Here is a 106,194-nt window from a genome sequence, read left to right as displayed (position 1 = left end):
TCACTATCCCTGGGTGTGTTCAAGGAAAGGCTGGATGTGGTGCTTAGGGACAAGGTTTAGTGGGTGATATTGGTGGTAGGGGGATGGTTGGACCAGATGATCTTGGAGGTCTTTTCCAACCTTAATGATTCTAGGATTCTATCTGGGGGATAGACAGATTGTGCACAGGGTTGAACCTGTACGAGCACAAACCTCACGGGATGTTAAATGAGGTGACATTTTTATTTTAGCTTTGTGGGCACTGTCAAGGGCCTGGGTTTTTTGCCTCCAATCTGATCTAACTCAGGTGAGTGAGGCCATGAAATGGAAGGTTTCCACAAGTGCAGTTTTGCAGTTGTCGACTCTATTTAAATTCAGGGACGATCTTTCAAGTCATTTCTCACCCCACCTCCCTATGGTTGACCTTCACTGATATTTATCCAGGTAGCATCACTCCCAAAGGTGTGCTGATACGTATCAGTAATACGTGCTTTCCCATTACTAGGCAGAATTGTTACCAAGATTAATTTCAGTTCATTCTGATGAATGGACTAGGAGAGCTATCACTGCATGCCAATGAAAAAAAGGTGAGATTATTTTTACCTCTCTCAGGCACATACGGCTGAGGATGTGAAACGTTCCTTGGCTACAAGGAACGAGCAAACTGGGACTCAACACCCATTGAGCAGCTGCCTTTTCCTGTGCAGCACCCACCCACTGCAGATGCACCCCAGCCTAGGAAGCTGGATTTAGGGTGTCAAATGAAGCAGTTTGGTAGCACCTGAAGCCTGAGACCCCGAAAACTACTCCAACCTTCAAGGATGTTGCTGCAGGGAGCCAGCAAGTGACCTGTGAGGAGGGAAGGTGAAAAGCCCCACCTGGCTCAGCTGGGAAATGCATTGGCACAAACTGGGCAGGAGGCATCTCTGGGTCTCTGGCACTGCTGCAGCAGGGAGCTAGAGAGAATGGGGAGAGGTAGTTTGTCTTCTCCAGTCTCTTAGGTGCTTCATAAGAACGAGGAACAAGCCATTCCTTAGAAGGCAATTTTTGGAATAATCTGCCCATGGGCATCTCTGCCCACCTCCATTTATTCTTGTTTGTATGAGAGTTTCTCTCTTAAAAACCTGTATTATTGCTCACTGCTAATGTAACTCACATATAGCAAACATAACTGCAAATGTTCTTTCAGGTACATCCCCATTCCCTTCTGGAAACTCTCTCTGCATCTGAGATTTTTAGAGATATTTTGGAACAGTGAGTTCCCCAGGTGATTATGCACAATGCAGTAGAACAACAGCATTTCGCTTATCCCTGTAAGAGTGCTGCCATTCAGCTTTATTGACTTTCCCTTTGTTCTCTTTTTATGTGAAAAGTGTAAGTAGGAGTGCTTATATGTACTTTCTTTGTGCCATTTGTTATTCTGTTTACTGCCATTATGTTGCTTTTTACTCACGTCATCTAGAAATTAAAATAATTTAAATTCTAGCTAGACTCCATTGCTAAGCCTTTTACTTTCCCATCCCAGAAAGGCTCCTCCCCTCTTGCTGATGTGTCCTCAGGGAGTTAAGAAGAGCCAGTGACTCCAGAGGACCTCTTGTCCCTGCGTACCAGAGCTTTGGGATACAGTTCTAGCTACATTCTCTCCTGATCCAATGCTGTTCTTCATTTGTTTGGGGTTTCTTGTTAATAATAGATATTTGCAACCCCACTGGAGGACTGTGGTGAGCTGCCTATGGCTTCAGCTGGGGTTTTCCTTCAAGAGGTGACAACCGATCCAGGCTCCCCTGGTTTCTACAAGCATCAGCCCTTCTTCCCAGGGTGCCCAGCCAATCATGTACCCACATGGGAATCCCTCCCTTTGTGTCTATGTAGGAATCGCTTTGTGGCCTTTCCCCTGCTTGCCCTGGCTTTGGCAGTGCCCTCTGCAGTCCTCATCTCCTCAGGCTGTGCCGGAGGGGACACCTAACCCCGGCACTGACAGCTGCGCAACATCTGACCATGTCTCATCCTGCTTTGTGCTGTTTTGTGGCTGGTCCCTCACCCATGCCCCTTCTGTGGCTGCCAATCACCTTCCTTTTGTCACCGACTCTTCTGCGTCCCACAGCCACTCTGTCTGTTCCCACTGCTGTGTCCCGCTCACAGCGGGGCTCCCCGAACAGCCCCCTGACCTGGGTGCCCCCACCTCAGATACATTTTTGGTCTGCTCAGGGGCCGGTGTGCATCCATACATGCAAAGAAGCAGAAATCAGCTGGGGGGATGACTGGTTTACCCCAGGGATGTGGCCTGGAAGAGGAGGGTCCTGCGTGCTCCTGTAGGCTGCAAGCTGAGGGCCATGCATGTTTGGATTTCTTGAAGGAATACATATTTATTTTAATGACAGCAGAGGCATTGAGCATAATTTTTTAAATACTATTGTATTTCTTCATTTTGTGCATTTGAAATGTCAGGATTTACATCAGGCTTCATTTATGGAAAGAATGGGATGGCTTTGTGCTGCATTGCTGCAGGCAACTCCTCTGTGAAATGGGCAGGCTGATGTCATTGCCCTGAGAGGTAGCAGCTCATGGAAGGATAGGGCATGGACCCCCTGCGACGTGTTGTGACAGTGGCCGAATCACCACCTTTTATGCCATGGGCTCGCTCTCAAAGTTAGCAACTATCTGACAGGGTTATGGCACATGTGGTGAGGCCTGTGAGGATGAGCACATGTTGGTCTTATCACATGGATATCTGGTCTTGCCTTTGAGCCCACAGACAAACTCCACCACCCTTGTCATCTGCTCCAGCTCCAGGCAGGACCTGCAACAAGCCCAGAGCAGCATAGGTCAAGGGAGACAGGTCCTCCTGCTGGGGATGACACCGGGAGGTCTCCTCAAGCTTGGCCAAGATGAAGAACATGGATATCTCATGTATCCCGTCTGTTTGTGAAATGTAGCAAACGTCTAGCACTTGGATGATCTTCCAGCTTGCCCAAGGTGCTCCAACCATGATGTCCATGCTCATCCAGATGCCAGGAGGAGCAGCACCTCTGCTGCCCCTCCTTTTCACCAGTGCCCTTGGGATTTTGTGTTGGGGAGCACTTTTTTCCCCATGCACCTCCAACAGCACCTTTTTTCCCCACCTGTTATCCTTGTAAAGCAGTGGGTACATAATTATGTTTATTGCTTGTTCAGAAATAAATAATAGCTCTGAAGTGTTACCTATCCTGTTTGTTTCTATGGATACCATAACAATAATTAATCATATATATTAACATACGGTCAAGAGACTTGTCAAAGCTGGAGCTCTCGAGCGGTAAACAGAGCTCACACAATTAGCAGTCCCTGCTCTGAGAACACTTGAATTGATTCAATGTTTCTCCCAACACCTAAGAAAGTCAAGGAAGCAATAAATCATGAAAATACACACAACATACTCAACAAACTATGATGAAGACACTTCATCAACTGCCTTTAGAGTTGCATCAGTGTGTTGCATGACACAACACTGTTTGAACTTGTTGCATTACAGCTGTAACGAGGAAGTGCTCACTAACACTGCCCTAAACTTGAAAATACTGTGCTCTCTTCTGAGCTAGAAGTAGAGTGTTTGTTAATTACTTCCAATCATCTGCTAGTGAGTACTTGCTGTCCCTTAAAATAAAGACATCATAACTTTTAGGGTACAGATTTTAATCTAAAGCGTAGCATCTCAGCCAAACCCCCCAGGCCAAGTAGACCAGAGGGGCAAAGGGTGAAGCTGGCCTCACTGGACAGGAAGGGTCCTGCCAGAACTAAGTGTTAAGCACCCTGCGATCCTGCATCCTCTGCCTGCTTTGTTAAAGCAGAGCCTTTCAACTTGCAAGAAATCAACACTTGCTAAAAGAACAAAAGAAAAAAGGACAACAGCAGCAGATGGAGAAAAGTTCCTCCAAACTTTGAAGCTGGTATTATCTACTAGAAACAATAAAAAGAGATCAAAGCTCAGAGATGGTAAACAACAAAATGTGTGAAAGCAAATGACTTGAATGGTGCTCTCAGAAGCCACTGTGATGTTTTGTGCTCCCTATTGGCTTCATTTCTATTTCTGAGCTAAAATGGATAGCGTCTTTTAAAGAACATTGTTGTCTGGTTGTCCCCGCACTTGTGTTATTAGCAGTTGTTGTGTTCGATAATTGTGCAGTGTTGAGCTAAAATTCCAGCTTCTTCTTCTGTGGAAGACCAGGCTGTCTGGAGCTGTAAGGAGAGATTTCAATGAACAGAAATTTGTGAAAAGAAGTGACCAACAAATCCTCAGCCCATGCGACATCTTTGTGTTGTCAACACAAAACAGATACAAAGACTATACAGTGCAGAAATTCATAAATTGATTATACATCAAGATTAGAAACCCAGGTAATAAATGCAAGGAATAGAAATCACTTGTTTAGAAACACACATTTGAACTAGCTGATATTAATGAAGTCTAATAGGATGACACATGACAGGAATGTTGATTAAGTTGTTTGTAATCTCCTCAGAAAAGATCAACTCTGCAAGACAGGAATAAAGCTGGCTCACAGTACAAAATGGTAACTGGCAACTTCGAAGTCAGTCAAATGGAATATTTATTCATCCACTGAACCTAAGAAATAATACTCGTGGTGTCCCTCCAGGTGATATGTGCTGGCTACCGTTACAGCCCACTTCAGCTGGAGGATGACCACTACTTAAATACCCTGTGCTCATCGTTGTGATGCAGTTCATTCTAAACAGTGTAAGTGGGAGACAGATCTGACAGATTTTCTAAAATCCCTAGATGACAATTTTCTGACAAAGAGGCTACTTCAAGCAGGAGCAACTGCTACATCACGTCTCCTCTTGATGGGCAAGGAGATCTGGTTCACTGGAGAATGCTGAAGCAGCTTGAAGTATTGGCAACCATGACCTTTACCACATCCACTGCTGTAACCTTAAATAAGGAGAGAGAACAAATCAGATAAAAATCCTCGTGTTTCAAAAACGGTAATTGCAAAGCCAACACATTGGTTGGGAGAAAAAACATTTAAACAGGAAAACATAGATGGTATTTGCAAACTGTTTAAGAAAGTTTGCCAAAGAGAAGCCCAGGAATCCAGAAAGAGACAAATTGGTTTCAAAACCAATCAACCAACCAGAAAAACACCCTGGTTTTGAAGGTAAATAAAAATAGACTGGGAAAAAATTATAATAAACTGATGAAGGGAGAAATGTGTGCTAAAAGGCAGTGAGGAAAGCAAAAGTACACAGGAAGTATCAATGGCTTGCGATGGTAATGACTCAAATATACAAAAGCTAATGGCAGTGGGAGAGTCACTGACAGCTGTACTAAAAAGGTGGGATTTTTAGATGAATATTTTTGTTGTGTACAGACAGAATGGCTGTGTGGTACTGGGGCATTACACAGTGCTGGTGATCAAGTACTTTTCAGCCCAGTAGTCCTTAAATGATGTGTTAAACAGCATTTACCAAGTTTTTTGAATCAGGAACACTGTATCTGAGATTATCTGAGAAGCCATCTGAGGAGATTTTTAAGCTGTTAATAATGAATTTTCAGACAAGTTGGGACATGAGAGAAGTCTCAGCAACCTGGGGAAAGCTGAAATTGTGCCAATATTTTAAAAAGGGAAAGAGGAAAGCCAAAGTGAGACAGCATTAGCCTGACTTTGATCATCAGAAAGAAACAGTGATGGGATTGATTGCAAAGGCTTGAGTAATAAAGTATTAAAAAGGGATAATAAAATTAAATGCTAATCAAGGTGGGTTTAAGTAGGATGGATCTTCTCAAACTAATTTGATATCTTTTTATGAGATTACAACTTCGGATAATAAATGAAATAGTGTTAAGGTAATAGACATCTGTAAGGCACATGACTTGGCACCACTGCCTAGCATTTTGAGTAGGAAACTGGAACAATATATTTTTGACATGGCACATGTTAAATGAATTAAAAACCACCTAGCCAATGTAATTAAATGAGGAATCATCTTTAGAAGGCTATCTGCTTCATAGGGTCCGCCAGGCAGTGGTTCCTGTCCTGACATGATTTGACTGCTAGATCGTGACTGAGAAATCTTTCTCCCCCCCAAAAGCAAAGGTGATACTGAAATGGTTTACAGAAGAACCCTGTGTTGGACCACAGGAAATACTGAACAGAATGGGTCACAGGTACACTGCAATCTAGATTTTTTTTAGAAAGTAAGGTGTAGCAAAGAAGTCTACCTTTCATTGTCGCCACATAGGAAGCTGTATCTCTAAACAAAGGATTATGGGCGATAGTGGCCTTCCTGTGGGGAGAAGAGCTCTCAAAAAGGACTTAGGTGTGGCCTGGGCATCCCAGTGACTGCTTCATTTTTAAAATACATATATGTGTATATTCATATGTATGTATGTAGTGTTTTCTTTATGAAGATTGTAATTATTCACCAAAACAACCTTCAAATGATTGTGCTGATTCTTTGCAACTGGCAATTTTAAAATCAAGATCTGATGTATATCTTCAAACAAAAATTAATTACGGAATTCCCATTCATTAAAAACAAACAAACAAACATCCATTTGGACTCTTTTGGCTTAATTTATTGGGCTTTGGATCAGGCCCTGGATTAATTACGGAGAAATCTGCAAAATGACCACTGGCCAGGGTGCTTCCACTCCTGCTGCCTTGCTGGGGCTCTGCAAACCAGCGGCACTAAGAAAAATGCTCCTTTACCCAGACATGTCATTTCACACTCTGGCAGGCAATTAAAATGCAAATTAAAAATGTTAATTAGAAGTGTTTCAACATCTATTCTAACGCACGAGATAGGAATTCTGCATAGTGTGTGGAGAAGGATGCATTCTTCCTCAGGCAAAACCAGACTTCCAGTCTTGCTCTGGAGTGAGCAGAAATAGCTGCTACTTTTTGTGAAAACTCATTGCAGAAAGAAAAGAAAAGAAGGCACCTAGGTCTGATGCTGATCTAATATGCTGGAATAAATCCACTGAAATCAGGGTAGTCACAGTGCTTTTTTGATTTAATGAGATGAGAATTAAGCCCCATAAATGCACTTACACTGAAAGCGGGTCCAAAAGGGTGACCCCCCCCCCCCCCGTTTTTAATCACAGCAAATCTATATTCAGGGATAAGGACAGACAGTAGCTAAAGTAAGGCTCAAGCACACTGGACTGCAGCCTGAGTATAATCCTGTGGCCACGGGGCTGGTTGTGAAGTTTCTGACTGAACGTCACCTCAGAGCCAATGGGGCAACATCTACACAAGACTGGAGGAGCCACCAGAAGCTGTGGGGCTCATCAGGGACAACACTGGGAATACTAGTTCAAAGCAGAACAAAAATTATGGGCTAGCAACAAGCTGATGGCACATATCACAGAATTTTTAAATATCAACTCAAATTACTAAGGCGTAACATTAACCAGGAGGAGTCATCTGAAGACAGAGGTTGGCAAGTGCAGTGGCAAGAAATGACTCCTGGTTTTGGTGTATGTCAGAAGGAGCACTGCTGCCATTTATTGCTGGAAATCCTGTTGATAGTCACTCCCCTAGTGGTGAAAAGAAATAGAAAGGCTGGTTTCTTGCTTTTAAAACTTCTCACATATGGTGTTTCTAAGATGGCAATCACTATTTCCCACCACCCAAGAAGATCCTCATTCCCTTTACATGCAGATCTGAGCCTGAACTCACAGATGCCCTGCTTGAGCACGACAGCTGCAAAACCAAAGCCCAGGTGAGTATGGCAAACAGTTTCCAGTGAGAAACAGAGTTTCCCTATACTGCTGTGATGTCTCAGTGTCTACACCAGTGGGAGACCGTGTTTACCCTATGATGCAGGAGGGTTGTGCAGCACCAAGCCCTATAGATGTTTCTTTAAAAAAAAAAAAATCTGGAGCATGACATAACAAATACAGTTTAAGCTCTTCTGCGACTTTCAACTTCCCCAGCTCAGCAGGGCAGGAGGAAAGAGGTGGCTGCGGTGCAGTACTGAATCCCTGCAGCCCCACACAGTGCCTGTAAACGTGGGGATCCTGCAGAGCCTTGCAGAGCCCACTCTCCTTTGGCTGAGCTGCACCTGAACCCCCCAGAACAAGCAGCCCAGGAGCACCTCTGTGCACTTAGATGTCACCTCCCCCAAGATGAGCCGTCAGCCTTTAATGGGCAGGCCCAGAAATGTGTTTTTATAATGACTCTGACTTATGTATCCTGGTAGGTCTGCTGTCCATTTAAATATTCCTCCATGTTCCTCCACTAAGGCTCATCCCAGTACAATCTGATGGTTAAGATGACGTTCTTCCCTTCCCTACTTAAAACCTACCTACATCAAAGATGAAATCTGGATGCTCCCAGATGATGGGGTTGTTTTTACAGTTATTTGAGCGGCATATTATACCTGCTTATTTGAAGATGGTGATATTTGTATTGTTGCTAAGAATTCATGCCAAACATAATTTTGGGGCGCTGTGACGATATCATATTTGCATATTTTAAGTATTGATATAATACAAAATTATTTTTATGTCTCTTTTTGCAGTGTAATAATGCTCTTTCCATTGCATGACAGCTTTTAGTATAGAAAAATTCAAAAACAGAAGACAATTATTTTTTGGAAAATGGATTTTTTTAATCTGGTTTTCATTTTGCCATGTTTGGAGCATCCCTTACTGCTCATGACCTGCTGTATATCATCCAGACAAAAACAGTAATTGCACAGAGATATAGGCACTTCACTCAGTAAGGCCTTAATCAAACAAATGAAAAAAATGAAATGATTTTTTTTTTTAATTTTATTTTACCTAAGGCATGCTCTATTTCTAGCCTTGCAGGCTGTATGCCATTTGCTGATGTAGAAGAGGGGCCACGTATTCTTCCCTTTCTTGTCTTCTGTCCCTTTGACTAGCCTCAGCCTTCCCTTTCCCCTTCCCTACTTAGAGAAGGGACAGGCTCTATTTCTGGTCTTGCAGGCTCCATGCCAAACCCTAGCACAGAAATAGCTGCTATAGAACCTATGAACCTCTTCCCTCCTCTAACTGCTTTCCATCTCTCAGTTACCTTTTCCTACTTGCTTGAGCTTCTTAGACATCTCTTGTGCCTCGCAGCCCTGCCCTGCTCAGAAAGGGCTACCCTGAGCAGCTGCTGCCTGCAGGCCGGGCTGGCTGCTTAGCAGGGGCAGCCAGTGGGCTTTGGGGCAGGGGGCTGAGGGGGCCGCTGAGCTCAGGGGGGCTTGGGAACGTGCTAATGAGCAGCACGCATTGCTGCTGAGCAGCTGCGTTTGCAAGGGCTTTGGAACAAGAAAAATACAAGAGGAAAGGTGGGGGCGGAAAAAAATGCTGTGAACAATACTACCTGCCTCCCCTTTCATAGTCTAATTAGACACAAAATTCACTTTTTGTTTGCATTTTAATTGTCTGGAAATGCCAGAGTGTTTGGCTGGTGTGAGGTCTCTTGTTGTATGGGCTCAGGCAGGGTGGTGCCAGCCGTGAGGCTGATGGGAGGCCTCCACCACTGCACCTCTCGCCGTGGTGGTTTCTTGCCTGTGAGTGGGTTGTCTGAGCAGTCATGGGAGCTCTGGCAGGGACACAAGGCTCCTCGGTGGTGGCAGATGCAGCAGTGACTTCAGTCGCCTTTGCTTTGTTCCTTTTGTGCTGGAGTGAAGAAAACGAAACTTGAAGTGCTGTTAAAACACTACCAAAGGACCTGATCTCTCAGCAACCCCCTTGCCTCTAGCGCTGAGGAGACAACCAGGCAGTCACTGTGCCATTTTGGGGACAGAGCAGCAAGCTCTGAGGTGGGGCAGAGAGGCTGGTAGGGGCGAGCAGGTTATGGTGATCAGCCGAACTACCCCCGGGGATCCTCATCTTCTGTGCTTCAGCCCTTCCCAAGGATCAGATGCTGCTCCACACCTTGCGAGAGGAAGGCAGTCAGGCTGCTGTCCCCCTGCCTGCTATCCCCTACCCCATGTGGCTGCTCCTGGGGCGGCAGAAAGCAGGGATTGGTGTCCTCTGCTCAGCAATGACATTTCCTCTCTTTGCATTGATGTTTTTATTTTCATAACCGTCTTGGTGATTATGTGTAGCAGCGGGAGACCGTTATTGAGGGATTATGCTCAATTCCACTGACATTATCTACCTCTTAGTGGAAACAAATGGGATGTCTGCCAGCCTGCCGCTGCTGGATGGCTGACCATTTTTGTGCGGAATGGCTGCAAAAAAAGCTCTCTTCCATTACAAAGTTGATCCACCCAGCAGTTCGTGATTTTAATAAGAAAAATTACCTTGGTTATTTCGAAACACTGGCAGTTGATTTTTTTTTTTCTTTTTCTTTTTTGAGGCTGGATAAACAGTTGGCAAGTGCCATCCCTGCCTTTAGGAACTCACTAAAAAAACCAGCATGATTTGATTTGTTTGTACAGCGAAAAGATTGTTCTTAAATCCCCTTGGAGTTGTTGGGTTTGGTACTCCTGCCAGTGGAACTAATGAAAAATCCTCTGGCACGATGAGTCAAGAAAGCCAGGGATGGCCCTTGCCACTGCATGTCTCCTGAAGATGGCAGGTATCTTGAAGATGGTGGAGCAAGGGACACAACGCCTGCATCCTTTTGCAATGCTGCTCCATACCAGAAAGCAGTGTGGGGATGGATGCCTTATTATATTTGGTACAAAATTGGACCCAATTATCAAACAGGAGGTGTGGGTGATTCGTGGAAGAACTCTACAACTCAAAGCAAATGAGTTATAAAGTAGGTGTGTGGTTTATTTCGGTGCCGGGTGTATGCAGGATAGCTCCCAAAGTCATGTGCGCCCTAACGTGGCAACTTGCTTTGGTTACATGCAGTAAAGAGTTACATATGCATGAAGTTTCCCAATATGCCTATACATATGCATAACCTATCCCCGCTTTGTATTAAAATTAGCTCCAAGAAGTCATTTCCATAAACTCCTTCTGTCTGCACTTGCGCAGTGCCTTCTGGTGGTGGTCGTCGGGGGGGTTGTGGGGATGAAGGTTGATAACTCTTCTTCATCACCACTAGTTGACCCCCTGCCTTTGTACAGACTCAGCTGCTCCTTGGCTCCTGTCCAAACCACAAGGTCGGTCTCAGCTGGTTTTTGAGACAGGTTCCCCATTTTTGTCAGGAAACATCCTCTGTGAGGGGCCCCGAGACTCCTTGTTTCGGTTAATTTGCACAGTAGTAAGCAAAGACACTCAGCAAAAACTATTTTAATGCGATTAAGCAAGCCCCCATTCTTCCATTCCTGGCTTTAATAAGTACGATTGTTTTATTTAGAAATCATTAATGCGATTAAGCAAGCCCCCATTCTTCTATCCCTGGCTTCATGGGAGTATTTAAAAAAAAAAAAAAAAAAAACAAAACACCAAAAACCACACACACACACAAACACAACCACTCAATAATCATTTATTTATTTTTTTCACAGTGGTTAGATCTGTTCAGTGAAACCCACTATTTAAAAATAATTATTGTAGTATTTGTGTTACAATTTTAGGTGTTCCAAATAGCAATTAATTCTTTGATGAGTATGAATAATTAATTCTGTGCATAAACTGTATGAAATAATAACAGAAATTAAATCAGGCATGTTGCACCTGATAAGGGTCAGGGGAAGAAGTTGCCATTAAGGAAGAGAGCAGTTTGCAGATTCTCAGAAGGTACAAGAATAAAATTTAAAAAAAATAGACTAACTGGTTCTTCAGTGGTGCTAAGCTGAACCCCTTTTGGGTTCAGCACAGTTGCTGAAACATGATTACCTGCTGCGGCCTGAGATGCCCTTGAACACTGGGGACTTCCCTATACAGCTGGCTGATGCCAACACAGGACCTTCCAGAGATGCCCAGTACGAATACCTAACTCATGCTACAGGTGCCTACTGGTTCCAGCAACTGCACCAAGACCAGCCCCTTTCAGTCACTTGCTGACACAGGTGTTTGTATTCTTAAAATGCACTGTTTTCTAGTAATGGAAGTAGGAATTTTTGTATTGGGAGAACATCCTTAAATAACTAGTCACAGTCCCCTCTGCTAATCCAGTATCTACGCATCAATTTCAGAGATTTACAGATAGCCATCAATTTTGGAAAAATTGATGGAAAAATATTTTTGAAAAAGCAAATGTTCTTTTTGTTACTATTTCAAATACATCCAATTCCAAATGTATTTATTTTATAGTAAAGTAGAAATTACAGAAATCCTAGAATCTATATGAGAAACTATATAGAACATCTACACTCCACATCTCCAGGTCCAATTTGAAACATCCCCAAGTGCTTTTTAAACAAAATTTTCTTCAAATCTCCTGAAAAGCTCCAAATATGATGAAACATTTCCACAGAAAAAGAAGCATTAAATTGGTCTACACTGGGAATCTTTCAGATTCGTGGCAATGGTTCACATATTCACTAGAAATAAGATAATCAGGATTATGTTCCTCTCTCTACTCTCATTCCAAAGACTTCCTTCTATATATTCATGTGTGTATCACACGCACGACTTGCTCTCTTTTGTATTATTATTATTATTATTTTTTAAACTTATTTTTACATGTTACTTAGGAAAGATACAAAATACGTACAGGTGATGAGGACAGAACTCTTCGGTGTACCAGTGAAAACTAATTCAGGAACCCCACAGTGACATATTTATCTAACAATTCTTCAGAGCAGGTAAGCATTTAGTTGTTGATATAATCCCAGTAAGCAAGCTCAGATGATCATACATCCTTTAATTATCACAGAAGTTCCACAGACAAAACAATTATCTTTCAATTTCCTTCCCAAGATCTAAGTATCTGACAAGATACACAAACAGAACTTTATAGAACTGGGAAATCTAACCAGAGGGCTTACTTGCAGTTTACTATTTAATTTTTATATATATATAATCCTTAAAAAAATTAACCTCATGGCTAACACTGGGAATCTGTCTGCTGTTAAGAAGCCAGTGCTCATTGGTAAAGTAGCTTCCTTCCTAAACTGCTGAAGGATGTAGAAGAACAGTTTTTAAAACAGAAAGGTGTGGTGTTGTCACACCGCTGGCATCATCTCAGATTTCATAGCCATTCCATATTGACAATACAAATACGTCACTGTAAGTAAAGGGAAAAGATGCACTGAAAAATGGGATGACTTTCTGAATAATGAAGGCTAATGTATTAAAAGTAATATGTTTGGAAAATAACAATTGAGGAAATTGAATAGGATGCCTTGTAAACCTTTTTACTGAAATTAGAGTATGTCATTAATAAAAATGTGTAAAATTAAAAATAAAGAATTTTCTTAAATGAGTCACTTTTGGAGATGTCTTTAGGAAGTATTATTTTGACAATGTTAATTGTTGCCTCTTTCTTTTTTTGATAAATGGATTATGCAGAATTAATTCCCTCACTATGTAGATTTAATCCACAACACAGGATCACTCTGTCAGAATTTTAAAGTATTTTGAGCTTTCTAATGAATAGGTACAAAAACAAACAAACAAAAAAAAACCCAAACAACTATACTTAATTTATTAGTTTGAAATTTGAAATTATAAATCCTTCACTATCTGTATCTACAGTTTCTTGTGCTTGACCAAATCCTACTGTAAGAATGCCCGGAGAAAATCTTCATAAGATATTTTTGAAGAGAGAGCTTTATCATAATATTCCAAAACACTAAATAACTCCTCTTCACTTAGGTTGATTTTGTACTCATGAAGAACCTACAAAAGACAGAAAAAACTTTAAAATTTATTCCAGCACTTTGGATGATGATGAAGTAAAAACATTAGTTAATCTTGTTAAAATTTCTTTAAAAAATAACTTTATGATTTAGCTTCACTTTATCTTAAGTTTCTGAGAATATTAGAAAATCAAATCCTCTTTATTATCTCCTGTTCTTCCCATGTCACTAATGACTCCCTAGAATGTGTTTCTGAAAAACTGCATACACATGGGGTTTTGTCTACTATCCCAAATAGCACTTGCCTTAGGGGGAGATTTGGGAAATGGGTAGCACCAATGTGTGTAGAAACTGATTTACAAGAAGTGCATGTTTAGAAGGCTTTCAGTACTATCAGGAGATGGGATGAAGAAATGGAGTATCTTCCTTTCTATCCTTCTTGGATGATCTGTAGTCTTTACATCCAGACAAACAGAAGGAGTAATGCAGTCACTCAAACTGTGCAAATCCCAAAGTACGTAATAATTCTCATGCTGTACTCAGTGCTTTTAATTTTCACAGGACAAATGCTTGGCCTATAGGCATACCTTCTGAACAATTTGAACAGGATGCATCTGGTTCACCTAATGCTAAAAATTTCACAAAGTGCCTTTTTCAGTACTTCAGCAGTTTATATGTTCATAATGCCCCAACATGAAAGAAAATAATTGACTGATTTCTGAGGATCCCTTCTGGTTTCAGATGCACTTGGGAATTTGAGCCCTGCAATTGACCAGTAACATCATTAATCTTTGTGGTCCATGCCAGTTATCATTAGTTTTCTGGAAAACTCAGATTATTCTACATCTTTCCCCCCTAACAACTCAGCATCTGAAATCACTAATGGCCCTGTGCAAATAGTACAGCCATAAACAGCAGCATTACTGAAGTTAGTAGAGAGCTAATTTCCCCGTTTCAGTAAATTAAGTTACCTAGGAGATGAAGGGATCCATACCTCCACAGATCACTTTCTATCTTGTCAAATGGCCGATTAACACTTTTGCAGTAGTATTCTGGAACTGGGGATGGGTTTTTGATCTAAATCCATGAGGCGTTAGATTTTATTCAATTTCTTATTTATTTTTGCTTAGCTTAGGTCATGTTAGGGAAGCTTGATTTGAAAGCTGTTGACATAGCTTTAACTAGGAAAGATAATCATCACGTGTCCTAGAGGAGTATGACAAATTAAAATCAAATGTAACGGGCCTGACCTTCACTCCTTCTCCCCTAAGTTTTGTCTGCTGAGGCAGTACCTAGGCAAGGCAGAAAGCTGCAATGACAGCCAGGGAGCCTCAGGCACAAAGATGATACAGCCACACTGATAATTCTTGTCCCCCAGCCTTCATGCAGGGGCAGCAGGGATTAGGTTTCAGCTATGTGGCAGTGCCAGAAGATATCATGTTCCCAACAATACTAGATAAGTAAAGGTTTAAAAGAGCCATTCTGTTACTGGTACAATCTAAAGGGTTTTAGACTGGTTCTTAGCAATGCTAGGCAGCAAGCTGGCTTCCTGCAGCTCCAGGGAAAAGGGAGCTTCAGAAGCACACCCCATGACTGCTTTTTGCATGTGCCTACTGTGATTGAGCATCCCATCCACCAGTTTATCAGTTCTTTAAAGCAGTAGTGATAGAAAGGGGTGTCCCAAAGCATGCAGCATTAAATGGGTTTAGAGACCCGCTGTATTATTTTCTTGCAATTGAGTAGCAAATATTCAGAATGCCTCTAGAACAGATTGTGATTATTATTCCTAGTAAAAACAATGTCAAATATTTTTAAATTAATTAAAAATTAAGCTTAAAGATTAAGCTAAGCAAAAATTAAACTCCCTGTGGATCTACATGAAGAAGCAACTCCTGACTCCAGACTCAATATATCTAGAATACACAGGTGTATATTTGCTGTTTGAGGGGATACAAGGTACCAAAATATTTGTAGAGGATATGGATCCCTCACCTGGTACAAAATTATGCTGCACACAGAAAAGCAAACAGAGAAACCAGTACAAGGGACTCTCAGATGGGGAGTACTTGGGCCCATTCCACATTCAGAAGGGAACACACCAGTTGAAGGGCAACAGGATCCTGCGGCTGTAGCAGTGACTACAGGGAGACCTACCATAGGGAACTCATTCAATGCAGCCAACACTTCAATTCCCTTCCCGTGCATTTGTAGAAACTATGTATTTAAAGGTTGTATAGGGACTAAGATTTTCTCTGTTTTATCTATGCTGTTATAGCAGGATCCCAACAAGATCCCAACAAGATCCCAGACCTCCAGAAAGTATAATCATGTGGAGAATGATTATCATGAGCAAAGGTCAGAGCTAAGGTCACGGAGAAGCTAGGATGAGTTTATATATCCTAGTTCAGGACTGTTCTTCAGAAAAATTTCAGTCAGGAAGCTCAGATTAAACTACTGTAATTTTTTGACTATTACCTACTAAATGCAACTTACTTGTCTGAAATCTGCAATATTTAACAGTCCAGTACGACTTTCATCATAAGATTTAAAAGTTCACTTCATTGGTCTCCAGCAGTGCAATATCTGGGGCTGAATTCTCAGAATTGCACTGTGGAATGACATGGTTTGTGGTCCAGGACTCATCTAACAAAGTTGGATGAGAAATACAATCATTTACTGACATCATGGACACAACTGGGAACAACTATAATGCAGAATGAAAAGGTACTGGAAAGTAATACTGACTTAATCGGCAACTGGTTGTCACATAGTTGTTTACATATTATTGTAAGATACTGTTTACACAAGATAATTTTAACCTACAGCATTTTAATATTCTTGGAAAGTGCAGATGGAATATTTACTTAATCACTGTCAATGCCCTAACTTTTTATTATTTGAAACTGACTCTGAAGTCAGTGTTACTTCTCAGATCTCAGTGTTTGTACATGTATTGTGCTTGTCCTTGTTTCAACTCCCTTTTTCAGTAATTTTTAATTGCCTGCAGTGTTCATTTTTCAGTTTTTTTTTTTTTTGGGGGGGGGGTTTGGCTTTAGAATGACTGAATTCATAATCCAACTATGGGAGCAGTATGGTATTTAAGAAAAACAACCCCCCATATACATTTTCCTCAGTACCTAAAATACCTTGCAATCAGTTTTTTAACACCTCTATAGTTCAACAGCTGGAAGATAGTGTTAATTTTACTTGGGAAATAGTGTCTTTTGTTGTTTTAGCCTGGCTAAGCTCCTTATGTCGTTGTACCCTGAACACATGTGAACTACAGAATTACTCATTATGGTGAATTCATTCCATTTGTACAAAGCGTTAATACTCCAGCATTACCATGAGTAAGGTACTTTGAGAAAAGTCAGCAAGCCTCAAGCCACCTTCAGGATCTGGATGTGATCTATTACCCTTTTATTTTCCTACAGGTCCTGCTCAACTTCTCCCCAATGCTCTGTTGGTATTATTATTTTAGTAGGGTAAGCCAATTATGCCACATTTGTGCCAGTTGCACATGAGCTAGTCTTCTGACAAATGTCTCATTGTGAAGGAAATGCACAGTGGACTTTTTACAACTGCTTTGTGGACACGGGCACCATGCTGTACCTATTGTTGTAAGAGGCCTGGTGGTCAGCTGCACCATTGTTCTGTGCTCTTGGTGTATTCCTCCTTCAGAACATGTAGCTGAGGAATGTGTGGATACATGAATAACGCAATTTCCAACCCAAAATACTGTGCACCCTTGTGGGTTGAAGGGAGGGAAAGAGCTCTTTACAGTGAATGCAGCTTGGGTTATTTTCATAGCTCAGAGCCTGGATGTTTCTGTGAATCCCTAGGACATTGATTCTCTCAGGCTTTTGAGAAATAATTTTGCCTGCAACAAAAATAAAATAAAAAAGGTTTTATTTGTTTTATTATTATTATTCCTTTTGATATTTATCTGTATAGCTATTAGGTGGAATGGGGTGAAAAATCTATGAGGAAATTTCATTTTAAATATTACATTATATAATGATTCTCAGAACATGGGCTGAGACCTTCATTATGTTTTTTGAACAGAATAAATAAAATAAAAATGATTCAAGACAACTACATACGGACTTAAAAATGACTGCTTTATCCACTCCAGAATACTGGGATGGAATTTTACTGCATCAGATTTGTATATAAAGGAAACCTTATGTAAGATAATGAGGTTCTTTGATGCAAAACTTACTAGTTTTACCTTACTCTCCCTACTGGTAGTGAATTCTTGATAATTCCTAATGATACTTTGGTAGCATACCTTGGTAGCAATCTGTTTGTCCCACATCTGAAAACTATTCAGTAATGTAATTTCTCTATGAAATGCTGCTACTAACCATATCTAAACTAATTAGGCACAGTAAGAAACAGCCTAAAAATGTAGCAGGCTCGCTGAATGAGCAGATTTGGAATTTGGCACTGTTCCTACTACATAACTTGATTGCGACACTATTACTGATGACTTCCTTTCTGGGCCACTACAGCCAGTATTCCACATTTCTTCCAATCTTTTCTGCCTTAGAGTGGTACTACTGGCAGAGGGGAACAGCCTGTGGGTAACTGTCTTTCATTGCAGCTTGGGGAATACCTATGTGTGACAGGGAAAGCTGCAAGGGCACAATGTGGCTGATCAGCCCTGGCTACAAGATGTTCTTAGTGGCCATTAACAGCAGTGCAAGTGAGAGCTTCCTCTGGACTTGTCTTACAGGGCTGGGCATGGGGCAGGGGCACAGCCTGCTGTCAGTAGCTCCAGACTGGGCCCTCCTGAGACACATTCACTGCATTTTATTTCTAACTTGATTTTTATTTAGTTCAGCAAAAGCTCTTAAAGGTTTTCCACTAGTAATTATTATCCACATTTTAGCAAATTTAACCAATTTACCATACAACTTGGGTACAAGGGAGCATGATCACAAGGAGTTAAATCTTCCAACTGAAGGAGATACCAAATGAATACTAACAATTAATATAAGAGGATTACATAAGAGAATGCTAGAATACTATGTCACTACAGAAGAAATTGAAAAAAAAAATGTAATTTTGATTTTTATATGCTTTGTTTGTACTGGTTTTTGTGGCTTCTGTATAATCACCCTTTGTAGCAGTGAGCTTTTCTGTGGTTTTAACAAGATACAACTCTGAAGGAAGTCACGGTATGCAAATTTTCCATTCTTCTTGAAGTCATATTTTGTTGTTATTTGGTTAATTTCCTCTTTACTTAAACGCCAGTGGAATATCTCTGCTATATCTGAAATAATACAGAAATGCAGAAAGAATATTCATTTTGTCATTCATAAAAATAGACAATCATTGTACTGTACACCAGTTTTAACAGGAATAATGTTGACAAGCTCAGTTGCAGTGACTGCTCCATAAATGTATTATGCAGCTATTGCTAGATGCAGGTATATACACATGCCTAAACTTATAGAGGTGGCAGTTCACATTTAACAGGGCTTCAGGGTACTAATATCACGGTACTTTGGTTTTAAATGCACAAGAAGTATGCCTTCGTGCTAACTGTAATAAATGTTCTGATAAGCTAACATGTTCTTATACCGAGGAGTTTATATCTAATTACACAGGTGCACACTGTCTTATCACACATGCAAATGTCCTAAGAAAAACACTGAGAATTCTGTGTAGAAGAGAACACAACAGAAGAGCAGCATAGCTCATCTTGTCCAAGAGTAAAATCCAAGATCCTTTGAAATCAGCAGGCATTCACCCATCAAGACCAGAGCAGCCAGAAGCACATAGAAGATCACAGTAAAAGATTGGTGAAGCTGTTCAGTTATCACTAGGCATGCTAAGGGTAGTGTACTGGGAAGGTGATGAGACAGCTTGTATGCAAACCAAAAGTATCAACAAGAATAGCCAGGTCCTCTTTTTCTAAACAGTAGATAATTCTGAAGAGGAACATGAACTTATTGCACCCGAGTGTACAGTAAGCTGTTCTGCTCTGCAGTAGCAGGGTGGTACCTGGAGCAATCACACAGTGGATGCTGTCTGATTAAAGTGGCCAATGGCCAGGACATCAGAAGGAAAACAGAACACATCTGAGAATGAATAGAGCACTTTTCAGATGGTAACAAACCGAGGAAGTCTGACACTGGGATTTCTCCTAGCTTGCCGACATCCTTCTCTTTGCAGTTTCATTATGCTTCTCCAGGAACGTTGGATATCCTTTCTTATCTTATTTTCTATTGTTTCACAATTAAGGACAGGTGTAGAACATGCCGTTGCTGTCTGAGGATAGCTGGATGCTGGTGTCTAAAAGCAAGAGATAATGGTGATATTTTCTTCCAAGTTTTACTGATTGTGTAGACAAAACACCAGATGACAAATCCAGTTTCTGTCTTTCCAGACTTGAAACTAATGTATCATCCAAACCATTTTTAAGTCTGATTTGAATTGTGTCAGCAAGTTAGAAAATTCTTAGTGTCAGAATGACACTATTCATTTAATGGGCCTTGACCACTTTTTTTTTTTATTATTATTATTTACTTTACTTGTAAATCTTTAATAGTTTCTCCAAACTGTTTCTTATTAAAGAACAGATCCTGTGTTTAAAAAAGACATGTAATACCACCTTAGAATAAACAAATCAATGCAAAGTCACTGAATAATGCAGTAACAGTGCTTTGATTTGTTACTAGAAGAGTCAGTTCTGCAGTGCTCATGTGCAGAGCCACAGAAAGAATAATGTGAGAGGATCGAAGTGCTTGGTGTCTTTTTGATTGCTGCCTCAGGAGTACTGTGGGTGAGCTGGAAGTAAAGCCCCAGCCTACCTCTCTATTATGGTTGCACAAGCCGTAGTTATGCTTCTAGGTCCAACAAATAATCTCATATTTAGTGAGACTTCCCAGTGCTCCCTCAGGGGTCTCACTGGTGCAGACTTGCTGAGGACTCAAGCACATTTCCATGCAGCAAATGCTGCAGGGATGAATGCTGATGAATGAACATCAGGCTGGCTGGGATCTTTCCAATCACCGTGAGTTCTGGGAGACTTACATTCCCTTCCTGTTTTCTTATACTATCCGATCTAGCATTCACAGATAGCAAGGAGAAATTTTCCAGTGCTTTCTCTGAGAACTGGATCAAAGCATGAAGGACTCATGCAGCTAATTGCCTGGGCTTTTCAAGAAAGAACCTACAGTTATTGCAATAATTGAGCTAGCAATGGGCCAGTGTTTAGATTTGCCAGCCGTGACAAGTTGTTTGCATCTTTAATTTACTCAATCTGTTATTTCTTTTTCAGTAGCTAAACTTCTCCATGCAGAACCAGTTAGAAAATCCAAGCATGTTCCAGGCACTGAATAATTCTAAATATTTTATTTTTCTTCTGTAGGCTTGATTATAACCAAAGAACATGGAATAGGTGCGTGTAGATCCACAAAGGGGGATATTGAATATTTCTACCAGTATTTATTTCCAACCTTTCTGTCAGTCCTGTCACTAGCATAAGAGGCCAGAATGGCAGCTGAGGGGGACCAAAGTGCATTATTGACATTAAGCATAGATAGGGATGCCAAAGCAAAACTACTGCCTTCCTAATCCACTTCTCTTATCTCTCTTTGAGGTCTTATGATTAAGTTGCTGGTCTTATGATAAGTCTACCAGTAAGACTAGCAGCCATTAACAGCTGTAACTGCTGTAATTTGGCATCCACCAAAAAGCAGAACAAGACAGGCAGAATGTAAATACTAAGTAGAAAACTGTAACTTCCAATCCTGCCTAGCCTTCTCAGATGACCATCTACATTTTTTATGTTGCTTTTTCAGCTATTGAGCCTTTGTTGACTTTGTTCACAGAAATGTGATTGTGCTTAAGAATAGAAATTTTATTTGCCATACAGCTCTGATGGATGTGCCTAAGGTAACAGCAGGGAATATTACTGGTATAAATCAATATATATGAGTTGACTTCAGTGGAGTTACAATTTAGCTCAATTTTTGTCATTGTAAAGCAAATATTTTACAAATAAATTCATTTGCTTATTAACAGATTTTCATGCCTGATTTCATGGGCAATCAATAGAAATACCTTCACTGAGTCCCACAGATATTATTTTTAGCCTATGCACAGAGAAAAAAAAAAGAGAAAATTAATAAAATAACCACACTTACACTCTTTTGCCCTACTAGAGAATATAATGTGTTGGGACGCTCAGGCTGAGAAGACACTTGTGGTTCCTGCATGGCACGGGTAACTAGCTTGGTAGAAGTTGCAAGACTAGTAACGCTGGGAGTGCTTGATGGCATCGTTACGAGTTCTGAGCTGAACTTTCTCAAAAAGTCCTGATATTTCAGACGTCCACCAGCATCAACATCCACTGTGTTCCAAAGATTTTCGAACTACTGAAGAAGCAAAAGATGACTTTTGCAAATGCTAGTTTTACAACAGCATCCCCTAAGGTACTAACAATGTGACAAAATGTATTGAAAAAAAAGGAAGAAGATGACTTAGAATAGAAGGAATCCTAGGGTTCATCTTATTAAAAAAAATCATAGCTTCTCTGCAGAAGCCTGCACAAAACTGGGAAAACAATGAAAAAGGGACTTCTGCTGGATATTTTTTAATTGAATTCAGCCCTTAGTGTGCTGATTATACTACTAAACCCTGTGATTAGACACAGTGATTGAGGTGCTGTATAGAAGAATAACATTTTATCATGAGATGTAAATCAAATACACTGTGCACGTGTATCCTGGCTAAGTACCATTAAGGAGAATTTTTCATGCTATTGGGTACACCTAAGTTCCACAGCCACCTCAGTAAGCCATTAATGTTCCTCAGTTATTGTACTTGCATCACCAAATTATTTCACCCCAAGGGCAAAAAATGAATCAGCATGAAAGAACACAGCAGAAAATCTTTACAGCCTTTCGATTAACATAAAGTTATGAGATACTGCCAGGAACCATACCTCTACACTACTGACAGCCTGTGAAAGTCCTGGGGGCAGCTGCTGATGCCCTTGTTTCTGCTGCCTGAAGGGATCCGTGGAGGTCTGATGGCTGCTTGGCACAAGGCAGGGCAGGTATCCTGCTCTCTGCGTGATGTATGGCACTGTAAGGATGAGGTTGGGCTGTTTTCCACTGAACAGCTCTTTATTCCATAAGTAGCTGTGCTGAATTTAATGGGACTACTCATGATAAAAGCTGCTAATCAAAGCAGGGATTATAACAGTCTGCCCTTAAATGAGCTGCACTCATTTTGAAAGTGTTTCAAGAGTCATCAGTATCCTTTTTCTGGGGGCTTCATTTTTGATTTTTAATATAAATCTATTTGGGAACCTCAGATTGCTTTTGATTTGATCTTTTTCGGCAGAGACTTAAACCCTAAAGGAAACTAGTCACGTCTTTGATGCATGTGCCAAGTCACAGTCAAACTTCAAAGGGCAAAGGATACATTTTGAATTTCCTTTCAACTTTCCCCCATTGGCCTGGCTGCTACCACATTATGAATTATAAACAATTCTATTTTGCACTTGTGATTACACTTCACACTTCATGTGAGGATCTCAAAGTGTATTACAAACTTCAAGTAAATAGAACAATACCCCAATAAGCTGGGTTACCTATAGTTAGAAACTTTCAACAGACAACAAAATGTAGCCATTTTGAGGACTGCAAATAGTTCAAGCAAGTCAAGGTAGTTCAAGCAGAGGAGGAAAGTGCCTGTAATAAAAAGGGGGCTGTTACTCAGGAAGATATTAATCAACAGCTTGTTTGCCATTTGTTTACACCTTTTATGAGAAAGGCCACACTATCAGAAATTCAGAAGACTAAGAAGCCAAATTTCAGGAAGAAAGTCTTCATCCATTACTTGATATGGATTCCAAACAAGTCTTGCTAATAGCAAACAGTAAGTGGCCATCATTCAGAAAAGGATAAAGGACAACATTTTTTGTGAAGTCATCCAGACTATGACTATTAGTAACACTTTTGTAACAACTCTGAGCAGCGACAACAGCTTGAACGGCAGGGGTTTGGTTTAGCAGTGGCAAATCCTGTACCCAGATTGGAAGGCTCTCCTGGAGCATCTTCATATAGATATACATAGGCATATCTTTGAGAGACCTGTCAAAATCAAAATATCTGGAGATACAGGGCTTGAGTCTCACTCGCGCAGAGGCTGCTGCTTACATAAATGAGGCTCCTCAGGCCTGCTTCTCGTTACTATTATGCATGACTGTTTCTATCAGGATTTTTTTTCTTTACTTCTCTGAGGTTCTTTTAAGTATAAAATAACTCCTGTGTCCTTTTGGTTCTTCTTGAGTGTAAAGTAGACAGAATCTAGTCTGGACAACTTTTCAGCTGGAGATGCGTGTCTTCCTGCTTCTAAAAAGGAAAAAACAAGAGATTTTTCACAACTCAGTTAGGAGTATGTGTGCCCTCCTGCCTTAGAATCATAGAATCATAGAATATCCTGAGTTGGAAGGGACCCACAAGGATCATAGAGTCTAACTCCTGGCAGCACACAGGTCTACCCAAAAATTCAGACCATGTGACTAAGTGCACACTCCAAAAGCTTCTTAAACTCCAACAGGCTTGGTCCAGTGACTGGGGAGCCTGTTCCAGTGCACGACAACCCTCTCAGTGAAGAACCTCTTCCTGATGTCCAGCCTGAACTTCCTCTGTCACAGCTTGACGCCATTCCCACGGGTCCTATCGCTGGTCACTAAAGACAATGGTCACATCGCTGGTCACGAAAGAGAATAGATCGGCGCCTGCCCCTCTACTCCCCCTTTGTGAGGAAGCTGTAGACCGTGATGAGGTCTCCCCTCAGCCTCCTCTTTTCCAGGCTGAACAGGCCAAGTGACCTCAGTCGCTCCTCGTATATCTTCCCCTCTAGGCCCTTCACCACCTTTGTAGCCCTCCTCTGGACACTCTCCAACAGTTTCATGTCCTTTTTGTACTGTGGTGCCCAGAAGTGCACACAGTACTCGAGGTGAGGCCGCACCAGTGCAGAGTAGAGCGGGACAATAACTTCCCTCGACCGACTAGCAATGCTGTGCTTGATGCACCCCAGGATACGGTTGGCCCTCCTGCCTGCCAGGGCAGACTGCTGGCTCATATTCAGCTTGCTATCAACCACAACCCCCAGATCCCTCTCTGAGGGGCTGCTCTCCAGCGTCTCATCGCCCAGTCTGTATGTATAGCGAGGGTTGCCCTGTCCCAGGTGCAGGACCTGGCAATTGCTCTCATTAAATTTCATGTGGTTGGTGATCGCCCAGCTCTCCAATTGGTCCAGATCTCTCTGCAACGCCTTTCCACCCGTAACAGAGTCAACAACTCCTCCAAGTTTAGTGTCATCAGCAAATTTGCTCAAAACACCTTCTAGGTGAGCCAGCAGTGTGCTCAGGTGGCCAAGAAAGCCAACAGCATCCTGGCCTGTATAAGAAGCAGTGTGGCCAGCAGGTCTAGGGAAGTGATTGCGCCCCTGTACTCGGCTCTGGTGAGGCCGCACCTGGAGTACTGTGTTCAGTTTTGGGCCCCTCGCTACAGGAAGGACATGGATGTGCTCAAGCGAGTCCAGAGAAGGGCAACGAAGCTGGTGAGGGGGTCTGGAGAACATGTCTTACGAGGAGCGGCTGAGGGAGCTGGGCTTGTTCAGCCTGGAGAAGAGGAGGCTCAGGGGAGACCTCATCGCTCTCTATAGGTACCTTAAAGGAGGCTGTAGAGAGGTGGGGATTGGTCTGTTCTCCCACGTTCCTGGTGACAGGATGAGGGGGGAATGGGCGAAAGTTGCGACAGGGGAGTTTTAGGTTGGATGTTAGGAAGTACTTCTTTACCGAAAGGGTTATTAAGCATTGGAACAGGCTGCCCAGGGAGGTGGTGGAGTCACCATCCCTGGAGGTCTTTAAAAGACGTTTAGATGTAGAGCTTAGCGATATGGTTTAGTGGAGTACTTAGTGTTAGGTTGGAGGTTGGACTCGATGATCTTGAGGTCTCTTCCAACCTAGAAATCTATGATACTGTGATAGTCCTACATCCAAATGTTGGCCATGAAAAGACCCTGGATATTCCACTCACAGGGATTCACAGGGTTCACAGGGATAAGGAAACAGCATCACCGAATTTTCACTTCTGCTTTCATCTGGTGTGGACGCTCCAGGTTTGAGAACACCTGGCAGTTGCTCTTGGTACCTCACCAGCAATATGATGACCAGGAATAGAGAATACAGGCCATTTGTTCTGAAATTTTCAAGGGGGAAACAGAAAATACTTTGATTTTTTTAGTGCTTTCATTTGCTATTATACATATGCATAGCAGTGCCCAATAACATGTCAGACTCTCTACTGTAATTACAAGCAGACCCCACTCCTGTCTGCAATTAGTAGTCGAAAGTGCTGGTGGGAAATACTGGGCCAAAAAATCAGAGGATATATGTGCAATGAGCAAAGTACCAAAATAATTTTCTAGCATCTAGACAAGCATAAGAGTTCTGTGTCTTGTCTTTCAGTTTCCAAAATAATATTGATGCAGTCACAGGCATGAAGGTTGGAGTGCTGTTAAGTAAAATATGAAACTTTCTAATCAAGGTTACCTCTGGTTTGATTATTCACCTAGTTTTTGACTGGGAAAAATCACAGTGAAACATCATTAGCAAAGATAAAAAATTGTCTCTTTTTACTTTAAATTCAGCAGAAACATAATCTTAGCAAAGATGGGAACCTCAGATTCCACTGAGATTAACATGGGTCTAACCAGGTGCTTCGTAGAGACAGATTCATGTCATGACTTTCATCACTCAAGCTAAATTCAAGGTTACATAAACTCTGCTAGCGCTAATCTGGGGGAATCTTTAATCCAGAAAAGTAACTGAGAGGTGGCCGGGAAACATCAAATGCTTGCCCCTTTCATTGTCCAGTGAGGGCAGGACAAAATAGCTACTGAGAAAATGGAATTTGCATTAGATCCCCATGAAAGTACTTTCTATTCCATGCTGACAATGCGCCTCCCTGCCCCTCACCCCCATTGACCCTAGAAGTGAATTAACTCAAAATTGAAAAAGAAACTTTTAAAATAGTGAATACACAGATGAAGAGCTAAGGAAAGAGAGCTACTGCAGTTTAAATTCACAACGTTATTAGCAATAGCATCTCCGTGACTTTGCTTTAGAAAGCCTGTGGTTATTATAGTTCACAACTATACTCAGAGATACGGAAAAAAATGATATCCCACAAATGTAGCAACAAATGTTCATGGAGTGAGAGTCTTAAAACATTTTCATTTATTCCAACATGTTAAACAAGTTCTTGCCTGTTCAGAACAACATGCAAACATGTGCCTATAACCATAGTCAATTTACCTGTTGTACACTTAAACTAACAATAAAAAATAAAGAATTTTCTTACTTGTTCTTCAGTCAGATGCTGAAAATGTCGGTTACAAATATCCTAGAACTCCTGTTTTGATATCGTGTTATCTTTTGAAGAGTCAATATCTTTAAACTCTTGTGTAATGCTGTTTAAGCAAGCAGTTGCTACTTCTGGTATCTGTGAGAATTTGCCTCTCTTTGACAGCTCCGAAGAAGATTTAGGCAGAATGACTTTTTGCCCTTCCTCAGTCTAGACAAAACATACACACAGAATCAGTAATGGATCCACTGAATAAATTATAAATCATGGTGTGGCATTCAGCCAGCCGAAGAGGGAAAAGTCCACGGAGAAGGTGGCCTTGGAGATCCCGCAGGCAGTAAAACCTGCTTCCAGGAATTCTGGCTTATACCACAAAAGAGAAAAGGGGCTATGTACATAGCTAAGGGGAAAAATAGACTCTCTATAAACGTGATCCAACTGGTGACAGGCCAACAAAAGCACAGAATTACAAGACTGACCTACACATTTACAAAGGTCTAAAAAATTGGGTGATCTTACAAAGAGGGCTATTCTGTTAATGCAGAAAAAGGGAATTAAACGCTAAGTAGTCCAAATATCCCAAATACATTCTTCTCATCTGAATAGTCTTTAGCACACAGTGGAAATCTCTTTGATTTAAAAGGCACTTCAGTCCTGAAATGAAAGAGAGGGCAATTATTTCCCTTCATTTCTAAGTCCCAGGTATATTCACTGTGGCACTTTCAAATCTGGTCATCCACAGTAGGAATACAGCAGCTAAATATTGCCGTTGAATATTGCAAAGGTAGAGAAAGTGTAAAGGTAGAGCAGAGAAGGGATTGGGGACATGTGTGTTAATGCTTGCACGAGGTGTGCACCAATCCTTTTTTCTGTGTATTGCTTTCAATTTAACACCAGTGTGTTACTGTTAAAATCTACCACCAAAGCTTCCTCCTAACTAAACTCCCATTATGCATTCTGCAGGGTTAAAATCCACACTTTGAGTAAATGCAGTAGGAGGTCATGTGGCAAGCAGAGATAAAAGCTACAAAATACAGTTGTTTGGAATAAACTGCAGAGTAAAGAACTGCTGTGCTTTGGTACAGTCATACCTGAGAATACCAAAGGATTCACTGTGCGTGCAAAAAGATACATTTCATAAAATTAAATATCAGTGAAGCCTATATAGCATTTGCATTCTATCTCTAGCAAGCTCAGTTTTTTAAAATGGAATCAAGTTTTACTTATAAAATTAGCCCCAGGAATGGCACAATAATAGTAATTAAAAAGCAGTACCAGAACTTCGAAAAAGCAACTACTTATTTTCAGGAACGGAAGCCAACTTTCCACCCACTGGCACCGTCTAAACTAAATATGTAAAATATCTTGAAAGTAAAGTTTTCACAAACAGAAGTAGTAGCCATCTTTACTATAGCTATGGTAAGAGATAGAAACAACAAGAAAATAATCTGGTTTTGATTCAAAGATGTTTCTTTACAGCATGTTAAATGTTACTACTATATTTTATACCTCCATGTTTAAGCATATAAGCTTTGCCATCTTCCTGCTCCATGCAATATGAAATATCAAAAAAGAAACAGATGGCTTTTTGTCCTGAGCTCCTGTTTCCTTGTCACGTCTCACATGATCATTATAACTGAATGGAAAAGAAAATATGTTTCTTACAGAACTGCAAGAAGCCTGCCTCTGAGTCCTCTGACTCCCCTATTTTCAGATGCAAATAACACTTTTCAGTATTAACCATGCTTTACATAAAACATTTCTGCAGGATAGGTATTACAGCTGCATTACCAAGAGAAGAAACACAAGAAGTGGAATTATTCATGTAGACATGGAGCCAGGTCCTTGCTGTTGTCAGGAAATGAAGATTGCCAGGCATGGTCCAGTACCAGGCATACCTTCTGCCTGCCTGCCAGTCTAAGACTAGAAACCACGTCACCTCTGCTTTTAATTATTCTTATGAAGCCAAAGACTTAAAGAAAGCATTACTGCCCTGCAACCTTTTAAAGAAGCATAGTTGGAAAGTGCAAGCTTTCCTAATTTATTTAATTTCAAGAGCTTTTTGCTTATTTCATAAGACCTAACACTCTTTGATCTTAAAATGGTTAGAAAGCTAATAAAAAAATAACTTGTTCTTCTTGTAAAGCACAGATTGAAAACTAGAAAACCATTTACATTCAGTTATTGCCTTTCATTCATCTACTACCTTCAGTTAGTACTTTCATTGTATACCTGCGACTGTATCATCTGCAGCTAAAATTATCACCTTCAGCTGAAGTAGTCGAGCTGGGGCCTAAAATTTCGGAGTCTGGTCTGGGCATCTGGATTTTTAAATACACACAGCGTGGGTATGTTTCTTAGCTTTGTTCTGTCTCAATTTAACCTCATGACTGAAAGGAAGTAACAGAATGAATTTGATTCAGAGCTATGCAGTTTATGTCCTAGTGGTGCTTACAGACAATTTATAAAAGAATTTTTTTGGGCTAGAAAAAGGGATAGTTTTCTTTTAGCTGATTTTCTGCTATTCACTGCAATGTACTCCACTCATCCCATCAAGCTCTTTATTTATCTCATTTCAGAATTCAGGGGAGAGGGCTCTGTACCTTGCTCCTGCTCTGTAGCTTCTCAAATCGCTGTAGGTCTTGGAGAGTTACCTGCCCCACACCATGCCAGCTGCTGCTGTAGGCTCTGACCTCCAGACTACCTGACCGTCCTGCTCAGCATCCACGTACCAGGAAGGCTCTGAGCAGGCGTGAGACCTCTCTAGCATCTCTCAGCTCTTCACAGACTTTCCTGTCTCTCCTAATACTGTTCGTAAGAGCCTTCAAAGGATCATGTAAATCCACTTTCACCTCCTGCTTTCGCCAAGAGAGATGAGGCATTATTGCAAGGCTTTGCTCATGGGCTGCTCTATGTAGATCACTTGCTGTTCAAAGTAGGGCTGCATTTTTCTTCTTTAGAAAGTTCTCTGCACAGTCTCATGTCCTTTTCTATAAATGGCACAACTATGCTGATTAGTAATAAAAGAAGGCTCCACCACCCACACCTGCTCAGCGAAGCTCCATTCCTGCAGCTCCTTCCTGTTTCTGGAAGAATTTTCTATTAATTTTTTTTTTTTTTAATTATAAAGTAGATCAGAACATCCAGATAAATTACAGTTTCTCTGGCCTTGTCACAAGTCTGACCTCTCTCCCTTCTGGGGAGGTTCAGACAGCAAAGGTCTTGGGAAACTGCTTGCACAAGAAGCCTCTTGTATCTTTCCCTGAAAAAGGATACATTTTCCTCTTTGTGAGAATGACCTTTGCCAGGAGTAATCATCCTTTTGACAGTTTACATAGTTGTAGAAGTTTCTGTGCTTACCCGTGGGACCATCCTTTACCCTAACAACAAGTATCTTCAGGTAGTTTTCCATAAATTGCTCTTCCCTAAAGACATGTGGAAGCAGCAGAGTTAGTTGCCTGAGTGTGGTTTGGGATGGAAATGCATTTTGTTCTTATGTTCAAACAACCAGTAATATATTGCCACTAGCCAGCCGGTTCTAGCTCTTAGATTCTGATTAAAAAGTTCCAGTATTACAGAGAGGCCTGTGTTTTACCACTGGTTTGTAAGTGGAGCTATATCCTCATCTGGCAATGATCAGTTTAGCTCCATTAACCTGAGTGCTGATTTACGCCTGCTGAGGATTTCATAGGTGGTGGGCAACAAGAGCTTGCAATAATAAGTGTAATTACAAATAAAAGATGAATACTCCAGTAAGGGTCATTTTGTAAGGTAACATTTTCGTTTTGACCAACTGTTTGCAACCCACATACTCAAGTTTTGAGGTCACATTTGCAGGATAAAACACTCTGTAGTGTTTGGCATTTGTAATGGCATATGATGATTTGACAAAATGATTTAACACAATGAGTCAAAGAGTACTCTTTTTCAAACTTCGTCTTGTCTACAAAAATGCCACAGCCCTCTACATGTAATTAAAATAACAGCTGTATTAAATAAATATGAAATATTAAGCCTAGGTAGAACTGGATTGAGAAGCAGGAGCCATAGGGAGGACTCCCTGCTCTTCTTTCTTCTCAGCAGTGTCTAGCCCATCTGTACTACATCTGATGGTCTAATACTATGTTCTCAAAACCATTATCACTCCTTTCTCCTTTTCCTCCTCTTCAAGTAAATATAAAGCAAAGGAGAGGCTTTCATCCCAAGGAAAATTTTGCCATTTAAAAATTTTGCTTTCTAGCCTTAAATAGGGGCAGAAGCACAACTAGGGGCAAGCTGGGTAGCAGGAACGGAATCTAAATTCCAAAAGATGCTGTTCTGAGAGGGGCAGAGTAGATTATCTGGGCTTTTGCTTCAAGAAATAAACTTTCTTAGCAGTTTTGGTTGTATCCTGTAGGTATTTTTGTTAGACCTTTTTGTTCATTACTCCAGAGAAGGAAAGGGAGGTACAGCGTTGGTGAGCATTGTCAATAGGAAGAGATCTCAAACAAGTAATCCCAGCACAATGAGGGATGGCACATCGTAGTCAAGGGGCGGGCAGTGCAAAGAAGAGCAGAAGCAACGAAGGGAAATTTCTGATCCAGTTTCACTATGTATTATTAGTAACTTGGGGTTGTATCAAGGCACAAGGAAAGATTTGATATTTGTCAGCCTGAAGCACATGTAATACTGGAAAAGATACTAACATGCACATATCCCAGAAGGGGTATTTCCCTGGAGAACGGCTGTTCTATGTGAGGACAAAGTTTGTGGAGCTTCTGACTGAGGGTAGGCATGTGATCAGCAGGCCTGGTCATCTCTGGTGCAGCAGGTCACGACTGCTGAGTCAGCTGTCTGCCCAAGTAACTGGCCCAGAGCACGAGGGCCAGAGGTTCAGTAGATGAAGACTAATGAACAAACCTGTAAAACTCCCACCCCCAAAACAGGGAAAAGCACCACATCCGTACAGCAGGTCTTCACATATTCCTGGTACAATTGCACAGGAAGATCATAGCTGCAATTGAAATTCATCTTCCCATGCCTGAACACAGTGCACAAGGGTTGGCTTAATAACACTGATGAATTTAGGAAGCACGAGTATGGAAAGACTGAGGAGAGGATGCCACTCCTCTGTTGCATGGTCTTTTTTGGTTTGTTTGTTTGTTTGTTTTTGGAACAATATAGTTATAGTAGCTCCGGAACTATATAGTTACAACAGATACACTGTAGAGTTGCACTTGGTGCAAATCAGAGTTTTGGAGAGTCACAGCACAGTCACCCTCTGTTTGTGGAGCTGGTAAGCTGCATCAATGCTGTCCCCTCTTTTGGTTTAGGAATAGTTTCCAAGAGCATGAGGAAGCTGCTTCATTTGCATTTTCCAGGTAGGGGTTGCAGCATCGCTACTGCTGAGAGCTATGTGATGTGAGAGCAAGTGGCTTAGCTCTGTAGACTCTCCAGCAGCAACTTGCCCAACACAGATGGAGACAGCAACAACAGACTCAATGCTTTTCATTAGTAAATAGTGGATACTAGTCCTGGGACCTGGAGGCACACTTATCACAGTGCCAGGCTTCAAGAAGAGATGCGCATTTGCTATACTCTCCTGGTTATAACCCTCTCGTGGGTACTGGTCCAAAGAGAAACAGGATCCTCTCTGGCAGGAAGAGCAACAAGCATGAATAAGTGAGCCTGCAGTTTTGCAGGCAAGTAGGTATGATGTAACTAGCTGGAAACAAAATGTACTCAGCTAGAGAAGAAAGCACTCTGCGGCATGAGACCGACTGCAGAGAAACTCAACAGGAAGCTAAACACAAACAAATAGAGAACTTGGTGTGCAAACAGAAAGTTCAGGACAAAGCTAAATCAAATGCCTACTTTGATTTTCAAATGTTTCATGATTTTTCCTGGAAAGAAGTTCTGGAAATCAGCCCAATTTCCAAATTTCATCATTTAACATTAAATCACCTTTAAAAAAAAAAAAACAGTTTTGCCGAATATGTTTCTACTTACTCCCTTTGTCAGCTGAAAGACACACATGCCAGCAAATCCCTCATTAGCTCAATTCCTGCCCTTGAATGGGCGCAAGCAATGATCTATCCCTTCTCTCCGTCATCTCCTCAACCTAACTTGCTCTCCTCCTTCTCACTGCTGGTCTTGACAGATAAAGGTTTATTAAGCTCGCCGCAAATCACTCATCAGCCTCAGCAGCAGGAAGGCCAAACAACACAAAACAATTGATTGCAAACCCTCCTTTCCTCTTGTGTTACCCACTACAGTGTAGGTGTGCTGATTCTGTGTAAAACCTTGTTGTCCTAGATCTGACCAGCACTCCCTCTACTATTGCTTTTAACACATTCTTTACTTTTTTCCCCTTCCACTACTGAAATTGCTCACAGTGGAGAAGGATCTGTGAGTACACTTTCTTTTGGGGTGGGAGGTGTCTGATTCTCCCGTGTAGCTTTCATTAGGCCAGACTGCGTTAGCCACTTATTTTAATACAGAAGAGCTCCACTCAGACCTTACTAATCATAAGTCTGGCAGGTCAGCCAAGAAAAGTTCATGATGCTTATTCCCAGCTCCAGAATCTGGATTTTTACAAATGTCCTCAGAGAGTCCACTGGTGCTTAACAGCATCCCCAAGACAATGTCCTCTCTGCCTTCTTCCTCCTTTCTCAGCTCTTCTGCAGTTAGTTAGCAACATCAGAGCTAAGTGACATAACCGCAGTTCTTCCTTACCTGAATATTAAGCTGCAATCACATTGCTTAAAGTATTTCATGTTTCTTTAGTTCTATTTTCATATAGCATATCCCTACACCTCTATGGAGCTGTAATTCAGTGGGAATCCTGCTCATATAAATCAGATCAGATGTACAGATGCCATAGTGAGTATTCTAAAGAGTTAATCAGAATGTAAAGCTCATTAGCATATGTCAAAGCCATCAAAAGATCCATGTGATGAATAAAACGTTTAGAAATCATTTCCACAAGATTTTTTCAACTTCCCTTATTCAGCTATTTTCTAAGCAAAAAAAAAAAAAAAATCTAAACCTGTATGGCTTTTGGGTTTGTGAATATTTGCTTTTGTGGTTGTGGGTTATATTTATGAGGTGCCATGTGAGACAAAAATTATCCCAGGCTCGTACTTTACTAGTTCAGTAAATTTTCCATACTTTAATGATCAAGCTGCATACTTTACTCATTACTTTTTAATATACTTCAGTGATCAAATTGTATAGCATAATGATCAGTTTTCCTAATGTGCCTGAATGAGTTGCATATCTCATTAATTTACATATATACTTTACAAGCCAAAACTGTAGCATGTTTGGATGAAGTGAATAATTTAACTACCAGCCTTCTCCCAGAACCTGCACAGAACCCCAGGAACACGTATGAACCCAGGGTGGGATGAAATTGCAAAGGCATGGGAGATTTTGGGTTGAACCCAAATGGAAAACATGACCTTTGAGAGCATCTGGAAGCTGAACCAGTACTGTGAACCTGGTTCATATTTGTTTTGTCTTTTCAAAAATATCCCCTTGTGGATTAACTTGATTTTAATGATGGATTTATCCCTTCTACCCCAACACAGCACAGAAAAGAGTTCAAGGAGAATACTCAATATAGAAAAAAGCAGTACAGGCTCTAACCCTGTCATGGACCAAGTACCTCCTGAAAGAGGTACTTGGGGAGGTAGCTTATTTTTTGTTAAGTTGAGGTGGAAAGTACTCAGGATCTTTGAGTACTGCTAAAGATATTTCATGTTAAATGTACACTTGCAGAACTTGAACCCAGGAGTGTGCAGCTTGTCAAGTTGTTATGGAAGCTTAGCACCTCCTTGGAGGATGAGAAGACATCACAGCTAAACCTTCCCTAGCAAAAGTAGACACCTGTTCTAAAGTCGTTATGAAAGCTTGTTGGTAGGTCAATATTGCAGCATTCAAAAACATTCTTAAAATAATTATATGGATGTATTTCACTCAATTCGTCTTTGGGCTGGTATGATTCAGTTGAAACTTACTGAAATTATATCAGCATAATAGCAGAATGAAGGGGAAATGCAGGATTTTCTGACCTATAAAAAGTATTCCAATGTTTTACACTTGAGAACCATGTAATCTATTATATCTATTAAGACTGCATTTTAATTTTAATAAGCTGAAAATATAAATATTTTTAAATTCCCAACTATTTTAAAATAACTATAACTAAATGTAATACTGCCACTAAAGACAAAGTAACAGTTACACTACTATAAATATTAATGCTAAATTTACAGAGAATAAAAGCACTTAAGCAACCGTATAAAATTTTGAATAAAGCTACACTTATAATAAGTATTGTGGTAAATCTATGCCTATTGGTAACTGACACTCATTGGTAAAGTCACTAACACACTAAAAAAACCCTATAACATGTTACAAACTTTTGGAGCTGTTTTTGAGTTCTCCTTCATCCAAAAAGTATGGTCTCTCCTTCTGCTCTTGTCAGTCACTCCAGCCCTGACAGACTTTCTGACTCAGGACACGAAGAGGCTGAAACAAAGATCTCACTGGTTTTCTAGCTTCTGCATCATGACACAGAATTTAATCACCGTAACTCTATACAGATTTGTTTAGCACAACATTCTGTTATCGCCATGGCAATAAAGTGGTAGGCTTTTTATATGTTTTTCCACTGCGTGATGATTATTATTTTTCTCATTTTATTTGTGCTTCGAGCATATATTTTTGAAAATGAAACATAGTTACTTCCTAGAACATAAGATGCAAGTTAATACTTTTTTTTTTCTTTTTTTTTTTTTTTTTAGAACTGCTATGTATCTAGTCAGTAACAGGCTTTCACATCCTTAGCCAAATTCAGAAATGAACGGTAAGGTAATGTCATTTGGACTCCTATATGCTCACATCTCCTTACACCCTAATCCCACTGGTCAAGACAGACTAAGATGGGAGAAACTAGAGAAAAGGGAAAGACTGTGAAATTAAAATAGGACAAAGACTTCTTTTACTTACACCTTTTGATATGCTCCTGTTGTTTTCAAGCTCAGTAAGAATTTCTGCCTGACAAAAGGATGCTGTGAGTATGAGCTGTGGGATCTGCTCCTGAAGCCTGCCTCAAGTGAATTAATCTGGGTGAGACACTGCAGACAAAAACATCTGCCACAGAGAAACAGTAACTCTAATTTGAGTTGTTGCAACAAATATGTTCAGAGCATCAGAACTGTGTCTATGGACACAGTCAAGATTTTCTCTGTACTTGACTAAGCTCCATGTTTGACCTTCCTACTACATCTACACTCCTGTTATCGTTTGGTGCTAAGAATGTGGTGAGCTCCACACTCCACTCACGTTTCTGCCCACCTCCTGTCAGTCCACCTAGACAGGTCAGAATTCATCAGGCATATTTGGGTATCCCACATCTTATGTCATCCAGTTGGGTAGCATCCATGGTCATGATTTCAGCTTGCCACATGGAGAGACTTACAGCTGCATGAGTGCCAGACTTAACTTCTGAGAGCAGTTTATAAGACAATAAGGGCTTTGTGGAGCTTGACAGAGATCAAAAGAAAAATATGTGAAATTTAGATGCTTCTAGCACATTAGATTTTATCAACTAAAGAAAAATACTGCTCAGTAACTATTCTTACTTCTGAGAGGAGGTTTATGTTTCTCAGAAAAGCTTTCCAGTATACTGTCAACTCCTTGCAAAGGTTAAGGTTCTTGAGAAGGTGCCTGAACTGCTTGTCTCATAATTTAAAGCAGAAGTGGTCAAGTACTTGCCGAAGTTCTAGTGCTTTAATTACTCCAGTGCCTTCTTTATCAGATAGAGAAAATGCCTGAGAAGCAAGATTTCAAACTACCTAAGCAAACCTAGACAGTCCACAAAAGAGAAGTCTTTTTTAGCAGCCATTTAGCAGTTCCTATGGAAATGAGGCCTGCATGTTTTTTACGTACATTTTTGTTTATACATAGAGAAACAAAAAACATTTTCCAGAACCTTTCTTAGTTTGAAGTTTTCAGTTCTTTCGAAAATGAAAGGCAATTGTTGAAATAAACCAAAAATAGCCTATATTTCTATGCTACATATAAATATGCAAATAAAAAACAACCTACAGTAAAAGCAATAAGGAATCGTATCATGCATCCAAATGTTCCTGAACAGGCAGGGCTGAAGACAAGAGGGGAAACAACCAAAAACATGAGGTCTGCCTTAAATATTTTGAATTAAAAATACCATTAATTAAACTCACCTGAGTATATTTAATTTGCCTTTTGTTCCTAAAAAGAGAATAATTGTCCCTAGCAAGGCGAGTTTATTTTCTTCTGCCTAGTCCATAAAGAACTCAACAGTCCTTCCTTCTCATTAGCTTCACCTCTTTCTGAAGGCTTGCTTACTGTGTTCTCATTCTCCCTCATACAAAGTGCCCTGCCTATTCTTTGTGGAAGATTTCCAAAAGCTTCCCAGGGCAAGCATACTAGGTTTAGCACAGCTGCAGCAGGACACATGCAAGAGAGTAATACAGATTAGTGGCAGAATTAGGGTGGTCTGGAAAAGTTGTGGATCATACCACTCCTGTTCTGCCTGGCTGCTACCAACTTACCATGTGCCTTTCTTTTTTTCTGCCCTTCATTTATGATACTACATATATATATCATTCATTCAAGAAAATGTAAATGAATATTACAGCTTTCAAAACTTCAAATTAAGGTCATACTAGTCTGCTAACTGTGTTATGTTGGTGTAATACAGCTGTTTTTGTTTTAGCTTTAGAACTGTTCTAAATAACAGGTTTAAAAATGTATATTTTAATGTACATGAACCTTGTCTAGTGGTAAAATAAACACTACCATATGCAAAGGACATTGGAAAGGAATCCTTTGAACACTAACAAATCTTAAACTATTTGTTATAAAACTTCTAAGGTTTGTATTCATTTGTAGAAGTGTCGTGGATGGGATGTTATTTTTTCCAACTAGCTAGACTTTAAGAATTGTGCTTTCAGATCTGCCTCTAACAAAACAAACACTTTGTTATAAACTCATGTTGTTAGACTCCCCAGTCACAGGGGAGGCAGCAACTCTTACACAAAAAATGACTCAGAAAACAGGGGAGAACTTTCTTATTTTCTCATATAAAGGAAATGAGAAAAGGTTCTGCTTTTTCACAAAAAAAGTCTGGCTGTCCATGGAGAAAATGTCTGAAGTTATATTAACCACCAAATGGTATCCTAAAAGATCAAATGGATAATTTGTTCATGTCAGAAGTCATTTTCAATGTGACCTTGTGACCTTCCTCATTTCCAAGGCACCAAGGGATGAGAGGACAGATACTGCCTTTTAGGACACCAGGAGTGCCTCGTTAAGATTTACCAGACACTAACCTGGACTATTGTATTTATCTACATCCAATTTTAATGATGCAGAGCACAGTAAGGGGTTTTTCCTTTACAGTGAAAAATGCAAAGTGATTACATGAATAGTTCATTATGCTGTTTAATAGTCTATCTGGCCAAAAATGTCATGATGGCCCCAGTAAGTTTACAAACATCACCGGAGTCTCCAAACACCATGGAAAGAGATTTCTGTAAAGAAACAGCATCTCCCACAGTATTTTGTTCTTTTTCAGTTGTACCAGTGACATCATTAGTGATGTCTTTGTTGCAAGCCTGTGTTATTTTTAACTGCAGGACAAAGCCCATAGATTGAGAATTCAGAAATGCAGCTATTGATAAAAGGGAATTTCTACCCCCATCATGTTTCCAGCCACTGTTTCCTTTTCTTCCCTTGTGCTGGCAGCAACTCTCCATCTTTGCAGGCAGAAGCCTGCCTCTAAGGCCATGAGCTTACACTGGACCTGAAACTGCAGGTGCAGATGACATGGCTTTACGTTCCTTTGTGACAGGAATGTTTCCTTCAAGGTCTTTTTGACTATTCTTTCCCATGCTTGAAAACAATCTTACTGTGGCATCAAAAATTATTTACTCTAGAGGCTGCTGCATTTCAGTATGCTCTGACACAACACCCTAAGACTACTTAACATATGCCATTTTTTTTATTCAGGGCTTTCAAAATTCTAGAGAAAAGGGGTTATTTTTATCATCCTCATTTTACAGATGGGAAAACCAGGAAACTTGCTGCTTGTCAGCTAATGTGCCTTATCTGTCTGTGTCAGAGGAGTGGCCAAGATCATAACTGCAGATAGTTGCAGAAGCCCAGCTGACAGGTGCTAACTTCTGCAGCCACTAAAATATGTCCACATCTGATCATATGTCTGTATCCTCAGTTGCTACATGTTCTTTTCATCTCACACTGATAAAACCATAATGCCTGTCTGCAGTAGCACGTTATATCTACCTATAGGAAGTCTCAGTTTAGGAAACTCAACGGAGATATTCAAAAGACGTGATTATTTACATGCCTGCCATGCAGTTTGCAGACAACCGGAGAAGGAAAAGGGCTTTGGGGAAGAGAGGAGAGTTCAGATGATTTGATATTTTATTTTTCTTTTCCAATCCTTCAATCTTCAAAAAACCTCTAGGCTTGATTTGATATGCTTGTTCTGTGAAGTTACCAGAATATAATCAATTAAAAAGTCTGCAGTTGTCAGAACATACTATTCATACATAGGCCAAGGTTTTTGGTAACACTCAATTAATAGTAGAAAAGTTTTGAAGTCTTTGGGCTAGTCCCCAGCCAGGCAGAAAAAAGAGAATAAAAAAATATTCCATGACCACATGAAACTTACCTTGTACAACAAATCATAAGATGTTGCAACTATTTCTTTTATCTTAATTAAGGTCTGTTCTAAGCTGAGCACTGAAAAGCTTGCAGGTGGTGCAGCCTGCTTTTATCTCTGTTGGTATTTAAATGCCCTGCCATCATCAGTTGCTCTCAGGAAATCAAAATAAGAGAGCTTGCTGTCATGAATGCTCATTCCTAAGCTAAGGGAAAAAAGAATGAGATATCTATGATTTTAAATAATTATCTTACTGTTGTCTGCAGTGATTAATTATTATGATTTATTATTTGTACAGCAGCAGCACTTCAAGATACGTTTGTGCTGTCAGTGTACAAATCCTGTTAACTCCAGCCCAAGCTCTTTCTCAGGTCTAAGCTGCCAATCCCATCAATTAAATGCAACCACACTCTCAGATGCAAATTCAGACTAGTCTCCAGATGCTCAACAGGAGAACTGCTTTAGCCTGGGCTCAAGTGTACAACCTTCCAGTCCATCAGCATTAATTTGGTGCTTTTTAAGCACAGCAGAATATTTTGATCACAACCTGCTGCTGAGCTTATCAACACCAATGTGGCCAGAGGACACATAGGCTATCAACCTTGTCCTTTTATCTCCTTTTCATGTCACAATCTAACAGACTCTATTGCTGAGCTGCTCCAAATTTAGGTAGTTGAGGAGCTTTCCCTTGACTTTGCTTTACAAAAATACCTTTGACCCACAGATCCTGATGTGCTGCTTAAGCTTCTCAGTATGTCATGGTTATCACTACTCCTAAAGAAAGAAGCAGTACCACACACAGTCTGGTACGCTGGTACCAAACACAAGCTCACATATCCAGTACAGCGCTGTGACACACTACGTGGGTGTACCAGCACAGCTGAATACATGCTCAGGATTTGTCTGCCACATAGTAGGAAACAAAATCAGTTTCCACACAAAACTTCTCCTAATGTTTGAGATGGAAAGGCTTAACTTCACTCTCAACCTATGCTTCACTTTTTGTGGTTTGGCAGGCCACTAGAGAACTTTTCTACAGCTTCTTGGCCCTGGTGTCAGTGGCCACAGCACAAAGGTTTTAACATGAAGTGTGGGCAATGAAATGCCTAACTGAGGGCAGGACTCAGCCCCACTGCATTTCAGGCACTGGCCCTCCCTTCCTTTGGTACACCCCCTGAGCTGCACAGAGGGCTAGTACATGTGGCCCAACAGCTGCTGCTGCTGACTTGCAAAGCCCCGTGGCCAGTAAGGGATCCTGATCAGATCAGTCTTGGTCAGACTGTACCTGGGAGGTCTGCCCAAGGGCTCTGCAGGCTGCACACACAACTTGCTGGATTTATGTCTGCTAAAACATCTGCTGGATCGGGGACACTGGGGATTTTCATGTTCTGTCACATTGGAAACTCAGTGGGTTACATAGCTGAGTACAGATAGCTCCGGTAACAACACTGTATATATTTTTGCATCAAATATCAGCATGGGGAAAGATGAGCTCTCACATATGATTTATTTATTTTTTTTCCAGAGAACTTGAGTTACCAAACTAAATTAACTTTTATTCAAAGATGGATAGTTTACCATAAAAAGACTGGAATTAAGGCAAGTTTCACATATGCAGAAAATATGCGAGAATAAGGGTTATTTAGCATGAAAGATTAAGATGAAATGAATAGCATTAACCATAACATGAAAAGCTACTTTCCTCCACTTTCATATGACTTGTGACTTCTTAATGAAAAGACACAGTGTATTTTAAGCAAGGACTTCAAGCCTGCCTAATGAACCTGTAAAATTCTTTACCACAAGGGAGTACAATAGCATCGGCTTGCTCTACTCTTACCCAGTGTAAATCCAGTGTAGTCAGTTATTGGAATTTCCTACCATGCAAAGACAAACAGAGTCTCCGGAGTACAGTATGCTTTGGGGATTTTTCATACAGGTTTATTGGCTCCCATGGAATTGTTCCAGGTTGACCTTTAGAGTTACCAGCCATGGAGAGGATTTTAATAAACTTTAATAATTTTATAGACAATCATCAGAACTGTAGATAATTTGCACACATGTAATAAGTAAGCAGCTCCTAAGCTGCAGGGAAAAGGCTGGGATTTTTTACTCTTGCATTAAGCTTTTTTTTTTTCTTTCTTTCTTTTTTTTTTTTTGGTCAGAATTATGGTCAAGACAACACCTAGAGAGCCAAGCCTTCACACAGAAGATGGCCTCACCATGCAACCTGATTTTCCTGTGTAAAAATGAATTACTGTAATGTACTTTCATCATCTGTTTCCACAATAAATCACTGGAGACCAACGCCTCAGCTACCAATCACCAGAATATCCAGTTACAAGAATGTCTAATTAATGAGGAGAGCTAGTAAAACGAAGAGGAAACTTTATGAAACAGGCTGGAAAAGAAATTAACTATAGACCCCATATCTGCTACTAAGAAAAAAAAAATTCAAGAGCCCTGATTTTGCATCTTGCAGCTGCACAGCACTCCCACATACTACCCATGTCAATCTGGCTCCAATATTGGAGACAGTGTGTGGAAAAGGAAATAATCAACACCATTTCAGCGGAGAAATAAATTGCCAAGTGGGCATTAAAATTTTAGTAATAAAACTAAATGCATATGCTAATCTACTCAGTATTATTTAGAAAAGGCTATTTTGGATCAAGAAATGAATAATCTGCACAAAATTACAATGAATGGAGGTGTTTATCATCAAGAGGTCTTTGAGAAAGAAACAAGCAGCAGATTCCTATTAAGGTTTCAATTCATAAAAAGTTTATCACCCAATTAAAGGTGAACTGTGAAAAGTCTTTGTTAATTTTATTTCAAAAAGAGCCTGATCTGGCAGGCTCTGGAGAACAAAACCCAGTGCTGCCAGGCATATGACCTCTGAGAGGCTGTTTAGGGCAGAGAATCTCAACTACCTAAAGTTGGAGCAGGTCCTTTGTGTTCCTCAGCCTCTACAAAGAGAATTTTCCTCTTGCTCATATTAACACACTGAATTAAAAGCATAGTTTTGCATAGCAGCAGCATTGGATGACTTGAAAGCTATTGCTATTTTATAACCTGATTTTATTCTGCTTTTGTTTGGAACAGGGTCTCTTTCACCCCTTTGCTGTATTACACTGAAACAAATAAATAAAATTAGCAAACAAATACACAGATTCAAAGCAAACCATCATTATGTAAGCAGACTTTTCATTCTCATTACCTGCAGAACCAGTACCTGGCCTAAAAAGATTTCTCAGTCATATGCAGTTTTAAGCATGCAGCTATCTCTGTTAGTTTTAACAAGGCTTCCGATATGCTTAGCGCTAAATACAAGATTATAGGTTTTGCTGGGTGTGACCAAAGAGATGACTAGAAGATAATCATACAAACCTGTTTAGAAGACTGCTTAACTGATCATGATCAAGGTAACAGTTGAATTCTTGTAGTATCCTGTGCAGGTCAAATACTGTTACACAGCCATCTCTATTTTTATCCATTTTATGAAAGGCCTTCTTGAAATCTTGGAAGTAATCCTTAAATTTATCCCAGAAAGAGAACAGATGTTTATTTTAGCTCATTTGTTACATCACATGAAAAGGATACAAACAAATACACAAAATAGGGGTGGAAGGGCAGAGAAAGATTTTGAGCTTATTTGTGTGTGGTAAATCCATATGATTTATTCAAAGACTGCCAAATTGTTCACAAATAAACCTCATTCCCCCCTCCCCCCTTTTTATTTGCATGTGGAATTGCATAGCCAAAACCTCCCACTGTAAACAAATGTTACTTGGGTGATTAAGTGGTTACTCTCCCCATTCACAACTGCAGATAGAAAATACAGTCCTCTCTTTTAAAGCCTGTTTGATCAGAGTTACAAGATGTTTGGTGTCAGCTGGTGAAATGGTGAGGGTTTGGCAGCATACTTCCTGCAGTTCGAAGCTCCTGGAACTTTGATATAGTCAGAAGAACTCTTTTACAAGAAGTTAAACCTGAGCAAAACTGGGAATAGCACAGGGCCTGACCCATGCCCAAGGGAAGAAATGCAGAGCTTCTGCTGACTCATGTGGACTTCGGATCAGCATTTAAATTTTTTTCTGAGATATTGAATATCAATTGGCTATTGACACATGATCAAATTCAGGCCTCAAAATCCTGATTTCCACTTTATTTCGTCTCTCATATTTCACTGACATCGGGGACCTTTTGATCAAAGTTTGGAAACCCCAGCAATATCCCTCTCCTCCTCATTCAACAAAAACCTCTCCACGTTTGGGCTCAGGAGGATAAGCCAGGTACAAATATCTTTCCTTTCTGCATGTTTTCAACCAGCAAAATCGCTTAAGATTAATGAAAGGTCAAACTAGTTGTGAACTGTGCCTTGATGTGGATTACCAAGTATACATAAATTAGCTACATATATTCAGCACTTACAAGAGGATACCCTTATGGCAAAAACAACAGGTTTTAGTCTGGGTTAATAACTACAGCTGCGCTCCATTTGCTTTGGGATTGCTCTTTCTGACAGCCCTAGGGTACAGAGCACAGAGTCTGGGTTCTTCAGAGAATCGGGATTTGTAGCATAAAAGGCTTATTACAGCGATAACACTGTTCAGCCGTGTAACCCACATGATCAAGCATGATTGCCTCAGTCCCTCAACAAGCTGGGCTACGGATCTAACAACTCAGACCAGTTCACTCTGCTTCTTGTTAAGCCACCACCAATCAGGCAGCACCCGATCCTTACATCTTCTCCTTCGTATGAATAAGGCTAACAGGGAGCATGCTAAATATCATATGCTTTTTATCAGCACTCAGTAAGTCTTTTCAGTGCTCTCATGGATCTGCTCAGCAGCATCTGATCTCAGCTTCAGTTACTGGTGCTGTCTTTCCTCTCACAGCATTGCAGAATCCTTGATTTTCCATTTGTTTTCAAGAAGCTGTAAGTTCAGTACAGCCTTTACAAGAACAATACATTTTCCTTGCCAATTGTTTTTCCTAAGAATCCATCCTTTTGGAGTTTACACTTCTTATGAACAAAGAATAATTTCCCCACAGCCCTCAGGGTACAGGAAATACCATTGTGTATGCAAACAGCATCACCTACCTTAAAAAATCTGAATTATAATATGACTTTGGTGGGTTGTTGCCAATTTTTTATATGCTTCAGACCCATTGTATCTTCCAATATTATATGGACTAAATTAGGAGTACTGGGACTCTCTGCCTAACAAAGTTTCAACAGGAATAAACCATTTTTGAAAAACATTCCTCAAGTTTGGTGAAAGTATGGATCACTTCTCAATTTCACAGCTTCCTTTAAATGTCTTTTAAAAGTCTGAACTCAGCTCACCATTGAATTTAGGATACTTGAATTGGAAGTAGCATGTTAAAATCCTTCATTCCCTACAAATCTTTCCAGGTCCAAGATGCTGAACAGCGCATCACTGTTAGACAGAAATTCTGGGATTTCATATGCAAACAAATTCAGCATTAGTATATGCCATAACATGTTCTGATGTTAAATTCAATCCAAGCGCAGATTCAGGTTAATGCCGAAGTCAATTACTTACAACAGGTTCAGATGTACTGACATATGGTGTTTTCTTTCACATTTTTCAAAGGTCTCGTGAGCCTCCTGTACTCTATGAGGCATATCAGGTCATAATACATTGACAACACTATGCTGTTACCTCTAAAGTGTATGCCACTGAACGCAGAAAATTTTGATCTGAGTTTGTCATATGGACTTGGTGTGCAATGCCCTTGCTACCCAGCAGGTTGTGACCTTCACGACTTTCCGCACTGTCATCTTCTGTATAGCTTCTCCAAACCCAGCCCACCTTCTTCTGAAGTGGGGCTATTTTTTTTTTTTTTCCCAATCATATTTCCAGGTATTATGTCATTCTCTGTGTTATTGTCAAGAGTAAGCTCATTGAATGCTCTAGAAAGTATGTTTTTGATCAGTAATTATTTCTCCAACTTAAATTTTATTGTAAAATTGAATGGTTTTGGTTAAAGAAGAATATAAAAAGTCACACAAATTTTGTATTCCACAAGTTGGTCCTTTTTTTTTTTTTCTCATGTTTACAAAGTGATTTGTGTCAGCTCTGACCATAACAGACCAATAAACAAATATGTGACATTTCTTACAATCACGTAGCAGAGCCAGAGCTCTGCTCTCTTAGTCTCTACCTAGAATTATGGTGTTCACAAGTGCCCTAGAAGCATATGACATGCATTTCCACTAATTATTTTTTGAATAATACTGTCCATAAGCCATTTTTTGAAGATTTTATCTATCTTTTAGCGTCAATACATGTAAGGCAAGTAGTTGTCTTTTTAAATGCCGTACATTTTGAGGGTTGGAACTAGATCTTTAAGGTCCCTTCCAACCCAAGTCATTCCATGACTCAGGAATACTTTTCCCAATTTTACAGCCCAGTATTTTGTGTGGTAACTCAAAAGCTACTTGCACAGATTGTCAGCGTGATATGAACTTTCATGTAATATTCACTGTGCTAAGAGGCTTTTGGACACCCTCATCTTTGTGGATGGCATATTTGTAACAAATCTCTTCTATCATGTTTCCAGTTAATCTTTTTTGCCATCTCACTGTCCTTACATTTGTATTTATCTAATTCTACTTCTTCAGATTCCCCACAGTTTTTCTCCCTACTCAACATCTTCAGTACCTATTTAAGCATCCATAGCTGCTTCAAGTAAATAACTTTTCTAACGCTTTCCTTTGAAGACAAGAAAAGGATTTAAGCCTGAAGGAAGTCTTCACAAGCGGAATGTTCTGTACAGTGATTTAAAGATGCATAGTGTTAAACCCTTGACATCCACGGAAATTTACTTGGATCCAGCAGAAGAATCTGAATTTACATAAAATGTTTATTTATATTCATAAAAATGTGTGCAGCCATTTTCCTGAAAATATCCTTTGTAGGACAGTAAATATAGGACAGTATCTGTCCTGAAAGATACACATAGCCCCATTTATATAAGGACAATATCAGCAGCCTGCCTTTTGATGTTCCTGTTGTTAATTGGCTCTTCCATTTGTAAATTTCACATTATTCCTATGTGATCCAGCTGCTTTATGAGCTTCTCTCTCATAAACAGAGGAATGTTGCTAAAAGCACAAATTGTTGTGAAAATACAATTTTATATTCTGTGTCTACTTTATTTCAGACATTAAAGATTTCTGGGCACGATCTCTTGCAGTTCCTTCATCAGATTCATTTCTTTAATCAAGCCCAGAGCAAGACATATTTTAGACCTAATATTATCTCTTTCTGAGCATAAACTTAAACTACTGTGTTTATCTTCAATTTCCAATTTAATTTCATATAATCCTTTAGTAGGAATTAGATTCTTGGTAGACACCCTCATTTTCAGTAGTCTGTCTTTGTAAGTGGAGATTTGTAAGCCAAATTTTGAAGGTAACATTGAGCACCAGTTTTGAATTTTGGAGGTGTTTTCTCTCAGCCTGCAGATCTCTTCTGCAGCTTGTGCAAAGAATCTCTGCTTTCTTGCATGGTTGGTTTGTGCACCCTCATACAGATCTGGGAGTGTGTGGGGTACTCTGTGTTGTTTTTGCTTACCCAGTTGCAAGGTATTACAACGTTATTTCTTATAGCTGCTGCAGTATTTCCAAATTCCTGGACATAATTTGAACCTGCAAATTTTCATATTTTTCACTTTTGTTACTTCTTACTGATAGCTCTGAAGGGTCTCTTCAAAACTGTGTTATTTCATTTCATGACATGTGGCATGTCCTCTCCCCTTTCTGATGTTTTCTACTATCCCTTACAACTGTCCTAGCTTGACTAAACAGATTTTTCTTTTTTTTAAAAATAAAGAAGAAAAGAAGAAAAGAAGAAAAGAAGAAAAGAAAAGAAGAAAAGAAGAAAAGAAGAAAAGAAGAAAAAAAAGAAAAGAAAAAAAACACCCTACCTTCCTGACGTCTTTTCAGTAGCTTTGGATCTTGGATTCCAATCAGCATCTGATCCCTCGAAATGGAGTCTCTCAAAATGTCATAACTACTTGACTGATTCATTATTTTAAAATCAGACAAAAATTCTTCAAAGGATTCCTCCCTCTGCATTCTCATATGAAACCTGTGTCTTTCAAAAGTTCATGCTTCCTTGGGAGTGCAATATTGAACTTACTTTCAGTAGCCGCATGGATTGCCCTTTCACCCTGCCATTAAAAAACGCTGATAGCTTCTACTTCTGTAATATTCCAGAAAATAGTAGTGAGCTTCCTTATGATGAATTTAGCCATTGTATATAGGTTTCAAAGCATGATGTGAATCTTTTCAAGGAAACTGCAATATTGCCAGTGTGTTTTAGAGTCTCTAAAAGCCCCTAAAGAGCTATCACCTTTTCTCTCACTTTCAAATCTCTTTTTTTCTAGTTAATACCCTCCTCTATTTCACATTCTGCTCCTGTTACCACACAAGATTCAAGGCAAAACTTTTATTGGAAAGAACATAGAAGGATGCTATGAAAGATACATATCAGAGTGGTGCCATTGCACTCAAGATAGCTTTACTGTCTTGTATCTAATTATTAACTAACTAGTTTAGACTCCTTCAACCTCCTCTTAAATACGAGACCCTAAAGATCCAATATCTGCTAATTGGATCTATGGGTTTTAACTTATTATGTTCAAAAGCCTACAGATTTTCCAACAGAGACACAAATCGAAAATTCAAGATCTGCTGACAGGATTTGCTTTTTTTTTTTTTTTTTTGAGTAACTGTAATGTGCCACAGCTTAAGAACTATGGCTTTACAGAGATGGGAAAGGGAGAATAGTGGAGGAGATGGGTGCTGCGCCTCAGCACCCCAAGAGACCAAGAGAGTCACACCTAAGAAGCAGCATACAGTAACATGAAAACCAAAAAAAAAAAAATCCTGACTACCATATGGGCACTTTGTGATTTCACTGAGATATCGGTTTGCTCCTCCACTGGAAGATTGTTTAGCACTGCACCTCCCATCTCGCAAGGGTGTGCTTTTAGGATGTGATATGGTCCACATTTTACCCTCATTGCAAAAAAGATTCTGGACTCCTTTACAATTGTATGTTATTTTCAGTGCCATGCTGTTAAATGATAGCTCTTTGTCACCACTATCATCTCCCACTTAAATATTCCCAATGAAAGCAAAAGCTGAGGTAAAAGTCAAAACAGTTTTTAAAACTCATATTTTTGGAAAACTGAGGTATTCAACATTTTTGCACTCATTAAAGATTTCTAAGCAGTAATTATTCCACTCACAGCAGTAAATATGTGCATGGAGAAAATGAGGATTAAAACCATAGATCAAACTACATTGCCAAAAAAAATATTCTTGCGAATGTTTTGCATTTTTCTTGAAAAGATGGAGAGCCACTGTTCAATGTCTGTTTCTAATTTGGGCGATTTGTTCCTGTGAGTTACAACAAAAGAAAAAGGAAAAAAAGTGCACAGTGTTTTGAATTGTAAGACATCCAGAGCTTTTGTCTGCTTCACAGTGTGTACTCACAGGGCACTGAAACTGCTCCAAAGCTGTTAGGTTGAGGTTTACAGCCCTTGCAGAGAGCCTGAAGAAAGGACATGGGCTGGATGCAGCCACTGTGCAAATAGTACTGAGAGCTTAAGCAAGATCACAGAAGGGGCAATGGGTGCTGTTCCCAGAGGTACTAAAGTGGGTTCTTTCACAGCAACTTCACACCTCATGCAACTGTCTCCTTCCAATCAGAATTTGACAGGAATCAGTGAAATGAATCATTTTTCCAATTCTTTCAAAATAAAATGGAGGCTGAGGACCACGTGGATCACCAAGTTTAGATTTTGCAGCCACTGCATCCATTTTTCTGACCAAGGAGAGATCTTCTTACACTGACTTTTTAGTAGGAGGGCACAATGCTCACCTTCACTTGCCATATCTCAGCTGCTCTATTTGGTCCTGGACTGGAAGGCTGAATGACCCTTGGCTGGATTGCTTCACAGTGGTTTCAAAGCCACTACATGGTTGCATTTCATTTGTCAGACAATGGCTCAGGCGTAAGAGTCACTTATGGCTTTCTGAGGCCTCATGTAAAATCTGAGGAGTTCAAAGGCCTGGATTCGACTTCTCTTGTTCTTCTAGTTTTCCGAGAGGAAAAACCAGACAGGAACCACTATGACAGGACTGCTCCCTCTGGCCAGGAAGTGGGTGGGAAAGTATGGCAAACAAGAGAACATTCAGCAGAACCAAAAGGTGACAAGAATAGATAACAAGACTTAGTTTTGCAGACCACAAGTGGTTAAGATGTGAATCCATTCCCAGAGGAAGCCACAGGTGCCAGAAATTTGAAAAGATTAAGAACAGAACTGGATGTTTTATGTATCTGAATCAAGAAAAGCCAGAATCTAACGAATAATTATAATGCAATTTTTGAAAAGGATATGGAAGTCCTGTCTGCAGGCTTAACCCAAATTCTGTCATAGCCTGGGATTAGACAGCCCTAGTGCAGGGGCAGAATATTCCACATCCATCGACTAGTAGGCTGTTCCACCTCAACTAAAAACACCTGGCTCTGGTTACTACCAGGTAACTGAATCCAGTTATCCTTGGCCCAGTCTGACAATTTCTGTTCTCTTTGAAATTACAATAAAAAGTCGCTATGCACTTTTATGTATGCATTTGTGTGTATAGTTGCCATATATATAGGTATATACATAGTTGTTTTACCTTAGGTTCTCAAAACTAAACAATTGTAAAAGATGTGAACCTGCCACAATTTCACATCACTATTTTATTTTTACCCTGCATGTCTTCCCAGTTGAATTAATTACTCTCCAGCTGCTTCAGGGTGAGGATGTGCATCTTTGAATCTCACTGCACAATTTCTGTTTGTATTACAGCATCTTCTCTACTTGCAGAATTGCTCTTTATTTATAGCTCTACAGGTAGGGAGGCCTTGCACTTGGCATTGCACTAAACAGGTTAGAAGTTGAAAGTTGCTGACCAAAAGAGCTCTTCATCCAAGTTTAAGACTACAGACAACCAGCTGGTACAACAAGTGGAGCAGAAGAGCCCAATATGACATAGTTTGGGCCTAAGTTTCACATCAGACAGTTACAAATACAATAATAAGCAATGCCTATAACACAGCAGCTGCCTAACCATCTCTGCTGTATATTATGTGAATATTTTACAGGTGAAATGCTCATTGATAACCTGTGTGTGTCATGAATACAGTTTATGACATTGGGAACTGCAGTGCAGGTAGGAGAGCTGTGATGCTGAAAAGGAAGGAGAGCTTTGTCCTTGATTCCTTCAGCCTATCTGGAACACTGAAAAAACAGTATTAAAAAAGCAGGGTAAAAAGCCAAAAGCCTTACCTTACAGGCATCTCTGTGGTGTCTTTTTTTGTTGTTGTTGTTTAATGATTTCCCAAGCTGCCTCTTTATCTGCAAGACAAGACTTCTCTTCTTTGTTTTTGAGTGTATCACCTTTACCAAAAATGTTATGAGGAATTATCATTATTATCAACAATAATTTATTAGCTCCCACAACATGTAGACCCTTTCCACAAATCAATCTGTACTCTTGGAGGTATGTTTTTACATGTGTTTTGCTCCTGAGGGTTTATAGTCCTAAATAAAAAATAGTTCAGGAGGAGAGTAAAAGCATGAGCAGAAAACACAATAAGCATCCAGATGGTGTCTGTCTACAGCCTGGAAAAATAAAGTTTTAACATCATTGTAGTGGGACAGAGGATCATCCTGTTGCCTCATTTTGCTGGCGGGTGTGGGAATCCTATAGCAGCAGCAGGCTGATCACTGCTGACTCACTAGGGCAAGCATGGATCATTAGACTCCACTGTGAGTAGGATATCATTTTGTCATTTGTTTGTCAAATGCTCTTCTCAGGAGCAATGACCTATTAACTCTGAGTGTTGATTTTGTGTGAGGCAGAGACTCCTCTTGCTTAGAGATAAGATGTTTATTTCTCTTGTATGGAGCCAGGGTCTATCCTTGTCATGGTTGTCTTTTGTTGCTTCTATGCAGCTTCTATGCAGTTTACTGATAATTTAACTAGCTGCTAGAGGGCTGTGAAACCAACTGTGCTTGCTACTTGGCTCTCATCCAAGGGACAGGGTAGATAAGGTACCAGAATGTCCTACACACACAATCATTCCAGCTAAATGAAAAGCACCTGTTGATTGTGATCCGGTAGGTCTAAGTCCATGTTGCCTGGAGCAGTCTGAGAAGAGACCTGTAGGGTGACAAATCTGCACTTGCTCTTTCCCTTCAACCTGATCTAACAGCAGTGTTCAGACTGTAACTACAAGCTGAAACTATACCAATAAACAGGCCAGGGAGTGCTCTGGACACAGAGGCCAGCTGGCACGTCTCTGCTTAGTGAACCTTCTCAGACATGAAAAGAGACCAGTTGCCTGCAAACTGACTATTAGAAATAGTCCTTGGGGCATTCTTGCTCCCAAACTGTGCTGGGAGAGATCAGGGAGAATCGTACTTGACACAGGCCAAAGCATGACAAGGATTGTTTTGGCAGGTTATCAGCAAAGATGATTGTGTCTGAGAATGTTCCTGGATACTCTGATTTGTCAGTATAGCTCCTGCCATGAAGTCTGTAAAATAAGTAATATACATCCATGGAGAATATGTTAAAAAAAGTTTCATGATGCACTCTAGGGTAGGCTTCTCTTTAGCAAATCTAGGGAATAGCACTATGTATAAGCCTGGTCCAGTACCTTCAGAAACTCCTTTTCAGAGACTGTTTGGAAAATTACATTTGTATTACATACAGTATCAGTATCATCTTAACAAACTAAACACAAACTCTATCCCCAGTTTCTGTAAAAATTTTTGATGAGTAAGATATCCTTTTGCATCTGTATCATACCTAGAAAAAGAAATCCTCTTCTTAAATAATCAAGTGTTCCTCATAAAAATGCATTATAGATGATCTTAAGTGACTTTGTAGCTCAAATCTCACTGACTTCCCTTCCTTGCAGAGGTGCCATACCACACTGAGAGTGACTTTATATGAGATTCGAAAGATAGGACTTTGGTTTGTAATCACAGAAAACACTACCCTGAGCACCAAATTGTCAGGAGTATTTTCCAGCTCTCAGAAGTGCTGCATTTCAGTGTCTGACTTGAGACAGAGAACTGGGCTCCTAAAAATTCAGCCCCAAATATCTCAAACAGGTCATGCATATCTGAGATGTTCAGAACTGTAATCATCCTTCAGAAATATGGATTTAGCCTCATAAACACTCTTCATATTGTCTTAGGCATAAACCTTTCCATAGTTTTTTCCCCTGCAGTTTCTCCCCCTGCTAGTGCTCCAGTGCATGGTAATACCTAATTTAGCCTCAGCTTTACTCTAATTCCTTTATTCAAGTTACTGACATATCAGGCACATAAGAGATTTTAGCTATTCTGTAAAAGGAGTGGCTGATGGGAGTGGAGTTGTGCAGCAGATAACTACATGAAAAGGATACTCTTCAATGTGCCATGGCATCCATAAGGAATAAGAATGGAAAGTAAAATCTAATGGAGTAGAAAATAATTCAGAGATGAATCAGTACTAAGAAAAAAACATATATGTAATGCAGTTTGAAACCAAGAAGCAATACACCCAGGTTCTATACATTAAGAGAGAGTGATTATTTTTTTTTTAAAATAGATCTGTAATGAAGGCAGGTTTTTATATAATGTCAGATACAGCTGATATCTACGCCATTTCAAACACAGTCTATAGCACAGCTCCTCTTTGTTGAAGGCAGACAAGTATTTTTACCCACTTCACAACAAATTAGTTGTCTATAAAAACATTTCTTGATATTATTTGCCATTTTTACACAGCACGAAATTACCTTACTCTCTTTTGTTATGTATTTGGTATGTGGCATTTTTCTTTTGACAGAATCACTTTTCTTTAGGTAGAAAATATTGTAAGCAAATTTAGTGCTCTGAAAATGAGAGGCTGGTAGCACTGACTTCAGACAGGTACGTAATACGGACTCTATGGACCTCCTTGATGGAAACTTTCTGTGTATTTCCAAGCTGACCTGAGACACTTAGAACTGACTTTCATCAACCACAAACTAAGGCAAGCATTTTGTGTGTATAAAACGAAATTGATGAAAAGGAAGTTAATTTAGCTGATGACCTAAAGTGCCATTCAAAGAGCAAATGTATGTTAAAGGGATCAGTAATACTGAAATCAAAAGAAAATCCTGTCCTTGAACTCATGGGAAACTAATGTACCTAACTGTATTCTTGAGCTCAGTGTTATAAGATGTAGCCTCCTGTAACATGGTGTCATGATCTAAGGTCACGATCATAACAAAATAAAATATTTCGTGTGCAGAGTAATCTATTGTCATTCGCTGCACTACCAAAGGTTTTGTAATCCTATAAAAGATACATTATTGCAAGAGCTAATCATTTAGAGTTGTCATACCTTGCCCAAAGCTTCCTAAAGTCTTCTGGGGTGACTGGAATGCCAAATCTGAACAAGACTTTTTTCAAGTCCCCTGGCTGTATAATGACATTTCCCTCACTGTCAAATTCCTGAAAATTCTGGAACATAAAAGAAATCATCACTAACAAGAACCAACAATTTCGACTATATGTTTGATCTCTGTATAAGCTTAATGAGTAATGGGAATTGGGAAAGAAATATAAAATAATGCAACAACACGTCCGATTTTCTTTTTTCTTTTTTTTTTTTTAATGTCTGCCCCCACCAAATTGTTTTTTTACTATTTCCTACTTGATGGATGTGCAACTCTCACAAGCTTGAATCAGGATTGACATCATAGGTCAAGCAGATTTAATCAAGGTGATGTAATCTATAAGTTTCTTACTGATGGCAGATACAGGGACATGAGCATAAGAATTATGCTTGCAGCTGTGGGTACACCCATTGCTGAGGTATGCCAGTGGAAGATGAAGGCACTGGAAAATGGTAGACATGCAGATTTCCTTGCCAACTTCTTCTATACCTAATATGAATGAGATTTTACCTTTTTTTTAATCATTCATTTTACAGTCTGAGACTACCAGTACTATTGTCCAATTTATACAAACATTTCATGAAAAAAAAAATATTATTTTTCCTTGAGCTATTCTGTTGTCGAAATATTGCAACTCCTCAACAAATTAAAAAAAATGCTGAAAAAAAATTATAAGACAGTTTTGTGACAGTCTCTTTGGATGGTGTAAACGCCCCAAATCAATGCTTCTGTGTGCAGGGCAACGCTGGGAGTCAGCAAAGCAATAGGTATGTGTTTGTGTACAGCACGTAATCGAATAGGCCTCGGATGAATCCCATAACTACTCTTAGAAACATTAAAACCAACAATAGTAAAACATGAAGTTAGTTTCAGAAATAACTGTAATAACATCTACTATATAATTAGCATTACAAAAATTGAGCATTATTCAAATTGTTTTTTTTTTAAACTCAGTAAGTTTTTATCATTAATGAGCTGTTTTGCACGGGTCTTTTTGCATATTTATAGACTCTGAAGATCAACATTGCATAATGTTCTGAAATCTATTAGTGCTGCTTATTTATTTAAAGAAAACATTCTTCTTACCCTTGCTAGGTCATGCCATCTGGTTCTTGCTTTGATAACAAGGTAGTAATGAGCCTGATCACAAACTAGCTCTGCATCTGTTATCATCTGTTTTTTGTTGTTTGTTTTTGTTTTTTTTTCTCAGAAAATAAAAAAATAAAATAACAACTATGTTTTACATTAGTGGAATCTTTAATCTCTACAAGTTTCCTTTACTTTTGTTGTTCTTCATGGTAGTTGTGGTTTTGTTTCATAGTTTCTAAGATACCCATTAAGAACTGTTACTTCAGATCTGTGCAAACTTAATTCTTTAAATATTGCCTTATTTCTCTAGCTGCAGGTTAGTGAAGATGTTTTAAATTTTGTAATTCCCTATTTATTTTCAAATCAATGTTGTTCAATTCTCCCTCAAACTCAAGAGCCCGCGTGGATCATTTGTACGCATAGAAGGAAATGTTAATTATCTCTGAAACAATTAAATCCTGGAGTGACTCCAGGAAGATTACCCTTGATTTACATCAATAACTTAGAACAAAATTGTCTTTGTGAACCACCAAGGCATGACTAGTAAATTTAGGGAGTAAGACCCACACTTGCAAACAAATTCAATCACTACTACAAGTACCTAACTTCTGGGACCTGATGCAGTCTTGGCAGGTAGGGAAACATGGGTGCCTCAGATCAGCATCTGGCACAGCTGTCACACTGCACAGAAAGGTGACTAAATCCACACGCTATGCAAGGACACATCTTACTGAGAATTGAGGGAATGTTATTGTTAGCGTAGCAACCACATAACCACCAAGTGATTATATGAAGGTGCTTTATTCAGCGCTGGAAGCCGGGGCAGGTGCCCAAATCTGGCTTCAAGTCCCGTTACTTTCCAGCCATTATTTATACATACAACATCGCGTAAGGCATACATATTCATTACAGGTTGCAACATCAGCCTCGCATTCCATTCTAATTAGCTCTCCTCCCATTTGCACATGCGTGGTGCTCTCTGGTGGTCGTCCAGGTGGTCGTCCAGATGAAGTAAGGAGTCTTCCTCTCCGCTAAACTTTTCACCTTTCTCACTCGACGCATGCTCCCTCCGCTCCTTGGTTCTGCTTCAACTCATTTCAGCATTTCCAGGCCCTTATCCAAGGTCACGTTGTACCTGTTCCCTCCCGGGGTTCCCCTTCAACGATTCTTTTGATTGTTCAATGTACTCCCTAAGTTTCCAGTATACATAGATTAATTGATAATATACTCCCTAAACTTCCCAGTATACATAAATTAATTGATAATGTAAGTACATTTGGCAATGCTTAATTATACTGTATGACCCATCACCTAAGAGACATTAATAAAACATCCATTCGATTCTCCCCAACACTAACAACTGCATCATTTTTTCATTTCTCCCGATTTGATTCTGCAAACTGTACTCACCCATACAGACACACACATCCCTCCCTTTTTTCAGTTCCAGTCTGTGTGATGTATGAAGCATGTTTGTTCATTATTTCCCATGGCTATATTAAGAAGGAACAAAGGGAGTCGCCAGGTGGCTGTAAGGACCTTGAGGCTCCCTGCCTGTTGCTGTCTCGGACGGAAAGTTGAGAGAACTTTGTGTAAATACTATAACTGCAAAACCGATAACCCATTGTCCTATCTTAAGACAAACCACATGACCAGTTAAGGAGGGAAAAACACCACATACCAAGCAGAGGAAGACTACTGCCTTCATCCGTGCGACCACCAGAGGGACCGGAGACCACCCCCTAGCAACAGTCGACGCAGCCGCAGTACCAGGAAGGGGGGCTACGTAACCCCGGAAGAACTCGATGATAAAAGGGGACTGTGAAGGGGGGGGGGGGGGGGGGGGGGGGGGGGGTGCGCGCCGTTTGGAGGAGCATGGACTCCCCGGCCGCCCAGTGCTGTTTTGCTTGCTGATCGCATATTCAATAAACTAATTCTGGCTAAAAGAGTAATTTATAACAACATGAGTAGAAATTTTGACTAAAATTCAATACAGACTGTTATCTTCCTACTAAAGCTTACCAGAAGAAAACTAGGACTCTTTACCGGTAATATAACTATAGACAAAAGGGTCAGACTTCTCCCTACCTTAATAAATTATAGAAAAATAGAAGTTAGGGCTTCTTTTTCTTTCCTTTCTGACATTTGAGACTTACTTTATATCAAACACTTCCTCTTACAACTATGAGATAAAGTAACATCCTGAAAGAAAATCTGTGATTCTCAAAATTGATAAAAAGCAAAAGCTTTAACAACAGGAAAAATACTGTTGATTCTTGACTTAAATCAAAAAGCTGGCACACTCATTTTCACCCAGACCAATCTGCTTCAAATGTCGTTTATTAGGCTACTGGATGAAAGCACGTTATATTGATGGACAGATGTTTAGTCAGCTGTAATCACAAACTTCTAAACTTCAAGGTCTGAATGAAGAAAAGTCTGAATATTATGTCAGCCAGCCACAAGTCAGCTCTCCCCCTTGTCTTAGATCTAAAAAAGAAATAATGACATCAGAAAATAATAGTAGCAGTGTGGAAAATAGTAAAACCACACCTCTGACAAAAATAACAGAAGCATAATACAGAAGTTAATACAGGCCTTGAAGCTGCAAAACTTCCATTGATTTTGGTGGCATCCAAATTTTATGCAGGAAGTCTAGGCATAAAAGAACAATCATAGAATCATTCAGATGGAAGAGATCTCTAAGATCATCTAGTCCAACCCTGAACCTAGTTCTAAAGTCCACTGCTAAACTATGCTATTAAGTTCTACATCTACATGTTTCTTGAAGGCCTCCAGGGATAGTGACTCAACCACTTCCGTATTCCAATGCCCCACAACCCTTTCAGTAAAGAAATTTCTCCTAATATCCAACCTAAACCTCCCTTGGTGCAACTTGAGGCCATTTCCCCTCATCTTATTGCTTGGTGCTTGGGAGAAGAGCCCAATTCCCACTTTGCTCAACCTCCTTTAAGGTAATTGTAAAGTACAGTAAGGTTTCCCCTGAGCCTTCTTTTGTCCAAGCTAAACAACCCCAGCTCCCTCAGCCGCTTCTCATATGACTTTTTTTCTAGACCCTTCACCAGCTTTGTTGCCTTTCTTTGGACACGATATACAAGAAGATATATAGAAAAAGATATACAAAAAAATAAAAAATACTAGCTTTACACTTCACCCAGGGTTCCATCCTAAGAAAATGAATTCAGATTCCATCATATTCATTTTTAAGAGTCAGAAATCAAAACATTTACTCACAGTGCCTTGAAATCAGTGAAATTACTGATGGAGTAAAGCAAATAGCTGAGGTGAAAAAATTATGAATATATTCCTCTGGCCTGCATTCCTCAGCAACAGTAAATCGATAATGGACACCACATCTTCATAATATGGGTGAACAATTCATCTATGTCTATAAAAATAGTAAACCTAGATCTCTCTCACTGGGATTCTTGCTACTCCAATAAAACTATCAATTAACTTATAGATAACCACATTTCAGCATTCTCTAGTAGAAAAGTCCCTTAACAGCTTTAACATTCAAAAGCACTACTTTAAATTAAAGCCACAAACCAATAAGTAACCAGATCACACCACAGAGTTCCAGTTGTATATAGCACCACTAAAAAACTTATCACTAATGGCTTACTAACAGATCTTTCATTCCTGAAACGAATAGTTACTGTCTTTTTTTTTTTTTTTAAAAACACAGAACAAAAAATGTTTCTGGACACCACTACGACAAAATCATTTGTTGTAATTTAGGATATAACACAATCCCCAGACTGTGAATAAGAGTAAGAAATGATGGGGACGACAACACACTCAAGGCAGAGAGATCAGTCAGTCACTCTGCAATCTGTTAGTCACTCTGCAATCTCCATCACACCTCTCTGTGGACGTTTAGCCCACATCCCATATATTCCAGTTTCCCTCCAGCCCTGGGTCAGCTACTCAGCAGTTTAACTGGATCAGAAGTGAAAGAACTACAGACAGAAAGGTCATCCGTGTGCTAAAAATCATACCACTGATCTCTTCCTAATTTCACAATAGTATTTTCTTGAAAAAGTTCTGTATCTTCCATGAAAGGATTTTTTCATGCTGTATTGGTGCTAAAGTTACTTTACCTTCCAATGTCGTGACAAAATCCAGGTAACTCAACCCTCCATCTGCTACCCCTAGCTTTTCTGTTAGTAGATTGAATTGACCGTCATCCACTGGCATGCCATGATCTTCAACACTTGTTACAAGAGAAATAAAATAAGCTATAAAATGGCCCATTTTGTTACTTAATATGCCACTAGTAAAAATAGTAAAAGTCTGGATGTTTTATCCTATGGCTCAACTTGAAATTACTCTGAAAATTGTTCTCTCTTCCTTATATTTGCAGTAAGCCATTTAAATATAGATCTACTCTGCACAACTTCAATTCTACACAGAAAGAGACAGAGCAAAATTAGACTATTTTTGAGACTGGCATTTTAAGCAAAAGCACCAAGTGACAGACTAAGATTAAATTTCACCTGGAAAGTAAAAAGTGAGAAGAAATAAAGTTCACTCATTTAGCAGACTGGAAGAAATCTGTCAATTGTAGAGTTTGCTACTACCACTTTTCTCCACACACCTGCCAAAAGTACTTCCTGGACAAGAAATGCTGCAGAATGCAGAAATGCTTCAAATCCCTGAACCATACATAGCTGCAGCCAGGTGGAAGGTTAAGATCCCTTCTCGGTTGCTGCTCTTCAAAGAAGATTTGGGGATCCATTTTAGGTAATCTAATCTGGCAAAATCTTTCTGATCTTTCTGTGTTCCTCCTATGTCCCCTTCTCTCTCTCTCTCTCTCTCTCTCTCTCTCTCTCTTTTTTTCCCTCCAGACCCTCTGCCTCTCTGTCTCCATCTAAGAGCCGGAGTACTCCAATATGGCAGCAGTCTCTCATTGTAATGTTACCTGGTAGGTGACTGTAGAGGGGTCCCTGTTTTTCTTCCCCTTTTCCCACCTCCTGTTTCCCTGAAAAGTTGTAGTTGCAGCCCTTGCTGCTGCTGAGGGCTTCCTGTAAAACCTTTCATTATTTTCAGCTGCTTTGTAACTCCAGATTTAGGTGTTTTCCTTTATAATTATCCTGCACAGCTCTGTCCTGGTTCTCTAAGTGTTCCTACAGTGATTACTCCTGTTATTATATTTTAGTTAATTGCACAGATTAAAAGAAAAAAATAATTAAATGGCTGAACTCATAAAGAGTGTTAAAAATAAGAATAATTAGCAAATTACCATTCCTTTCTATGGATGTAAAGCTTCTGGATAAGCAAGTACATTTTATGTTCAGTTGAATAAGAATTTGCCATTAGATCAAATACATAAATAGTAGCGATAAGAAAATCTGGCCATACAAATCCAATCAAAGCTGAAGAGAATCAGTCACAATAGCAATGTTGGTGACTACAGCCTCAACTATTAGCACTTTCATCCAGAGGAAAAAAAAAAAAGTGATAAAATTCTTCCAAAACTGCATGCAAGATTAAGCCATATTAAATTCTAAGACTAGGTCATAGTCTTGTGCTGAATAGCTCACAAAATACATAGTTTCTAAGTCTTATTTAAAGGAAGATGATTGATGACAACCTCACAGTGAAGAGATACTGTAATCCTTCACAAAAGTGAACCCACATATATAATACAAATTGTGGACGTTACTCCAGGACACCTGACAAAACTTCAGTTGGCATCTTCCTGATTTCCAACTACATTAATAATAATCCAAGTCCCAAGGTGCAAAGGCAAGATGTATGCCTTCTTGCCCTGCTACTAGGAGAGTCAGGCCAGTGAAGCCAGAGGTGCTACATTACCCTTTGGTAAAGGAAATTTCTGCATGTTTTTTTTTTTTCTGCACGAAATTTCTGGGAACAGCAACAGGACCCAAGGGAATGGCATGGAGCTGGGACTGGGGAGGGTCAGAAATTTTGGTAAAGGAAAGTTCTACATCCCCCTTCACTAACCCTCATCATACCTTTGGTACTGCATAGGCAAGCAGCTAAAAGGTGTCCTTATGCTGTAAGTTGTAAAGAAAAACACAGACAACTGGCAGGGTTGGTATAACCCTACAAAGGCTAACTGGTGATTTTATGTCTGTAGTTTTTATTTAGACATACAACGATCAGTTATCCTTCAGAGGAATGTGTGTATTCTGTCCCTTTGTGTCCCTTCTGTCCCTATTCCTCCCTTAGTGCTACTCTTACATCATGTTATCCAAATAAACAGAGCTTATCCACTTCCAAATTAGGCAGACATCTTTTGCCCATTTCTATGGTTTGGCCTGGAATAACAAATCCAAATGCAAACATCCTTTTATGTTTACCACTATACTATTTACTGTTCGAGTAACTTGTTCCACCCTGGAGGACAAGCAACACTGTCCAGCTGTACATTGGCTACCTGGCTGCTCTAGGTGAGTCTGTAGGTCAGAGTAGCACTTTTCAAACTTGACATAAATGTAGGCAGTGAGGTTGGCACACCTCCCCAGCTACAGAGTCAGGATCCAGTCAAAGAACAGTAGACAATGTAGATCACTTAACTTCAGTGTTACCCAAAAATGCGTCACAAAATACCCAACCATATGCAATTAGGACAGGTTACATTGCCTGAATATTGGTGCCCAGTGCCATCTATGATAACATGATGTATCAAAAACATTTACACGTGGTTTGCAGTTGTGATACGGGGAGTCCCACATTCTTCTGAAGCAGAAATTGAAGGCCAGGGTAGATTCCCCACAATGCTTACAGTGGTAGTAGACACCTATTTCTAGATATTCTTCTAGAGAGATTGTTAGCGTAGCAACCACATAACCACCAAGTGATTATATGAAGGTGCTTTATTCAGCGCTGGAAGCCGGGGCAGGTGCCCAAATCTGGCTTCAAGTCCCGTTACTTTCCAGCCATTATTTATACATTCAACATTACGTAAGGCATACATATTCATTACAGGTTGCAACATCAGCCTCGCATTCCATTCTAATTAGCTCCCGTCCCCTTTGCACATGCGTGGTGCTCTCTGGTGGTCGTCCAGGTGGTCGTCCAGATGAAGTAAGGAGTCTTCCTCTCTGCTAAACTTTTCACCTTTCTCACTCGACGCATGCTCCCTCCGCTCCTTGGTTCTGCTTCAACTCATTTCAGCACTTCCAGGCCCTTATCCAAGGTCAGGTTGTATCTGTTCCCTCCCAGGGTTCCCCTTCAAAGATTCATTTGACTGTTCAGTATACTCCCTAAGTTTCCCAGTATACATAGATTATTTGATAATATACTCCCTAAACTTCCCAGTATACATAAATTAATTGATAATGTAAGTACATTTGGCAATGCTTAATTATACTGTATGACCCATCACCTAAGAGACATTAATAAAACATCCATTCGATTCTCCCCAACACTAACAAGATCAGGGGGTTTTGGTTGATGGCAAGTTGAGCATGAGCCAGCAGCGTGCCCTGGAAGTCAAAAGGGCCAACTGTACCCTGGGGTTCATCAGGTATGGCATTGCTAGCCAGTCGAGGGAAGTATCAGTCTGCTCTGCTCTGGTGCAGCCTCGCCTCGAGTACTGCATGCAGTTTGGGGCACCATAGTATAAGAAAGACATAAAATTATTGCAGAGTGTCCAAACAATGGCCACAAAGATGATAAAGGGTCTAGAGGACAAGACGTGAGAGTAGCGGCTGAGGTCCCTTGGTTTGTTCAGACCAGAACAGAGCAGACTGAAGGGAGACTCACGGTGGCCTGCAGCTCCCCCATGAGGGGAGCAGAGGGGCAGGCGCTGAGCTGTGCTGTCTGGGGACAGCGACAGGACCCAAGGGAATGGCATGGAGCTGGGACTGGGGAGGGTCAGGCTGGGTGTTAGGAAAAGGTTCTTCACCCAGAGGGTGGTCGAGCACTGGGATAGTGTGAGAAATACTCCGTAGCCAATAACTTAGGCTCAGGCGAGGATCTCAGTGAAGTAGTAATTTATTTGCGATTGCAATGGTGGGCGCCCCACCAGCAGGAGAGTGCCCCTACTAGTTCCAAAACACAGTTTATATACTTTTTGATGACAGGACCCTCCCCTGTTTCCCCACTGGAGTGGGTAATCCAGGTTCACAATCTATCTGATGCTTCACAGACAATGCCTGGCCTTCAGTTGCCGGCCTGTTTTTGAGATGGTAATGTTTTCTCCCCTTATCTGGCTTGACTTAACACAGTGATTTTCACCTGATTGCTCTAAGGAGTCTGGTTGTCTGTATTTTAGGAGGTCACCTGCTGAGCTTTCTTATCACTGTAAGCATATCTCAATACCACATTCCTTCCTTCTAAACAATGTAGCACTGCAAAAACAACATTTCTATTCCCACAATTGGCTCCCCAGGGAAGTGGTGAAGGCCCTGAGCCTGCCAGAATTCAAGAAACGCTTGGACAATGCTCTTAGACATAGGGTTTGGTTTTTGTGTGGTCCTGATTGGACCCAGGAGTTGGACTTGATGATCTTGTGGGTCCCTCCCAACTAGGGATATTCTATGATTCTTTATCTACCACTGAAACTCCACAAACTCTGGGATGAAAAGCAGCTGTGCTCCTAAACAATTCAGGGCAGGGGTTGATGAACATCTTGGTAGAAATGTCAGGGAAGTTAAAGCAGGAGCAATGCAAAAACTCCCAGCTGAAATTCCACTTGGACGAAGTGGTTAAAACCCCTTTGTTCTGTTCAGAGATTTTTGAAGATCACGAGTGATGGTGACTCGGTTTCAGCTTGCATTTCACCTGGTAATACACATGCCCAGACAGCTCCCAGAGACATAAGGTAGTCAGCCGCTTCAGTTCTAACAAGAAATCCCTTTTAATCACCCTTATTCACAGAGCTCTCATCCTCATTCAGTCCAGAGGAGGCTTATTTCACTCAGCGTAACAGGCAGGGCAGACCAAGACTATTGCAGGGAAACAGGCCTTTTTTTTTGAATGATGAAAAGCAGCAGCAACAGCAGAGCAGAGCTCCTGGACAATATTCCACCTAGCTGGACTCTGCTGAGCTTGCAGGATTCAAGAACACCACAGGGCAGTATTGCATATATGCAGCTGCACATAGATTATGATTTTTTACCCTTTGCTTATTGCCAAAACTTCAGAAATGCATCATGACTAGTGTAATAAAAAACCAATGAAATCACAAAGATTAACTTTCAATGGCTTCTGTTATTAGACAAATATCTTAAATGTGACTTGTATGCAGACAGCAAATGGAGAAGATAAAGCTGCAGGCGGAATGAGTTTATTCTCCCTAAGAGTGACAAAATGCATGTTACTGCATTAGCTGCAGGCAACAAATAAGCCTCTTAGGTATCACATTGTAGTGTAATTGCAGCAACCAAAGCCTGTATGTCCCAAAGGTATGTGCCACAGATATCAGATCTATATGGCAGGGATGAGTTGCACTTTAACACATTCTTAATAGGTGTATTTTTAACAAGAAAATTTTAAGAGAAAATATAAATGTTTTGTGTGTTTTGTCCTCCCTCTTTCCCTTCCCTTCATTGCAAAGCAATTTCACTTTCTGCACACAATTGCAGAAAGATATCTATGCAAGGGTATGAAGACGTGGCTAGATGTAACTATAGTGTTCATGGGGGAAGACGCTATAGTAACTGAGCGTTCGTCTTATCATATGCATCATGCATTCATGTTAAGAAGGGGGGAAAAGAAGGCAACAGATCTGTCATCCCCTTACAGCCAGTACATTTGCCTATGCAACAGTAGCTTGGCAAAAACACGTGCAACCCATGGAACATGGATGGGAAAATGATGTTTATTGCTGAACCACAGTAAAAATAGATTGGGACAAATTTTCCCAAGGGACTATGCAGGCCATTTTCAAAGGTACAATTCTTTTTTGACCTTCTGACTCTTATCTTACCTCAGTATCTGGACAAAGTGCAGAGTATGAATTACTGTCATAACACTATTTAGCAGCAGCTCTTGCTTAAACCTAGGTAGACAAGGGGAGCATTACTGCCATCATCTCTCTTTTTCTGCCCCATGCCAACTTTCAGCAAAGCATTTTGCTTTGAAATGTGGAAAGAAAGAAATGTACAGCTGGGTGCCATCAGCATCACAGCTACAATCCCAAATCCATGACCTTATGAGACTGTCTAAAGGACAACACGCAGAGTTCGATAAGCAGTCAAGGCTGCGATGGGCCCTGGGAACACCACATAAAAACATACCTCAAAAAGACATACAAAATCCAGTTGGAATCCTTGGCAAGTAAAAACTATACAATTTCAACACAATCATATTGTTGTGGATTTTTTTTCCCCAACATATTACAGTGGAAAACTACAACATGCTCGAATCAACTGAACTCAAATAACAGTTAGAGGAAGGTTCTCCTTTCCTGTTGGAGAACAGTCAACACTCTGAAATGCTACTAGATGGCTTTAGGAGATATCCCTTACACAACTCCTCTGAAAGCAGAGCAAGAGTGACCAAGGAAGACAGCCAGCCAGGGACCCCAGGGAGCGCCCCCAACCTCAGCATGATTACAAGCCACACTGCAGTCCATGAGAGGTTCAGAGGAGGATGAAGCTCAGAAATCTGAAAGATGACATAAAACTAGTTTACATAATTCTCACTAAAGTGTCATTCTATATCTGTTAAGAAACTTATTCTTCATGTAACAATATCCAGTTCCTAGCAATTACTACTGTGGAGTTACAAAGACAGTTTAAAAGACTCTGAGTTAAGGCTAAGCAATTCTTTAAGATATGCCCACTCACTTTGCATAAGAGGTGTATTAAGAGCTGACATTAGACCTCCAAGTTCCAACTGTGTCTCGCAAATCCCAATTCATACATGTTCTTTTTGACACTGCAAGCAGTTGAAGGTTTTAAGGTGAGATGCTGCTACAGGATAACAATTTTATGTCTTTTAACACAAGCTGAGAACCTTTCTCATACAATAACCTGCATGAGGCTTGTTTAGCTCATTAGTGACTGAAACAATCCTGAAGGATTTAACCCTAGCTGTGTGAGCAGGCACAATGAGAAGACAATAAGCATCCTTCTGGAAAAAGCACAGGAGAGAGAAAAATATTTTTCCTATCTTCCGCAAGCCAGCTTTACTAATTTTACCATGTGATTGCTTGTTGTAGGTAAAAAAAGCTTTCTTTAATAGTTGCTGCCTGTTGTATTACTCTGTCTGTCAGCCTTTTAATTACTTCATCAACAGTTCTATTCTTGGCATATTTGTTAGCTTGATCTTCAATCTGCTTCTTTCTAAAATTGAAAGATTGTGCATGAAGACAAATTGCTTATTTTTTGTAGTTTCAAATATTTGATTCAGCAATAATGAACAAGACTAACTACAAACAAGACATGGACACAGAAGAAGTTTTTTTTGATACAAAAAAAGAAGACAGGTTGATCAAGTAATAGCGCACATTGATTCCAAGGCCTATATTGTGCAAACCTTTCTTAAGTATAGCTGGTTCTTAAGAAGAGGTTGCTTTTAAAAATACAAACAGACTGACATTGCTCTGCAGTATTTATTTTGCAAATGGAGATGCTAGACCTCCAAATCACAGGCTTACTTTATAATGAGCCTGGGTTTCTACATCAGCTAAGGACCAACCTCTATCCTTTAATACATACTGAGTTAACACGAGAGGACTAAGCCAACATGAAAGAAGTTAATTAAAGTCTTTACATCGATTACATCGATTTTTAAAAGGAAAAAATGTCACTTAGGACATATCCTTTTTTCCTGTGAAGGTGAAATTTCCTCTTCTTGGATCCCAAGTAGGTCACTTCCATTTTTTTTCCTTTGTGAGGAATGCACAGCATACCTTTCTTTTTCAGGCCCTCTAAGCTCATAGATATGAACTGTATACTCTTTCTGCTGCAATACCGCAGCCTTCATCAATAAGCCATTACTGTAAATAACAATTAAATATTTAATAACTTTAAAACACAGAAAAGAAATTAAATTAAAGGGTATGTAATGTGTCCCACTTGTACCTATTTTGCCTTTGTTATGGATTTACCCCATGAAAAGGAAATATAGAACAATTACTTTTGTTTAATCTGAGAGCATGTATTTCCATATAAGCAAAATGCAGAATTATTCAGCGCTCCTATTTTTATAGATTTATTAGGTATATTTTATAGTATTTCCTAAACTTGAAGATAATCTTAAAATTTTAACTCTCTTTCTAAAAATATGCTAATGAAAAGAGTTATTCTTTGATCTGAGTAGCACATAGAAGATTAACTCTAAGCATCCCAAGAGGAATCAAAAGATGACAGTTACTGGTGGATCGCTTCTGAGTAAGTCAGGTGGACTCATCTGCTGAAGTGACCTGGTCTTCTGAGAGGTCTGCTATCTTGTCTGAATACAAGAGATCACCAAAACGTTACCAACTTTACCTGCCACATCCCATTGATTAATATGCTCTCCTGGATACACACAGGCCTTGGCATGAATGACCCCAAGAAAATGAAAAAGTAAACACAGGACAGGTGAAGAAGGTAAATTCAAATGTTCTTTATATTGTTCCACTTTACTGAAGTTCAAGACTGAGGCAAAGGCTGGGTGTATCCTGGAAATAAATGAATGATTACTTGCAGCATGTCATCTGGAAGACTATCTTCCTTGTCAGTGGCTTATTCTTGGAAAGCTTGATAACTTCATAATAACCTTAAGTACTGTGTGCAGTTTTGGGCGCCACAGTATAAGAAAGTATAAAACTGTTAGAGGGTGTCCAAAGGAGAGCTACAAAGATGAAGAAGGGTCTGAAGTGCAAGATGTACGAGGAGTGGCTGAAGTCACTTGGTTTGTTCAGCCTGGAGAAGAGAAGACTGAGGGGAGACCTCATTGTGGTCTACAACTTCCTCATGAAAAGGAGTGGAGGGTCAGGCACTGAGCTCTGCTCTCTGGTGACCAGCTATAGGACCCGAGAGAATGGCACGGAACTGGGACAGGGGAGGGTCAGATGGGGTTGTTAGGAAAAAGTTCTTCACCAAGAGTGTGGTCAGGCACTGGAACAGGTTCCCTCAGGGCAGTGGTAATGGCCCTGAGCCTGCCAGAGTTCAAGAAGCGTTTGTGTAGTCCCAAAGCTATGGACAACATTTGGACAATGCTCTCAGATATATGGTCTGGTTTTTTGTGTGGTCCTGATTGGACCTGGGAGTTAGACTAGATGATCCTTGTGGGTTCCTTCCAACTTGGGATATTGTATGATTCTAATAGAGAAGCCTTCAATTAGGATTGAAAAAGGGAGCTGTGCTCATGGGAAAGCATTAACCACAGCCACCTAGCTGAGGGTCTATAACTACCTGGAATAGGGTCACACATAACACAGTTACACAAGAGACAAAGCCAGACAGAAAAGATCAAGCATGCTGATTGTCAGTGCATGAGTACAAGAAAAGTGGTATAAACAAGGGGTCATGGAAGTCCTTATGGTTCCTGGAAGACCTTGGAATTTTACCATTTGGTAAATTAAACCTTATTTGGAGTTCTACTGATAAAAGCCTAAGAGAATCTGAGTGCTAAAATTACAGGATGCCTACTATACATCCTCAAGAGGGAAAACAGGATTTAGATTTAAAGCTTTTGGAGATCTGAGGATTTTTTTCTAAGCAAAAAAGGAAGCAAAATCACCCAGGGTAAAAAAAAAAAAAAAAAAGAAGATTTTAATTGGTTGGGTAAAGATTACAGCAGAACACAGGTTGTCCAGTCAATTATCAGAATGTGTCAGTGGTATCCTGTTGATGCTGCAAAATCTAGTGAAGTGAAAATCTTTCTAAATTTTATTCTAACTAACCAAGAGAAATGGCTTGAAAAGGGAAAATACAGCTTAGGCAGGAGGGTTGATGGAACAACAAAGCTTATGATTCTTGTAAAAGAAAGGCAGGAGAATAGTGAAAAAAACCATATTTCTACATACTCAAGAATGTAAGGTCTCATAGGAAATGTGTTTAAAGGGAAAATGACTTAAGTAGAGCTGCCAGTACATCAGTGTAACATGCCATCGTAGTATAAAAGAGAAGCATGACTGTATATGACCAAAATCTGAAAGGCCATAACACAATATGAGATTCAGTATCAAAAACATCAAGAGTAATAAGAACTCATTCTATAATACTTAAATAATATAAGAGCAATTGAGAAAAATTTGGGCTTTTTATTCAGTAGGGAAAAAAAAACTACCAACAGATTATATTAAGGGGAATGAAGCTCTTAAAGACTGTTTCTGTATCAGTCTTCAACAAAAAGTCAAATGTAAACAGGTAGCTTGAAAAATGAACACTAGTAAGAAATAAGGCAAGAACACATTATAAATTTTGCTATGTATTCAAACTGGTATGTAAAGAACTGGCTAAAATGGTGCCCCAAATTTATGCAGAAAGGCACACACACCACCTAACTTTAAAAAGAGGAAAGGAAAAGAACTGGAGAGTTAAGACCTATTTCTAAGAAATCTAGGCAGTAATTACAGAGTCACAAAGAGTTCAAAGCCTGTTAAGAGACACAAGAGCCACTAGGGATCCTTATGATCTACCCTGGTTTCAGGCAAGCTTCTATTTTAAATTATACTACCCTCCAATCAGCACCACTTTCACCTCAGTTTCCTAAGGAAATAAGAATAATGCAATCAACCAACATGAATGGTGGGTAGTCAGGTGACACTTTCAAACAAATGACCTCCTCCCAATAGCTAGTGAAGCACAAAAGTCAGATAGTTGAAAAGGAAAAAAAGAAGGTTCAGGATGATCTGTGACAAGATGCATCACTAACAGAATTGTTGATTTCAGATACTCCTGTCTTCAGAGCTGCTGATGAAAATGTGATCTTTGCACAGGTGGGTAGCCTCTGTTTTACTAAATAGCACCCTTAAAAATGAGGGAAGATAGGTGAATACCTTCATGGATATATTAAGGTAAATATTTCTTTCACTGGGTTCAAGTGAAAGGAAATACATGTGTACAATACAATTTTAAGGAAAACAAAGCTCATTACATTAGAATACATGATTTTTTTTCAGTTTCTTTTGTTTTTGTTGGTTGGTTGTTTGGTTTGGGTTATATTTTGTTTTCTGCTTGATTATGCAGACATTTCCATATATTCAAAATAAGAAGTGAGTAAACCATACATCTTTGTAACATGGGTGCCAATATTAGTGATGCTGGTTCAGACAGATGGAGGCCATACATGGAGGCCTGCAGTAGTCACAGCCATCAGGTGTACTATTGTTCCTGAGTAATGAGCCACGCTGATTCTACAGAGAATCACAAGCTTACTCATCAGATGTTATCTAAAGGGTAAAACCGCAGTTGTTGAATGATGCAGTGAGATACAATCCTTGTGGACCCTGTAAAGGAAGCTCAACCATTTTTACCTGAATTCTACAGTCTTTGATGAATGATACATACGTGTTTATTCTCCTGATGCAATGCTCTGAGCATTGTACAACTGAATATATCTCTGTGAAATGAGAGATCAGCTGAGGACAGTACTTACTATTAGAAAAGAAGCATGTACCCTCAGTCTGAGTCTTTTTTTTTTTTTTACTTCACATTAAATATAATGTTGTCTGTATTAATAACAGTACCTTTCTGAAAGCTCTGTTTGCCTTTTTTCTTCCCTTTGTTGGCTTCCCTTTGATATATGTGAACTGATACCATTTAAGTCACCAGGAAGAACAGCAACTTTTAAATTATCCAAAAGCATCTTGTAAAAGATCCCACCAGAATTATTATCCTCATATTTAGAGCATAACCTGGATAAAATAAGAATTTGAAAACAATTTCAGAGGTTGAGAACAATACATAATACATATGTCTTAAGGCAAAGATGATCAAAGTAACACATTTCCTTTCCATATATAGTTAAGGGCATTATTCAGAAGGTTATCCTTAAGTATTGGAAACTAGCCTTCCCAGGCTCCTTCTGAAGCTAAAAAGAAAGCGGGAACCTAACATAAACACGATATCATTACCTGGAAGAGCTCTATTGTCTCTAGAAGGAGCCTAAGAAGAAAAGTATCTCCTGCCTGTAGTTACCCTTTGTGAATACCATGCATAATTAATGCTTGAATTATATAATGGATGCTTGGAAGAAATTTGGCTCACCCTCCACTATCCTGTCAAACTCAGCAGCACTGGTGGAAGAACTAGCTAAGATCATGGCCACTGCACCACTAGACCTGACAGAAATCATGAATGAACCCCCTGCCTACTGTAACTTGCCACCTGGCATAGGAATGTAAAATGAAATCACTAATGGCTTTATTTAATACTCCTGGCTGTGAACGCTAGCAGTCCAGGGTAGATGCTCTGTTCAGCCCCTTTTGTTATGCTGAAGGTAACATCCAGCCAAGAGGTCAGGTGGGTAACTCTCTGGGCCTGTTAAATCGCCCTCTTGATTCATTCCCATATAAATTAGCAGAGCTCATGAATCAATGCCCTTGTCATCAAGCCCTTGTTGCTGCTTCACTGAGCTGTTTAGCCTTCCAGGATTTCATTCATGTTCACAGAGCTCTGGGGAATTCCTGGATTAAAGCAGAATGCTCCTGTCCTTGTACTGTACTGGGGAAATATGGCATTCTCTGCACTCCACTTACACCAAAGTCCTGTAGATTGACACTAAAAACACATCTGTGGTAAAAAAAACACTGGTAACTTGACATGTCATGTGTTCCAGTGCCTTTCTTCTGAAAAAAATGAAATGCAAGCTTTCATTTATTTTGCGAAATCTAATCCACATCAGGGGAGAAAGTATCAGAATGGAAAGAGGGAAAAGAATCTCCATTTTCTAGTATTTGTTAAGCTCTGCTCAGTGTGGAGGAAAACAAACAAACAAACAAACAACAACAACAAAACAAAACAGAAACAAACAAACAAAAAAAGAAGTGAAGATTTCACACAGAAAATGTCTGTGAACACTACAGAGCAGCATCTGCTTTGTGAGTGTAATCCTTAAAAGTCTTCCAAATGCCCTTAAAAATTGGTCCTTCTTTTCCCCAGTCTGAATGTCATCTCACAGGTAGCCATCTGGGACAAGCATGCCAGCTACTCGGCTGCAGCAATAGCAGTATTGTCCTCAAGTGCCTCAGGATGAGTCACATCAATGCAAAAGTCCAATTATAGTAGAAGACCCCAAAGCAGAATATCATTTCAAATAAATAAGACTGATATGGCTGAACCACTGGAATTCAGAATGTAATTCAGTCACTTCATCACCTTTTGCTCAAAAACCCTGCATCCCTTAAAGCACCCGTGCTAAATCCGCAATCTGGTTATGACATTCCCAGCACAGATGTGATAGTCTTAAGCCAGTATGTATGCATTTAGAGGAGTCAACTATAATTCTTTTTTTGGTTATTATTTTAAAATACATCATTTTTAAACCTAGCATCTCTTACTGCTGTAGAGCAGCGAATGAACAGTGCCATCCACTGTTCCTCTGCATAATCCACAATGTTTTTCTAGAATAGTTTTAAGATTTAACAACAACAAGCCACATTTGAAACAAAGAAATATAGATTGGTAAAAAGATGCAAGTCAAAACATTTTTAAAGTGTCAGGCTAAATCACAGAATGACAACTCTAAGAGTAATATACAAAGTAGATTTTTCAAAAATATCTCCTCAAATGTGGATGAACCATTCTAACTTAATTAGCTAATTTATACTCATTTATCCTAAAACCAAACATTTCTCCAATTGATTAGGTCATCTATTGCATTGCTGAACATAAATTCTCTCTTCGTCTTATTATAAGAATTACATTTCTTCTTCAGTGTGGTCATCAGCTCTCTAGAACATAACCCTGACGAATGATACTGCTAAGAACAGGTGCTCTTATTCTTCTGCTAGAGAAGAATAAACAATACAGCATGAATGAGACTGCGTTCATGGACTAAACATGGTCAATACAAGACTACATGTCCCTGAATGTCTTTGACAATGGAATTCAAACCTTGTCTTTTAGATGAATATTTCAGAATGCATTCCTATGAAAAGATTCCAAACTCATCCCATCTATGGTGACACATATCTTGCTTTGCTAAACACAGATAGCTGAACTGTTTAACAATGCTGCAGTTTGATAATGCAAATACGCTCTATGCTCACCATATCAGAAATCCTAAAAGTATTAATTTTTTTTCCTGGGGTTTGCTAGAAAACAACTTCAGTGTTCAGCATTTTGCTAGACTGATCTCACAGTGTTTATCTTGCATCCTTTTAAAACAAAGGTAAAATACATATTCACTAAAATCATCAGTGAATTAAACCGTACCAGTCTGCCTTTCACTGCTTTACTCTATGTTGTTTTCTTACAGGGAATGTTTAGAATTTCAAGTAAAGACCACTTTGTGATTCAAAGTGACTGTAATTCCTGACTTTTCCTACAGTACAGCTCTCTCATTGACACAAATAATGGTAGAAAAATTATTTAGAAAATTGTATAATTGCTGAGTCCCAGGTAATTCCAAGGATAATTACTTGTTCATGATCAATGACCACTGATAGTATGCTACATAGTGCAGAGCTATAAAACTGACAGATAATGAAAACATATTTATTATATATACATATATATTTATTATTATAACAGCACACTGTGCTGGAAACATGACTTTTGTGAACCCAATGCATAGCACCCGAAATTTTCTCTAAGACATTTATAGAAAGGAAAATACATACAGTAGAATTGGTTTTACTGATCACATTCATGCTCATTCATATTTCAGGATCAAAGATTATTTTCCAAAAGCCATTTTCTATTGATGCTGTTGTGTTTGCTGCTCACTGACAATGATCAGCAGGACACTGGGTTGTAAAGTGTCAGACTGGAACTGATTTCTTTGATTTTCCTATTATGTTTTTAAAGGTAGGAAAGAATTTCACATTTTTCTGAAAGTCACTGGCTGTAAGAAGAGAAAGCTAGAGCTCCTGTGAGGGTAGATTAGACCCAATTATGACCCGACTGACCTGTTAGTGCAAAAAATGCCTAAATACAATTCCCTTTCCTTTGGACATAGATATCTTGACCTCATGCTCCCCATGCTTGTCCCTATTTTCACTCCCCAGTTTGGGGAGTCTGCTCATATTGAAAATGAGACTTCATGTTAACAATATTAAATTTCATTTCTCTGTTCTTTACAACAATAGCCTACTGGGGAAAGACATAACATTAATTCAACTCATTTTGTATTACATTGTGTTTGGAAATACTAAATTATGCTTGATAATGACTTGGATCTCCAGCACAGTAATTGTTCCTTTATAGAAAAGGCTCATGTCACCTTTGAAATAGTGAAATTATGTCAAACTGACAAGTTCCCAACTTGTAATTGTCATGGAAATAAGAGATTTACTTGCTGCTCATGTGAGGAATGGGGCATTTCCTCCACCAATCTTTTACTTTCTATATGCTTAAGACACACCAAAATCCTTAATGCCTCCAACTATAGCTGTCATTTTAAAAGACAGGAAGAAAGATAGGGTAAGAAAAGAAATTACATTAAATCTATTACAATTCACACATCATCAACTTACTTCATAAATGGTTGATCTGACAAAGAGGGACAACACAGCTGTAAGACTTTTCTTAGATGACTTCTCTTAATAGTGCCAGTACATTTAGGGTCACAGGACTGCAAAGCCTTATGAAAATCTTTCCAATTTTCTGTGATTTTATCAGAAAGGATCTCCTCCACCTGACAACTGAATGAATTAGTAGTGCAGGAAAGAGCAAAAAGTGTTCCTGATATTAAACCGTGATAGTGTTACCACATGAAAAACTGTACTAAAATGACAAACATAATTCTGAAAAATGATTAAAAAGTGACTGTGCAGGAAAGCGTATACCTCACTTCATAGACCTGCTCCTTTAAGTGACTGAAGAGACATATGTACTGACTAACAATGCAGGGTTTTTACTGTCTGTCTCTCCCCTTAGTCTGGTAAAACAAAACCCACTAGGACTGAATGAGTTCCAAGTGGCACTCAGCTTACTCAGGGCATAATTTGAAGACAACAGGCTTGCACAGGGGAAAATAACGACAAAAACTGGCTTATTTCACCTGTTTTAGGATCTGTCTATAGCAGTAGCAGTTAGAATAAAAATGTACTCGATCTATAAGTGAAAAGGCATTAAAACGAGATGGTTCTGAAAAGAAATGAACATAGGATCGCAGTTTGACAGCAAATCTCCATGTAACTGCAGATCTGGCCAAATACTGTACTGTGCAAAATTTCAGGTGAAAGAAAGGAGGCCGAGACGCCCTTCAGATTCTCTTGGCTGTCTGGAGGCCTAGGTGGTTTCCAGGTTCAGGTTCTGCCCATTGCTGTTATTAAGATTACTCTGATTGAGTTACTTCCTAAAGTAATGATAAAAATGAAGTGATTTCTTGAAAAAGCCATCCTCTTTTATTTGTACAATCTTTAATTGCCTTTTCTACAGGAAAGCCACATTGATGAAGCTGGCATCACCACTGAGGAGACAAAAAGTAAAGACTCCCATAAACTCAAGCTTACTTGCACCTGCTTTTCATCAATAGCTGGGTACAAACCAGCTATAAAGTCCAGAGCAGATCTACTCCTCAGAGCAGAATCTCTCTCCAAGTGTGAAATCACAGTGGCCAGGGTCATGGGTGGCTACCATGTCATCCCAGGTGGTATTTCATCCCAGCGTGACAACGACCTGTGATGCGTAACATTTCCTTTATCTGCCTTCCCCCATGCTAACATTTATTTCATTTGGGATGCTTATTTTAAATGACAAAAAATGGCCACTTTCTGTACCTCTCTACTACAAGCCTAACTGGCATAATTTGTAAATCCAACTCAGTGTGCGTATCGGCTGCATACGTAGGCAATGTCAGCATTTGTGCTTTCCCCAACATGCTAATTTTACAACTACTAAAGTTTGCCCTAAAATTTCAGCCAGACCATTATTCTACTCAAAACCAGCTGGAATGGAGTTGAGCTGCTGCATCAAACGTTGCTATTGTTGGAGCCACCAGGGTGGGACTCAGCCTGGTTTAACTCCTAAAATCAAAGCCTTTCAAAGCAATGCATTCCATTCAGTGCTGTTCAAAGGGACCTTCTTTTTGTGCATCTAGTATCTCTTGACACTACTCTGCTCTTTTGATATCTGTCAAAAACACTATTCAGACTACCCAAAACAAAGCTAAACATGGAGTTAAGTCAGTTGACATACTAATGCAAACCTAAAGAGATTTTATACTGAAAATTATCAACAGATTCTTAATATTAGGAAGATCTGCAAACTGCAGCTTATGTCTTAGAATAATCTGCTAGACAAAGAAGTACTGCTTAATCTCTGTCAAAGGAGATAAATAGTGAATACTGGCATAGTGAATTGAAATTTTGACCGCGGGATTCAGTATGCATTTATCTATGTACATACATACTGAATATACACTCTGAACATATACTCTCTATGTATGGTGAATGGTTCTAAAGGAAAACATTACAAGCAGGCTGCAAATTCAGAAGGTATCAAAGCTGTATCCAGGAAAATATACAACCTCTGGGTAGCGTATAGCATACAATTTGAACAGATGTATATTATAGAGAATAAAAGATAAAATAAGAAACAGCAAAATCTCAGCAAAACACATCTGATACCTGAAAGCAAAGAAGTACTACTGTCCCTCATCTGCTGTACACGCATATGTGAGCTAGTGATTCTGCATAATTTTCAAAAACATCACGTAACCATGAGATTCCCTTCCATTTGATGCACCAAAAGAAAGAGTCCAGAAGCACTGATTAAGAAGGATTACATTGCTGGAAAGCATGTGAACATACTAACACAGACAATAACTGTATGCAGAGTGTAACAGTTTACTAAAATACAATGCAGCATTTTGCTGCAGCTGTTATAGGGGAGGTTATGATTAAAGAAATAGCATTTACCATGGATTCTTTCTCTTCAGACAAGTCTAAAAATTCATGATAGTCAAGGTATCCACTCTGTTGTGGATCAATTATCTGTATTAGCTTCTGGAAGTCTTTATCTTTCACTTGAAAAACAAAGTAACGGAAAATGTGAGGAAGGTCATTTCTTGTGATCTTTCCCTCTTTTTTTTTCTAAGAAAAAAGAAAGCATAAAAAACATGCATAAAAAAGGGCAAAAGTTTACTAAACTAGTGCTAATTCTAACATGCTATTCTACATGTCTAGATCATCCCGACCTACAACAACTAAGAGCTCTACAGATTTTTCAATAGCATTTGTATATTGAACCTAGTAGTTTTATTCTAGTTCCTGGTGAACATACAACTGGAATATTTCCTGGACGGAAGCCTAGAACTATGGATTGAAACTATAATGACCTTTCCATTACCTTTGCATAGATTATTTAGTGTGCTGATAAACTGTGCCTCATAACCTCGATTTGTACAATTTGACAATTCAGGTCAGCTTATCAGCTGCATTTCGTTCCTTATCTGTACATGCGGAGCCTTGAGAAATTCTGACTGTTGACAGTAGTTTGTTAATCCAAAACGTTTGACACCTACTGTCTGTGGATTCTGCCTTTCTTTCCTCACGCTGCCTTCGCATCTTCATATGTAACCTTTAAGTCAATTCTGCTGCCATGTTGGGTCTGTTGGCATTCTTGACCTGGCTACCGAGGGTGAATCAGCTTTCAGGGTGAATCTTTAACCAGCGCCTGATCCCCTGTCACATTGTCATGCCAATGGATATGCATTTGGACTGTAAGGTAACAGGCAATGTATGTGCTTATGCAAGGGAATCAGGATATTATTATTATTATTATTATCATTATTATGCGACATTTAAGGCATAGCTTCCCTCAGTTCCTATGGCAAGTAATATTCTTAATTTATGTAGGAAAGTTTTAAATATGGATTTGTACCAACTCTTTTCTGTGATGGTCTACTGCATTTTATAATTTCAAATTTGTTCCAAACCTTTTTTTAATAGATAATTTATTTATTTTCTCTAAAGAAACCTAAGGAAGTATAATAGGAGGAAAGAAGAAAAAAGAGCGGAATAAAGGCTTTGGAACAATAACAGAAAAATTAGGAGTAAACAATTCCTTCAGTGGTTCAGCTCCTGGCTAAGCACTAGAAAAATATCTTTCTGTTCATAAAATTCACCCTAAGAAAATTCTGTTTCCCTTTAGTCCCCCACAGAGATCCAGGGTGGCAGTAATTGTATAGAAGATGAGCAATTATTTACTTCATCAGTTGGTCTGGGAAATACTTTAAAGTTTTGCAATCAAAAGATAATGGTCTTCTGAAACTACTATCTGCTATTTGCATTTTCTTTAGAGACTGTTGTCACTGCATTAAATCATATGGAAACAAAACTTGTTAATATACCTACCTCTCCCAGTAAATAAGTTAGGGAATCTGGTACTGAAGCTAGAAAGATAGCTTGTACTTCACAAGAAACAATTGTACAGAATGAATATGTTTCACCCATGAAGATCTGCTACAATAAAAATGTTTTGTTTAAACCTTAGATAATATGGGAAAGTTAAAGTATACTGCATCAGTATTTATGAAGTAGCTTATATTTGCTTATTTGGCTATCTAGCATATTTAACTTGATTTAAAATAACCTTATTGCTCAAGATTATTATTTAATTCAGTTCCAGCATCAACAGTGTCAATGGGGAAGTGCTGTTTCATTCCAACAACAACAAAAAAAAAGTAGTAACCATGGTGTTATGTATAAATATAAACATTTGTTACAGGTCTTATGTATAAATATAAACATTTCTTACAGGTCTGTCTTTCAGTGTGGCAGCCTCCAGATATTGCTGATTAAGTGGTTGTTTCTTCTGCCTGTCTTTCCTTTCTACAATCTCAAATACCTCTACCTTTGTTCAAAATTTCATTCAGTAATGCCCCAGCCCAGTAAATTACTTAAAATCATGTAGTAAAGAGCCTTATTGAATCATAGCCTGAATGCTGTAGTTTTTATTATTATCTACTGAAATGTATGAAACCGGTTTCTTTTCTTATAAATTGCTAGGTGAATTAGTTCTTTTTGTGGTCATATACATACATACACAGATCATATCGTGCAGGGCTAAAAAGAATTTTTTTGTTTGTTTGTTTTTAAAATATAATTATATTGGAAAAGAATTGTGATATATCATCTATATAAAACCATGTAATAAAAAATGCTAATAGTCCTTCTGAAGATATGCCCAGTTCTCGTTTTCCTTGTGTCAACCAGACTGAAAGCTTTAATTTTTCAGTCTATTATTTGCTCATTGAATTTAGAAATAGAGTCTACAATTTAAGAAGTGCAATATGTAAGAAATCAAAGTAATAAAAAAGTAATAAAAAAAAATCCAGAAGTAATAAGAAAATCCAGATGTCCACTTAAGGGACGATCACACAATGCAGTGTATGGGACATACATATCCACATACATTCCATCAAACCTGACAGAAACTCATTTTAGCATAGTTCTGTACATCGTGAAGGCCACAGAACTGAAGATAGACAGTTCTTTATCAAAAGTTCATATTCCAGAACTAGACATGAAAAGGCAATCCAAACTCTACAGAAAGTCAGATGAAGTTATTTTTGAAAATGGAGTGAACTATGCAACAGTAGGCTCAATACCATGTCAGTGTTACACATACATTACAATCCACATATCAGATGGCAAATTGCACACAAATATATTAGAGACATGATAGCACTTCCTATTTATATCATATGAGCTTGTAATAATTACTGCATAGTTCTAATTCCAATTAACTTTACCTATCATATTGATTTTATCCCTTCATCAAAACAGATTTTCCTTTGCCTGTGTGCACCAGGACCATGGAGATATATTCAGTGCTATGATGTGTATTTTAATAATATACATGACATATCCCTTCTTCTCAAAAATGCTGCATCTCAAATTAAGTTGTAGTCTGCATGTATTTATGCCTATCTTTAACTTAAATTTCAATCACAACCTTTTTCAGCATGTAATGCTAAATAGGTATACATGTTCCGTAGTTATTAAGATACAATACTAGAACTGGTAACTGCGTACCTGTAAAACTTCTACAATTCTGGAAACAGTGAAATTTACTTGATACCAGGTATCAGCACAAGACAGAAAACAGTTTAGTTTTTCTTATGAATCTGATGCATCTAAGAATTTGAGTTAGGAGACTTTCCTGTACCACTTGAATTCCTTGCTCTGAGATAAACAATCTCTTTTTAAAACATAACTAAAATATAAATAATGAAATAGTGCATATGAGCAATGACAACTTGATCCCACAATTCTAAATTTCTTCACACAAAGGAAATGCAACAATATGACCCTGAAAGAACTGTGGTGTCACATTTTCAGATGACACAAATGTCAATGCCGTAGGTGACTGGGATAACACGTGATCAAGAACAAGAACTATCAAACAATGCAGGAGGGTATAAAAATAAGAATATACAGTAATAATAACTAAAAAAACACAAACCAACAATAAAATAAGCTCAACTAATGTATACTGAATATTGCCCATTCAAATTATTTTTCATGTCTTTTTCTTTCCATGTTTTAGAATATATGGAAATCATTTTCAAGATATTCTAGAGGCTAGACAATTTGGTTTACTCTTAATTCCTTGGTGTTGAAACACTTGCAAAACTACTTTTTTCTAAGATCTGAGTTTTAGAGTGAATTACAAAATATTCCAAGACATACAACAGAATATCAAAGGGAACTTCATTCACTTTTATAAAACATCAATCTGATTCAACATTTTTGTACTGGGTCTGGCCGGGATGTTAACTTTCCCTGCAGCAGCCCATAGAGTGTTGTGCTCTGCACTTGTAGCTAGAACAGCACTGATATCAGACCAGTGTTGTGTCTGCTGCTGAGCATTGCTGGCACAGCATAAGGATTCTCTAATCCCTCCAGAGTCAGCAGGCTAGGGGTGGGCAAAAAGTGAGAAAGGAACATCACCAGGGCAGCTAACCTAAACCAACCAAAGGGATATTCTATACCATATGATGTCACACTCAGCAATAAAAGGTGGAAAAAGGAAGAAGAGGAGGGGGGTGGGCTCTTGTGAAAACGTCTGTCCTCCCAAACAATGGCTATGTGCATTGAGGCCCTGCTTCAAGGACGTGGTCAAGCATCTCTCATTTGTGGGAAGTAGAGAGTAATTTCTTTCCTCTGCACTTCCACACAGCCTTTGCTTGGTTTTTTGTTTGTTTGTTTGTTTTTCCCTTTTCCCCTTTCACTTTTTTCCCTTTAGTTAAATTGCTTAATTAATAATAATTTTTCCTTAATAATTATTTTTTCCTTTAACTAAATTATCCTTATCTCAACCCACGAGTTGTTTCTTTTCTTTTTCCCCTCCTCTTCTGAGGAGGGGGAATGAGAGAGTGGTTGTGGTGGAGTTCAGCTGCCTAGCAAGGTAAAACCACCACAATTTTAAAGTCAAATTTGTAGCTACAGTTACAGGAAATATTTTATTTCTAGATTGCACATTAGAAAGCACTGGTATTAGGTTAGGATTTAGTTTCAGAATATGGATTGACAGTAATGGAACAACAGCATTTTAGACTTCAACACATCAAGAACAGCTCAGGAAAAAATTAGTTGCAAAAAAAAGGCAACAGGCATGAAGGCTAGGCAGTGACATGAATTAGAAGCATGCTGCATGAACTTATTAAAACCTTTTAGATAAGAATATGAATTTATTTTAAGTCCTGCAACAGATAAAAAATTCAACTTCAAATCTATTTACCTTCTGAAATAAAAACTGCAGGAAACTTACTTTTGTTAACTCTAAGATATGAGGAAATTACTTGGTTTTCATGAGTTTTTCATAATAGCTGAAAACCCACTCATACAGCTCCATAAATATTTAGAAATGCAACAGATTCACACATGTTTAGACATTAAATAATGAGTACAATGGTGAGACAAATGCTCTGTTAGAGTATCGCATACAGCAGCTGAGCAGAATAATAGTATTCGTTGTGTTAATATGCAGACCCTGTTATGAAGAGAAAACCATGACATTCAAAAAGATTTTTCTTGAGACTGAATATTTTTCATAGCCTTCTTTCTGTACTAAGTATCTAATCCAGTGTTATCACATTTCATTTTACCAATAACGAAATCAACATTTAAAGAAACTACCACACTTGAGAAGAGACTGCAGTAGGCAACAAGAGGCAGCAATCTGCTTGGGCCCAGAGACAGCCCCAAGCACGAGGAAGACCAGGGAGGGACGGAATGCAGAACCAGGCTTGGAGATGAACCCTGCATAATCAGAACATAACACTAGATAACTAATTGTACCCAGTCAAGGTGAGATGGCAACAGTTGCAAATTAACACCTTTATATATTCATTATATATATTCATTCCTTGGTGGTAGCTGCCAACAAGGTTGTCCAGGATTTGACAGAGGCAAAGCAGGCACTGTGTCCCTCTTGGACCTGCTTTCCTGGGGCAGTCTGCTGCCTTGGGAGACGTATACCTTGCTTACACACAGTGACATGCATTTTGATTTAGAAATGAGAACAGTACAGAATCAAATGGCAGATATCAAACAAATGCAATAGATAAATCAGAGAACAGACACCTTCACATGGAATTATAGATAATAACCATCCTCTAGTGTCTCTCTTTCCAATGCGGTCTTGTAGGGGCTGATTTGTAGCCCTGTAATATACATCCTTCTTATGCGTACATATGTACATACATATGTCTCTGTGTGTGTGAGTGCGTATAAACAGTAAACACAGCACCTGTGCTCTCTCTTGCTCCATACACATTTGTACAAATAACCTGTACAAATAAAAACAACCATAGATAACAAAGACAAATGGAACGATAAACTGACAAAGAAAACAAACCACTGATACAGCGTGACTCAGAAGATCAAAGAATAAGCTTTCTAACAAAGTCCTACATTGAGAAATTGAGAAAATATCCTAGAATAGAAGAGGAATCTTAATTATAAGGAGCAGTAACTCTGAAAGATTTGCAGGTAACATATAACATATATATATAACATATAATCAAAGCATAAATAAATTGCCAGTATGATGTTAGGCCTAAGGGACTCAAGAAATCCTTGGATGTAGAAACAGGGGAACACTGTGCAGTATCTGGAAAGTTACATTGTTTATTTTTCTGGAACAGAATACAACTGCTATGAAAGCACCAATTCTCATTTCTGTCATAACATTTCATGAAATACCCAGAAAAAATAGCATGGGTTGAAAGGGAGCCATAGGGATGATTAAAGAACTAGCCAACAAGACTTCCAGTGAAATTCTAGTTCAATAATTTTTCTTTATCAGAAATGTTATTACAGATTATTTAGTCCCAGGTTGCACATATCTATGTTAAAGAAACTGGGAACAGTCTCTGCAAGTAATGCAAAATAAAACTGGCAGCCACTAAATTACTTTGAAGCTGGTATACGACACAAATGGTTAGCTGTAAGAGTAGTTAAGCAAGGCAACACCTAACAATAATTGTTCTTACTTCATCAAGCATAAGGAATGCCTGCTTTAAAGACGGATAAGCATCCTGGGTATATCTGCACAGCTTCTGAAGCACAGTGTCACTGGATAAAGCTTCATCTCCTCTAGTTGGATTGACTCTGCAACACGAAAAAAGACAGTCTTTGCAATGCTTTCATGTCTCATCCTCTTCTGCTCAATATGTTCTTTCTAGAGTAGGAAGAATAAATCACCTCATTAAGACTCAGGGTACGACAGGATTCAAAATAAGAGTGTGCACTTAGAGAAAGCATTGCCAAAAGATTATTTAATTGAATTTAATCAAGGGTGATCACTGGTTGGATACAGTTTCTTCATTTTCAATAAACATTTTTAACATGAGTTACTCAGAACTCACATAAAAAAGGAACTTCTTACTTACTTATTTTTTCTCATAGGAATTGTCTGCTTATTTTCAAAGGTGCCCCCAGGATCCTCATTTTTTTTCTAAAAATTGTTGCCAAGCAATTTTACCTGTGGCTTTCAGTCCAAACTTGATTAAAAAAAGAACAAAAGAAAACAGTTTTAAAAGGTTTTTGTATAAAAACACTCTGCATTCCAAGAGGAATTTTAAATTAGAAACATTACATCATCATTAAGATATCAGTGTGTACAACATTCATAATTAAACTTCCATAGCTTTTCTTTGTTACTAAAAATGTAAACTGAGCCAAATTATTTTCTCAATTCCAAATGTCTAGCTGTGGAAGAACTAGACCCCAAGTGAGAATTCATCTAACCAAATGTACATGTCTGCACCTGAGTGAGTTACTCCAAGTTCCCTTCATAGTCATTGGGAAGAAACAGGCACTTTCAGGACAGGATTCATCTCATCCTAAAGTAGACATCTAAAACCGGTTAGATGACTCCTGCCCATTGTTTCCCTCCAGTGACTATGAAATGCAGTCTAGGAGGAGCAGTTCAGATGTAGAAGCTCACATTACAGATGTCTAGAATGAGATAGTATTTAATGCATCCCTTCTCATTATTTACACATAACAGTAGAGAACCTAACTAAGGGGAATAGTATGTTTGTTTTTTCTTTAATCTTTTGGTGCTGATCACATCCATATGCAAAAACTCCAAAAGTATTGGAAGTGTTACACTGTGATAAAAATCACAGGAACTTAACTAGTATCATATTTGAAGAACAATTACTCTAAAATTAATAAGGACTTGATCCCATGACCCCCCCCAAATCATTGACATATTTCCTATTCAGTTTCAATGGTACTGCAGAAAGGCCCAAGTGAGCATGGTTGAATGCACTCCTACTTCAGGAGGAGCTTTGTAGGTAATTACATCCCTCATATAATATCAGAAATATTCTGATTCGCTACTCTAGTCATCTCAGAAAAGCTTTTAAAACTCCTAATGCTCCTTAGAATGGTGGCAGGTGACGCTTAGAGCATTTGCTAATCCAGGATGCCTAGGACAAAGCAAAAAAATAACTAAACGCAATCAGAGGTATGCAAGCCTTCCTGGATCTTTTACAAAATCAAAACAAAAAAAAAACACTCAAATTTTTGGACTACATGGCAGTTTCCCAAGCTCAGCCAACAAAGCAAAATGCAGAAGTTACAAGAATCACTGCATTCACTCTGTCTGTCTGAAACTGGACAGCATGTCATATTTAAGGGAAGGGGATAAAACTGGACTACTTACTATGGTCCTGCCTACAAACAGCACACACACACCATGGTTCATTGTCTCAAGGGATGAGCATCTCAGACTACACAAGCAGCACAATTGCACCAGAGCCCAGAACAAGGGCTGGGAAGGGCCAAGCACCGAAGTATCAAGGCAGATGAATGCAAAGATAGTGATTTGAGTTTCACCAGGAGAGCCATCTCATGCCCTGCAGGGAGGGGCTTTGCCAAGAATACCACTGAGGGATGAGGTATTAAAAAAGCTGTGGGAAGAAGAAATATTTTACATCTGATTATTGTCTTGGATAAATGAATATGAAACAAACAGTATGAAATAACAGGTGATCTTTAAAATTAAGGCCAAGATAACAACTGTTATTTTGAGTCCACAACTGAGATCCCTTCCCACTCAAATGTCTGTGGTCTATTAAATCACTTGAATCACGCTGTAGAGAGCAATTCTGCACTCAAAATGAGCAACCAGCCAAAGCTGCAACACAGCTACAAAGGTGCAGTGGTTTTCCTGCACTCTGCAGGTGGTTAACAGGTCACAGAGCTCTTTCAGTTTCGCCCATCTCCCTATGGCTGGCCAACACATCCCTTTTCTCTTGCAAGTTCTGTCATGGAAAGGGATGAATCAGGCCCTCACAGGAGCAAGGAAGAAATTCCCCGCAGTAAGTTTTGAGGATCAAATTAAAGCAAGCCCTATTTAGGCAAAGCTCTCATTAAAATCAGTGGGAATAAAACTGAGGAAGGACTTTGGCATATTTTAATGATTTCAAAACAATCCCTCTTTATAGACATAATACTGGCCCTCAGATTTCAAGCTGTGTTAGAAAGGCAATATGTACATAATTTAGCTGCCACGGGTGTAATAAGTGAGGCACAGAAAGATCATTCCACTGTAGGGCCAGAAAAACTGCACACATTTTGAGAGTGGTAAGCCAGCATTTTATCTACTACTATAGTATGCCAGCTAACTTATTAAAGCAATTAAACAGAACACTGCATTGCTTTTCGGAAGTATACTTAGGGTTATGTCCAAATGAAAAGGAGTATACTTCCAAAAGAACTGACAAATTAGAGCTGTAACAACATGGTTATCCAGTAAAGTAATGTGATAAATCATCTCATAGTGATCCTTTACAAAATATTACCCATTGAAAAATTTTCAACCATCAATGCCTTAACATCTGGCAAATCTTAAATCAGAGAAATGAAACATGAGGGTAACACAAAAAGTTTTAAACTCTCTGCTGCTGAAAACCGTCCTCATGTTTTTAACTGATGTAATGTTCACCAAAATCCTGACCAGCTGATGACCATGATTTATCTTATATCACAAATGAAGTTCACCAATAAGGAATCTGGGTAGACTCAAGAAAAGAAATGCTTAGAAGGCTAGGCCTGTCATTTGGACATACTTCACACTGGTTATGTATGATTTGCTCCCTAGAGTCAACAAGAATACCCTTCATTTATACTCCTCAAACTGTAAAGGGAGGTAATGCACAGCAAAGCTCATGTGGTGATACTAAAATACTGTGAAATTCATTCCTTCTATATCACTCTGTGTATAATCTCAAGTTCACAATTTTTCGTTTCTGACTGAAAGAATTTTCAACACTAGAAATGATGGAATTCAGGGAATTTGGGACTTGGATGAGTGATGTCCTTTGAGTGAAGTACACCTCAACAGTTTGCCTCTGATGTATTTGATCACGCTGCAGCGGGGACATATACAGAGAAATAAGTGTGTAGGTAATCTGGTCCTAAACCAGTCAAGGATGAAATCCTAGCTGAAGTCTAAGGTAAAACTACATCAACTTCAATGGGCCCTGAATTTTACATCAAAAGCCCATGAGATGTAAATACCTCCAACATCCGTAAAATGCTATCAAGTATTATTTCTTATAAACTGCTCACTACCACACGTCATGTCATGTTATTTAAATATAATCTTAAAAACCTTGAAATCATGTCCCTTGCCCATCAATTACTATTGTATTTATTATCAGCTACAATGAAATTACTTTATTATTTGAATTAGATTACTACAAAGAACTTCTGCTGTTGTTCCATTCACCTGGTGGATCTTTTGAATTGCATTATCTGAGAAATATCACCTGAGAGATACGGCATACATAGACTTGAACATTTCTGTTTACAGCATCATTAAAATGTCACCATATTTTTCAAATGCTAGAGAAAGCTCCAGTGGAAGAGTACATGCAGAAATCTTTCCATTATGCAACTGCTCTTAATAGCAAGATTACTTCAAGATATAAACTGGCAAGTGACATTAATTGAAAAAACTACAATAGCAATTTTTTGACAAAGTAATAATTGATCATTGTTATATCACACTGTGAATGACTAGAAGCAAATCCGATTTATCTGCTGAATGCACAAAGCAATATGGTTACTGCAGATGATATTCTCCTACAGCACCTGCTGCTGTAAATCATGTATATGCACTGAGGTCTTTTCAGCTATCTACTGCACACAAAGAAAAAAATAATTCAACTGTTTATTTACATGGATGATTCAATTCTTCAAACAATTTAAATGTATAAACTATAAATTAAGGTATCATTAACCAGAGACAAATGATCTAGTTACTGAACTCCTCACACTGTATGATCTGGGTGCCTTGTCCTGTTGCTGTAAGCTCAAGCAATATTTTGAAGTAAAAATACTGTGTAAGAGTGAAGCTGTTCTTCCTTTCTCCTTGACTGGCCATGTGCCCTTGGCAACATTGCCAAAGAGTACAAAGTATATTCTGGCAGTATCCTTCTCACAGTTTTTACCTTCTGAGTATAAAAGATTAATCATGGGATATCCTGGTCTAGATTTAACCAAAAGCCACAAAAACATCTATTCCTATGATATTTTGACTTTATAAAGGAAAAACGAGTTTAGGAAACTAGTCTTCATAAGCCGAACTTAAATCATGTCCAGGAAATCAAATTTTGGAAAATATCCTGTGGCCTAAACTCAGGTTTGCTGAGATTCTGGAAGCAAGGCAGGAAAACGTTTTCTATTCATTTACCTTCTGTACACTATAAAACCTACAAGTTATTTGAGTTTGGGTAATAATAATGCAAAAATATCTGGTTACAGTGAAATAACACATTGACTTGAATTCAGTAGTTAAAATTATTTCTCAACCCTCACAGCATTTTCATAAAAAATATTTACAATGTCAACACCTAAGTTCAAAAGACTTTTGCCTCAATTTAGTTTACATTCAAAATTTCAGGTTTGAAATTGTTTACTGTGCACCGCAGAAAGGTCCCTTCAGTTAACTTTTTCAGTGACTGACAATGAACAGGGCAGAGTGAAAGCTTTCAGCATTAGTTTATTCATTGCCTTTAGTTTTAGTTCTCCCTTTCTTTTTCTTGCCACACTAGCATATTTTAAAAGGAGAGGCTTGTAGAGTCATACTATCGCTGTGCAATTATGGTACTAACAGTCATGAAGCTGTTCTTTCAGCAAATTCACACACACTAGTCACTTGGATGCAAGACAGTAATGCTCCCTTTAGGAAATTAAATACAAATTTGTGAGCAAATAGAAGAAAGCAAGCGCCAACTTAAAGCTTCTACTCCATTAAACCTCTATACCTTACTGCAAAAACCTTGGCTTTATACGCAGTTATATCAGCTTTTACATACTGTGCTATACACACTGCAAAGCAGGCACAAGGAAGATGAATTAATGATGGTAGTCACAAAAAGCAATAATAAAGTTATAAAGCAGCAGTGCTAAAAAGCTTCCCCTAAGAAAATAATATGGTTCTGTGAGAAACACTCTGTGGCCAATAACATAGGCTCAGGCGAGGATCTTGAGTTTCTCCCTTTCTCTGTAGGCAATAGCGGATAGTTTCCATACAGCTATTCCCAACCTGGCTGTTGGTTCTCTCCCAGTTGTTTGTTCTCTCTGCTCAGTTGTCATTGGGCATTTAAGTCTCCACAAGCTAACACCTCACAAGCATCAAACATGACAGATTGTGATACATAACCCTCTGTCACATTCACCCATATTTTGAAGGGGTATCCCGTCTTACTATTATCTGGTCATGCCTTTTCCAAGTTGCCAATTGACAAAGGCCCTTCCCAACAAGTTAGTCCCTGCCTTGGGTACATACAATAATTGCCCAGTAATCATTTTATCCCCTAGTCTCAGCTTGGTATTCCCCCAAAGTGGCACCGTTATCCCAGCCCCTTCTACCCCCATCACTTTTAGGGTTTCATTAGTTAATTTTATCCCTGATACTTTACAGGCCAGTAGTGACCTAGCTGCCCCAGTGTACTGGGTTCGCATGGCAAGATTCTGGGGGGACTACAGTGGCAGCCGCCGTGAGAAGAATCCATAAGCCTCCCTGTGGCAGATAAGGGACAATTTCAGCCGGCCCCAAAGCGGCCCACCGCTGCCCAGAGCCAAGCCATGAGCAGCACAGTCTGTGCCTCTGTGAGAGCATATCCAAGAAAGCGCAAACAAACAAACAAACAAAAAAACAAACAAAACCTGCTGCTCAACAGCAGCTGGGATAGAGAGGAGCGAGAAACCTCCCCGCAGACACCAAGGTCAGCGCAGAAGGAGGGGGAGGAGGAGCTTCAGGCACTGGAGCTGAAGCCCTGCTGCAGCAGCCTGTGGAGAGGCCCCTGGTGGAGTAGGCTGCCCGCCCCCCCCCCCCCCCCCCCCCCAGTACTTGGGAAATTGACCAAACGCCACAGCAAATATACCAAAACTTCTAGACTGTTACTTAGGTAATGCCTACATCCTCTTTCCCTGCTCATTCAACTTCAAAGACTGTAGCAGCTGAGAAGTTACAGGGAGTTGGAAGTATTTGGAGGAAATGGAAAAGAAAAGAGCCTTTCCAAGTCAGTGAGGATGCTTATTACCATAGGCATAAGAAAACTGTCCTCCGTTTACTGAAATTATATTTTTAGTAGTAGATCATTCTGGAAACATATTGACAAAGAGTGCGTTAGTTTCTAGAAGTATTTTCTGATATGCTATAATAAAACTAAAGTTGTGTGTTAAGATTTTAAGTGATATGAGTCAATGTTTTTAAAGAAATATGTAATGAAAAGCTACTACAACAAATGCACAGATTAGTTGCCATCATTTTAACCTACTGTTCAAGTTTGAAAAACAGAAGTTCTGTTTTATTCTGCATGTTCCTGTTTAGCTTATTAGATACACAACATTAAAAACATATATTAGAACTCCATATTCCTTAGGCTAAACCAAAATGAGAGCTCATCAAAGCTTGATGACTAAGGTATTTCATAATGTAAATTGCTAGATCACTCTGTCAGATCAAAGTAATGACTTCCTCTGAGTAATGACTAGTTATCATTGTCTGACAATTATTTTCTTACTTGCATTAAATAAACTCATAGTGGATAGGTGCTACTGCAGATTTTTTTTTTTTTTTAACGTGGAGGCAAGCTTAGAACTGAGATTGAAGCTGGAATAAACATGGCCAATGACCTCTTGTGATCATAAATATAATTTTAACTGAAGAAGGTTGGGGAGGATGATGGAGGAATGTAACTGCTTTACTGTGTTCTACCTGCTTTATGGGAAGTTGAAAAGAAACAAAGTTTTCCAACACTCATTCTTGTGCCTTTATGTCATGATAATCCTGGCTTTCTGAGAAAAGAGAAGCTGAGGCTGTGCATCAAGACTGTATGGTTTACTACAAACTCAGTTATGCAGACCTGTAACCATGCTTTCTCAGCCTTGAGAACACAAGAGGGACACCTTTTTCTACCTTCTCACTAAACTCTTTTCTGCCCTCTTTCCTCTACCCAAGATTATATCTAAAGCATGTGAACTGTCTGCATAATATCATTCAAATCCTACACACAGTGCCATTTGGTTGGCCAGCTACATGAACATGAATTTTAATATATCTGCATATAGACATTCCTCTTCTAATAATATAAGAATATTATGATACTCTTAAACAAATTCCATCATAACTTACTGTGAAAAACACTCTAGCCAATAACATATGCTCAAGCGAGGATCTCAGTGAGGTAGCAATTTTATTCACGATTGCAATGGCAGGAGTCCCACAAGTAGGAGCACACCTACTAGTTCCATAACACAGTTTATATATTTTTTTCTCTACGACGGGGACCCTCCCCTGTTTCCCCATTGACTGGGTAATCCAGGTTCACAATCTCTCCGGTGCTTCACAGACAATACATGGCTTTCAGTTGCCGGCCTGTTATAAATCAAATTTCTTTTGACTTTTATACTCTTTGAGGTGGTAATGTTTCTTACACAGTGATTTCCGCCTAACTGCTCTAAGGAGTCTGGTTGTCTGCATTTTACAAGGTCATCTGTTAAGCTTTCTTATCACTGCAAGCATATCTCAATACCACATTCCTACCCTCTAAACAATGTAACTATGTGCAAAAACAACATTTTTATTCCCACACTTACATTAAATCATACCTAAACTCTGTAGCAAGTTGCCTGGATGTTACAGAAGGCTGGAAATTTTGCAGCAGCTTCACTTGAATTAAATGGGAATGGCATTTAGCAATTAGAACTCATTTCCACATGGTATTAATTTCCACAGCTTTGAAATTAACCTTTGATTGCAAATAGTTATTTTCAAGATATTTCCCTTGATCAGCAGTGAAATTGTTAATACAGTTTACACTTGCCATCCTCAGATTGTATCCAATTGCTTGGAAAGAATGAGCAGTTTTCACCTTTCAGAATGACTGTTTGCTAGAGAATTCAGAACCAATTGCGGGAATAAAAATGTTGTTTATGCACAGAGTTACATTTTTTTAAAGGTAAGGAATGTGGTATTGAGATATGATTGCAGTGATAAGAAAGCTTAGCAGGCGACCTTGTAAAATGCAGACAACCAGACTCCTTAGAGCAATTAGGCAGAAATCAAGGTGTCAAGTCAGATAAGTGAAGAAACATTACCACTTCAAACAGTAAAAGTCAAAAGAAATTTGAAATTTAACAGGCCGTCAATTGAAGGCCATGTATTGTCTGTGAAGCATGGGATAAGTTGCGAACCTGGATTACCCAGTCAATGGGGAAACAGGGGAGGGTCCCGGTTGTCGAGAAAGAAAGTATATGAACTATGTGACTAGTAGGCGCGCTCCTGCTTATGGGATGCCCGCCATTGCAATTGCGAATAAATTCCTACTTCACTGAGATCCTCGCCTGAGCCTATGTTATTGGCTACAGAGTGTTTCTCACAATTTGGGGGCTCGTCCGGGATCCAGTCACCTACCGGGGAGCCCCACCGCCGCAGCAGCAGGAAGGCATGCCCCGCTGATTTCAGCGGTCCTGTGCATCGACGGTGGCGGCTCTGCGGAGAGCTGACAGAGGACCCAAGACTGATTAAGGAGACAGGATTCATGAAGTACTGGGGAAGGGAAGAAGGTAGGCACTCCGGGTTTAAGAATTGATCCGGTAACTCTGTGCACAGACCAAGGTAAGAAATATTAAGTATTGCCTTGGGGGTCGGGTGAGACTCTGTGTGACATGTGATTGAGACGTACTTTTGTATGGAGCGAGTGTGGACTCCTGATCCGCGGTTCCGTAGCTCTGTGAGGGGCACAGCTGGAGATGGACAAAGCGTGAGATGAAAGAGAAAGGAAGAGTTTTGGGAAATTTGGTGTGTGGTACCCCTTGCACGGTGAAGTGCTTGGCAGTACACCAGGGAATCTGGTAAACTCACAGGTGTGCGGTACCCCTTGCACAGTGAAGTGTTTGGCAGTACACCCCCATTTTCCAGAATTGGAATGTTAGTGTGTGGTACCCTGCAGGAGGTAAATTTCTGTAGCAGCACACTGACAAGGGCTAGGAGAAATGGGAAAATATGGGTTCCAGGGGACAGGGAGATATCCCTGGGGGAGTTCCTACCGACAGTTCTTCCTGAAGAATGATAAGAAATTGGAAAAATAATCCTAAAATTAGAGATGATAAAAGAAGAAAATGGTTAAATATTGTGTATTAGTCTGGACAAAAGAACCAATTAAGGAAACAGCAGTGTTTTGGCCAAAATATGGGTCTGATGAAAATTCAGGCTTTAAATTTGTATGTAAACAATAAGACTCCTTTTCTGGAGAAGGAGCCAAGTTATGCTCCCTAAAATCCTAATATTTCACCGGTGGCAGCAGCAGTCGCTCCAGGAAGGGAGACAGAGACTGCAATTAACACCGTCCCTAGAGAAGGAGCGTACTCTAGGCTCTGGTAAGAATTAGAACAAGGTAGAAGAGATATTGAGAATTCTGCCTTCGCTGATACGAACAGTACTAACATTAACTGTGTATCCTCTTGGGTGAACTCCCCCCCCTCTCCTTACCGGCAGAGGGGTGTTAGAGTTTTTAAGAAGGAGATAAAGTCTTTAATTGATGACCCCATCAGGCTAGCTGAACAATTAGACCAGTTCCTAGGGCCTAACTTATACTCTTGGGGGGAAATGATGTCTGTACTAAGTATGTTGTTTACAGGGGAAGAAAGGGCAATGATCTGGAGGAGAGCTGCTATACAAGAATAGGAAAGAGCACATCCTCCAGGACCAGGGGTAATACGGGCAGAGCAGAAATATCCACTTGGTGATCCTGGCTGGAATAATAATAATGCGCAACACAGAAATCATATGAGAGACTTGGGGTCAGAATGAGAAAATACTCGTGGATGAATCCTGAGGACCTGGTATCCCAAGGGCTCTTGAAAGTTCATTTTGCGATTAAAGCCTGGCAAGATACATAGAAAAAGCTCCAGAAGGTGGGGGGTTGTAGTGAACAGTCACTGGGGGGGCCTCCTGCGGGAGGCCCTGAAGGTGTATGTCTGGAGGGGAGATGAGAAGGAAAAGCAGAGAGCAAAACTAATGGTATTGACAGTGTAGCAGGTAGTCAGGCAGAGGGTTGGAGAAAGAGGAAGAAAATCTTCCGGGGGAGTCAGGGCCAGGATGGAAAGGAGAGGAAGAGAGATGAAGGAATGGCAGGCAAGGAAAGCTACCCGTGTTGTGGCCTGAATCTTAGCAGGGACAGGCTTTGATGGGATGTTTTAAGTGTGGGCAGGCTGGCCACTTCAGGTAGGAATATCCGGAGTGGAAGAAGGAGGAGAGAAGGAAAATAGGATGAAATATGGTACACTGATATGTTGTTTCAGCATCCTGGAGGGAAAAAAAGTGTAGAATTAAGTTGGCCCCTGATGGAGCCTTTGGTGAAAGTACAGGCTGGAGAAAGATAAAAAGAAGTGTTAGAGGAGTTATTGAAGGTGTTAAAGGTGTGGTATGTAGAGTTTGACAGAGTTGTTTGAAGTTGAATGAGCAGGGAAAGAGGATGTAGGCATTACCTAAGTAACAGTCTAGAAGTTTTGGTATATTTGCTGTGGCGTTTGGTCAATTTCCCAAGTACTGGGGGGGGGGGGGGGGGGGGGGGGGGGGGGGGGGGACGACAGCCTGCTCCACCAGGGGCCTCTCCACAGGCTGCTGCAGGAGGGCTTCAGCTCCAGTGCCTGAAGCTCCTCCTCCCCCTCCTTCTGCGCTGACCTTGGTGTCTGCGGGGAGGTTTCTCGCTCCTCTCTATCCCAGCTGCTGTTGAGCAGCAGGTTTTGTTTGTTTTTTTGTTTGTTTGTTTGTTTGCGCTTTCTTGGATATGCTCTCACAGAGGCACAGACTGTGCTGCTCATGGCTTGGCTCTGGGCAGCGGTGGGCCGCTTTGGGGCCGGCTGAAATTGTCCCTTATCTGCCACAGGGAGGCTTACGGATTCTCCTCACGGCGGCTGCCACTGTAGTCCCCCCAGAATCTTGCCATGTGAACCCAGTACACTGGGGCAGCTAGGTCACTACTGGCCTGTAAAGTACCAGGGATAAAATTAACTAATGAAACCCTAAAAGTGATGGGGGTAGAAGGGGCTGGGATAACGGTGCCACTTTGGGGGAATATCAAGCTGAGACTAGGGGATAAAATGATTACTGGGCAATTATTGTATGTACCCAAGGCAGGGACTAACTTGTTGGGAAGGGATTTGATGATGAAATTGGGCATTCAAATAGTAAATTGTTAGACTGGAGAAACAGTGTTATTAATGGAGCGCTCTCAGGCCCTGAGAGCAAAGATATATTCACTTCTGACTGGAAAGACCCTGAAATGGGGGTAGAAGCAGCAATACAGATGGACAGTTTTACCTCAGGAGTTTACAGGGCCACCGATTTATTTGGGCAAGTTCTAGAACAGATTTTGGAGCAATTCCAACCTCCCAAGGAGGTATTACTATTACAAATATGTGGATGACCTTTTATTGTCAGGACAGGAGAAAACAGTTGTGAAGGAAGCTACTAACAAGCTATTCAACTTTCTGGGAAAGCAGGGCTTGGGAGTATTGAAAAATAAATTACAATACGTAGAAAGAGAAGTCAAGTATATAAGGCATCTAATGTCTGAGGGAAAACGAAGAATAAATCCAGAGAGGATTCAGGGAATTGTTGAAAACTAAGAAAGAACTAAAAAGTTTTAAGAGAAAGATTTTTTTAAGGAATCAGGAGCCATGAAGTCTGAAGGAAAATGGATACTCCCTGATGGGAGAGAAATGCTGAATAAAGCACCAATGAGGCAAATATGATGTTTTACATCGAGAGAGTCATTGGGAGGTGCAAGCAAGGTGTGATGTTGTGCTAAGAAAGTATGTCTGTGTAGGAATATACACTTTAGTGAAGCAAATATGCAGAGGATGTACCATATGTCAAAAGGTAAATAAAAAGGTCATCTGTAACCCACCTAGAGGGGGACAGGAGCCAGGGATTCGACCTTTACAAAGTATACAGGTAGACTTTACAGAGTTTCCTTAAGCAGGGAGACTTAAGTACTTGTTTGTCCTAATTGACCACATGACTGGATGGGTGTAAGCTTTCCCCTCTATATCTGCCACTGCAAACACGGTGGCTAAGGTATCACCGGAGCAAATAGTCCCTAGATATGGGATAGTTGAAAACATTGATTCAGATCAAGGAAGTCATTTCACTTCACACATACTGCAAGGGTTAATGCAGACCTTAGAGACTGAGCGGGATTTTCACACCCCCTGACACCCCTCCTCTTCTGGGAAGGCAAAGCGAATGAACCAGACCTTAAAGAAGCAATTAACTAGATTAGTGTTAGAAACCCAACTTCCTTGGGTAAAATGCTTACCTTTACCACTCCTACGGGTTCAAACAGCACCAAGAAAGGATATAGGAATTTCACCATATGAGATGCTGTTCGGATTACCCTATCTGGGCAGAAGGGATGAGATACCACAATTTGAAATGACAGAGTTTTCTTAAGAACTGTATTCTGGGGTTGTCCTCTTCTTTGTCATCTCTCAGGACCCATAGGTTGTTGGATCAAACCCCACCTTTGGAATTCCCCATTCACCACCATCAACCAGGAAATTGGGTCCTGATTTGGAACTGGAAAGAATCGAAACTCCAGCCTGAGTGGGAAGGACCATTCCAAGTACTACTAAGCACTGAAACAGCCATAAGAACTGCGGAAAAAGGTTAGACTCACTATACCGGAGTGAAAGCATCCGTCAACCCTAGTACCTGGGAAGCTGTTCCTACAGAAGACTTGTTGGAAGTTAAAAAAATAAAAATAAAAAAAAAATCTCATAATAGACTCTGAGCAGGATAAAAGCTTACAATTGTAAACTAAACTTTTATTTTCACAGGTAACTAATGAGTGTGACTTGCAATTGAGAGAAAGGACTGCCCTATAGTGAATCGAAGTGCTCCCAAGGGGATTTTGTTCTAGTAGTAGTGTACATCTTATTCTTTGTATTGATAATTATTTGGAAACCTAAGGTTTAAAAATAATGACAGGGAAAAATCAACTATTAATTTTGTTTCTAGTGATTGTAGGCCTCAGAGAAGGCCTTGGTCAATTGGCAACTTGGAAAAGGCATGACCAGATAATAGCAAAGACAGAATACCCCGTCAAAATATGGGTGAATGTGACAGAGGGTTATGTACCACAATCCATCATGTTTGATGCTTGTGAGGTATTAGCTTGTGGAGACTTAAATGCCCAATGACACTTGAGCAGAAAGAACAAATAACCCAACAGACAGATGGAGAATAGCTAAATGAAAATGATTCTCTATTGCCACCAAAGATAGGGAGAAACTTGAGGAGAAAACGGGAGGCCCTCTTCGAAATGCGGCAGTTGTCAGAGTTAAAGAAATAAAAGATCTTAGGCAAACATTTGAGATTGAAACAGGGTATGGAGATGTGAATGCCTGGATAGAATGGGTCAAATATACTGTCCAGAATCTCAACCATAGCAATTGCTATGCTTGTGCCTCGGGGCAACCAATTGCCCAGATAGTGCCCTTCCCATTGGGGTGGACCAAGGATTCCCAGGGAACGCGATGTATGATTGCATTGTATCAAGAAAAGACTGCCTGGGGAAATGAGGCCTGTAAGCCTCTCTCTTTGCTATTCCCTTCCTTGCATGATAGCAATATCAGGGCTCCCCCTGCATTCTCTACAGCTATAGGTAACCATACAGCTTGCCTCTCACGGCAGGGTGTGAGTGCTACCTGGCATCTGGGAGAATTTGCCTTGTGCACGAGGACCTTGAATGCTACTGAGGACTTGATGGGAAACTGCTCCAGACTTGAGATCCCCAGGGCAGATCTCTGGTGGTACTGTGGAGGGAAGATCTTACGGTCCACCCTACCATCTAACTGGGGAGGCACTTGTGCACTTGTTCAATTAGCTATACCCTTCACCCTGGCATTTGAAAGAGAAACATCACAAATACCCAGAAGAAGTAAAAGAAGCTTAGGAGTATCATTTGATGATAGAGCGTACATAGATTCTATTGGGGTGCCTAGAGGAGTTCCCGATGAACATAAAGCCAGGAATCAAATTGCTGCAGGGTTTGAGTCACTGTTCTGGTGGGTAACAATCAATAAGAATGTGGATTGGATTAATTATATTTATTATAATCAGCAGCGATTCATAAATTATACAAGGGATGCGATAAGAGGAATCACTGAACAACTAGATGCCACCAGCAAAATAGCTTGGGAAATCAGAATAGCATTAGATATGAGGCTCGCAGAGAAAGGAGGTGTGTGCGTGATACTGAGCAACCATTGTTGCACTTTTATACCAAACAATACTGTCCCGGATGGCACAGTAACTAGAGCATTGCAAGGGCTTACCACCCTTGCCAGTGAATTGGCAGAAAACTGAGGAACAGACACTTCCATCACTGGATGGTTGGAATCTTGGTTTGGTAAATGAAAAGGGATGGTAGTGTCCATATTTACATCCTTGATCATAGTAGCAGAAGTTCTGACAGCCATTGGTTGTTGCATTACCCCTTGTGTAAGAGGACTAGAACAGTGGTTAATTGAAACTGCACTATTGAAACAAATGACCATGGAGCCACCACCTTACTCAGGTAAGGTGATGATATTAGAGGAAATGGAAAGCAAAGAAAATGAAGAAGAGGAAGATATCTACCAAATTACACCTTAGAGAAAAGTGTTGATTTTTGCAAAAATTTATAAAGAAGAAAAGGGGGGAATTGTGGGAATAAAAATGTTGTTTTTGCACAGAGTTACATTGTTTAAAGGTAAGGAATGTGGTATTGAGATATGATTGCAGTGATAAGAAAGCTTAGCAGGCGACCTTGTAAAATGCAGACAACCAGACTCCTTAGAGCAATTAGGCAGAAATCAAGGTGTCAAGTCAGATAAGTGAAGAAACATTACCACTTCAAACAGTAAAAGTCAAAAGAAATTTGAAATTTAACAGGCCGTCAATTGAAGGCCATGTATTGTCTGTGAAGCATGGGATAAGTTGCGAACCTGGATTACCCAGTCAATGGGGAAACAGGGGAGGGTCCCGGTTGTCGAGAAAGAAAGTATATGAACTGTACTATGTGACTAGTAGGCGCGCTCCTGCTTATGGGATGCCCGCCATTGCAATTGCGAATAAATTCCTACTTCACTGAGATCCTCGCCTGAGCCTATGTTATTGGCTACAGAGTGTTTCTCAGACAGTTTATCACAAATGACTGTGGGATTTATCTCCAATCTCCATCAGACAACTCTGTTGTGATTTACACTTATTTTTTATCTTCCTAATCATGAAACCTAGGAAGATACAGTTTTTAAAATTAAAGCTCTGTTGCATAAAGAGAAACCATAAAGCCTAAATCTAAATGGTACCATTAGAACATCTTGTGTATCACAAGCAACTAAGTTTCTCTCGACTTCCTTTGTGTTTAGCCCCATAATTAGTGTTTAAATAAAATTAAACTTGTTTGATTAAAGCTTGTCTGACAGAATTGCATCCAGTTAGTCCTGATCAATTTGTTCTAAAAACAAGTAAGAATTGATTGCCTTATTTTTTCATTTGAATTTGTCTATCTAGTGAAGATATGACACCAGATGATGTAGTCACTCCTTAAACTCCTTTTTCAAAGGCTAAACAGATTGTCTGCTAACATTAAGCTCTAAAGCATTCACACCATCACTTGAATTATGATTGTGGCTCCCCACCCCGCCCCCCAGTTTTTCAACATCCTGGGAATGAGAACAACTAATCTGAAATTCTTATTTTCATATTCCCTGTTTTCGTCTCTGTTCCTTGGGTCATATGGCAAACTGGAAAGGAATAATTAGCTGCTAAACTCATCATAATCCAATCACTTTTTGGGGGGTACTGAAAGACAGGAAGTCCCAATATTAGATTTACTTGAACAGTTAGGAAGTCATTGGCTTGTCTCTCACCTCAGCTTCCCATACATAAAAATAGGATAATAATGCTGCCCAAGTCATGAGGCTATGCTGGTTATCACAATAAGCCACAGACCTCTGTTTTAATGCATGTAATTTATGGTTATGTATTCATGGAGGACTTCATTTCTTTTTTCCAGCAATTTTTTCACATCCTGTTTCCCCTTGAGTTTTTCTCTGTGTGAGGGTGAGAATTCTTTCTGAATTTATTTTCAAGGAAATTTTAAAGGGATTTTTAGCTATGAGTTGTACATATGGAAATACGGAATGGATATATAGACAGTACTTTGACGTCTGTGAAGTGCAGTAAACACATAACTCAGAATGGACAGATTCACTTCCAATTTGAACAAACTTTACATGCATACATTCAAAATAAAAGGAATACTTCAAAAATACTTGTGTGATTTGGATTATTTAAAGACTGATAGTTCTAATTTTTTTAAGATTTAAAAAAAAAGATTTTTTTTAAAAAAGTTTTTTTTCTATTTTTTGAAGATTGACTCGCTGAGGCGATCATCTCTGGGGCAGACGTGTTCTGCAGTGGAGTGGTGGATCGAGGCTGGCAGGGCTTTTTTTCCAGCATTGAGGCCACTCAAGCAGCCGAGGGAGCCTCCAGGACCCGGCAGCCCTCGTAAGGGAGTCTGACGAGGCACGGGAGGAGCCAGCAGTGCCCCCTCCCTGACGTTCGACGGCATCCCCTAGGGAGCTCAAAAACGCAGCCATTCAGGTCTCTGGATCCAGGGAGTGCCTGAGCCTGTTGCTGCCATCTGAGGGTGGCAGAGACACCGTGTGTGTGAGGTGTGAGCAGGTGGATGACCTGGTCAGCCTGGTGGCAGAGCTCAAGAAAGAGGTGGAGAGGTTAAGGGCTATCAGGGAGTGTGAGCAGGAGATAGACTGGTGGAGAAACTCCCTGTCAGGCCTGAAAGAAAGGCACTGGGGTGTGACACCCCAAATACCAGCCCTGAAGCTTAGGCAGCCAGCAGAGGCTCCACCAGAAGTACATCACCCCCTACTGCCTTGCAAGCAGGTAATAGGAGGGGACCAGCAGGCAGACAGAGTTCCTGGTACAGTGAACCCCTTCTCCCCTCCTCCCCCTAGCAACGATAGTGATGAACTGGGGGACAGGAAGCAGTGGCAAAAGGTCCCTGCTCGGCATTACGAGCGTATCGGGTGCACCTGCCCAGTGATTCCCCTGCCTCCCCAGCTGCCCCTGCAGAACAGGTACATTGCTCTGCGAGGACAACTGGACAATGGAAAGGGTGATGATTCTTCCTACTTGGAGGTGTCACCAAAGTCTAATCAGACTACCCACTGCATTAAAACCTCCTCAGTAAAGAATAAAAGATGGGTCATTGTCATTGGTGACTCACAGCTGAAGGAAGTGGAAGGCCCGATATGCAGACCAGACCCGCTACACAGGGAGGTTTGCTGCCTCCCGGGGTCCTGGGTTAAAGATGTAAGGAAGAAACTTCCTTTGCTAGTACAGCCCTTGGATTATTATCCTCTTTTGTTGTTTCAGGTAGGCAGTGATGAAATAGGAAGAACTCCTCTAAGGACTATGAAGAAGAACTGCAGAGCCTTGGGGAGACTGGTCCAGGGTTCGGGAGCACAAATCATGTTCTCTATCCCTTCAGTTTTAAGAAATAATGACAGGCTGGACATGATGAGCCAGTTGATTAATAATTGGCTCCAAGCCTGGTGTCACCGGCATGGTTTTGGTTTTTTTGACCTTCGGTTGATTTACATGAGGCCAAGCTTGCTGACGACAGACAGGGATAGCTTTTTCCACCAGCAGAAAAGGGTTTTAGGATGGGAGTTGGCAGGGTTCATTGATAGAGCTTTAAACTAGGTATGAAGGGGGGGTGGGGTGAAACTGGGGATGCTAGAAAGGAGCCTGAGTGTAACATGCCAGTTCTTGTGGGTGAGGAATGTGCTAGCAAGACCTTGCAGTCTTGTGTCTTGGTGAAGGATGAGGATGACATAACATTTTGCAGGAAGAACACAAGGGCTGGTGAGAGGCTGGTAACAATGGAAACATCTGAGTATTGTCAAGAGGGTATTCGGGCTTCTCCCTCCCAAAAGGTGGCCCAGCTGAGGTGCATTTACACTAATGCACGCAGTATGGGTAACAAACAGGAGGAGCTGGAGGCCACCGTGCTAGTAGGAAACTATGATGTAGTTGCCATCACAGAAACCTGGTGGGATGATTCCCATGATTGGAGTGTGGCTATTGATGGCTACCAACTGTTCAGAAGGGATAGGTGAGGAAGGAGGAGAGGAGGAGTTGCTGTCTATGTTAGGAATTGGATAGATTGTGAAGACCTGTGCCTGAGAAACAGCCATGACCAGGTTGAGAGCTTGTGGGTAAAAATCAAGGATTGGTCCAGTAAAGGACATCTAGTGGTTGGGGTCTGCTACAGGCGACCTGATCAGGGGGAGTCTATTGGCAAGGTGATCCTTCTTCAGCTGCAAGAACTGTCACGCTCACAAGCTCTTGTCCTGATGAGGGATTTCAACCACCCAGCTATCTGCTGGGGTAGCGGCACAGTGGGTTCCAGGCAATCCAGGAGATTCCTGGAGTCTGTTGAGGATAACTTCCTGCTCCAGGTAATAGACGGACCAACCCGAGGTGAAGCCTTACTAGACCTGGTGCTCACCAATGTGAAAGAGAGCATTAGAGAGGTTAAAATTGGAGGCTGCCTGGGCTGTAGCGAGCGTGCTGGGATGGAGTTTGTGATCTTGAGGAATAAGGGTCTGGCAAAAAGCAGAGTCAGGACCCTGAACTTCAGGAGAGCAAAATTCCGGCTGCTCAAGGAATTACTGGCTGGGATCCCCTGGGAAACTGTCCTTAAGGGCATAGGAGAGAAACAGAGCTGGCAGCTCTTTAAGAACACCCTTCTGAGAGCGCAAGAGCTCTCCATGCCCCAGCAGAAGAAATGGAGCAGAGGAGGTGGGTGACAGGCATGGCTGAGCAAGGACCTGCAGCTTAAACTGAGGGAAAAGAGGGAAAAGTACAGGAAGTAGAAGCAGGGTTGTGTAGCCTGGGAGGAATACAGGGGTGTCGTCCAGATTTGCAGATATGGGAACAGGAAAGCCAAAGCACAGATGGAGCTGAACTTGGGAAGGGATGTGAAGAATAACAAGAAGGGGTTGTACAGATACATATGCAGGAGGAGACAGGCCAAGGAGAGTGTTCCCCCCTGATAAATGAGATGGGAGAACTGACTTCCTTAGACATGGAAAAAGCTGAGGTACTCAATAAGTGCTTTGCCTCAGTCTTCACTGGTGGTCAGGTTTCCTATGTCTGTCATGACCCTGAACCTCAAGGAGTGGATGAGAGGAGCAGATTCCATCCCCCCTGTGACAGTGGAACAAGTCTGGGACTGCCTAAGGAAATTGGATATATATAAACCCATGGGGCCAGATGGTATACATCCCAGGGTGCTGAGGGAGATGGCTGATGTGGTTGCCACTCTCTATCATATTTGAAAAATCATGGCTGTCGGGTGAAGTCCCCGGTGACTGGGAAAAGGGAAACATTACTCACATTTTTAAGTAAGGGAGAAAGGAAGACCCGGGGAACTACAGGCCAGTGAGCCTTACCTCTGTGCCTGAGAAGATCATGGAGCAGATCCTCCTGGAAGACATGTTAAGGCATGCATGAGATAAAGAGGTGATCTGAGACAGCTAGCAGAGCTACACCAAAGGCAGATCTTGTCTAACCAATCTGGTGGCCTTCTATGATGGAGTGACGGCATTGGTGGACAAAGGAAGGGCGATGGATATCATCTACCTGGACTTGAGCAAAGCCTTTGATAAGGTCCCTCACCACATTCTTCTCTCTAAATTGGAGAGGTATTTGAAGGATGGACTGTTAGGTGGGTAAAGAATTTTTTGGCTGGTTGCAGCCAAAGGGTTGTGGTCAACAGTTCTATGTCTGGGTGGAGGCTGGTGAGAAGTGGTGTCCCTCAGGGACTGGTCTTGGGTCCAGTGCTTTTCAACATTTTTATCAATGACATAGACAAGGGAATCAAGTGCAACCCCAGTAAGTTTGCTGATGACACCAAGCTGAGCGGTGCAGTTGATGCAATAGAGGGAAGGGATGCCATCCAGAGGGACCTGGACAGGCTGGAGAAGTGGGCCCATGAGAACCTAATGAGGTTCAACAAGGCCAAGTGCAAGGTGTTGCACTTGGGCTGGGGCAATCCCAGGTATTTATATAGACTGGGAGAAGAAGAACTTGAGAGCAGCCCTGTGGAGAAGGACTTGGAGGTCCTGATGGACAAGAAGCTGGACATGAGCCAGCAGTGTGCGCTTGCAGCCCGGAAGGCCAACTATGTCCTGGGCTGCATTAAAAAAGGGGTGGCCAGCAGGGAGAGGGAGATGATGGTCCCCCTCTACTCTGCTCTTGTGAGACCCAACCTGGAATACTGTGTGTAGGCCTGGGGCCCCCAGCACAAGAAGGATGTGGAGCTCTTGGAAGGGGTCCAGAGGAGGGCAACTAAAATGATCAGAGGGCTGGAGCACCTCTCCTATGCAGAAAGGTTGAGGGAACTGTGCTTGTTTAGCTTGGAGAAGAGGAGGTTTCGAGGAGACCTCATTGCGGCCTTCCATTACTTGAAGGGAGCATATAAACAGGAGGGGGAATGCCTGTTTGTATGTGTTAATAGTGATAAGACAATACTGATAGGACAATGGGGAATGGTTTTAAACTAAGACAGAGGAGATTTAGGTTACAAATTAGGAGAAAGTTTTTCACTCAGAGGGTGGTGAGGCACTGGAACAGGTTGCCCGGAGAGGTTGTAGATGCCCTATCCCTGGAGGCATTCAAGGCCAGGCTGGATGCGGCTCTGGGCAGCCTGCTCTAGTGGTTGGCAACCCTGCCCAGAGAAGGGGGTTGAAACTAAATGAACTTTAAGGTCATTTTCAACCCAGGCCATTCTATGATTCTATGATTCTATTTAATGAAAAGGCCAGGAGAAAGATCAAGTTAATAGTATACCTCAGCATCAAGAATGATACTTTGGAACATTTTCAGACTGTCTGAAATTCTCCCTTGTTTACAGCTCAGTTTTTTGAACTACCAGAAAACCCTAATCTACAACAAAAAGCAGATACATATACAAATTACCATGGTCTTACTACAGAACAGGAACACTCTTCAGCCATTATCCTACATTAGTGACAGTTTGCAGCAACCCATGGGGTACTATGTGTTCTATCACATGAAAACAGTGGCGTTCCTTCCCCTAGGAACTTCCTATTAGTACTCTCGTGCAATTTCTGCTGTTTTGAACAAAATGGCTTATTATGGATCTGCATATATCAAGGATGGAAACTCAATCCTGTTTAATAAATGAATAGAAACACAGAACTAATTATTGGTTCAAAATTGCACTTTTGCCAGCTCTTCTTTATATTCCAGTCTCTTATACAGGAACACAAATCCCCAAGAACAGGCAAGGATCTCACCATCATGCAGTGGTGACCATACTGTAAACCACAACATTACAGAAGGGGTAGGATATGACAGTGCACACACAGTGCATGGAGATTGAGTTGGTCTGTGCAGCCACTGAAATTGGGCCGAGCCTGTCTTTGTGATAAAAATCAATAGAGACTTTCTATCACCATTGTATGGGCATATAAAGAGAACACAAATTATGCATCATTCTTGATTGAGATATGTTGATATGCCTTAAAAGACCAATTATCTGTCCTTACCATCACAATGATTACTTTACTTTATAAATTTATTGGCCAAAGAAGGCATTGCCAAAGACTACCTTTAAACACTGA

The 106,194-nt window shown here is 40.0% G+C and overlaps 1 protein-coding gene and 1 non-coding gene across 10 annotated transcripts; both read right to left on the bottom strand.

Moving 5' to 3' along the window:
• Positions 1 to 11,414: 11,414 nt before the first annotated feature.
• LOC136791228 (EF-hand calcium-binding domain-containing protein 6-like) lies at positions 11,415 to 57,219 on the bottom strand. 9 transcript variants are annotated; one of them, XR_010832757.1, is made up of 11 exons: positions 57,067 to 57,219; positions 51,962 to 54,360; positions 51,145 to 51,255; positions 43,153 to 43,295; positions 27,042 to 27,254; positions 23,826 to 24,020; positions 22,604 to 22,746; positions 21,804 to 22,034; positions 19,772 to 19,947; positions 16,138 to 18,922; positions 11,415 to 13,684 (listed from the first exon to the last, which is right to left on the bottom strand). XR_010832757.1 is itself a non-coding variant. In XM_067000382.1 (11 exons), exons 3-6 carry the CDS (start codon positions 51,992 to 51,994, stop codon positions 27,170 to 27,172), a joined length of 372 nt encoding a protein of 123 aa, XP_066856483.1. In that variant the 5' UTR covers positions 51,995 to 52,021; positions 54,242 to 54,360; positions 57,067 to 57,219; the 3' UTR covers positions 11,415 to 13,684; positions 16,138 to 18,922; positions 19,772 to 19,947; positions 21,804 to 22,034; positions 22,604 to 24,020; positions 27,042 to 27,169. The 9 variants fall into 9 exon arrangements, 2 of the variants coding, with proteins under 2 accessions (XP_066856483.1, XP_066856482.1); XM_067000382.1 differs by having other exon boundaries at positions 22,604 to 24,020; positions 51,962 to 52,021; positions 54,242 to 54,360; XR_010832763.1 differs by having other exon boundaries at positions 18,768 to 18,922; positions 22,604 to 24,020.
• A 390-nt stretch (positions 57,220 to 57,609) lies between these two features.
• Positions 57,610 to 61,041, bottom strand: LOC106038229 (uncharacterized). The gene is made up of 3 exons (XR_010832745.1): positions 60,331 to 61,041; positions 59,510 to 59,622; positions 57,610 to 58,040 (listed from the first exon to the last, which is right to left on the bottom strand). It is a non-coding gene; the product is annotated as an uncharacterized protein (transcript).
• Positions 61,042 to 106,194: the final 45,153 nt, after the last annotated feature.

Source organism: Anser cygnoides, chromosome 1 (assembly GCF_040182565.1).
Source record: "Anser cygnoides isolate HZ-2024a breed goose chromosome 1, Taihu_goose_T2T_genome, whole genome shotgun sequence".
Lineage (NCBI taxonomy): Eukaryota > Metazoa > Chordata > Aves > Anseriformes > Anatidae > Anser > Anser cygnoides.
The sequence above is the reverse complement of the archived record's forward strand: the minus strand, read 5'-3'. Positions and strand labels throughout refer to the sequence as shown.

Bases quoted from the DNA above. Each gene is read 5' to 3' on its own strand.
- LOC136791228 (XM_067000381.1), bottom strand. From the start codon at position 51,994: ATGGACTTAGACCTACCGGATCACAATCAACAG. The intron at 43,296-51,144 runs GTAAGGCTTTTG...GATAAATTTAAG, and splicing joins ACCACAGAGATGCCTGTAAG to GATTACTTCCAAGATTTCAA. The intron at 27,255-43,152 runs GTTTGTATGATT...TGTTTTGTCTAG, and splicing joins TTAAGCAGTCTTCTAAACAG to ACTGAGGAAGGGCAAAAAGT.